This window comes from Mustela lutreola, chromosome 7, assembly GCF_030435805.1.
Source record: "Mustela lutreola isolate mMusLut2 chromosome 7, mMusLut2.pri, whole genome shotgun sequence".
In the NCBI taxonomy this organism is placed as follows: domain Eukaryota; kingdom Metazoa; phylum Chordata; class Mammalia; order Carnivora; family Mustelidae; genus Mustela; species Mustela lutreola.
The window spans coordinates 147,491,414-147,632,730 of record NC_081296.1 but is presented as its reverse complement, the minus strand read 5'-3'; the positions used below and the strand labels follow the sequence as shown (position 1 = coordinate 147,632,730).

The 141,317-nt window shown below is 51.4% G+C and overlaps 1 protein-coding gene across 4 annotated transcripts; it reads left to right on the top strand.

The window, feature by feature from the left end:
- The first annotated feature begins 42,157 nt into the window (after positions 1-42,157).
- On the top strand, positions 42,158-136,928 carry BCL11B (BCL11 transcription factor B). 4 transcript variants are annotated; one of them, XM_059183069.1, is made up of 4 exons: positions 42,158-43,197; positions 56,604-56,966; positions 82,649-82,861; positions 129,894-136,928. In XM_059183069.1, the coding sequence occupies exons 1-4, from the start codon at positions 43,140-43,142 to the stop codon at positions 131,942-131,944; spliced, it is 2,685 nt and encodes an 894-aa protein (XP_059039052.1). In that variant the 5' UTR covers positions 42,158-43,139; the 3' UTR covers positions 131,945-136,928. The 4 variants fall into 4 exon arrangements, with proteins under 4 accessions (XP_059039052.1, XP_059039051.1, XP_059039054.1 ...); XM_059183068.1 differs by having other exon boundaries at positions 56,601-56,966; XM_059183071.1 differs by lacking the exon at positions 82,649-82,861.
- The last annotated feature ends 4,389 nt before the right edge of the window (positions 136,929-141,317 follow it).

Below are 141,317 nucleotides of genomic sequence, written 5' to 3'. Positions count from 1 at the left end.
TTGAGCCTTGCAATCCGCCCTGGGTCGGGGTCAAGGTCCTCGTTCTGCATGGGAGAACGGCTGAGGCCCAGGTCTCACAGTGACATAACAGGCCAAGGTCAAACCTCAATGTCTCATTTGTGGCCTACTCCCCTCCCTGCAGCAGCGTGGTTTCCGAGGCCAGGGCCTGGGGTCAGAGCTGCAGCCGGAGAGAGAGGTGACAGGGTGTAGAGGCAGCTGCAAGAGGTCAGGTCAGGTGCCTGTCCCTGAGAGGAAGTGGGCCGGGACACAGGGGACAAATCCAAGGCAGGGGGCACCCTCAGCTGTGGCAGGCCTCCCAGGGCAACGTCAGGTCAGGGGCTTTGGTTCAGGCCAGTTGGCCCCTTCCCAGAGCTTCCCTCCAATACTCCAGAGAACCAGAGGCAGGAAACGGGGGTACCCGGAAGGGAGAACCACCTTGGGAACGGGGAGCCCCTTCACAGGATCCAAACTTTGTTGGGCAGGAAGATGCTTCCTGGAGCCTTGGAAGGAACTGAGAAACACAGAGTCCTGGGGTCGCTGCCAAAACCAAAGTTCGCTCCTCAGGCGAATGCCGTTGGGGGAGAGACGGGGGGAGAGAAACATATGGAAAAACCGGCGTCTTCCACATTGCCGGGAGAGGCAGCCGCCCCTCCACAGCCTGCTGTCCCATTTCCTTTCTGTTCCCTCCGGTGCCTTCCGGGGACAGTGACTAGAGTCTCTACGGCCTGGCTCTGAGCGGCTTCTGACAATGGCATCAGGGTCACCCAAGCCCTTGCCTTCAGGGAGTCACAGTGTGTACAGGGAGACACAGGAATAAGAGGTGACAGGGACCAGATAGTCAGAAAGCAAAGTCGCTGACTGCCTGGGGAGATCAAGGAGGGCTTCCAGGAGGAAGCAGCCATGGAAGTGAGCTGGAATTAAGCCAGAGGAAAAGAGGGGAGGCCAGTGTGTTTCCACCCATGCATCTATCTGAGATGTTGAAATGCCAGCACAAAGAAGTGGAGACTCAGAAGGTTTAGGTGAATTTTGCCCAGCAGCACACAGGAAGCAACAGGTCGGTGAGGTCAGGATTTAAACCCAAGCGCCAGCCTGAGACCAGGGTCTGTGTCTGGGTGTGTGGAGCCAGTCTGATTCCTGAAGAGACTTCCCAGCAACCAGGCCATGGAACCAGGGGGATGCTGGGAAAGAAGAGGGGCTTACCCATATTGGGACTTGACCTGAGGAGTGGGTCTTGGGACAGAGAGGAAGGGACATCCTCTGTCTCAGGGGCTGGGCCAGTGAGGTGAGAGGCAGCGGTGGGAGACGAGTTGGCTGGGGCTCCAGACACATCGTACAGCAGGACCTGGACATCCACAGGCTCTTCCTTCCTGAGGCTGCCAGTGTTCGCTGGGGTAGGGAGTGTGTGCATGTGTGTCTCGGTGTGTGTGCCCATGCACAACTGCGTGTCTGAGTGATGAATGTCTGTGTGTGCATGCGTGTCTGAGTGTGTGTGCTTGTGTCTCTGCACGCATGCCTGAGTATGTGCATGCATGTCTGAGTGTGTGTACGCATGCGTGGCTGAGTGTGTGTGCATGCACGTCTGGCTGTGTGTGTGCATGTGGACAAGAGTGCCCTCGATAAGCAGTGGTCAATGAACAGATGCACGAAAGGTCCAAGTTGGGCAGACCAGTGTCCGTGGCACCAAGAGCGTGTCTGGGCACAGACTGGGCGGGTGTATTTGCTCCGCAGGCACGGGACTGTACACTCAGGGCGTGGTGGTGGGCTCACGCCCTGTAATCTGCTGATCACTTGTGAGTGGGCGAGGACAGCATGTATACAGCTGGTCACCCGTGCTTCGGTGGCAGGGCCCCGTGACTGTAGGATCCATGAGGGCTGAGGCGAGCCAGGTGTCCTCAGCTGGCTGACCTCAGAGATTCTGGCCTGTCTCCCAAGAAAAGAGGCCAGAAGCAGGGCAGGAACACCTGAGGAGGCGGCCAGGATGTCAGTGTCACTATGGCAGACGACCCAGGGCAGCCAAGGAGCCACCTCACTCTGAGCAGGCAGGGGCTTGCGTCTGATCCTGGAAATGTGAGCTCACCTTGAGCCCTGACAGGTGGAGCAGGGAAGCTGTGCCGGGTGAGGTGCCCCCTGGCACGTCTGGTTGGGGGAAGCATGTCCTTCCTCCTGGATGTCCTCCTAGGGACACCAACAGAGTGGCCTGCCAGGGCCAGATGCCTGAGGACAGTCCAGGGAGGAAGTGGAAGCAGAGGCCACCTGGGTGGGCGGAGGTGAGAACGCAGCTCAGCTCCGGGGTGTTTTCTCACCCCTCCACAAAGGCCCGGCCCGGCCGCCCATCTGTGTGGTCAGCCAGCTGGCCCAGGCTCTGACTCCGGAAGGTCACCCTTCTGTGGCCCCCCACAATTGCCCAGCACTGGCGGGGGCGGGGGCGCTGCTCTGCTGGGGCTCACATAACAGCTCTGCACACCCCACCCTGCAGTTGTCCCAGGCCTCTGACCTTGGCCTCCCTGGGCCCCTGAGAAGCCTCCTGACCTCCCTGGGACTGACCATTTTCTGCTCGTCTGCCTCCCAGTCTGTCCTAACCAGCCCCAGAGGGTGTCCTCCTGGAGCTCCTCCAGGTGGGCCTCCCACCCACCTCGGTCCCCTGGAACCACCCACCTGCTCTCTGCACCGGGGTTGCGGGTCCTCAGACCTCCCGCCAGCAGGGCAGCTGGGACCAGGTTCTGGGACAGGGAGTACCCGCTAGAGTGGCGCCCCCTTGTGGCAGATCAACAAACACATTCATAGGACCCTCTGCCCCACCCGAGCTGAAATTCTCTGGTTCCTTGAGGAGCTTTTAAATGGGGGGTGGCATGGGGGGAGTTTCTCTTAATTTCAGTCTTGTCCATTCGCTCCGACTTCCTTCATGTGGCCAGGTCATGCCACAGCAAATCCTTGTATGGGAGGTTCCTGGAAGATGCAAGTCACCTGTATGTGGGCTTAAATTCTTCTTGAAAATCGTAAACCCCAAAAAGATTGATTAAAAAAGTAAAATAACTGGATTCATTATCCCAGAAAACACTTTCCATAGCTGCTTCCTGCCCCATGTTGGGCCTAATCCATGGGGCTGGGGCGCCAAAGACACGGGGCCCACAGCCCTTCAGAGAAGAGACACTGACAGACACTCCATTTCTAAAGCATTCCAGACACCAGGGCCCCACATGCTCAGTCCAAGAGGACATGGAGGCTCAGAGACATGCAGTTGCACAGCAAGGGGAGGCCCCGGGTCAGTTTGGTATACAGTAGGTGTATATTAGGTGCTTAAGACTAGCAGACAGGTACACAGTGACTTCATCCCCCACGTCTTCTGACATTCAAGGTCAAACTCCTCACCCCTGTGTGGCGCCCTCCTTCCTGTGGGCTCTACCCAGCCACGAGGCAGCTTGATTCAGCGGGCTCGTGCACCAGCGGCCCCAGGAGTAAAGCAGGTGGCTCTGAGGCCGCTGCTTTGGGAAAGGACAGTGTGGCCACAGGAGGGGACTGAGCACAGAGGCGAAGGGACAGTGGGGCGCCGTGGAGGTGCGCAGTCATTCTTCTATTCCAGCTACACTGGCTGGGATCCTCTGGGCTTAGGTTTTTCAAAGCGGAGGGTCCGGAGTCTTACAGGAATTACTCACCAGCCCCAGCTGGGCGGGGCTCAGACGCAAAACGGCTGTCCCAGGCCGTTTCTCCACTCTCTGGCCCCATCTGGACAATGCCACATCTCCCCTGCCCTCTTTAAACCCCTGACCTCTTAGTCCCAGGGCGGCTGGCGCCGTCCAGACGCTGGCTTTCACGGGGAGTGGGGGGAGTAGAGAGGGTGCGTGGGGGCTGTCCCACTGCACCGTTGCTGGCCTGGCAGGGCTGGCCTTCTTCAGCCTTGTCCAATGCAGCCTTATTCAGCCTTGTCCCATGGCCCATGGGCACCCCCTCTCCTCGAAGGTGGCTGTCTCGGGTGAGCTCAGACCTCATCACCTTGCTCTGCGCACGGTGCACATGGTGCGTGCCTGCCCAGGGAAGGAGTCATGCCAAACAGAATTCCCTCTGCTTTCTCCCCACGGCCGCCATCTGCCTCTTGTTCTCTCCCCCTGCGGGGAGACGGGCTGGGGCCGGTCAGACAACCCACTGCCCCAAAAGACAACCGACCGGGTCACTCCCTGTTGTTTCCTGGGGGTGATGGCCAAGGACAACGGGGTAGCCACCGGCCTCTCAGCCTCCCTGAGGGGGGGCTTTGGTTCTCCACCAGCCGAGGTCCGCGGGAAGGGACAGTTACACCGAGACATTCTACAGACGTGTGAACCGGGTTAAAGGCACTAACAGAGGCCAGCAGCAGCAGGAGGCTGGGAACCCCGGCTCAGGGTGGGGGGTGGGGGGTGTGTGTGCGGAGGTGGATGTCACCTGACAAAGCTGCAGTCGCGTGAGGAGAAAGCTAAGTAAGCCGAGGAGACCCCGACCTCAGCCATGACCCACCATCTCGTCCCCAGCTGGGCTTCCTATTGGCTGGTCCCCAACAGGAAGTCAGAGGGCAGAGCCGCCTAGGAAGGGCCGGCAGCTGGCCCCTGGGCCCCAGAACAGGACGGAGGAGGGCAGAGAGTGGCTCATGGGGTGGGCAAGGGGTGGCACCCGGGAAACAGTCCGCAGAGTCAGTCTCCTAATCCCTGGGGGCCGGGCCATCAGGAAAAGGCTCATTCCACATCCGTGACATTCCCCATGGTTTAAAGAGGTGTTAGAGGAGGGGGGCCTCCACGGTGGAAGTGAGGACCCTGTGGGTTCATGCTTCAGCTGGAGCCGCCTGTGGGAAGCCAGGTCTTGGCCTTAATGCGAATGCGGTGGTGACGGTTTCCAGAGCACCACAGGACATGGGGGGTGGGGGGTGGGGGGGACGGAGGGCACAGGTCCATCCGGCCGCCTGACACTGGAGGCCGCTCGGGGCATTTGCATGGGCTCCAGAGAGTAAGGCCCGTCTCACAGGCCTGGCACAAGGAATACAATGAGGAAAAAGCACAGTGACCACTGATTGTGTGTGTGGGATGCCTCTGAGGTAGTGGTTCACAAAATGCACAAAGGGCTGTTCACACAGTAGGGATCGGTCCCCCCTTCCTCCCGATCCTGCAGGCTAGCCACATTTTGTGCCACAAAGGATGACCCCTGGCAATCTTCACCACCCAAAGGAGGCAGTTCCTTACCCCAGGGTGCCACTGGAAACATCCAGTGCCCTCACTCAGCAGCCACGGGTTCTGAGGCCCCAGGGAGGGAGTCGAGCAGCCCAGGGCCTTCCCCACTGTGGGTAGAGCCAAGCAGAGCCCCTCCGTCCTGGGCTGCCTTGTCCCCTGCGGCTCAGCACCCACTGGTTGACCAGTACAGGTGTGTTTCTGAGACCAGTAGTGGACTCTGGATGATCATTTACAGATTGGAGGGGAGATAAACCTGCTGTTGATGCCCGTTTATGTGCCCTTTATAGGTCATAAAGAGATGGTACCGCTGGGGACCACGCTTCTGTGCCAGCACCGCACCCCCCCACACACATACTGTCTCTTTCTGACTACCTTTTATGGCCCACTCCTATCTTTCTCCCTCCCCAAGCCCCACCCCAGTGCAGATCCCAAGACCATAACCTTCCTCAAATTGCTGCTGGCTTTTCCTGACCTTCTGCCCCAGGCACAGAAAGTAACTTTATTAGCAGGGCTGGTGAGGGCTTGGCTGGGGCCCCAGCCCAGGATGGTGTGTGTGGGGGGAGTAGTTCTGCCAGTGCAGCAGAGACCCAGAGCTGCCCAGCTTTTAGAAGGAAAGGGATTAAGGAATCCAATCCCTATCTCTTGGTGTATTTTCCAACTGTCTGCGGCCCCTGCTCCTTGGGGGTGGGGACAGGGTGAAATTCAGCCCGGTTCTCCTTGTCTGTCCTTTCCCTGCACAGGGACAGTGGCGCTGATCAAAGAGTGGGGTGGCTGACTGGGACAGGCACTCCCATGTTACCGGGGCCCATTAGGGACCCCCAGGTCTCCTCTTTGCACCTTAAAATGGACTCAGACCCTGGCTCTGTGTCTAAACCTTCTCATGATGGTGAGGATCGCTGCCCATGGGTGTGGGCAGCCCTCCTCAGTTTGATAGGAAGTAAGGGGACATGGAATCAAAAGACCCAGGCTTCAACCAGAAGCCTGTTCACTTGCACAGGAGCCGAACCTCACTGTCCCCATCCTCCAAGTCGAGCCATGATCCCTACCTCACAGCCGCCATGAGAGGGCTCCGTGCATGCTTGCTGGAAGGGCTTGCCACGCGCAGTGAGGCGGAAAGAGGACAGCTTTGCAGTCTTGGAGACTTGGGTTCAGCTCTCGGCATCGCCATTGGGCAAGTCAGCCCTCTGCACGACGCTTGCCAGTTTGCAAAACGGAGACAGCGAGACCCACTTTTTGGGTGTTGTGAGTTGGAGCAAAGCGTGTCCTCAGTGATAGTAAATGCTCAGCAATGGTGGCAGCCCGTACTGAGGCTGAGAGGAGATGTGAGCGGTCGCATTTTACAGGGAGGAAACTGAGGCTCCAGAGGAATGGTGGAGCTGGGCCAGCCAGGCCTGTCTGATGCTCGCCCATCCTATTGTCCACCCTGTGCCTCTCCCCCCTTGACTGACCCCAGCAGAAGGGTTGCTCCTGGAGTAGGCCCAGCTAGACTTGCATCTTAGCCACAGGCCAGGGGCAGGCAGGGCCGGTGTGGCATCTGCTTTTGTTCCCTAAACCTGCAGTGAAAAGCTAATAGCCATTCTCCAGTGTCCTGTGTTCCACCACCAATAAGGGACAGATGTTGATGGCATCTCGGGGGTGGGTCTCGGCACTTGTTCCCCAACATTCAGACCAGTTCTGTGGCTTGGGGATGTTGGGAAGGCATGGCCGGCAGGTTGTGGGGGGTGCACGGTCTTCCTCCAGTCCTGATTCTCTTGAGTCATTCTACTCCGGTGCCCAACCCATGTTTGTTTTGTCTTTCTGGGTTTCAGCCCTTTGGCCAGTGGGAGGTTAAAGATTACTGAGGCAGCTGACAATAAAAGTGCCCGGTGTGCTGGCCTTTGACCATCCATTAGAAGGCAGTGGGATCACATTCTACACAACTGCCACAACGGTGAAAGTGGCGAGGGTGTGGGCAAGGGGCACACCCTCCTTGTATTAATATTAAGAGGACAGTCTCTGCTGCTTGGGCAATCAGGCCAAGTTTCTCTTTCATCTGAAGCCAGGGCCACAATGTGGCATTGTTCTCTATCTCAAAGGCCACTGTGTGGCCCCAGAGTGGACCCAGATGGACTCCACCTGGCAGAGTAAACACTCACCCAGAGGTGGCCGGTGACAATGCGAAGAGCTTTCTTTTTCTCCTGGAAGAGATACTTTCTTCCAGGTGAGTCTGCAAATCAGAGACTTTGAGGCATTGTTAGACCCCCTGTCTAGGCTTCAGATTCCTCATCCAGACCATGGTGGTCAGCCTACAGTCCACACCCCAGGAAGGTTCTTAATCTTTCCTGTGCTGTTGGAAGCTGAAGGACCTCTTCCTAGAACCATGTTTTCTTAATGCATAATATACAACCAGATGATTGCAAAGGAAATTAATTATATTGAAATATAATGACCAACGTATTAAAATCCAGTTTGAGATATAGAAATACATGCGCTACATTCTGAGTGTATTAAATCATAAGCGCTTACCAACTACTAGATTATCAATTACTGTAATTTGAAAGTAAGGATGAACGAACATCACATGATATTTGCAAGAGCAAAGTTATAGGCACTATTTGTACCTCAGAGAGGGTCTCCCCCCTCTGTTTTTTGGCCTAGATTTCTTTGCAAACAATTTTATTTTGAAATAAGTATAGACTCACAAGAAATTGCAAAAATCGTAGAGAGGTCTCATTTACCCACCACCCAGCTTGCTCCAAGGGTGAAATCTAACATGATTATGTACACTGTCGGAACCAGGACATTGGTGGGCACAATATGATGAACTAGACTAGAGAGCTTCACTCAGATTTCTCCAGTGTGTGCATGTGCTGTGTTTTGGAGCACGTTACTGGAATAGTCCTCTGACATTTTATCACACCTGTAGATTAGTAACGCCACCGTCAATGTCAAGATGCAGAATTCTCTTCCATATTGGAGAAGCTCCCTCATGCGGCCCCTTTTTAGTTCCATCCACCCCTTTCCTCACGACCCCCTCCATCCCACTAATCTGTCCGGCATCATGCACAAATAGCAATAGTTAACCTGTTCCAGGTAGTGACCAAGCACTTTTCTCTTCTCCAAAGAGGTCAAAGCAGAGGATCAGAGAGGTTGGGTAATTGCTTGGGGTTGCTCAGCAATAAAAAAGGTGGCAGAACGGGGGCCGCCTGTGTCCATATCTCCGTTTATCCTCTGCTACGAACCTCCTAGTCTCCAGAAGAAATATCTTGGACACAAATTGGGAAACCCGGCCTCAGTTTCCAGCTCCACCTCCTGGTAGCTGCTTGGTGTGGGGCATCTGAACATCTCTGAGTCTCAGTGTTTTTGGCTGGAAGATGGCGGTCTCAGTGCCTGGACAGCGCAAAGGGAAGTCATGAAAAGCTCACCTTGATGAGGGTTCAGGGTGCATGCCGGATGCACTTGGAGAGAATGGGGCTCTCACTCTGGTGGAGCTCCAGGCATCTCCTCCGGGTGAGCTGCTGCCACCTCGGTGGAATGTGTGTGCAGGTGTGTGCAGGTGTGTGGGGGGGGTGTGTGTGGTGGGGTTCAGAGCCAGGGTAAGAGCCAGAGTCTGGGTAACCTCAGTGACTACACACACACACACATGCACACACGTACACACAGAGTAAGAACAAGAGAGCAAGAGTGAGAGAGAGAGAGAGAGAGAGAGAGAGAGAGAATGGTTGGTGATCAGAGCACCTGGTCTGAGTTCCTGAGTTATAGGTAGCTGCAAGAAAGTGGAGGTGGTGTCTGGAAAACTTCTGTGCTACTAATTGCCAGAGGAAATTGATGGAGAACTGTTTGCATGTAGACTACAATTGATTGAATAAACAAAGAAGCCTATATATGTCATCAAAGTAACACACAATACAGTTTTCTGAATTCATTGAAATCTTTTGATTACAAATGATGGACTTCCAACTCAAATTACCTTAAGGGAGAAAGAGTTCATGTGATAAAATGTCCTTCAGGGCGGGGGTACAGCTGCCCTCGGGATAGTTGGAGAAGGGAGATAGAGGCTTAGACATCACTGTTCTCTCCCCTTCCCATCTTTCTCTCTCTTCATCTTATAATCTCAGTTTCTCTCTGCATTCTGCCTCCATGGGCCTGCAAAACAAATCCGGGAGGAGTTTATGACCCCAGCCAGTTCCTGAATCATACCCTTCCATTTAGTGACTTGAGAGGGAAGATGAGCCTTCTCTATAAGCCATGCTGGAGAAGGACCCAACTGGCCATCTTGTATCCCACAGCCATGCTTGGACCGATCACAGTGACCAGCAGACTCAGCCTCGACTCTTAGGAGGTGGGGCCAGTTCCCCTGCTACCCAACAGGGGAGCTGTGCTAAGCTAAAAAAGCAGTAAGATAGGAGGCCTCAGAAAAGTGTGTAGATGTACAGGGAATTGTCTGGGAATGTCTAGAGAAACTCTTTGAAGATAGCAAGGGAATTTTGGAACTGCCAGTGAGTAACCAACAGCAACACAGATCACTCAGGGAACCCCTGAATGCATGCTTAGAAATGTTTATTAAAATTATTTAATGTCCCATCCAAATATTTGGCTACAAAGAAATCCAGGATAAACTATCAAAGATACATAATATGGCTTCAATTTAAAGAAGCCAGACCAAGGATGCCTGGATGGCTCAGTTGGTTAAGCAACTGCCTTCCGCTCAGGTCATGATCCTGGAGTCCCGGGATCAAGACCTGCATTGGGCTCCCAGCTCCATGGGGAGTCTGCTTCTCCTTCTGACCGCCCATCTCAAGCGTGCTCTTTCTCTCTCTTTCAAATAAATAAATAAAAATCTTAAAAAAAAAAAAAAAAGAAGCCACACCAATAGACTTCACCCATCCACCCATCCATCTATCCATCCATCAAATGTTTGTTGAGTGCCACAATGTGCTGTGTTGGACAGAAATTGATGAGTGAAACAGACATAGCTGCTATCTTAGTTTAACTCACAAACCTGCCAGGACTCCCCAGTGCCTAAGAGCAGGGAGGGAATTGTTCAGCCTGGTATTTCAGACATCAACCACCCTGCACACACCTTCCCTTCTAACTGCAACCTCCCTCCCCTCATGGGAGGACCTGTGGTTCCCTGAAGTCGCTCTGCCTTTGCAGGCCTCTGTGCTTCTTTTGGTGCTGTTTCCTCTGCTTGGCATGATCTCTCCCAGTCTCTTCCTAACCCAGTCTGAAGCCCCTTCAAGCCCTGGCTCATATCCCACAATGTCTCTGAAGCCTGTGTGTGTTCCCGCAATCTTTGCAGGGAATGGAGTGTCATGGCACTCAGATGCCAAGGGTCTCAGTGGGCAATGCAAAGGGTTTCTGTGGCACGGAATGACTTCCATTTCTTGGAATGAGATTCACTTGAAGCCCTGGACTTTGGGCCTTTGTGTGCATCCCCATTGCTTTCTGAGGTGTTTGACCCTGTTTTCTCACAGATGAAACATTGATTTACAGCTTATTTACAAAATTGATAGCTCATTTGGTCCTCCAACCAACCCGGAGAGTAAGGATGGTAGCCCACATTGAAGATAGAAAAGCTGAGGCCCAGGAATTTCTATTTCTAGCAACACTGTAGACCAAAAGGATACTTCTCTTACTGAAGCCAACTAAAAGTCTTGGGTTTGAAAGAATCCTAAACGCATTTATGAGTTGGCAAGGAAATAAGGTATACACAGCCAGTAAATAAGTGAAGACAGAGACTCAGGAAAGTAAGCAGAGGGCCGAAGCTAGCTTGGACTTGAGGATATTTGTTGAGCCAGATATAATTGAACATTGATTTTACATATTCTGAGACAAGGAAGTAAAAAGTTTAAGAGTCAACTAGAAATCAATATCCCCTCCTAAGACCACAAGGAGCACTGCCTGTCTTGAACCTGGGGACTGAGTGGAAGACAATTCTTCTCAGAATTTGTCACCAAGACAGTTTCTAGCCTCAATTAACACAATCTGGGAATCCAAAGAACTTCAAGTCAAAACTTTATCTTAAAGTGGTCCCATCCTGGTAGTGATCCCAGGTACTTGACAGAAGAGAACACAAATTCTCTCAAAAGGAAATGACTTCCATCCTAGGCTTTAAACAATTTCTATAAAGTTCCATGGAAAATGAGAAATCTGAATTAAAAATCACTGACATACCAGGAAACAGAAGAGAGAGACAGACAGAACAGAATCAGATAATCAGACTTTGAAGAACTGCAGATATTAGGATTATACAATGAATGAAAAAATATATTTAATATATTTGAGAAGTAAATGGAAGTTTAAAGCAAGTGAGTAGGGATGCCTGGGTGGCTCAGTTGGTTAAGGCACTGCCTTTGGCTCAGGTCATGATCCTGGGGTCCTGGGATCAAGTCCCACATCCAGCTCCTTGCTGAGCAGGGAGCCTGCTTCTCTCTCTGTCTCTGCCTGCCGCTCTGCCTGCTTGTGTTCTCCCTTCCTCTCTCTCTGACAAATAAATAAATAAGTAAAATCTTAAAAAAATAATAAAACAAGTGAGTAAAAAGTAGATTAGAAAGTGAACTTCTGAAAAAAAAAAGAAAATGCATTTAAATGGAGTTACAAACTCAAAGGACAGATTTAACACCAGGTTAGATGAAGGATAAGAGAGAATTAGTGAATTTGAAGATGGAAATAAGAAAATTATTGATAGTCAGCCCAGATAAAGAGACAAAGATGAAAACATTAAGACTGAGACTTAAAAGATACAGTGAGGAATGAAATGTAGCCTAGTCACATCTCCAAAAGGAAAGGAGAGAGGAGAGTAGAGGAATAATGGGAGATTAAGGAGGGGAGGGAATGGAGCAAAGCCAATAATATGAAGAGATAATAGCTGAGAACTTTCCAGAACTGAGAGAAGAAGAATCCTCAGAAGCTCAATAAATTCTAAGCAAGTTAAATTAAAAGAAAAACAGTGCAAAGAAACTGTAGCAAAAACAAAGAAAAGATTTTGTAAACAGGAGAGTATAAATAGATTTAACATAAAGGAAGGACAAGGTGACAGTTGACCTCAACAGAAACAATTAGAGCCAGGGTACAGTGGGATGATATCTTAAATGTACAGGAAAAAAAAAATACCAATTCTATACCCAGTGAAGGTATCTTTTAACAATGGGAATTAAATACAGGTTTTTTTTTTTTTTTTACATAAACAAACCCCAGAAAATCTGTCACCAGTAGACCCTCACTACAGGAATTCTAAAAAATAGACTTTAAGCAGATAGGAAGTGATCCCAGATGAAAGGTGGGAAGTGAGAGAAGGAATGAAGAACTAAGAAAGTGCTAAAATGTGGGTAGAAAGGGCTTTATATGGAGTATATAAAACCAAGTATGGGAACACCAATGTGTGCATATAGAATAGGTGTTCATCAGTGGTTGTGATGATGGTGATGATGGTGATGATGATAATGGTAAACACAAGTTGCAGGATGGATACACAGAATGAGTGCAGGGTTAGTATAAGAAACACTTAGGCTTGATCATAAAACTTCCATTTTGAGCTGAGTAAGTTTGAGAAAATTGAACTGTCTGTATTTTTGTAATATATTAGATAGGGATAAAAATAGTGTTCACATGATTTTTGTGAGAAATAAATTAGATAATATGAGAAATAATCAGATAATTAAAACACTAATCACAGGACTTGGTGCATATTTGAAACTTTGATTTCAATTTGAATCTCAGCTTCTCAAATAGAGGGATAAGAGGCTGAGGAAGGTGGATAGGGGACCAACACTTGTTGATGTTTACAATGAAAGCTACCATGCATTGAGTATCTACTATATACTAGGCACTATCCATGAACTTTGTATACTTTTTCTTACTGAATGCTTATAGTATCCTTGGGAAATAGTAGCATATATGTGTGTTTAACTCCTGCAGCAGATGATTTTTTTTAAACATGTTCCCTCCTCAATATAATAAAATTATTTTCAGTAACAATTATGCAATAATCAGTAATAGTCATTATTTTGTTTATTATTTTTTAGTTCTAAAATAATTAACAATTAAAAAAGAAATACCAATGTTAAATATATTTAAATTCAGCAAAGTCTTTTGTGATCTAAAATTTTCATTTATCAAACAAAACTGCTACCCATTTCCAGTTTACAAGCTTGAACAATTACCCCAACATTATGAACTCACTTTCCAAATGAACACATGTAACTGAGTGCATGTGTGTTGGGGTCAAATCATTTAACTAGAAGTTCTTTGAATTAATTTCTTTGTAGGATGCAATATTCAAGAAAGGATAAGTAATAAAGATGTTCTAATTTGAAACTACATATTATTGAAACTCAAATGTAATAACAGCAATTATTTAGAACTTAGACCAACAAAAACCTTTTTTTCCAAGGAAAGTATTTTATTACTGACATTATTTAGAACAGACAAAGCCTGATGTTAATAAAAAGCAGATCAACTTTTTGTTGGTTTTATTATTGTTTTAAAATTACCTGTAGATAATTGCCTGTACACAGGGTAGAATATGTTCATGAACTTATATTTCATATGCCATGATATGCTGCTGACTTAGATATTTTCTTTGAAAATTTTCATATTGGTTGGGACTCTTCTGAATTTCAAATTTATTATGTTTGTGCTTCATTCAAAACTATCTAATTAGTACCTCTTTTTTCAGCTATCCACCCTTCTAAAATGAATGTGTGCATATACACACACACACATGCCTATGTGTGTAATAAATAGATCATTCTAAAATTTAATATCATGCTATATGATTTTTTCAGGGGGGTTATTTTTCTTTAAGGTATGTAAAGAACATTTCAAATTAGTACATAAAGGGAAAGTTACTGCATTAAAAAATAGTTACATGACAGGGCACCTGGGTGGCTCAGTGGGTTAAGCAACTGACTTAAACTCGGGTCATGATCCTAGATTCTGGGGATCGAGTCCTGCACCGGGATCTCAGCTCCATGGCGAGTCTGCTTCTCCCTCTGACCTTCTCCCCTCATGCTCTCTCTCTTTTCTCTCTCTCAAATAGATAAAATCTTTTTTAAAAAAATGGTTTACGTGACATTTTATAGTGTAGATGCAACATAATTTTTTTCTTTCTTAAAGTTTTTATTTAAATTCAATTAAATTAACATATACTGTTTTATTAGTTTCAGAGGCAGAATTCAGTGATTCATCAGTTCCATACAAAACCCAGTGCTCCTTACTTCAAGTGCCCTCTTTAATGTCCATCACCCTGTTACCCATTCCCACCTCTCCTCAACAACCCTCAGTTTGCTCCCTATAGTTAAGAATCTCTTATGGTTTGCCTCCATTTCTGTTTTACTCTTATTTTATTTTTCCTTCCCTTCCCCTATGTTCATCTCTTTTGTTTCTTAAATTCTGCATATGGGTGAAATCATATGGTACTTGTCTTTCTTTGACTTAATGCACTTAGTATAATGCCCTCTAGTTCCATCCACAGCATTGTAAATGGTAAGATTTCATTCTTTTTGATGGCTGAGTAAATATTCCTCTGTGTGTGTGTGTGTGTGTGTGTATTCTCTTCTTTATCTATATATATTTTATACATATATATCTTTATATGTATATTACCTCTTTTTGAACTGTTCATTTGTTGATAGACATCTGGGCTCTTTCCATATTTGGCAATTGTGGACATTGCTGCTATAAACATTGGGGTACATGTGCCCCTTCAGATCGCTATGTTTGTATTCTTTGGAAAAATACCTAGTAATGAAATTGCTGGGTCATAGGGTAGATCTATTTTTAACTTTTCAAAGAACCTCAATACTAACTAAAGAATCCATCAGTACATTAAAAGGATTATTCACTACAACCAAGTGGGATTTATCCCTGGGCTGCAAGGGTGTTCAACACCCACAAATCAATCAATGTGATACACCACATTAATAAAAGAAATAACCACATTAATAAAAGAAAGAACAAGAATCATATGATCAACATTAGTCAGCATCAAGGAAATACAAATCAAAACCACCTCACACCCATCAGAATAGCTAAAATTAACAACTCAGGAAACAGCAGATGTTGGTGAGGATGCAGAGTAAGGAGACTACTCTTACACTGTTGGTGGGAATGCATTTTCACATGAAAATGATAGACCTAAACCCTCCAAATGGGTAATTACATTAAATATAAATGGATCACACTCTACACCAAAAGGCAAGTCTGTCAGACTAGATAAAAATGCAAAACCCAGCTAACTACTATTTGCAATGGATGTACATTAAATGAAAAGACAGATAGTTCAAAAGTAGATAGTGAAAGGTTACTTTAAAAGTTATGGTGCACTGCAAAGGCAGTCCTAAGAGGGAAGTATATAGCAATATAGATCCTTCTCAAGAAACAAGGAACAAGTCTCACATTTACAACTTAAACTTACACCTAAAGGAGCTGGAAAAAGAACAGCAAATAAAGCCTAAATCCAGGTATCTTTGCGGTAGATACTCAGTAGTGCAATTGCTGCGTCATAGGATAGATGTATTCTTAACATCTTGAGGAACCTCCATACTGTTTTCCACAGTGGCTGCAGCAGTTTACATTCCCACCAACAGTGTAAGAGGATTCTCCTTACTCTGCATCCTCACCAACATCTGCTGTTTCCTGAGTTGATTTGTATTTCCTTGATGCTGACTAATGTTGATCATATGGTTTCTGTTCTTTCTTTTATTAATGTGGTGTATCACATTGACTGATTTGTGGGTGTTGAACACCCTTGCAGCCCAGGGATAAATCCCACTTGGTTGTGGTGAATAATCCTTTTAATGTACTCGTGGATCCTTCAGTTAGTATCTAGGTGCAAATTTTTTTCATCCATGTTCATCAGGGATATTGGTCTGTCATTTTCCTTTTTGGTGGGGTTTTTGTCTGGTTTTGGGATCAAGGTAATGCTGGCCTCATACAATGAATTTTCCTTCCATTTCTATTTTTTGAAACAGTTTCATAAGAATAGGTATTCATTCTTTAAATGCTTGATAGAATTTCACTAGAAGGCCATCTGGCCCTGGACTCTTATTTGTTGGGAGACTTTTGATTACTGATTCAATTTCTTTGCTGGTTATGGGTCTGTTCAGGTTTTCTATTTCTTCCCAATTCAGTTTTGGTAGTTTGTATTCTAGGAATGCATCCATTTCTTCCAGATTGCCTAATTTATTGACATAAAATTGCTCATAATATCCTATTATAATTATTTATATTTATTTAATGTTGGTTGTGATCTCTTCTCTTTCATCCATAATTTTATTTATTTGGGTCCTTTCTCTTTATTTTATGTCTGGTTAAGTGTTTATCAATCTTATTAAATATTTCAGAGAACAAGCTCCTAGTTTCATTGATTTATTCTACTTTTTAAAAAATTTATATATCATTGATTTCTGCTCTAATCTTTATTATTTCTCTTCTCCTGCTGGATTTAGGCTTTATTTGCTGTTCTTTTTCCAGCTCCTTTAGGTGTAAGGTTAGGTTGTGAATGTGAGACTTGTTCCTTGTTTCTTGAGAAAGATCTATATTGCTATATCTATATATATATATATGTCTATATCTATTGCTAAGATCTATATTGCTATATACTTCCCTCTTAGGACTGCCTTTGCAGTGCAACATAATATTTTTTAAAGTAACCTTTCACTATCTACTTTTGAACTATCTGTCTTTTCATTTAATGTACATCCATTGCAAATAGTAGTTAGCTGGGTTTTGCATTTTTTAAAAGAGTTTATTTATTTATTTGACAGAGAGAAATCAGAAATAGGCAGAGAGGCAGGCAGAGAGAAAGGAGGAAGTAGGCTTCTGTTGAGTGGAGAGCCCAATGTGGGGCTCGATCCCAAGACCCTGAGATCATGACCTGAGCCGAAGACAGAGGCTTAAACCACTGAGCCACCCAGGAGCCCTTGCATTTTTATCTAGCCCGACAGACTTGCCTTTTGGTGTAGTGTGATCTATTTATATTTAATGTAATTAAATACATTTGGAGGGTTTAGGTCTATCATTTTCATATTTGATTTCTATGTATATGTCTCCTCTTTGTTCTTTTGTTTCTTTTTATCTGTCTTCTCCTGTGTTAATTAAATTATCTGATATTTTATTTAAATTCATTTGATGGCTTTAGAGCTCTATATTAGCATTATTTTTTAATTTTTGTCCTAGAGATTACAATAGACATCTTTAATTTATGTACTTAAAGTTTATATTGAAATACTTCAGATAAATATAGGACTCTTGAAACAATGGTTTTTTCTAAAGCTATCATCACATATATCACATCTGTTTTCATTGTAAACCCAACAATACATTGCTAGTAGTTTTGCTTAAACAATCATATGCCTTTCAAAGACAATAAGACAAAAAATATATACATCCCAAAATGTATCCACACATTTGCCATTTCTGGAGCATTTTATTCTTTCCTATAGATCTAAATTACCATCTGGTGTCATTTCTCTCAGTTTCATTTATTATTGCTTGTAAACTGGAACTAATTACAAATTTTTTTTTTGTCTCTATTTTGCTCTTATTTTTGAAGGACAGTTTTTTGGTTGACAGTTTTGTTTTTCTTTGAGTACTTTGAATATGTAATTTGAGTACATCTTAGTCTTCATTATTTTTGATGAGAAGTCAGTATTTAATTGTACTCTTTTTCCTCTCTAAGTAATGTGCCATTTTTCTTGACTGCTTTCAAAAATGTCTCTATATCTTGGATTTCAGCGTTTTTATTATGGGGTGCTTAGGTGTCATTTTCTTTGTATTAATCCTGATTAGGATTTGTTTGGCTTCTTGGTCTACATTTTTCACCAAATATGAGAACTTTTAGACCATTGTTTCTTTAAATGTTTTTTTTAGACCACTTCTTTCTTTGTTCTCCTAGATTTTTTTTTTTCAATTATACATATGTTGGACTTCTTGATATTCTTTCATAGTTCGCGGACACTCATTTTTCTTCCATCTTTTCTCTCTGCTTTGGATTAGATAATATCTATTCATTTATTTTCAAATTCACTGATATTTTTCCTTTTGCCATCTCCAATATGCTGTTAAGTACCTCTAATAAATTTTGATTTTTCATTTCAGTTATGTACTTTTCATTCATAGAATATTTGACTTTTTAATAGTTTCATCTTCTTTGTTAAAGTTTCCTATTTGTTCACTCATTAAACTCACATTTTTGCTTAGTCTTTTAAAATACTACCTTTCTGGGGCCCCTGGATGGCTCGGTCAGTTAAACACCTGACTCTTGATCTAACCACAGGTGTTGATCTCAGGTTCACGAGTTTAAGTATGTTGGGCTCCACGGTGGCCATGGAGCCTGCTTAAAAATAATCAATATTTTGTCTTTGTTTGCTAACCCAATGTCTGTGCCCATTTGGAGTTTCTATTGGCTTTTTACCCTGCATATGTATCACATTTTCCTGTTTATTTGCATGTCTAGTAGTTTTGTTGAAAACTAGACTTTATAGACAATACATTGTAGTGATTCTGGATTCTGTTTTTAAAGGATTTTTAGGTTTTTATTTTCCTTTTGTCCTAGAAGGCAGTTAATTTGGCAGGACTCAGCCTTTGAACACTATACCTTTCATCCTCAATTTCTCAAATTCTAGCTGTATTTTTAGCTTGGTTCTCTGGACACACTCCTACCGCACTATAGTTTTGTGGTTGGCCAAGGATTTGAACAGAGTTCATACCTACATTTTGGTATTCATTCTTTGTCTGACTTTCTTGTTCCTTTGGTTTCTCTCTTAAATTTTTAGCTGTCTGTCAGTCCTGAGGTGTGACTTCTAAAGCCAGTAAGGATTCAATTTTCTGCTGCCTGAGCTCTCAATGTTGGGGAATAACCTTAGTTAAAAAAAAAAAAAAAGCAGCAAACTTACAAATCTTTTCCAGTGTAGTTCTCTCCTTCAAAGGAAGATTCTTTTGTGATTTCTACCTTTTTATTTTTTTCTGGGCTCGCTGAATTCTCTATGCATATAAAATTAGCAATCAGCCAGGGATTGGGGCAGAGTTTACACTGATACTTTTGAACCTCATTCTTCTGTTGCTCTTTTGCTTTCAGGACCCCCCCTCCCCTCCAACTCCCACGGGTAAATTTCCAGCTACTCTGCTAGCCCTGAGCTATCTCCCCCATGTCCTCAAACCTGTAAGCATAAGGGGTTTTTGCCATAGGATTTTTGAGGATTGGAGATCACTCTTGGTCACCTCAGAGGAAAAAAAATCCATATATTTGCAGTTCTTTCCTATTACAATGGTCATCTTTTTTGACAAAAGTCTCTGGTTTCTGCCTTCTTTTGATTGCTTTACAATCCCTTTGATGGAGGTATTGGTTGAACACCTAACTCTTGATTTTAGCTTGGTTGTGATCTTGGGGTCCTGAGATAGAGCCTTACATTAGGCTCTGCATCTGGGTATAGAGCCTGTTTGGGATTCTCTCTCTTCCTCTTCTTCAGCTTGTGTTCTCTCTCTCTCTTTCTAAAATAAATAAATAAAATCTTAAACAAACAAACAAACAAACAAACCCAATACCTTTATACCTTCAAATGGCTTTTCTTTTGATAAGTTTTCCTTGGACTTTATAATTGTTACCTTTGCAAGTAGTTGCCCAACCAATTCACTCTGCCATTACAATAAGCCAATAATTTAAGAGGTATTAATTTTCAGAATGTTATTTTCTGAAGGAAAATAAGAAATAAGCAATAAGAATGATAATGAATAAGGATGATATCTTTATAATAAGCTAGTAGCTAGCAATCTTGCTAACTTCCCTTATTAATTTTAGTATTTCATCTATGGATTACTTGATTTTTTACATATGCTATTGTGTTGCCTGAGAAAATGACCGCTTTATTTCATCTTTTCCAATTCTTATATCCTTTCTTTGTCTTATTTCTTCTTTAAAAAGATTTTATTTATTTATTTGACAGACAAGAGATCACAAGTAGGCAGAGAGAGAGGGAAGAAGCAGGGTCCCCTCTGAGCAGGGAACCCTATGTGGGGCTCGATCCCAGGACCCTGAGATTTTGACCTGAGTCGAAGACAGAGGCTTAACCCACTGAGCCACCCAGGTGCCCCCCTTTATTTCTTTTTCATTCTTTATTGCACCATTAAGGATCTCCAGAACCATACTCATCTAAAGAGTAGTAGTGCTATCCTTGTCTTCTTTTCTATATTAAAGGGAAAAGATAGAGATGATAATAACTATAGATTTTAAATATACTCTTTACCAGAGTATGGAAATCTATTTCTATCCTGTTTGCTATTTTTTTTTTAAATTAGGAGAGCATGTTGAATTTTATCAAATCATAATAAATCCTTTTCCTGCATTTTCTGAGAAAGTAGTGGATCAAATGGATTGATTTTCAAGTATTAAGCCATCCCTGCTTTTCTGAAGTAAATAATATATGGTCGTGACATATCTTTTTTTTTTTTTTTTAAATAAATAATTTGATGCAACTTGCTTAAATTTTATTTAGGATTTCAGCACCTATCTTCATGAGAAAGATTGGCTTGTAATTTTCCATTTTCTCTCTTTTTTAAACATTTTATTTATTTATTTGACACCGAGAGAGACAGTGAGAGAGGGAACAGAAGCAGAGGGAGTGGGAGATGGAGAATCAGGCTTCCCGCAGAGCAGGGAGTCTGATGCGGGGCTCAATCCCAGGACCCTGGGATCATGACCCGAGCTGAAGGCAGACGCTTAAAGACTGAGTCACCCAGGTGCCCCTGGAATTTTTTTTAATGATTATTATTTTTTCCCCCTTTCTTACTGATTTCTGACTTAATTCCACTATGGCCCCAGAACAAACTTTGAACAATTTTAATCCTTTCAAATTTGTTGGGAATTGCTTTATGGTCCTCACTATGGTTCCAATATCTCAAAAATGTTTTTTAAACTTTATTTTGATTTTCTACTTGTTCTTAAAAGGCACACTGGTCTCCCAAAAGCTATTTCATTCTAACTGAAAGCAGAATTTCATTACCTCATAATTTAATTAATCACACTTTTATTGCTAAACATTCAGATCATTTCCAGTCTTCTGTGACATTAAAAACCATGCAATGGACATCTTTGTAGCTCCTTTTTGTACACTTCTGTGGCTCTGTCAGAGAATCAGAAACGCATAGCACCGTGGGTGAGGGCATGGGCTCTGAGCCAGATTTCTGGGTTCAAATCCTGGTATTTTATCTTGTTAAAAATACACATTCCTGGGCTCTCCCTCAGGCTGATTGAATCAGTAGTATCCCAGGAGATTCTCGTGCTTCTACTAGTTGGAGAAATAGTGCTCTAAAATAAGGGGTTAAAATGACGAAGATACATTGACTAGGATTGCCAAAGCCCAGCAGCTGATTATAAATGTTCTGGAAGGGAGAAGAGAGGAAGAGAAAGCGGGAGAGAATGAGAGAGAGGAGGGGACAGCTACACAGGTGTTTTCTCTGCAGCCTTAACTCCCTTGGATTCTTTGTCTCTTTCCAAGCTGTTCCCAAACCTGTGTTATAAACCAGGCATTTGGGGATCTTCCTCTGTCCTCCAGCCATGCCTACAAGTAAAAGCAGAGTATCCTTGGAGATAATATTTAGGGAGATTTAACTCACAGTCTTGGGTCTTTGTGGGTTCTGGTGGCTGCCAGAGAATTGATTTCCATTTCACTTTGGGGGCTAAGGAGAGCCATGTCTCAGATACTTCTCTTCGGGCTGTGCCAACAGCAGCCTCATTTCTGTTGGAGGTGGGATTAGGCCATCAAAACAAGGTTAATTCACTGCACAGGTTCCAGTGACATCCTTGGGGGATCCTCTATCAGGATCTCTCCATTAATATTTGTTTTCAAATACTAATTTTGAGACCTTCACCCGAGAGATGTCTTGCATTAGAGAGGACCTCATTTCTCAGGCCCAGCTTGACATTCACTTTTCCCACTCATGCACTCAACAAATAGATATGAAACACAACTGTGCAAATCATAGACTTAACAAATATTTATTTAAAAAAAAAATCCTGTGGTAGCTACTGTCCTAGTGTCTGGGAACACAGTAGGAAATAGAAGAGATCCAACTCTCTGCCCTCATGGAGATTATATTCTGTTAGGTGAAGAGAGACAATAAATAAAATGAGTGAAATATGCTATACTGATTTATCAAGAACTGCTACACAAGAAAATAAAGCACAGGAAGGAGATAGGAAGTGACAGGAATGGTTTGCAATTTAGTGCATTGACTAATTAATTACTTGACATTATTTTAGACTCACAGAAAATGTGCAAGAATAGTACAAATATTTTTCAGGCACTCTTCATCCAGACTACCCACATGTTAATATTCTACTACATTTGCTTCCTCTCCCTCTCTCTTCTTCCTGCCTATTTCTTTCTCTCTCCTCCCTCTCTTTCTCTCTCACGAACTATTTAAGAATAAAATGTAGATATTATGCTCCTTTACCTCTAAATATTTCATACTTACTTCCTAAAAACAAAGACTTCTCTTGCCTGACTATAGTCCAATCATCAAAATCAGGGAACCGATATTGGTACAAAACTGTTATCTACGTTCTCATCCTTCTTTGGATTTCATCGATTGTCCCAATGTTGCCTTTTGTGCTGGAAGAACAACCAAGGTCATCCACTCTACCCATTTGTCATTCCTCTTCAGGCTCCTGTTTCATGGTGCTGACACATTTGAAGAGTGCAGGCCAGTGATTCTGTAGGGTGGGTTTGTTGATGGTTCTTCAGAATCAGATTCAGGTTAGGAAATATTGGTGGGAAAATCACAGAAGGGATATGTCCTCATGCATCATATCAGGATGCATATATTGTCATTTAACTGTATTGGTGGTAATGGGAGCTATAATCATTTGGTTAGCATGGCTTTCACCAGGTTTCTCCAATGTAGTTTAGTTACTCTCACCTTTTGTAATTAAAAAAAAAAGCATTACATGGGGATGGGGTGTCTGGGTGGCTCAGTGAGTTAAGTGTCTGCCTTTGGTTCTGGTCATGATCCCAGGGTCCAGGGATCGAGCCCCATATCGGGCTCTCTGCTCAGGGGGGAGCCTGCTTCCCTCTCTCTCTCTGCCTGCCTCTCTGCCTACTTGTGATCTCTCTCTCTCTGTCAAATAAATAAAATCTTAGGGAAAAAAAGCATTATATGGGGGTACACTTCGAGACTACATAGATATCTGGTTATTCCTCAAACTTTTATCCACTAGTTTTGGCATCATTGATAACTTCAGGCAGAATTATTTATTAGTGTTCTTATCATCATCATCATCATCATTATTACCAGATGGTGATTTCCTAGTTATGTCATTCTTTCTACTTTTCTTCGTTGGCTTTCTACTGTAAGGAAGAGTTTTACTTCTCATGTATTTATTTTTTATATGTGGATCTGAATGGCCTCAGGGGCCCAGCACGCTTCCGCTGCGCAACTCTGCTCCGAATGGCCTCATAGATTCTTAGTTTTTTCTGCAGGTTATATCCCTTGTTGTCATTATTTATTTTGATGTTGATTGTTTATTTTGATGCTTTATTTCAAATTGGTCCAGTGAAAGCCCCCCTTAATCTGGCTCTGTAATTTTCACATATTTCCATCAGTTTGGGGTACTTCTTTACTTTTTGCCACAAGAAGATATTCAAGCTCTTCTCGTACTTGCCCTGCTCTGACCCTGGAATCAGCCATTGATTCCTTTTAGTGAAGAATGGGTTACTTATAAACAGAGATTTGGTCTATACATATGCTGATTGCTCCTCAGCTCTGTTAACACACAGAACTGGGGAATTTTATGCACACACATATACATACAATCTTATATGCAGCCATACACATTTTTATTTATTTCTGTATCTAGTTATCTATGTACATTAAAACTGAGTTCACGTTAATAACTGCAAGTCCAAACAATGCCTCATGGTCCATCTTATATTTCACTCTCTCAGTATTTGCAATTCCTTTCTGGACAGTGAGGACCCTGGCTCCCATTATCAATATATTTACTTATTTGTTCTATTCTGGAATGTTCAGAGAGTAGTTTCAGAATTGATAACCCATTTCTTTACAAAAAGGAAGACTACTAATTCGAATTCAGTATTTGTTTAAAGTTCTTATTTTTAATTGTCTGAGGGCATATAATGCAAATACTAGGTTCAACAGTCACTTAGTTCTTTCCTTTCAGTATAGTTGTTATTTGTTTGAAGTATCACTCTGAATTCTGTTTATATTCTCACTTAAGTCTCCTTCCTTGTTCATTTTCTTTTCTTTTTTTGAAAGACACATTAACATGATCAGGATTATACAAAATATTATAGTCAGAAAAGTAAATTTCACTGTCTCCCATCTTTTCTATTCTTCCCATTGCATCTGCGCCCAAGCCCTGCTCCTAACTGTTACGGACTGAATGTGTATCTTGGAAGTCTGTATGGTGAAGCCTTAACCCCTGGTGCCTCAGAATGTGACTTTATTTGGAAGCAGGCTCTTTAAAGAGGGTAATTGAGATTAAGTGAGGTCTTATGGATGGTCTGGTTCCTTTGAGAAGAGGAGATTAGGACAGATGAGCATAGAGGGAAGATGGCCATCTACAACCCTAGAAGGGAGACCTCAGAAGAAACCAACCCCATCAACACCTTGATCTTGGACTTCCAACCTCCATACCTGAACAAATAAATTTCTGCTGTTTTGTTTCCCACTCTGTGATACTTTGTTATGGCAGTCCCAGCAAACTGACACAGTAACCAACCTCACTAGTCCTTGGTTTCTTATTTCTCTTTGTTCAAATGAGCAGATGTGTGCATATTTCCTTATTTCTCTTACACTTAATGTAGTATACTATGGTATGCTTCCATTTTTCACTTTGGCTACATCCTAGAAATCACTCCACATCAGTATATCAATTGCTGAATAATAAATTAACCAAACAATCCAGGAGTAGGGCTTACTTGATCAGGACCTATCATTCTTTTAATACATTATGGTATTAAATTTTTTAATGATTTGTTTGGAATTTTCACATCTGTATTCATAAGCGATAAAGGTCTGTAATTTTCTTTTCCTGTGGTATCCTTGTCAGGTTTTGGTATTACTGGTATTTGTTCTAATAAAAGGGGTTAGAAAGTGTTCCTTCTTTCTCTACTTTTTGGAAAATAATTATATAAAATTGGTGTTCTTTATTCCTTCAACATTTGGAAGAAATCGCCAGTGAAATCATTTGAGTTTTTTTTTTTTTTCTTTTCCCTGTTTGTTTTGTTGGGGAAAGGTGACGAAAGAGGAGGAGAGGAGGGTTTTAAATTACAGACGTTTAACAGACATGACTGCTAAAATTTTCTGTTTCTTCTGGTCAGTTTTTATTAGTTGTGTTTATTATTAGTTTATTAGTCGTGTTTTTTAAGGAATTTGTCCATTTATTCTAAATTGTCAGTGTTTTAAAGTGAAATAGGTTGATCCAGGAAAGCCCTTCTGAGAAAGCTATATATTAGCAGCGACCTGAAGGAGAAGCAGCAGCACACACAATGAAGACGAATGGGGAAAAGTACACCAGAGGGGTACCTGGGTAGCTCAGTTCGTTGAGCAGATGCTCAGGTCATAATCTCAGGGTCCTGGGACTGAGTTCTGCATTGGGCTCCCTGCTTAGTAGTGAGCCTACTTCTCCCTCTCTCTCTTCTCTTTCTGGCTACCTGTGCTCTCTGTCTCTCTAGCTCTCTACCTCAAATAAATAAGATAAAATAAAATAATACCAGAGAGAGAAGAGAGAAGGTACAAAGCCCCTGAGGCATGCATGTACTTGGTGTGTTGAAGAACAATAAGCAGGCCAGTGGAGAGCAAAAGTGAGAGTGAGAGAGGGAGGGAGGGAGTGAGTGATGATGATGGGGTAAGCAAGGTAATGGGGGCCAGACCACTTAAGACCATCTAAGCCATTGTAGGGTCACTGGTTTTTATTCTGAGTGATTGAGGGTTTCAAGCAGAAGAGTGTTGTGATTCGACTTATGTTTCAAAAGTCAGACTGGCTATTGAGAATAGACTGAAGGATAGAGAGAGAAGGACCAGACTGGATGTCCTTGGTCCAAGAAGGTGGCTGTGCAGGTAGTGAGAACAGGCACATCTGGAAAACCTTTTAAAGCAGAACCAGTGGATGCTCTGATAGATTGGATGGTGGGTGTGGGATAAAGGAGAAGAACAAGGAAGACTCTGAGGGTTTTAGTCTGAGCAATGACCATTGACTCATTAGGGAATACTGCAGGAGCAACAGGAGGGAGAAAGTTCAGACCTTGGTCTTGGAGAGGTATTATTAGTTTATTTTTGCGCACCCAGTGAGGAGTTAAAGCAGGTGGTTGGTATGTGTAAGAAGAGTTCAAGGGGGTAGGAATACAAATTTGGGAGTGATTGGCATGAGGACACTAGTTAAAGCCATTTGACAGGTGGATGTCACCAAGGGAGTGACTGTAAATTGACAAGAGGTCTAAGGGATGATTCTGGAGTTGTCCTATGTCCAGAGATTGAGAGATGAAGAGGGACCAAGAAAGAATCTTCTGGCCAATAAGATGGGAAGAAACAAACGAGGCATATGGATTCCTTGAAGCCCACTGAAGAGCGTGGAGAGGTCAGCCTTACTATAGCCAGCGGGTCTGGTACAGCGAGGGCTGAGTGCTGACCTTTGGATTTGGCAATGGAGGTCACTGATGACCTTGACAAGGGCAGTTGGGCAGAGTTAGAGAGCCAAAGCCAACAGAGTGGCTTCAAGAGGGAATGGGAAGATCGTAATTCAACCAAGTAGGTACAGACAACTCTTTTCAAGAATTTGCTCTTCTTGGAGAAATGGGGTGGCACCCGGGGGAGATGTGAAAGAAGTACAGCATATTTTTATTAAAACCACAAAGTCAAGAGCCATTTCTCCATATGTAGAGTGTGTCTTCACTATGACACTCTAGGGACGCAGAGGTGAAGGAGACACCATCTCTGTCCCAGAGACAGGTCTACTGAGACAGCCCAGTGTGAGATGCACTGTGATGGGGAAGTCCAAGGGCCAGCGGGACCTTGCAGAGGGGCCTGAACCATCTGCGCAGTCCGGGAAACCCTCCTGGAGGAAGTGGTGCTGCGCTGAGGCTTGAACAGCTGGGAAAAGTGCCTCGACCCGCCGGAGGGTCATGGGAGGCTTTTCCACGATCTGCTCAGTCAGCTACCCTGCCTCTCTTGGCTCCGGTCCCCCGCGCTCGTGTCCGCGGCACCACCGCACTCTGGTGGGTGCTGCGCATTTACCCGGGTTCCGTCTCGCGCCGCGGACCCCTCTGCACGCGCACGCCAGGCCCGGCGCTGTCCTCCGCTCGCTCCACCAGTCCCCCGAGAAGCAGCCGCCAGCCCCCGCCTTCCCGGGTGCCGGAGGTTCCCAGCACGCCCCTCCCCTCCCCTCCCCATCCCTTGGTGTGGTCCTGGCCTTTGCGGGCCCCACGGAGATAAAGTCCGGTGATTTCCCAACGCCGTGTTTCTCCTTGGTTGACTGCAGGTGTAGAGAGACTTGGGGAAGGGCGGGGGCCGCGGCCACAGACCCAGGGAGCAGGGGCCTCGCGGCTCCCCGGGAGGCCTCCGCCCCCCCCCACCCCCCACCCCGGGCCTGCGCCTGCCCTGGCGGCCCCAGCCTCTCCCCTGAAGTAGGTGGACAGCATCATCGCTCGGTTGCTCCGCGCGCACAAGCTCTCTGCTCTGAATCCATCCATCAAACACTATTTTGAGGGTTTCGAGGCGCAGCCTGGGTGTTTGACATTATCCCACACGCCCGCCTCACACGCCCCCGAGTTCCCGGGTCTCTCCGACGGCGCGACCCACGGACACGCCTCCGGACCCGAGGGGCGGCGCCTGCGTCCGCGTCCGCGTCTGCCCCGCGCGGCCGAGGTCACTCCCAGACCCTGCGGCCGGCTCCCGGCCCGCCCCCGTCCCGTGCGGCCCGGCAGGCCCCGGACCCGCCCGGTGCGAGGCGGTCGGCGCCGGAAGAGGACGATGACGACACAGCGCCGTTAGTAAACAGCAGAGGACCGAGGAAAACAACAACAACAACAACAAGTAGCTACAGTACGATTCTGTCACGAGTCAGGCGTGTTACCCGTGTCCCGGGGCCGCACTCCGGCTGCCCCAACTGAGCCGTGAACAACTTCCTACTTCAACCCCTCACCCTGCGTCAGGGCATGCGGTCCGAGTGCGCGGTTCCTGGCTACGGTGGCCGAGAGAGGTACAGCCGGCCGATATCCCGGATGGGCATCCGCGTCTCCCAGACTCCCTTGCGGCTAGGCGGGGTCATGTGACTGACTGTGGCCAATGGGGTGCGAGTGGAAGTGGGCAGGGGCCGCGAGGAGCCAGGGACGCGCTGCGCTGTCCCCCTGCACCCCTGTGGCCGCAGAGGACGGGAGAGGTGGTCGAGCGACAGGAGGGTGGCGTCCGGAGAACACTTGCGGGCCTCTCAGTTTGTAGCGCAGCCTGGCCTATCCTGCCTACGTGAGGACGTGGGAAAGAGTCGGCCTCGCCCTTGGAAGAGCTGCCGTCCGGTCCCGCTCTGCGGTCGCCGTCGTGGCTGTGCCGCGCTGGCCCGGCGCCGGCCCTCCGCGTCCGCTCCGTGCAAACCTGGATGCAGAACCTCACCGACGGGGTGGGCGTGCTGCAGGAGCGCGCTTAAACGTCCAGCCAGGGCCTGGCCCCCGGAGGGGCACGGACGATGTCCGTTCTTGCCGGGAAGCCCGGAGCCGTGAGTCCCCTCGCTCCGGAGCTCCACAGCCGCACCGGGAGACTGTCCCCTCCGTGGGCTGAGTGACATCGGCCTGCCATCCGCAGGTGGCGGGGGTGCAGGGGTCAGAGGTGCAGGTGCCCGGGTCAGAGGTGCAGGTGCCCGGGTCTGGGCGGGACCCCGGCACTTTCCCAGCAGCGTGACTTCTCCGCCTGCCTCTCCTGTGGCTGCCCACGCGGGACCAGAGGCGGCAGCGCCGTCCGGAGTCAGCGCGGCCGCAGCGCGGAGCCTCCTTAAGGCAGGTAAATGAGAAGGCAAAGAGCCTTCTTTCTCGTCTTCCACAGGCACGAGCAGGGCTGGTTTTCTTTGCCTAAATCATTTCAGGGACGTGTGGTGAGGGCGGGGGAAAGCAGCGCTTCGTCCCTTCATTACACCCGAAATGGTTTCAGGAAAACCCCAAGAGACCGCTCTTTGATCCTGTTCCATCTTCCTGAGCACTGGTGGTCAGTGGCTACTGTCGTCGGTTCCTGTTGTCTCATGTTTTTTATTCTTTGCTTGTTAAACCCCGAAGTGAAAATGAAACCCCAACACCCAGCGCGCTAACACCGCCAGTGTCTGAGAGTTTCGGAAGGTGCTGGCTTGTTTTGAGTGTGCTTCCTCTGGGGGGTGTGATCTGCGGCTGCTGGAAGGGCTCTTGAGCTCCAGGACCTTCGCTCCACTCAAGTGTGGCTTCTCCCCGGCATCGGCCCTTATCCCCGGAGTTTGAAGTAGGCACGGAGCGTGCAGCTAGGACGGGAGATCGGTGTGGGATGTACCCGTGGGTTTCAGCATGGAAGAATGAGTCGGCCTTCATCTTGGCCTCGAGGTACTTCTAGTCCAGTCATTACTACCCTTTTCTGAGGGTGACAAGGAGGGTCAACGATTCTCATTAACACTCTTTGCAAATATAACATGCACGGGTTGTAGGGAAGGCCTGTGGCCTCTGAGTTGTCTGAGGGTAGGGTCCTCTTCAGCTCTGCTCCCTTGTGCCTCACTCACAGAGTAGCATTATTAAGTTCCTGGGACGGCCATGACCAAATATCACAAACTGGGGCCCTTAAAATAACAGACATTTGCTGTAATCCCAGTTCTGGAGGCCAGAAGTCTGATCTTGAGGTGTTGGCAGTTCTGTGCTCCATCTGGAGACTCTAGGGGAGGATGCTTCATTGCCTCTTCCAGCTTCCGGTGGCTGCTGGGCATTCCTTGTCTCAGTGGCTATATGACCCTCCCCTCTCTGTGTGTCTGTGTGTCCACTCCTTTTTTTTTTATTTTTAATTTTTTTAAAGGTTTTATTTATTTATTTGACAGAGACAAGTAGGCAGAGAGGCAGGCAGAGAGAGAGAGAGGAGAAAGCACGCTCCCTGCTGAGCAGACAGCCTGATGCGGGGCTTGATTCCAGGACCCTGGGATCATGACCTGAGCCGAAGGCAGAAGCTTTAACCCACAGAGCCATCCAGGTGCCCCCACTCCTTTTTTTTTTTTTTTTAAATAAGGACAGCAGTCATCGGATTAAGTGTTCACCCTCATCCAGTATAACGTCACCTTAACTACATCTGCAAAAACCCCATTTCCAAATAAGGTCATATTCACTGGTACAGGGGTTAGGATTCAATATATTTTTGGGGGCTGGGGACACAATTCAACCCACAAAAGAGCACAGTCCATATTCACAATCCATATTCAAGTGGAAGATCAGATGCCTGGGAGCAGAGAGGGTATGGGGAAATGAGGCAGAACGGGGCACAGAGAGGAGGCTTTGCATATCAGATGTGCTCCTGTATCCATCCACACATCATGGTATGCTGTGACCGTGAGGAAGAAATGCTTTCTTTCCAGTTTACCACTCTGCTGAGGCTCAGGCTCTTTCTTTTCTAAGGGCCATTGTGTACTTTTGTTGGTCACTCATTCATTCAGTGACTATATCGAGGCCAGATCCCAGGCTAAGAAGCACAAGATGCGCTTCCCTTCCCCAGGAGCTCCCAGCCAAGGAGGGAAGGTAGCCGTGACAGTGGTGATTTGAATACCTTAGCTTGGTAGACATAGATACAGAACCCTATAAGGAATTTGGGAAAGATGTGACAGAGCAAGAATTTTTTTTTTTAAACCTGCCCATTTTTTGAGTTTTATTTTATCCAAATCAGGACCCCTGGTCTGAAAACTATTTGACCCCATGATTGTTGGGGGAAAATCTGGGTGCCCTGACAAGGTTGGGATATTCTCTGCAAATATCAGGGTGGCCGTGCTGATGACAAGGTGTTTCCCCATGACTGCTCAGGGCTGGAAGCAAAGGCATCTCAAACGTAGGTTGTGAAAGTTCCAGGGGTGAATGTCCTCTGCAGGAAGAATAAGAGCCATCCTGTAGACTTCCCTGTTCCAGAAGGCTCCGTGGTGAATACATAATTAGGCCCTCTGTAATTACCAGTTTGAATCTGCCTAGGACACTAGGGCTCCCACCCCCTAATTTACCTTATAAATTTATTCTGCTAAAAAAGTCGAAAATGTCAGTCTTCTGTGAAAGCTGCATAAATGAATTATCTCCCCGGATGACAGAAGGTGGGAAGGAGGGGGAAGCTTCAAGAGGACATTCTTCATTGTGAGTGTCTAAAAGTACCCCACACTTAGCATGCACCCAGCACAGAGCCCAGCCTGGCTGCTTTCTGAGGCTGAGGCCAATGCTACCGGGCGGAAACCTGAGCTCCACCTGGACGAGGAACATGAGCTCTGCATCCCTGGAGGGTGGGGTAGATGGCATTTAAAATCAACCTGTGTGGACATTAGACATTAAACTGCTCAAAGAGCAGTTTCAGATGCTGGAGGCCCCCAGACAGAAGGGAATGAGGGAAAAACAAAGCTGCTTCTTATAAAGGTTCTCCTCCAAACTTGTCCGACAGTCTCCCCACACCCAGGATGGCCCCGTGCTAGGCCAGGGTCCTCCTGCGATTGTGAGCATCTCAAGGCCAGATGCCCCGTGGCGCTCTTCACAGCCCAGTGCCAGCTTCTTTGATTCTTTCACAAACCTTTATAAAAAAACAAAACATGGCAAGTCCTTAATGACATTTTAGAAGGTTTGGGAAATGAAATTCTTCTAAAAGCCCTTCTAATCCCATAACCCTAACCTAGTAGTGCTGTCATTCCTATATCTCCTTCCAGTCTTATTTCCATAGGAGGCTCCCCCCCACCTCAAAGCACTGCTGCTGCAACTTTTTTTTAACTTTTGGGGGGCTGACCATAAAAGGCATCAGTGCTGTTTCTGGGGAATTTCAGGACTACCAGGAGGGAATGACCGGTAGCTCTGTGGTCCCCGTATCTCAAGTGACAACCCACTAACATACTAGAGTCTTCCCCCCAGCCTTTGTTCTGTGGGCTCAGCTTTTTCAGTCCCCATGCTGATTTGCTGATTATTAGTCTTGTGCTTAGGTCTAGCTGGCTCACTCCTTGATGACCTACTCGGAGAAGAGGCACACCCTGTCTGTGTGTGGCAACCCGCTGGCCAATAGGGACTCCAGAGGTTAGCTGGGTCTTTGGCACAAAGTAGGAGGTTCATCAATATTTGTTGAATCTATTCACGAGTGAAACCTGTGGCATTAATCTTTTCATGCTTGAGATGAAGAGCTGAAGTATGTGCCCTAGACCGGGTGGACGAGGTTCTCCTCCTGAGCCTGGTGCAAGGCTTCCAAATTAATAATATATATTATTTACTACACGCCTACTGTGTGCCAGGCTCTGTGGAGAGATGATCTGACATACTCTGCATGACAGTCTCAGATGTCGTACAGGAGGACCTGGGACGCCAGGAAGGGAAGCTGCTTGTGTGAGGTCGTCAGCTCCCAGTTGCCCCAGTGGAGACCAGAACCTGCACCTCTCCAGAGGCGCGCGTTGGGTTGCTTGTGCCCTACCCTGCACGACTCCCAAGGTTGCTGGAAGTGCAGACACAAGCAGGGCCGGGGAAGGCCTTTGTCCCCTGGGACACTCTGCACCTCTGTAAGTTACTTGTCTGTTTCAGACTCTCACTAGGAGTTCTGCTGGCTACTCCATCCCCTCTCACTGTACAGGCCCCTTTCTTCTGGTCAGTTCTCTTTGGGACTTAATATCTCTAGATCTTTATCTGTCCTTCGTCCCATTTTTCTCTGCTTCTGTTATTTGGTTTCAGAGCCATGGTCATGTTTTTCTGGGTTTTGCCATCCTGAATGAAAAGAAAAAAAGCTTTTCCTATGGACCCTATTGTAGACCTTGTTTCTGTTTTAATTTTCTCTTTCTCCCTCTGTTTCCTCAGCCTGCATTCACTTGACCTTTGCCATTCTTCTTCCACATCTGTTGGTGGTTCCGGCTGCCTGCTCTGGTGGCCCCGCAGGAGGGCTGGAAACTGAGTCTGGGTGGAGGCTGGTGCTGTTGCAGGTAGAGACAGCCTAGGGTTTGTTCTGGTCCTGCCTCTTAGCAGCTTGCCCTGGGTTTCCTGCGTTTGAAGGTCCTTGTGTTCCAGATCAGATAAACCACCAACAGTGTCATTAGACCATCTCTCTGACATAATAGGCCTTGAGGGTCTTGGGGACTCCTGTCATCTGTGCACCTTATTCCTTTGCTCCTGTGTCACTTGAGACAAGTCTCAAGTACTGGTGGAGCACTTTGGTGGGTTGTATTAGACTCGGATAGTCCTTTCATCATGTCATCGACTTCTGCTCTACCTTTATATTCCTCAGAGCAGGAGTGGTGACAAACCTGGCAAATTCAAGTTTGTCTGGTTGAGGAACCCGAGTCCGAAAGCCATCACACAGCGCGGCTCTCTCTGGGGCCCAGCATCCCACGTGGACTGGGCACAGAGCAGGCTCCCTGTCAGTGCTGTTGGAAAGATGAAATCCGTGATGCTGATGAAGTGATTGCTCTGTGCTAGAGCCTGGGCCAGGCTTGCTTGCGTCTGCTGAGACTGCCAGCCCTCAGGTGTTCTGAAGCCCTGCCTGACGATGGAGATCACCTAGTGGGGAAATGAATACCCTCCCCTCTCTCCCCAGACCATGCAGCTCCCATGGGCCTTTTACTCAGCCTGAGATGCCAGGTCTGTGCCCCTGGCTGCATGTAGTGCAGGGCTGCGGGGGGAGCGGGGGTTGACGCAGCAGGCAGCCCTCTTGGCTGGTGGGGAGATACCTTTGGACAACTGGCCCGGCTGTCAGTCCTGGCAGGCAGGGCTTAGGGGACAGACGCCTCAGCCAGCCCCAGTGTCCATTTTTTCACTCAGAGGAAATCCTTGATGGGCACGGTACTGCTGGCTGCAGCTGCTGGCTTGGGGCTGGGGGCTAATGCAGCCACCGTGATCCCTGACACCTTCTAACAATTTCGCGGGGGCTCTCACTGCATTATGGGGATGTTCAAGGGCCATGTAATGCATGGTGCGTGTCACCATCAGAGGCTGGGCAGGGCACAGATGCAGCTAGGGAACCCGGGCCATGTCTTTTCTCAAAGGAGGATCTATGTGACCGCTGCCCAGCCTGGCAGGTCCTTTCTCGTTACTGGGAAATTTGCAACGGAAGAGCTTGGTGGGGAGTGGCAGCCAGGCACAGCCCAGCTCATCTCAGGAAGAGACCGTGTTTTCTAGTGCTTCTGGGGGAGAGATGGCCGCCAACTGGCACGGTCGTCCTAGCTTTGGGGGTCCTCCGCAGCCTCAGCCTGGGAGTTTGGGGGCCTGTGTGCCTCTGCCCCTTACTTGGGAACTGTAACCCTTAGAGATCAGAAGGAGCATGGGAATAAGACAATTCAATAAGCTCACAATAAAACATCCAAAGCCTTTCATACTTTTTCACTTTCTTTAACTCAATTTATTTTTCATTTTGTGGACAGAGATTTAGTCTGGGTATTAGTTTATGATTTTTTTGCTGAAGGAATTACTCAACACACACACATATAAAAAGGAAATATTATTTTTATCATTTATTTTGTGCCATGTATACCATAGGAGAAAAAAGTGGAGCAAAATCACTTCAGCACCGCTGTGTTTTTCATTACAAAGTTATTACATATAGAAATTACTCCAAATTATCTGAAATGAATGGAAATTATGAGGTTTAAATTCCCCAGGTTACTGCAGGCACCGCTCTGGAAATTTATTTTGTCATCTTGCTGAACATAATTGCTACAACAGAATTTCTTCCATTTTACAACTGCAGCATAACTTATTTATACCGGTGTAGCTGTAATTTTACATCAATAAGTTGAATGGGAAGGAATACACAGGTGGTAATTGAAAACAATAATTTGTGCTGAGGTCCAGGTGGAACGGTTGGCTGAGGAAAAGACTCCAGTTACCGTGGGCAACAGCTCTGTGTCACTGCGGTCTCTTCCCATCCCGTTCGCCAGCACCCGGCACATGGTCCGGATCTCCGCTGCCGGCTTCCCCAAGGCTGCCGCGGTGAAAGCCTGGCCTTGTCGCATGTCAGACCAGCCCCTGCACCCTGGTCTCTGAACAGAGGAGGCCTAGGCTACCACAGGATGGTGGCAGCGGGAGGGGTCGGAGGGAGGGGCCCCATGCTGTCTCCTTCATGCAGCTCCTGTCCGTTCCTCCTGCTCCTCCTGATTTCCAGCTTGCCTCTGTTTTGGGTGCTTGTAGGTACCCGCAGCTAATTAAGGTGTTTGATAGATTTCAACTGGAGTATGAGTTCTTGCCAGAAACATCGACAATTCGATTCCCCAAACACAACGCAGAGTGTTAAATCCACTAATGCTTTCTGCATTACTGTGTTCCTTCCCAGCCGGAATGTGTGGTCTGGGTACAATACCGAAATGGTCCCCAAGCAGGCGTCCTCACTCCTCAGTTCTCTAATTGTTCCTGTTAAGCAGATACAAATAATGAAACTGCAGATGCCTGTGCTGAATCCCAACAGCCGAGGAGTCTACCCATATGAAGATGGAGGCCCAAAGTCAGATTAAAAAAACAAACAAACCAACCACCATGGCCCGTAAATCTGCCCTCTTTCTATGGCAGCCCAGTGGAGACAGGTAAGAGATGGGTGTCCGTGCTCCTGTCTCGGGTCGCATTGCAGGACACATGTAGAAGGGGAGGAGGGGCTTTGCCTCCAGTTCACATGGGAAATGGTACTGCCACAGCTGTATTTTAGCAGCCATTGTTGTAGCAGTGATCCCAGCGGCTTAAAATCACAGTGAAATCATCTTTTTTAAAGGACCCAGATTAAACTAATACCAGAATGCACAGCAACCCAGCGTCTCGGTTTTCCCTGGGTGGCATTAATTATCTTTTGTTGTAGCAAACTGTCTGCCTTGTAAATTGAGCCGAAAGTGTGTCTTCAAGCAGATGCAATGTTTTAATATGCCCACAATGAAACAACTTTTATAACTTCCACATACTCTGGATCTATTATTCCATCCCCAGTTACGTGCCTGCGGTTCAAACTTGGTGTGGTGGAGGCTTGTTTGTTTGTCATCCTGCACCCTGAGCCCTTCTCTATTAACTTAAGTGTTTTCTAGGATACAAAGTACCTTTGTTAAATTCACTGGAAAGCAGTCCTGGCTGTTCCTGAAACTACAGCACAACGATGAGCCCTCCCAGATCCCCTTTTCTTTTCCAGCTCTGGAAGGCATATCTGAAGCAAGGTGCTGGCTGGCTCTTATTTTCATTTTTTGGTAAGCGCCCCCTTGCAGCATTTTTATTAGCTGTGTCTTCAGAGGGATGCTAGCCTGACTCATGCCTCTCTCCCCTTCTCTGTTTTTCCCTAAGCGAGTACTTCCCCCTCACTTCCCTTGCCACCACTTCCTTTGTGGAGAGCATCACAGCACAGACAGGAGTTTTCAGAGCCTAGGATTGGGGGTGGGGACAGAGCTTGCCACTGAGTCACACTCACCTACAACTCCAGTTTAGCATCTACTGAAACTTCCTCTTTCTCAAACTGCTTAAGGATACAAACTAATTAATCCTCGCAGCCTCATAAAACCCTTGTTCGGAAGGTGATCATCATTGCCTCCATCCCCAGCTCCTCCCCATTTCCTATCACCAGACCTCATTGTAGTGCCAGCCCTGACGACAGCGGCTGACAGCCAGGCTCAGAACTGAAAATTCCCTTCTGGATCCCGATTCTTTCCCCAAATGAACCATTTCAACTCTCTTTCTCTTCCTTGTTTATGTTCCAAATAGGGTAGATTGACGACCACCAGACCACTGAATTTAAACTAGCATGTGTGTGCACCCGCACCCGTGTATGTTTTGGATTTTCAGTTACACAATTTGTAGGCTCAGTGACTAGAGGAAAAGCAGCAGAGAGACCCTTTCTGTGCAACACACACACACACACACACACACACACACAGTGTTATCACTCTTATCTCTGTGTATGTGGGGGTGGGGGGGTGGGATTTGGTGGAGTTTGATCATCTTTGTGAACAATATTTTTTCCCAAGTCGACCAACTGGGTGATGCCAGTCCCTACCAAATTTGAATTGATGACTCAGAATTAAAATTAGCAAGGCAAGAAAATTCCAAATGAGGTGAGAAAGCAGTAGAAATAGTTCCAGATCCCCTAGTACTGAGCCATTCAATATCATTTCTGATGACAGGGACAGAGCTAGGAACATTCAATGTGGGTGTGAGTCTTTTTCATGTACGGAGAGTTGGGTAAGTATTTTTAAGGAAAATAATACATGAATCAGGAACAGTGACTTTGGTTTAACCCTCTGCAGGCTGCAGCTATAGAGACAGCAGGCAGTGATGGCTCTTAGTTTTCCTAGAGCTTACCTGTCCTTAAAGCAGTAGTCAGAAATCTACCAAGGTACCAAGGCCCAGTGTTACTTGCAGAGACAAGTAAGGTACAAGAATACCGTGTCTTAACAAAAGGCAGTGTTGCTAAAGTCATTACATGGAGGGAATCAACCAAATGATTGCTAGAAGGCAAGTTTTGTGGTCCTGCCTTTGCTGTAAATTGACAATGCAAAAAACCCCTCCAAATCCAGCACAGCCTTAATTGAGTCCTTATGGCATTTAGAAATTTGTCGTAATTTTCAGAAATGGCTTAGAATAATTCTAGAAGATACGCTAGGAAGTGCAAAAGGCCCCTTTCCGTCTTTTTATGCTTCTGGTTCGGAGAGCTCCTAGAGATTCTAGAACTGGAAGGAAGGAGATAAGGGCCATCTTGAGAGCCTTATTAATACGTATATTAGCAGGATTTGCTTTGTCTCTCCATTATAGTTTCCTCAAAAGTTTAAACAGTCCATTGATGAGATTGGTGCATTTTATTTATTTATTTATTTATTTATTTATTCTCCTCTTCCTAGTCAATAGTGTATGTATATATATAGGTATATAGGTATAGAAATTAACAGGCAATTGGCTTCTGAGTTCGCCCTACGCCCATGAATATAAAAAGATTTGCCTTTGCAGATTTTTTTTTTCTTTTTAAGCACCAGAAATGAAGCCCAAAGTAATTTGGTAAGATGTGTTGCTCAGTTTTTATATTGCTACAAAGTTATTTGACTACACTTCAGAGGGGTGGATTCCTGTTTAAAAAAAACAAACAACAAACGAAATGTGGATTTTCTTTCTACAGAAACATTGGGAGTTCCCATTTCTATTGATGCTACTTATCTTGGTTCTTTCCAGATTTTTGCAAAGACATAATGTAAAATATAACCGTTCAGAAGGCAAAGATAACATTGTAGGATCTCAAATAGAGCACCACCTCAGCTAAGAGCTAAATATTGAGAATCAGTCAAAGAATTTCAAACAAGAAGCCTGGCTTAAGGGGTCACGTGTCTGTTTAATCTGTCCCCACTGCATGGAGTGCGACACGCAGCACACGCAGGGAATCAGAACCCCACACGAGGTTAATGAAAATGCACTCTGATTTGATGAAATGATTTATGATTTCTGAGCTACTCCTCTATAAAGAAATTTAAAGTGACTGAGAATATGGGGGATTATCTGCTAGAATGCTCTGTGAAGCTAGAAGAAGAAAAGCAGGGAAATATTTGTGAGTTCCAAAAGCCTTTTGACATCTGCTGTTCTCTTTTTCCTTTTTCTTTTCTTTCTTTCAGATAGTGCAGAAAATATGGCATTTCTTTCCTCCTGGTTCTAGTCTGCACAAAGTCCCAGTCCTGGGCCAGGCACACAGTAGGCCCATAGAAGGTAGTGGAGAAATGAGTCTGAGGTATTGTAATATTCCTTCAGGAGCACATTCGTACTGTACTTCTATTTTCCTATGTTAAGCGCCTGCACACACACACACACACACACACAGCTCCCCTCTTTGGGGATGGGAATGACTTTTATTCTGTAAAAAGATTTGGTAGATCAAGGGGTGAGGTGGGAGTGCCTGTGTGCAGGGTACCGGACACCCTGCCCGTTTAGGGTCCTGAGTCAGGAGTAGGGCCCAACCTCTCTGCCACCCGTTGTTCCCACACCTCCTGCCTGTTGCCTGGGCATCAAGAGAGGGGACCTATTACTGGGGGCCAGCTGCCAAAGCCAGGCGGGGTCCAGGGGAGAGGTTAAGTAAGGTCCAGGGAGAGGCGGCTATTGATCCGGCGTGGAACGCGAGACAGAGAGCGCAGCAAGACTAAAGGGGGAGCTGTGAGACCAGACATTAACAGCTTTCAGCGCTAATGATGCCCGTGCCAGACGGGCTGAGGGAAAAAAAGGAGACTGGAGCGGCAGCTGGGATTGCTCGCTGCCTGCACCCGGCCAGCTCCCGGGCGAGGAGGAGGAGCAGCAGGCGGCAAAGGAGGAAAGGGAGGAAGGAGGGGGGGGGGGGAGAGGGCGAGGGGGCCAGCGCGGGGCTGGGCAGGGGCAGGGCGGCCTCTCCCCGGTCGCCGCGAGGTGGAGCGCGCCGGCGAGTGGCGGCGTGTCCGGTCCTGCGCCGGCCCGCCCGCGCGTCCCTCTTCCCGCCGTCGGGGCAGCGCGGGGCCAATGAGGAAGTGCTCCCCGGGTCCGTCGCGGCCCGCGCCGCCCCCCTGCCCGCTACTTCCTGCCCGGGGTGGGGGTGGTGATGGCAGGGGTGCCCTCTCGGCAGACCCCGCCGCCCGAGCTACAGCCGAAGTTCCTGAGCGTCCTGCGCAGTACGCGGATGGGCCCCCCCTTTCTTGAAGGGGGCTGTCGCGTTCCCGCAGGCCACAGACCGGGTCCCCAGTGCTTGTAATCAGCATCCAAGGGCCAGGGTCGCAGGTTGGGATTTTGGGCGCCGGACTGCCGGTGGAGCCCGGCAACAGGCACGCCGCCGCGGTTTAAGTCAGACCTGCCCCGGGCGCTGTGTGACCTTGGGCAAAACGCTAACCCTTTCTGGACTTAACAACGCCAGTTCTCAGGCGGAGAGCTCAGAGCCCTCCCAAATTTAGGAGTCTGGGCAGGTTAGGATGACCAGTTTATGGTTTTCTTAAGAAGTTTATTAAAGGTGCGTGTGAGCATTTTTTCTTACTTAGGCCACTTTCCTGGAAAGATTTTTCACGGTGGGTCTAGAAGGGAAGAGAGATAGAAGTGCTTCTGGACTTTGGACCACGAGGAGGTGGGGTGGGGGTGGTGGGCAGCTGTGTGTAGTCGAGGTTGGGGGGAATGCCTATTCCTACCCACGCCTCCCTGCCCAGTCCCCACCACCTCGGACGCGGACCCTGGAGCCCAGACCGCAAAATTGCATGCTAGGGCTCATTTTATTGTTATTAAATTTTGGAGGGGGGTCGTTTGGGCAGGAAGGTTTTTTCTGTTCTCACTGCGTTCTAAGTTGTAGGTACCTTCGCCCCACCCAAGACCTTGAGGGCGAGCAAAAACTCCATGTGTCCCCCAAGGAAAAGGACCCGAGAGAGGCGGTGCGCCCGGAGGCGTCACCGCCCAGCCACTCGCTAGAGTGTAGCCGCCAGAGCCCGGCCTGGGGGCGGGGTGGAGTGGGTGCAGCTGGGCTCGCGGGCGAAGCCCAGCCCTGAGCCAGGCCCCGACCCGCCCTGGCCGCCTCTCGGCCCAGACCAGAGGTACCCTGAGATGGGAGAGGGGCCCAGCGCCTAGCGCGCCCAGCCATGGAGGCAGGTCATCAAACAGATGAAGTTGGCCGCGGCTTGGGGAGGGACGGGGCGCGGGATGGGGGAGATGTCCACGCGGCTGCGGCCTGGCCTTGTCCCCAGGCCACGGAGAGTCCCCCACAACTGCTCTTGTCCTCGCCGGCTGGAGATCAAACGGCTGACAAGGCAGCTGTGTCCTTCCCAATATAAGGGGCGATTTCAACTCCTGTCCTGGGCGGAGGCACACAGGACGTGGGTGTGTGTGTGGGGGGGGCGGGGGCGCCCGTTGCTTCCAGGTTTCAGTAATTGTCAGGAGGGCGAGAGGGTACTGGGGGACCTGATACCTCTTCTTCAGCGATTTTTGGCCACGCCCACTTCTGGGTCAGCCGGTGCAAGTCCCTCTCCCACGCGGAGCCCTGTCCCCTTACCCCCACGCTTCCACAGACTGGAGGGTGGGACCCGTGTTTGACCCCACGGAGTTAATGGGGGGAGCGAAAAGACTCAGATGAATATTCCTTTCGGAATGGGACTCACACAAGGTCTCATGTTCCCTCTCCCCCGATTGTGCTCTAAATTCTTTACTTCTCTCAGTGTCTTTTATTTTGTCCACTTGGCTTTCCCAGAGTTTGTAATATCAAGATTTCTATGGAGACACTTTTTGGAAGTTTAACCCCGACCCCTCAATAAAACAAAAGTAAAACCAAGTTACTTCTCCAGCGAGGTGCAACAAGCTGACCATTGCCCCCAGTTCCCGTGTCGACCCCAATCCTTTACACAGTCCCTCCCCCTTTCAATCCAGAAGAGATTTTGGATGGGTGGGTGGGGACTAGCGTCGATTCAATTTACTTTCACGCACTCAGCTCGCCTCCTCCCTTCTCGGGGGTCCTGCTCGCAGGAGGGGAGGAGGGATGAAGCGAATTTTCTTTTATTTAAAAATATCCTCCTCCCCCTCCCCTTTTGCGCTGCCAGTGCACGGGGAGAAGAGGAGCGCACAAAAACGCTGTTTGCACGTGTGGCCGGCCTGGACTGCGGGTGTGCGCACGGGCGAGTGTGCGTGTGTGTGTGTGTGTGTGTGTGTGTGTGCGCGCGCGCGCGCGTGTCTCTGTGTGTGCTTTCTTGTTCTCTTACAGGGTACAATGTTAAAAAGCCACCGCTAGTCGCCCCCAGTGCTCCGACTCTCTGGGTCTTTTTGTCTCTAGTGCAGATTAAACGTCACGTCCGCACTTGAACTTGAATTTTATCCCATTGTACAGAGGCAGCCCCAGCCATAGAGAGACCGAGAGCTCCCAGAGAACCCGGACTCCGCCATCTTCACGTTGCAATCTATAGCTCCCAGTCCGCGCCCGCACCGACCCAGGCGCACTGGGCGAGCCGCCCCTCAGCCCCGCTCCCCCCGGGCCCGCGGCGCCAGGGGAGCGCTGGGGAGCGCTCGCGGGGACCCGGCAGCTTCTCCGGCCGGCGCCAGCCTGCCAGGTGAACTGGGAAGGATCCGCTCCTGGAGTCCCCCCAGAGCCTCGGAAGGGTCAGTCTCCGAGAAAAAAACAGGCAGCCCGCAGAAAGCCCAGAAACAACCGAACCGGGGCAGTTTTACATTGCTTTGGGTTTTTTGAGGGGGCGGGGTGAAGGGGTACGAGACAAGTCCCCAAGTTTTCTTTGCTTTTTTTTTTTCTTTTTCTTCTTTTATTATTTTTTTATTTGTTCGCATTTTTTTCTCCCCCACCCCCCCTCCTGGTAGAAGTGCGCTTTCCACCTACCAGACCCTGAAAGAAAGTGTCAGGAGCCGGTGCAAAATCCGGTTAAGTTCAAGAAGACATTTGGAAGTCCAGGAGGCCAAGCAGTTTGAAGAAGTGTAAGCGATTTTTTTCCTTCAAAAGAATATATTTTTAAAGAAACCAGCCAGCTCGCGGCAAGCAACAGCAGATTTTTTTTTTTTTTTTGCCTCTTTCTCCTATTTTAGATCGAGAGATTTTTCTTTCCTTTTTTTCTTCTTTTTCTTTTTGCAAAACAAAGCAAAAGACAGCATAGAAGAAAGAGCAAAATACAGAAGAAGAGGAGGAGGAAGAGAGGGCAAGAGAGGAAGGGGGAAAAAAAAAACAAAACACCAACCCGGGCAGAGGAGGAGGCGAGGAGGCGCGGCGGCGGCGGCGGCAGCGGCAGCGGCGGCGGCGGCGGCGGCGGCGGCTCGGACCCCCTCCCCCGGCTACCCCCATCAGTGCAGCTCTCCGGGCGATGCCAGAATAGATGCCGGGGCAATGTCCCGCCGCAAACAGGGCAACCCGCAGCATTTGTCCCAGAGGGAGCTCATCACCCGTAAGTGTCTGCGGCGTGCGCGCCAGGGGCCGGAGGATGGGGCTCCGGGTGCCCGGGGCTGGGTACACAGGGCCGGGCCGAGCGCCGGGGCCGCCCGCGGGCTCGCAGAGGCAGACGCGGCGGCCCAGAGCATGGTGGGGGGCGGGGGGGCATAGGAAAGTTTCTTTGAAGCCCTTGGAGTCGGAGCGCTGTGCAGTCAGACGCGCCTCGGGCTCGAGGGCCTGCGAAGCGGGCTCCGGGCCGGGGAGGGGGCGCGAAGCCTGGAGGAGGTGTGTGTGCACGCGGAGCCTGGCTGGACGCTCGCCCCTCCGAGCGGCGTGTGTGGCGGCGGCGGCGCTGGTGGCGGGGTTTGGAGAGGAGGGGGAGGGGGCTGGGGGAGCGGAGGGGGAGGGGGGAGCCGGGAAGTGGGGAAAAGTTGGCGAGCGCGTGGGTCCGCGCTGACGGCGCGGGCGGAGGAGAGCGGGGTGCGCTTGGGCCTAGGGGAGACGCAGGGCGAGGGGCGGCTGCGGGCTCCGAGTCCTCGGTCGCTGCACCCGGCGGGGCAGGGCGCCGGCCACGCCGGTCCTAGGATTCCGCCTGCGCCTTTCTCTCCCTCCTCTTGCTATTTGCAAAAGAATCCAGCTGCGCGGCTGTTTGCTGGGCTCATGCCCCCCCCCCCCCCATTTCCCCACCTCCGTCTGTCTCCTGGGATGATCTTGTCTTCTATCCCCCATTCCAAAAAAAAAAAAAAGAAAAAAAAAGGTGGATTGGGGGTTGGTGAAAAAGCCCCGCCATGGGGGAAAAAGAAGGATCGTCAGCTAGGATGAAGAAGACTGGGATGTGCTTGTAAAATAGGGGGAAAGAATAAAAAGAACAAAAAAAGAAAGGGGGGGGGGAGAAAAGGAGAAGAGCCCTATCAATCTCTTACCCATCTTTCTATCTCAGTATCTTTCATATTCCTTCTCTAAATAAACAAGGCAGGTCGCAGTGGAAATCCACCCGTCGAAATCGTGTGGATTTCAAGCAAGTGGCCGGGCAGGCAAAGTCAGGCAGCGGGTCAGAGACTCAGCAGCTTCCAGCGCCCCAGTTGGGTTTATTTAGAAAAGGGAAAAAGCGAGCGCGAGCGGGCCAGGTACGGTGTTTGCAGGGGAGCTCGCCCCGAGTACCCGCGCAGTTGCACGCGAAGGTCGGCTCGCAGCGCTCCCTGCCCGGCGCACGGAGCCCGCGGGGCTGCTGCTTCGCGGCGCTCGAACATCTCCCCGCGGTCCTTTCTCTCGCGGTGCCTAGGTCGCCGTTGCCTTTTTTTTTTTTTTTTTTTTTTTTTTTTGATTGCAATAGAAATAAAACGTTCTCTGAGTGCCATCGAGACCGTGGGCAGGTTGTGTTCCTGCAATCCTCGGAGCACCTCGTCGGGCTGAGGCTGGGGCCGGGCAGCCCTTGCGGAGCTGGAGAGGGCTGCGCGTCCAGCCGCAGCCGAGGACTGGCTGCGGGGCGGCCGAGAGCCGAATATTTATGTTATATTTTAAAAAATTTAAATAAATAAATAAATATATAAAAGGGGCTCTCCCCTCCCCTGAACACCCAGCACAGGAGCCATCTGCTCGGAGCATTTGCTGCTGCCACCTCTCCTTTGTTACAGCACATACATTAGTAAGAATTTGTGGATTTATTATTGTTTTTTGGGGCAGGGAATAGATTTTAAAGTGGGGTTTGCCTTGGGAGAGGGATTCGGTTTTGGAGGGAGGGAACAGAACTTCTCTTTTATTTTTCACCATTGTAACATTAAAGAAGACTCACTGGTTGCATTTTAAACAAAATGTTTTATAACCAGATTTGAGCCTGGCTTGATCAAGGTCCTTTTGGCCAGTTGACATTTCGTCCTTTACCTAGCCAAAACCATTGCTTATTCCTCGCACCCCCCCCCCCTTAGGTGGTGTACTGGTTGTTACAATGTATGTATTTGCAGAGGTTAATTTCTCTAGGAGGCAATTTGCCCCTAGTAGCCTCTCTATAATTGCCAGGGTTGTTTTTGAGGAAGGGGAGGTTGGGGGGGGGTTGGGGAAGGGGGAGTCGTCAGGGCTCCATTGCCAAGCTGGAAGCATCGAAAGGAGCCAGAAGTGGTTTGCAGTTGTGTGTAAGGGGGGGAAGAAGCAGGTAGGTTTGCTTTGCTTTTGCTCTCTTCCCCTCTGGCATTCCTGGGACATCAAGAGAAGGCCCTGGCCAGAAGGACGGGTGGCAGCTGGTCGTGGGGGACAAGGCGAGCCTGCTGGTGCAGCATCCTTCCACCCTTCATTTGTTTCCCTTCTCTCTCAGCCTTGCACCGGTGCTGGGGAAAATGCCGCGGCCACTGGAGCTGGGGGGGAGGGAGAAGAAAGAGGCAAAGGAGAAGAGGTGAGGAGGAAGAGGAGGAGGAGGAGACAGGGGCAGAGGGTATCTTGCCTGCCTTTCAGGGGCACATGGAGCCCAGGGCATGTGCAGGGGGTCAGGCAGAGAGAGTGGTCCAACCAGTTTTCAGACAAGGCTATTTATTATCAAAAAGCAGCTGGCTTCTCTGTTTGTCCTGTGTCACCCTGGAGGTGGGAGTGCAGGCAGGAGAATGGCAGGAATTGGATGCAGTTGAGGCTGCATGGCCTGTGGAAGTGCCTCTCCACAGTGATGCCGGAGTCCTGGGTTTAGGGTGCTCTGGAGCCCTGGCCAGCAGGACCAGCGCTGTCATAGCCCTTACCCCAGAGGGTTCACATTCTAGATTTTAAAATTACCCAAAATGTGCAGCTTCCGTGGGGTGGCTGCCCCTGGTTCTTTAGAGACAATGTAACTTAGGATGACTGCTGGTCTGGGAGACATGAAGAGTACACAAACAGCAAATGATCTTGGGGTGGGGGGCATTGCAGAAGACATCTGTAGTGAGCCTTGTTAAATGTACAGACAGGGCCCGAGAGAAGAGAAGTGAAGTATAAAACAGGGTGGGGGACAGCTGGGGATGAAAACCTGGGCTTCTGGTTTGCTTCAAAATGTTTGACCCAGATGGATATGGCTTTTAGAAGCGGAGGACGACAGACATAGCTATTAATAAAAACAAACACAAAACAACAGTGACAATAGTGAGGAGGGAAGAAGAGGGGCAGTGGCTGACCAGGCAGAGGGAGGGCTGTGAGCCCCGTGCCAGACAGGGAGGGTAGGGGAAATTGAAATGGAGTCGGGTCCACGAAGGTGCTCTAAGGCTTTCCGAAGAGTGAGATGTTCCTAGTAAATGATACAGCCCTAGTGAAGGTGATTTTTGTCAACAACCTACCAACAGGTTTCCTTGGAAGGTCAGTAATTTTCCGTATGAATTCCCAATTTTGCAAAAACAACTAGAGACCCAAGGCTTGACACGGAAGTTAGGCTAACTGTGTTAATTTCACAATTGCCTCTTAAACTGGGTTTTGCTCTAGCTGTGTGTTTTGGAGGCGGCTGGGTTCACAACGACCTTAACTCTCTGGGGTATAGTGTATTTCCAGTTGTCCACAATCTTTCAAGATTGGGCCTCTGATGAATTTCATAAGATGAGGGTCCTCTTTTTTGTGGAGGGGGGATAGTTGGCAGGGGAAGGGGGAGTGAAGGTTGTCTCCCTTCTGCACAGAAGGGAACCCCATATCATTAGAAGTGTGATATAAGTCAGCTGCTCTGATTCCACGGGAGAATAAAAATGTGTTCATCAAAGGTGTTATGCCAGGCTGATTTTATTCATTTGTAATTCACACCTGAGAGAAAACAGCCGTGAGCGTATTTTAACAACCCTTAATATTTTTAAAGGGTATTCTTTCCCTCCCTGAATATTATGTACATATGCATATTTCTTTCTTTGAGGGTGGGAGCTTGCTATCTGCCTGTGCTTTGGCCTTGATGATTTTTGTGTGGCCTTCAGAGTATTTCGTACAAGAAAACGAGTCATTCATTGCTCAAGTGCTAGAGTGAATGCAGTTGCTTTGGTGAAGCCGGCCTTAGGAACGTGGAGGGAGGCTGAGGTCAGCTGGCTGGGTGTGGCTGTCTGCTGACCCCAGTGCAGGACTCCACGGGTCTCCCTGACCGGAGAGAAAGGCCAGCTTTGGGTGCATCTGACAGTAATTAGCGGTGCGTCTCAGGTGAGATGGAAGCTCAAGGAACAGTTCGTTTACAGATAGCAGCTTCCGATTGTAGAGAGCACCAGTTTCTAGCGCCTTATCAGTCTCGAGCTCCTGGCGCTTTTAGCTTAGAACATGTCTTGCACCAGGCCTTCCCTTCTTCATTCTCATCTCCTTCCTTGATCGCTTTGCATTCTCTGTTGCTTGTTGTGATAAAATACTTTCCAAAATAAACTTTCAGTTGAATTGGCTTTTCGTTGATGGCAAGCCTGAAGTGCCGAGTTGCGCCTGGTGCCACTTGGCAGCTAGGGGGAGCTCGGTGCCCGTGTCATGGCTTGGCGCCGTTGCTACAATGGGCCGGGAACGGGCTTCCACCAGCAGCCCAGGCAGTTTGCCTTGCTGCAAAATGTCTTAAGTGTGAAGTTGTAATATTGATTTTCCTGCGGAGATTCGAGCAGGACAAAATGAGAATAAAGTTTGAGAAATCTATTTTCAAGCTATTGGCATTGATTTATAAGCCCTCACTAGGCAGATGGGAGTATTTTTCTTTTTTTCTCTTCTTTTCCTTTTTTTTTTTTTTTCTTTTTAAACAATTAAAATGGTAAGTTTTGAATGGGTGCATTTTCCCCTATGAGTCTGTGGTCTTGACTTTCTGAAAATCCCATCAGACTGTTCAGGCATTCGCGATGGAATGAAGGGATCTGGGAAGAGCGTACATCATTTTGTCCATTTCTGTGTTGCATGTCACAGACCCAGGGAACGGTCGAGAATTGCTGCTTTTGGGAGTCATGCTCCTAAAACAGCTTGATGAGTGGAAATCCTTTTAGCTCAGGTTTTATAACACTTGGATTCTCAATTCCATTTATTAGGTAATGTTCCCACTGTACTAAGGGAAATAGCACCATTCCCCAAAGATATCAAATGCCAACTCAAATAACGTGTAAAACTTTGTTTGGAAGGAGTATGGGCTTGCTAGACCCAGCGTCGCTAATACCTTTCACCCTGAACAGTGCCCTTAATGGATGGCTTTTAATGAGACTCTTTTTCTCCTAAACATGTAATTTAGTGCTGGGGAATATGTGTGCTTTTGATCACGGGATTTCTGGATCTATAATGTCTTCTCCAAGTTCAAGAAATAGGCAGACAGCACAGTTAACCTCGAGTCTTATGGTTGAGTTCAATATATGGGCAGAAGAGGTTGCCCTGAGACAGGAAAGAGTGCTTTATTCTAACCTGAAAGAGAAATAAATTAGGTCAGACAAAAGCCTTAGTGCTGTCATCAGCTGAGAAAGAGCCTTCACTCTCCCGTACAGAGGGCCGGCAATTTATCTGATGATTTCTCTACTTCATTTAATGTTTGAATTGAGCCAGTTGTAAGCATATCGCGGCAGCGAGCTCATTTGACAACTCAGGAGATGAAGCGGCACGGTCACCTCGCAGCCTTGGGCTGGGCAGTGGCCTTTGGCCTGTAGAAAACCGTTAAAAGAATTCACTTTAGAAATCCCCGGCCCTTTGCCTTGGAACCTGGGAGAGTGTTCACAAGCTGTAACTAAACACGGACTGCAGATATGACGATGCTTGATAAGACGGTACATGCGGGGAGGGGAGAGATGGGGTTCTTGACCTTTGGAGGCTGCCTCCTGCCTTCCCTGTGGCTTGAGGAAGGCCCCCCTGGCTGTCCGGCTGGGGTCTGTCTTTAGCTGAATCTCTCCAAGGACTTGGGACTCCAGGTTTGGTGCTGGGGTCTCATATGGGAAGACAAGGGAAAAGAAATGCTCTCTGGGGCCCGCACCCAGCACCATAGAGTCAAGTGACTGCTGCTGGCCGAGCATCCCTCTCTGAAGGTGGTGTTTGCTGTAGGCACACTGATGGGTTTTTTTTTTTAATGGGGAGAGAACTGGGGATGAAAGTCTGTCATCAAGCTGCTCTGCGTATGGCTTTGTCACTTCTTTATTTACTCCCATGACGGGGTTTGGAGTCCTCGGTGTTCTGCCCCCTCCACCCCTCACCCCGCTCCCCACTCCGTGTACCTCTCTTCTTTCCCAGGGAGCCAGATGCCCCTGAGACCTGCTCAGGTCCAGGTCCCCGTTTCTCTACCCCTCCCCGAGAAAAGCCGTTTGTTGACTGCCTCTCTGGAGCCGTAGTCTCCCCAAAGGCCTGCATACGGAGAGCCAACAGCAAGCAATTTGGAGACCCACGGAAGCAGAGGGACATGCTCCTTCACACTTCTGGCATATTCTGCATGAACTAGTGTGTGTGTGTGTGGGGGGGGGGCGGTGCACGGGGAGAGGGGAACAGCATCGTTTTTTACTGGCAAGAGGGACACCAGATCGAGCTTTGATTAATGGTGCTACATTCACTGGGACTTTTCGTCCGGCGTTTTGACATATGCAAGTCTTTTGTGTAGTTGCTGAAATTGAAGAAATTCATTCTTTATTTCTTCTTCCAAGAGAGCTGATAATCTGCTTGGGTGTTGAATTAGCCAGCCTGAGCTGTTTTAACTATAATGAAATCCCAGGCCACACAAAATTAAGTAACTTCAGTGTAAAAAAAAATGCCTCGGTTGCATACAACTTTTTTATGACCCCCTTCCACTGAAATCGAAATACATTTGTGGATGTTCCGATGAGCTCTCTGCTAAAACAATGTATAAAAATGACTCAAGAAAGTTGAATGCCGATGTTATTGTGATGCACGTGTGCTTCAGAAGTGGGTGTGCTGCTAGGATTTTTCTTTTTTAAATGAGGTCATGTTTAAATTTCTACCTTGGAAGGGAGATATTGAAATGGCTTGTGTCCTTGCTATTTTGTTGCGGGCCTCGGAGAATGTCCTGCAGCGAAAGGCTTGCAGTCCGGTGTCCTGTATGGAGGGTCCTTTTTTCTCCTTCCGCTTAGCACCTTTGAAAAAAGCACAGCATTAAATAAAACAAATCTCTTCATTTGGCCTCAAAGAGCGCTTTTATATTCCGTCATTATGAGCACTGTTGTGGCTCTGAAGATTTAAGGCATTTGCAGCTTTGTGGACTCTCCTGAACATGCTTGGGAGGGTTTCTATGGTGGTAAATCTTTTTTTCTTTTTTTCTTTTAAAGCAACTATTTTATTTATCAAAACATAGGTCACTCTATTCTTTGGTTTTGTGGACTTGGCTTTTTACTAGTAGCCTCTTAGCAATGGACAGGATCTGTGAAGGCACCTGGACGCTGCTTTCCTTATTCCTTTGGCCTTTTCCCCCCTGCTTTTGAATGGGTAAGAACAGGCCCCGTGAGCTCAGTTTTTGGAGTTCAAGAGCAGTAGATGAGGTGTGGGAAGGGAAGGTTGGACAGTCCATGGCTAGAGGCAGTGTCTTCCTAGGAGCTGTTTTTAATATGTCAGAGTATCCTGAAACCAGGCTGGGGGCTGTAGGGTAACAAGTATACATGGGCTTCTTTCTCCCACGAGGACACTTTCCCATCCAGTGTCTGCCACCGGGTCATGTGACTGAGGTTCTTCTTGTCTCCCACACCACCCCCTGCGGATCAGGAATCCCCACCTTCCTGAATGCAGGCTAGGCTCAGGCCTCCTGCAGGCCTCCTCAGCCAGACCCTCCATTGGTTGCCGACAAGGTCGTGCACCCCCAGTCTTCTCCCTGCCTTTCACCCGGATGCCAGAAATCTGGACAATTTCATTTGAGGGTTGTGCTGTGTTTGGCCTGGAACAGACAGGGCCTCATGGGGGCGGGGCGGGGGGTGGCTCCGGCATGCACCTTTCCTTCCAGGCGATCTGAGGGTGGTAGGGAGGAAGCCTTTGGAGGGTATCAGGGGTGTGTGGGGCCTGGGCCAGCAGCTCTGAAACCCCTGGCCCGGCTGCACTGCGCAGCTGTCCTCCGGAGAGGGCAGGTCAGGGGAGGGAGTTCATCTGCACAATGTGGCCTGCTTCCACCCTCCAGGCTGTGTCCTAGCAGGGCCAGTGGCGGCCCTAGGCCTTGATGGCTGCAGGAATTCGGTGGCCAAATGGGGTTGGACCCTGGACAGGGGCTCCCACCCTCAGAGGCATTCTAATCCCTCCTGACCCTGTGAGGACATTCCTCCTGATGCCTGCCTGGCTGGGCCGACGGGCTGCTCTGATCTCTGCCGCCTCTGCCGGGCACTTCATTATTCCCAATGTTTGGAGAACTTCATAAAACCTCTTGTCGTGCCTTTAAGCGTCATCTAGTCATAGATTATTTTCTCCACCAAGAATTGATTCCTTCTCTCTCCCATCTACCCGTCTCCCTCCGCCCTTCCCCATGGTTGTTATTTTCTCTTGGATCCAATAAATTAAAAATTGATGGCAGCTCAGAAAGTGTTGCGCTCCGTCGAGAGTGCGTGTTGGTGGTGGTTCAGTGTCGCCTGGAGTCTCAGCCCCTCCCGGAATGTTTGCGGGGAGGAGAATGAAAAGATCCTTCGCAGATTATCGGTGAGCATGAGCTTGCTGGCAAAGGCTCCGTCTTCGTAGGAAGCAGGTGTAAAGTCTCCAGTCGGATGCAGAGCTCTGGCGGAGGGATGCTGAGCATTTCTTGTAAACATGCGTACACATCAGGATGGCGGCTGTGACGTTGGTGGCACACGATTTTAAGAGCCCGGCACCCCTCCCCCCACACCCTTCTACCCATGCCCCCCCATCACTGAAACAATAATTCTTCCTATGTTTCTTCTGGACTGTAGCCTAGCCGTTAGAAATTTGGATCTGAATCAGTGCAGGGTAAGGGGGCCATGGGCCTGTGTCCTCTGGGTGCAGCAGTGCACACGCACTGTGCTTGGTGGGTAGCAGGCAGTTGGCCCCTCGGCTGGAATTCCCCAAAAGGCAGGTGCAGGGGCAGTTGTTGCAGATGGACCAGGGCAGGGGGGGCCCTTGGAGCCCTGCATGTGGGGGAAATCTCTGGCCAGGTAAGGCCATGCTAAGCCCTTGCAGCTGCTGGGGGCCTGTTGGCTGCTTGGCTGGGTCAGTGTTAATGATGTCTTTCCATTTCTGTCTTCTGCCCCAAATTCCTTCCCAGCGGAGCTCAGGCATGGGGGAGTTTGACTTCGGATCGAGTGCTTCCCCATCTACTTAACAACAAATATCCATTATTATTTGTGAACCCTGATTTCATTGCTTCTAAATGCGTGTATCAGCTGGGAGGAGGTGTAGCCTCGTAAATAAAATGTGGTTTTGTTGTAAAAGAAAATTAACTCTGTGTGTGTTTGTGTGTGAGAGAGAGACTATGTATTTGTCCATGAGCCTTAGGATTTCGCATTTCAGAGCCCACCCCGATGTGTCAGCGTACATTTGAGCAAGGTGCCTGCTGCATCCATTCATTTTTCCTCTTGATGAGTCCAACGTTTTAGCAACCCCGCACTTTATTCGGCTCATAATAGCGAGAGCAGCAATATTTCCCAGCGCTGCCTGACACTTGGGGACTTTCTCATGAAAGCAGAAATCATCTTGGGGGAAAGACCGCGTCTTTGCGTCTTTAGTTTGCCGGACGGGACAGCCTGAGGGGCTGGTTTGTTGGGTCTGGGAATTCAAAAAACTGTTTTTGTTATGTGTCTTTTCTCTTTCCTGGTGCTTTCTTAGTTCTGGGTGGCGGTCTGGGCGCTCTGGCCTTCCCAGCAGAGGCCTGGTTCTCCGAGCTGTGTGGGGCCGTGAGGCTCCGGATGCCCGCAGGCCCGGAAAAGGAGGGTGCGGGGAGGGCCAGACACAGCCTGCTTTGCCCTTCGCTGAGCTGGGCCAGGGGGCTCTTTCTCTTTTTATTTCTTCCATTATCGATATGGTTCTAAGAAGGGCCGTGCACACGCGCACACACACGCACCCCACACACCCAGCTCAGTATCCGCCTGCCAGCGGAAATGAAACCACAGCCCGTCTTTGGGGGTGTCTCCAAAGGCCATGAGCATGAGCCTTCAGGCTCAATAAGCCGTCCTGGTCGACATGCTGTGTGTGACCCAAAACTTGACAGTGGAGGGGTTCTCATGCTGCCTCTGCTGCCTGAACTTTGGGGGTTACGTTGTTGCCGCCTTCCTGGGAAGTATCTCCCTCGGCCGATGAAGCACAGAGTCCCCCTTATCCCCCGCCCCAGGAGGGGAGAGAGGAAACCCCATTCTTGGAGTAGGGTGAACACCCCTCCTGCTGTCGTCTTGAGTTTTACTTTCAACACTGACAGTGGGAGGGAAGATTTGTTTGTTTGTTTCTTTTGCCCCTGGATTCCCTTCAAGGCAGCGAGTTGGGTCCAGGGTCCTGGGTCCAGAAGGTCAGGTTCAGGGCCATCTGTGGGACTGGGGCAGGGCCTGGCTGCTCAGGGGGGCTTGGCTGCCAGGGGGCCGAGGCAGGACTCACAGCTGTAGCACAGCGAATGGATACTTTCAGACGCAGTGACTGCTGCAGGAGGAAAGTGAAAAGGCAGAGAGAGCCAAATAAAGGAAAGAATACCAGATGTTCAAAAAAAAAAAAAAAAAAAAAAAAAAGGAAAAGGAAAAAAGAAAAGAAAAAAGAAAAAGAAAAAAAAAGTGCTGGTACCAAGTCCTCAGCAAAAGGTAGAGTACAGAGAGGCAGGAATGCCTGCGAACAGTTATATGACCTTTGCTAATTTTTAAAGTAGTCTCCGTTTCTTTTGAATGAGAAGATCGAATTGAAATTATGTAGCTTAAAGCCTCCTAGCAGAGAGGAGGTCCTCCCTGCTTCCTAGAACTCCTCCCAGGGGAGACGACAGACAGGCAGGGCTGAAAAAGTTAATGAAAAGCAAAACAAAACAAGGACGAGAAAGATTAAATTATTAAGCGGCAGGAAGCACCTCCCCATCCCCAGCAGGAATGGTCACACTGCAAGTGTGGTGGCCTCAGGGAGGCCGAGGAGCTCCAGGCCTGTGGGCCAGTGGCACTCGGGCGGGTACCTTCACCCTTCCCACCGCAGAGCCTGCCCCTGCTCCTTCTGAAGTCTGTTTCATTTTGTCCTTTTTTGCTTTTCAGCTCATTTCCTTTGTGCCTCTCTCCTTTTTTTTTTTTTTGACAAAACAGTATTTTGACACCCTCCTCCCGTCTATTAGAGTTCCCGCTCTAGAAATGGCGCACAATACATCCTTATATTTCTAAAGAACTGTTTTCACAGCCCTCTCCTTTGGCTCTGAAATTATGTATATGTAATTGGTAATTAAAGGTGCAAGCTTTTCAATATAAACAGTATTGCTCAATGTTAGATCATTAAAGGGAAAAGAAGCATCGAATAATTACCTTTTCCATTCTGACAAACCGTTCGCAGGAATCTGGTACCCCCCTACAACCACCGTTCGGCGTGAGGGCTGTGATTACATTTCAGCCATACCAAAGCACCTTTTCATAAAATAAATTGGTAAATTAATTATGTAGCATTGTCTTGCAACTCTGTTTTAAGTAAACTCCCGATTTCTTTTTTTAAAGTGTAATTAATGATTCCCGGGGCTGGCTTGGTGAAAACGGTTTCTCTTACCTTCTCGGTCAGTGAGTGTGTGTGTGTGTGTGTGTGTGTGTGTGTTTCAGAGGTATGGAGCTAACAGATTTCAGATTTCCTCATCTTTGGGGTATTTTTTTGCATGCCTTGGGTCTCCTGCATGTCGAAGGGTGATTCATGAAGCACTCTCTCTGCTCGTCTCTAAACATAGGCAGGTTCTCCAATGTTAACTTCCCTTCCCAGAAACACCTATGCCTCAACCTGTTCACATGTGGCTCAAACGTGTTACCTGTCCTACATCGTCCATCCTAGATTCCACATCACACGTAGACTCACACAGGCCCTGAAGAAGCTGAGTTCAGAGAATACAGAACAGGGATTCATATGTAGGATGGAAGATGCCACAGAATTTTTTCCTTAAATTATCTGTTCTTTGGCTCTGGCCCGTCAGTAACTTCACTGCCCCGGAATGTGTTTTCCCGCCCTTCCGTCCCTTCCCTGCGTTCCTCGGTGGTTTTCACTGGATCTCACTAAATACCGTGCAGCTTAGAGTTTACCTGCCTCCTCGGGTGTCAGACCTCTGGCCGCCCCGTGGCTCTTCCCAGCACCCTGACACTTGTGCCGTCTCCACAACCAAGTTGTTTGCTCTTGAAAAATACCATCCCACGTTTGCTCAGAGCCCAAGGGGATGTGCAACCTCATCGTCCAGTGCTCTTATTTATGACACTTTTGGCTGCCGAGTCCTCCTGTTCTCCGACGGGGGGGTTGCTCCTGTTTTGAGGCATTTACTGGCTTCAAAATATTTGGGTCCCATGTCCCCACCAAAATTTAAAAAAAAAAAGGGGGAAGTATATCGGCTGGTAAAGAAATATGAAAATGTACAGCCCATTGAGAGTGTGGTTTGTCATCTGCCAAGCAATGCTTTTGGAGTCTGAAGAGGGTTTTTTTTTTTTTCTTTTCTTTTTCTGGGAGTGAAAATAAAACCAACAAACAAAAAGGACAGTGGGAGCTGATGAGTGCTGGAAATCTACAAAGTGATGGCAGAGTGACCAGGAGCAGAGCCGGCTCCCTCTTTCAGAGAGCAGATTGGCAGAGTCCTTCCCCTGCATTGTTGTTGTTGTTTTTTTTCCTCTTCCACGTTTCTTTTCGAACCAGCGCTCACTTGTTGCTTTCTGAGCATGTGGGCTTCTTCCTCTCCTAAGGACTGGCTGCCTGACGCCTGTGTGGGGCTCCGTTTTCTGGTCTGGTGCGCAGCCAGGTCTGAGGTAGAGGAGTGCAGGCAGGGCCCCCGTGAATGGGGAGGACATGAATGAGCCGTGGAAGGGAGGGGCGGCGGGTCGAGCCCAGGCAGGGTGAGCCGGCTCTGGCGCACGGTTCTCAGCCTTGGCGGCCCACTGGAATCACCTGGGGAGTCTTAAAAACAAAAAAACAATCTGAGGTTTGGATCTTGCTGTAATTGGTCTGGGGTGCCGCCTGGGCACGGGGTTCAGGGCTCCCCAGGTGATTCTCAGATGATGTAAAGTGGGAGAGACACGTCTCCAGATTGAAGTACGGGGCCCAGGACCCCGAGCCTCTGGTGAAAGTGGGATGGGGGATGTGTGCACGTGGATGTGCTTACCTGGTATGTGGGGGGGCGGGGTTGGGAATTAACAGTAGATAAATGACAAAGCAGAAAGTTTAGCATCAGTTAAGCAACCACTTCCACAGGCGGTGATGTCACTGTCAGAGCCTCAGTTTGCCCGTCTGTGGCCTCCAGGAGTCATGTGGGGACTCGGTGACCTCTGGGACCCTGCAGTGGAGGGGCCTCCTCTCGGCGGGGAAGGGTTGGAATGGGTGACGGGTGCCCGTGATTGCCTAAGCCCATCTCTGTCTTCTCTGCCCCTTTCTCCTCTCTCTCTCCAGCAGAGGCTGACCATGTGGAGGCCGCCATCCTCGAAGAAGACGAGGGTCTGGAGATAGAGGAGCCCAGCAGCCTGGGGCTGATGGTGGGTGGCCCCGACCCTGACCTGCTCACCTGTGGACAGTGTCAGATGAACTTCCCCCTGGGGGACATCCTGGTTTTTATAGAGCACAAGAAGAAGCAGTGTGGTGGCCTGGGTGCTTGCTATGACAAAGGCCTGGACAAAGGCAGCCCGCCGCCCTCCTCACGCTCCGAGCTCAGGAAAGTGTCCGAGCCGGTGGAGATCGGAATCCAGGTCACCCCCGACGAAGATGACCACCTGCTCTCACCCACGAAAGGCATCTGCCCCAAGCAGGAGAACATTGCAGGTATGGAACATTGCCCTGGCCAGGCCACCGCGGAAGCCACCTCCGAGGTCCCACGCCTGCCCGTGCCCTTGTCGTGCCGGGTGTCGGGCCTGGGAAGGGTCGGGGGTTACCGGTATAGGACTACCAGCCAGGGCTCGCCCGTTCCAGGGGGCTGCTATCTGGGTGCCCCTCAGGACAAGACGGGCTTGGGGCTCCGAGCAGCACAGCTGGCCAATGGTTGCTTTGCTTTTGGCAATGACACTCTGCTGCGGGGCCTAATCCGTAGGTGGCTGGGAGTACAGAATGGAAGTTTGGAAGGCAAGGTGACCCTCGGTTTGCTGGTGTGCTTGGCTGAGTCTCTGGCTGTGCCGCCAGACAGTCTTTGGTTGGAATCTGTTCTTCACAACGTGGACAAGTCAGTTTTTCTATCTGTGAAATGGAGCTAATGAGACCGATCTCCATAGGCTTGTGGTGAGGTCTAATGAGACGTGGCCTGTGCGCAGGGCCTGGTAGGCACTTAGGAGTGGGAGAACTCCCTTCCTCCTCTTCCTCTCTCTGGCCTCCATTTCCCATCTGTAAAAAGAGGTGCCCTGCTCCCAGAGGCGCCTTCTCATGTTGCCTGATCCTTCTGGCAGGTCTAGGGAAGGGCTCGTGGGAACTTGCTGGAGCGCTGCACCCCTTTCAGCTGACCACCTGGACAGTTGACTTTTCCCACCTGAAGAATGGGTGTTTTGGTTGTGTCCTCTGGCCATAGGGAGTTGACACCGTATCCCGCTGGGCTGTGGCCATGGCATGACAGAGTCTCCTGCAGGGAGCCTGTGTTCTGTGTAAGGCCCCGTATTTGCCGCAGGTCCGACTTCTGAGCCTGGGAGGCCTGGCAAAGATAGAGGCCCACGGTGGCTGTAGGAAGCGGCAGCTGGTGTCGCAGCAAGATGGCACCAGCGAGCGTGTACATGAGAGGTCACACCCTGTTGGTAGACTCTGGACAAGCTGCTTCCTGGGTCCAGGCCTCAGTTTCCTATCTGTCAACAGGGAGTGAGAATACTGGTGGGCCTGGTGTGAACATTGAATGAGCAGAGGCTCTGTGCCAGCAGAAATTTCCTCTCAGGGGTGCCCTCTGGGGCTGCAGTGTGTAAGGAGGGGCCAGCTGTGTTTTGGGCATGGAAGCTAGCAGAGGTGCTGGAGGGACTGAGGCTCTGGGGGCTCCTCATTGGAGGGTGTGCCTGCTGTAGCCCAAGGCACCTGCTGCTGCTGGCAGGATGGAGCCGCATCTCCCAGAAGCCAGGCAGGGTAATGCAGCAAGCCGCGCGGCAAGTCTGAGACCTCTGGCCTCAATTTGCCCATCTTTCAAATGGGATTGTGAGATCTCTCTTAGGGATTAGTGAGAGGCTGTGGTGGGATGCAGACTCCTGCTGGCGCATGCTAGGTGCAGGGGAGACCCCACCAAATTATACTGGCCTGTGGGCCTTCCCTTCTGGCTGGTGAGCTCTAGGGACGTCTCCATGCTCTCAAGTTGCCAAGGGCTTTGAGAAAAATGTCCAGCATGTCCGGGGCCATGGTCATGTAAACCTTGGCTTCTCAGGGTGCCTTGCAGAGACGAATGATGCTGCCTTCGTTAGAACTGGAGGCTCCCATCCAGAAAGGTGCCGGGTCCCTTTTGTTGGTGTTGTTGGGGTCCCCGTGCGTTTCTTTTCTTTGACACCAGAGGAACAGTTTTTCTGCAGTGGAATAAACACCCGGTGTCAGTGACCACAGGCCTTGCCCATGAGACTCTGGTCCCTACTTCTATTTCCATGGAAAGGCATTCTGCTTTCACCAAAACCCATCCGAATCCTCGTTTCACGATGAAGGTACTTCCCAGCGAGAGGCTGCCGATCATTGTGGGTAGGTCTGTTTAAGAAAGCCACTAGATGTGATTTCATAAAAGGCAAAGTTAATCTGCAAGGCGGCTTTGTCCTCACCCCCGACCCAGCCCCCTGTGCCCCTTTTCTTGGGTCGTCGTACGGCAGCAGCCTACAGTATTTTTAGTCTGTGTGTGACGGAAGAGATTCTTGGCCTTTTCTGTTCAGCAACAGGACGAATGGATTTCTTCATTCTTGAAGAAATATGTAAAATAATCCCTTAGAAGTCTAAAGAGATATGTTTGTTCAAAGCCTTTAAAATGTTATTTTAATCAAAGGCACAAAACAGTCCGCATGCTGTGTCGGCTGAAGGCGACCGGCCCGTTGGCGGCCGTCGCGCCTCCTCGCCGCCTCTCCTTCCCCTTCTTCCCTCCCTGCCTCGGCACCAACTTTTCTTTCTTTCTTTTTTATTTAATAAAAAGGAAAGATTAAAGAATAAAACTTCAGTGGCTCAAATGTATAAAGTAATTTAATATGGTGGGAGCATTAATTATTTTAGCTTAATTGAATTCTGAGGACTGCACTACTTGCATTTTTGTAGACAAGCCCTGTTTATTATTTCTCTGTGTAGATTAACAGTAAAGGAAACACAGATAACTTTCAGTTATTTATTGTAAAATAAATGTGTCAATTCATGTGTAAAGCAAGCTGCTCAAAGATAATTGAGTCTTTATATTTTAAGAGGGGGACTAGGAATCACAGGCGCTTCTCCGCCCGGGCTTCCGGAAATCCGCACAGCTGCTGCCCAGGCCCCTGGTACCGCTGGCTTCTCCCAGGCCTCTCCTGTTCCTGCTTCCCGGCCATGGTGGGGAGGGATGCTCCAGCCTGTCCGAGCCCTGCCCTTGTCCCCAGGACCGGTTGCTGGGGAGCGGGTGGCTGTTAACACTTGGGACTTGGCCTCTGGCTTGGCTGTCCCAAGGGAGGTGCCTGCCGTGACCATGAGGGTCATGCCTTTCGGGGAACCAACAATCTGAGTGTTGTCCAGATGGGTCCTAGCCCTCCTTGCTGCCAGGTGCTTCTAGAGGCGGGGCTGCAGAGATAGATGGGCAGGGTTGGCCCCTGGAATAGGTAGGGTTCCTTCCACCTTTAGGGGTGCCTCCCAGCGTGATACCAGAGTTGGAATTCTATCAGTCATTGGACCAGGGCTGGATCCTGGATTGGCCCTTTCCTTTGGGACACTGGAGTCCAGAGATGGGCATAAGAGGAGTGGTTAATCATTTTTTTCTTTCCTTTATATCTTTATTTATTTTAATGATAGAGAAGTAGGACAGTAGAAGGAGGAACTTTCTGGAGCTTTGTGACTCAGAGGGCATTCATCCATTCATTCATGTGCTCATTTAATAAACAAGCACCTGCTGTTCTTCCTCTGTCCTGAGCATCCCCCTCCCTGGCCGTGAGGTGACAGAACCCCCACTCCCCTGCCCAGGGTCGGGGAGCATGGTGGGAGGACGACCATCGGGGCTGCTGCTCTGTCCCCCTTGGGGGACGTGGCCCAAGTGCAAGCAGTAGCAGCTCTGCACTTGATGTGTGCAGCTGTGGCCCTGGGGCCCTGCACCTTGGTCGTGTGCAGGGCTATGCAGCCTGTGTCTGAGGCCCAGAGCCGAGGTGGGGGGCTCTGCCTGGAGACCTGACTCAGGTCTGCCTATAAAGGAGTGCTTTACCTTTCCTGAGCCCCCTTCCCACTGTATTCTCCCACTTCTGGCAGAGCTCGGGGACGTGGGAGTAGCTGATCCTGGTGTGGGGGTGAGGGGGCAGCTGAGATGGCTTCCAGGGTGTGCAAAGAGCAAGGAGTCTCTGAGCCATTTTGTGGGATGGGTGTCTTGAGGAGGGGTGGGGAGAAGGGGCCTGGGGTGTTTGGGGTTCGTGGCCCGTGCGAGGGAGGCCGCGTGCTGCCACGTGGGAAGGGTCCCAGTGCATGTCGGAGCCCTACTCTGTCGCCTGCCAGCCTCGGGCCATGTTACCTGACCTCCTGAGCTGCAGTGTCCTGACGGAGCACTCTTAACAGTAACTGCGGTGTTGAAATGATGCGTACCTGCCTGGCGCACAGGATACCCACTGCCGAGACGGGCACCTTCCCCCCTTACTGGTGCTGGTTCCCCAGCTCCATTTCCTGGTGGCAGCATAGCTAATGGAGGGCTTCTGGGAACACCATTGGCTGGAGAAACTTCCATTGGCTTCAGAGAACTCCACCATCAGACACAAGGTCCGAAGAGCTGTTGTGTGCTCCCCTCCCCCAGCCCTCTTTGGTCACGTTGTTACTGTTCTATGGCGGCCTCTCTGATGGTGGGTCCCTCTGGGAGGAGCCGGGGGGATCAAAGGAGCATGGACTTGGGTGCCAGTGGGGAGGGGTGTGATTCCAGTGCCTGCCCCGGCCAGCCGCTTCACTTTTCTGGGCCTCAGTTTCCTCATCTGTCCCTGCTTGTCAGGCCTGTGCTGAGAACGAACAGGGATGAGACCCAGAGAGTGCCCACTCAGCCCAGGCTCTGGCTGTAGCCGGATGACTGAGAAGTGGAAGCTTCCTGAAAAGCTTTCAAGAGAGTGTGGACCCCACTTGGCAGCTCGAGGTGTTGGCTTCTCAATCTTGAATCTTGAAAACTTACCTCGGATATCTCTCTCAGCCACTGCCACCGATTCCTCCTTAGAATCCCCATTTTATCGCCACTGGAGGGGAGGCTCTTGATCACAGGTAGTTCCTTTTCCCGTGTTATCACCCCTTCTGTAACCAAATGAAGCTCTACCCGGGGGAATGAGCCGTCAGCTGTCAGTCAGAGGTTTGCCTTCTGCCCTTTTGTCCTCCCCCCCTCCCCCCCCCCGCCACAAACCCCAAATGTCAGATTTCTGGAGAAATGTGGGAGACAGGCAGCGGGTGCCAGGAGGTGGCAGATCCCCCTGGGCTGGAAGTGGCAGGCGGTTTCCTGGTCTGTTGGCCCCACCCACTCTGTACATCTTCATCTGGAACCTAGGAAGGGTCTGGGGTGCCCCTGGAACCGGGGAGGGGGGTTCGAGGTAGCAGGCAGAGCGCAGACAGGGTGTTTGGTTTAGGGTCCCAGTGACCCATCAGTAGGCCCAATGTGTTGGAGAAAAGGGCTTCTGATCAGCTGGAGGCTTTACATGCTGTTCGGCAAATGCGCATTTCAGATTTTAAAAAATAAACAAAATAAATGTGAAAAAGAGAATATTAGCTTGGCCAGTGGAAGAAACTAAATAACTCGCTTGTGCTGGAAACTGGAGATAAACCCCACTTGCAGGTTGTCTTTAAAACCTTGCGTTTGATATATTTAGAGTTGTTATTTTGCGTCCAAATTAAGATTAGTTAAATCCATGTGTGTTGTAGCATGGATTATCTTTCTGTATTATTAAATCGTGACAGCTAATTATTAGTTCTGTCTGCACCGAGGAACAGTGGAGTGTCCTGTCTGAGAGACCCAGTCCTGGACTGGGCGCTTTAGGGCTGACCCCAGAACTGGGGCAGGGCTGGTAGCTCATGGGGAAGAGGGGTCCCACCTGGTAACCCACATTGTGCTTAGGTGCTTTTCTTGGTTTATCTCATCTTGAAATAGATACCAAACTTAAAACAGATAACTCTAATCCCACTTTGAAATAGCTACTTTCTAATCCTACGTTGAGCTAAGGCTCAGAGAGGTTAAGGGACTTGCCCAAGATCACACAGCAAAGTGGAGTCAGATTCAGGTCTGCCTGACTTCCTCAGATGGCACGGGGAATGGAGGCTTTTAGGGAGTAGTCTAACTCAGCCTGGCTGGCCCGGCCAGTAGGGGCAGGTACTACCTTCAGACCCTATCACAGGGGACCTCTGAAGCCATCCTGATCTGACTCTGTGGATACAGTCAGGAGCCCTCAGACCCCCAGAGGCCTTGACCCACAGTCTGTGGGTCGCCTTCCTCATATGGTTGCCTGTCTCATGAAGGTTTTGGAGGGGTGGTGGTGAGTAAGAAAGCATTAAGACCTGACTTCAGATGGATGGATCTGGGCTGGGATTTGGGGTTTGCCAATGACCTTTGGCCGTTTGTTCACCTCTCCAACTCCCATTTCCTATAGAGTAAAGATAATCTTTCTTATCTTGTAGACTTGTTACAAGGTTTGATTTAGACAGTGCATTCCTGTATTAGGTCCCTGTGGATTGTTAGCTGTTACTAATAATAGAGAACCACTGGAGGGATCCACGTGGGGATTCTGGCCTCCGGACTGAGCTGGAAGGATCTCTTTGGTGAGGATCTCCTCCCGTTCTTAAGTGAGCATATGTGACTTGTTACTGGCAGGGCTGAGTCCACACCCCAGTCATCTCAAGTCAGGTGGCCCTTTTGTCACACCAGGCTGCCCAGTTTGGTGACTTGAGGCGAGCTGTGTCCCCGGTAGAGTCCCAGTGTCCTGATTCGTCAGCGGGGGGTGAACAGTCCCTGCCCTGCCGGCCTCCCAGGGACAAAAGAGACTAAAGGTAGACTGTGCAGACCGTTACAGAGTGTTAGCAGCTACCCAGTGCGGCTGTAGCACTGAATTGTAATTCAAAGTTTTATTGAATTAAAAAGAAAACCAAAAATTCTAGTTGGCTACAGGGTAATTTTTTTTTTTTTTTTTTTAAATCTCCTTACTAGGTTTCCTTTAGGTCTGGGGTCCCTGTTGACTGTGATTCATAGAGGAGGTTCCATGCTTCCGGAAGCAATTCGGAAAGGACGGGAAGTTAGGGAAGAGAGCAAGGGAGGGTCATGGGGCTCCCAGGTGAGGGACCTAACCAACCCTGAGCCTCTGTTATCATTATTATTGGTTTTTAGTTTGACAGTAAATAGTTAGCAGTTGCCTTACATTTTTTATTAGGCACTTGACAGCCTGCTTTTGTGTGTGTGTGTGCTCATTTTCATGCCTGACTAATGCATAACCACTAGCTCTAGAATCTGTTAGAAGGGGGCTCTGTGTCAGTAAAACTATATAAGTAGGGCAGTCTGCTGTCATCCTTGTGCCCTTGGGTTTATCTTTTCACCGAGGAAACAAAAACATGGAATTTTCATACCTGGGTTTTTAACTGTACATATACTTATTAGGACTAACTCTGTGCCAGCCCCTGTTTGAAGGGTTTTGCAACAATTCACTGATTTAACCCTCCTTCACACCTCCCTGAGGTAGGTGCTGGTATCAAGCCTACATTACCAAAGAGGAAACTGAAGCCCAGAAACGTTAAGTCACTTGCCCAGGGTCACACAGCCTGTGCATAGGGGCCTGGGCTGTGAACTCCTGCAGTCATGTCTTCCCTGTGGCGAGGCAGCGCTGCCTGTGGTGGTGGTTCATCCTACGCTCCTATCTACTGTCTCTGCCCCATGAAAGGTGGTAAATCAGTTATTACTTTCATTTTGTAGATGAGGAAACCAAGTCATAGAGAGGTTAAGAGCCTCAGAGTTGTGCCTAGACACCAGGCTCCTGATTTTTGGTGGACTTCATGGGGAGCCCAGGCCCAGGGGATCATGCAGTACTTTAACAGGGTCTGGTACAGGCTGCTTCTGCTCCTGGCCGGCCACCAGTGATTTCTTCTCCAGGGGTGAAGCACCATGATGGGAGCTGGGGTCTCGTGTGAGTTGAAGGAAGCAGGACGGCGGACCTCCACCTGTCCTACACGTGTTTGTGGATTTCATGTTGACTGCTGTCTGTGCAGACCGGTCTTGTTAGGAGCCAAAGCCAACGCAGTCAGGTCGGGTGGTGGGAGGCAGCTGGGCCTATGGAATGCAGGGTGGGGAGGGGCAGGCGTGGTGGACTCTGGCCAAAGACCTGGGGTGGTGTCTAGGCCCTGGGGCCCACAGGCTGTGTGACCTTGAGCAGACCCTCCGACCCTCCCCCTCTTTGGGCCTGAGCTTCCTGAGCTGAAATAGGAGAAGGAGCTACCAGTGGTTTTGAACAGCTGCAAGAACCCCATGGCGGGGGTGGGGGAGGTGGGGGGGTGGGGGGAGCAGTAAGCTCCAGCTTCCTACCTAAATCCCCCTCCCACCCAGCAGCCCAACCAACTGCCCTCGGTTGTTACATCTTGGGTTTAGGAAATAAATTTTCTTTGAAGAAATTGGTGGCTGAAATGAAAACTATCATACTAAAGGATAAACAGGGTTTCTTTCTGCTTCAAGCCCTGAAGATTCCCCTGGAAGGATTTGGTGCAGAGTTTAGGTTCAGGGCCCCTCCTGTGCCTCTTCCAGGCACTGTCCCTAATGTTGTAGAGTGGTTTGGTATTTGTTTTTTTGTTCACAGGACCTCCTGAATTGTATGACTCTCAAACCCCATGCAATTGGAACCCCCTCTGACCCATGCACTGATAGATGGTGACCAGTGACCTAAGGGGGTAGGGGTGTTGGCCTTGACCAAATTAAGTCCAGGGAGGAGCTCCACGTGGCAAGGTGTGATTAGGACTTAGAAGCCGACCAGGAGACTTTCTGGAGAAGGCTAGGCTTCTAGGTTTCATTTTTATTTTGTTTTTCAGTGGGTTTCCTTAGAGTCGTCCTCCTGCTGGTCTGCTGATTTTGATCTGGAGGTGGGGGTGGGTGGATGGGGTGGCTCAGGAAGGAGGAGTCTGTGCTGAGGGAGGGGGCTGTGAGTGGGCGAGAGGGAGGTCTGGCCGAAAGAGGTGTGATCACTTGAGAGAGAGGTCTGGGAAAGTGGCTGCCCGCTGCTCCCACCAGCATAAAAACTGGGACCCCGGGCTCTTTTGGGTGGAGGAATATTAACAAAATGACCTTTTGTTGGAGGTGAGAAGTCAGAACCCCCATTCCTGGTGTGGAGAGGAGAAGGTAGCTATTCAGATGCACTGTCAAGGGCAGGGTGAAGCCCCCAGCCCAGCTAGTTCTCCAAGCCAAGGCAATATTGGATCAGGGCTGTGGACTCCTTGGGGCTGAGGACCCACAAAGCTCCCCATGACTTCAGGCTGCAAGTGTGCACACAGCTTTAGATGCAAGCAGATCCATCCGGATTCAAAGGTGCGCAGGTGCGTGGGTCAGCGCCCACCCAAGATGAACCCCTATGAACAGAGCCTTGCCATCTGACCACTCTAGGGCCTACACTGTGATGAAACTCCAGTGAGGACATCGGTCCAACCTGGCGGTGTTCAGAATGCACAGTTCTGCTTTCCTGACTTCAGGTACCAAAAGAATCCTTGAAGGTACTCGGGGAAAACACTGGCTTTGTTTTAAAGACTTTTCCGGGCAGAGCGTGGCATGCGGGGAGTGTAGTCCCCCAGCTGAGTTCTGGGGGTCTTCCATTGAGGCTGGGGGCCAGGGAATGCCTGCCCTGGGCTCTGTGTCTCGCAGCCATCTAAGGTTCTTTGTTTCCCTTAAGGAGAAACAGGACAAACCTTTGATGACCTCTTCCCACCGCAGCAACGGGCTAAAAGGTTTGAGGTTGGTAGACCCCACAACACTAAGTTCTCCAAAGGAGCCAGAGTGGATTCTTTCCTCCTCCCACCAAGAGTTCAAAGCCAGCCAATTAAGAAACCTAAACAGTGTGGTCTTCTCTTTGCATCATTGACATCATTGCCTTGTAAAACTTTCCCTGCAAAGGAGGCGCCTTTATTCGCTGGGAAAAAGTAGTATGTAATTTTCCTGACCTGGCCTTTGCTTTGGAGGGGAAGGAAAAGAGGGAACTCATTGCCAGAAACAAACGGGGCCCAAGACAGCAAACAAGTTCCACACTCCTGGGTCGGCGGGGCCTTGCTGTCCGCAGCATGGGGTCCTGGACACCGAAAATGGCGTTTTGTGGGGACGAGAAACCAGGGGGGGCTGTGGAGCGCAGAGGGTCTGAGGTCTCCTGGTCTTGCGTGCATTCTAAGACTATGGGGGAGGGGGAGGGAGACGGATATCAAAATCCTCCCAACTCCGAGACTGTACGTCTTCTCCCGCTCCCATGAAACGAGGCGCCACCTGCCTCACCACTAATGCAATTTACCGTGTGTCCCGACGGTTGCAACTTGCAAGACTAATCTTGCCCCCCTTCCCGGATCTCCAGCGACCCTACCCCTTCCCGGCCTCCCCCCCCCCCCCACGGTGTCACCCCCAGCAAATCATCCCCTCCCACGTAGGAAGGGGCAGGGGCAGAACTCCTGACACACCAGCCGAGGACTTCGGGCTCCTCCCCGGGGGCGCCAAGGTTGGGGTCCATTAGCCTCCCCTCACTCCCAAGCCTAGGCGCACAATGGCCTTTCCCAAGGCGTGTGGTGCCGAGCTCTGGCGGGGGCGCGAGGCGGCCCGCACCTCCCGGACCCCGCAAGGAATCGGGGCGACACTTTGGCGACTCCGTGATTGCACCAGCGGCCTCCCCTGCGGTCGGTGCCAGTCGCCTACCCGCCGGCTACGGTCCCGGCGGAGGCTCCCAGGAGCTACTTCCCGGCCTTAGGACGCGCCTGTTCCCTTCCAGGCAGCGGGTCTCGCCGACTCGCCCGCGGCCTCTCCAGCCTGCGCCCCGGGGCGCGCGGCTCGGCGACCATCCGCCGCGTCTCTCCTGCTTTCCCGGCCCAAGCCCGCCGCGCACGTTGATTGTATCTTCCTGGGGCGGGAGGGCCGAGGGGGCTCCAGGCCCATGCATAATTCGGGGATTTAATGGGCCAGCTGCCCGAGCGGGGCTGTGAGGGGCGGGAGGAGGCGCAGCTGACCCTGCCCGCGTCTGGCTTCGCCGAAGAGACGCGCTTCTTTCTTCCTCCGGTGACAGCTCTCCTCCCCCTCTCGGCCTGGGTCCGAGGGGGGCGGGGAGCAGACAAGTCGTGGGGTTAGTCCGGGGGGGGTCTTCCTTGGTGCATTCCTGCAACTTTTGCTTTGGGGGGCGGGAGGCGAGCAGTGAAATGGAGCCTCCCCGGGACCCGGCTCCCGTAGGAGCTGGGGGAGTTGGAATGCAGGTTTCCTCCGAGCATTCTGCAGCCCTCGAGTCATTCCCCCCTCCCCCAGCCCCTTTCCCCCCCCCGCCCTCGGCGGCCCCCTGTCGGCCCCCAGCCCCGCAGCAGCCCGGCGAGCTCGCCCTTGGCCCGGGGCCAGCCCTCTTCCCTCGCAGCGGGCGGAGATGGATGGAGGCGGAGACCCAAGGTCAAGGGCGGGGAGCCCGCGGGCCTGGGGCCCCTTTGTGCGCTGGGGTCCGCCCCTCCTCCACCCGCCCTCTCCTCCCCGACCCCCAGGCGCGCGCCCGCACTAGTGACCTTCCCGGGCGTGGGGAATTGCATTTCTGGACCCCTGAAAACTCCTGCCAGTGGTCCCATCCTCAAAAATCAGCGCGCGAGGGGCGGGGCTCCTCGCTGGGGTGGCGTTCCTTCCTGGGCGTTTTCGTGGTCCTGGGGGCACACTGGGATCCCCTCTTCGCCCCGCCTCGAACGCTCTGAAAGGGTCGCGCCCGACCGAACTCGGCATCAGCCCACCTTGGCCCGACAGAGCCCGGCAGTTCCCCGGATCCAGGTGAGGCCCGTTTGGAGGGAGCCTCAAAGAGTTCCTTTGTGCATTTTGTGTCCATCCTGGGCAAACAGTCCCGTCCCAAAGTGGTTTTCTTTGTAGGGTTTTTTTTTTTTTTTTTTTTTTTCCCCTTCCCCGGGGGGGGGGGGAGGAGAGGGAGCCTGCTTTTCTAGAGGGAATTCCTGGGGGCTGGGATTTTAAAACACTCAAGAACAAAAGTGGTTCCCCAATTGTGTGGGAATGGAGCCCTCTACTAGAGTGGGACACAAAGCCTCCAGGAATTACAGGGAATTAATGTCAGTCCTTCTTCCAGCCCGACTTCTCTTACAATAACCCCCCCAAAGAGAATTTGTATGCAAATGGTCACCTTGGTAGGAGTCTCTCTTTATTTTTGCTTCTTAAAAATTGGCCTCCAATTGTTTAAAGCACTCCAACAGACCCTTAAAGAGTCAGAAAAGCAGTGGTTGGACGCCCAATGTATTTACCACAAAGCTCTTAAGAAAATGTTCAAACATTTTCCCAAAGCTGTTACTCCAGAAATAAAAATGTATGCTGTTTGCCTATAGAAGATTAAAAGTTTACCTTCAGTGTGACAGCTTTTCTAGGCTAGAATTGGAGCCACGTCTCTATTTTCCATTATTCAGAAATAGGTCTGAACCACACAGAATATATTTGCTGTAACAAGAGTCAAGGTAATCTAAAAAAAATAAGTATACATATTTCTTTTTGATTTGGGCTGACCCAAATCATAACAGAATTTTGCACTTTCTGTGCTATCAAAGGCTAAAGTATTTTGTAAACAATGCCTTCATGGCATTTAGAGTAAGAGTTGATCTTAAGAAAATCTCAGATTTAGCTAACCCGAACTTTGAGAAGCCAGCTTTTCTTCTGGAGGAATCTGAAGGCACTTGTCAGTTTATTTTTTTCTTCAAAGGCCTGCAGAAAAGGTAACAAATTCAACACTTGGGAACTCAAAGCTGCTGGCAGTCCTGGACAGGAAGGTTTTTATATCTGCCTGAACTTGCTCGTTGATTTCTCAGACGTCCATTTATAACAGTTCTAACATGATGGAATCTGCCTTTGAATATCTGTAAATACGGGTAAAGATCACAATCCGGCACTCATAATGGTCCAAGACTAGAAAGGCAGATTCTTGTGTTTGATTAATATTTATGTTACTGGATTCCTTTACAGAAAGAACGATGGATGAAGCACTAATTACGTGTGTGTTTGAGGGGCTCCATCCTAGGTTTCTGCAGTTCCTGAAGAGGCATGTCGTAAATTTTGGGATTTTTGGAATCAGGGTACTTATGGGGGGAATTGTCCATGTTTGGCTTGAAAGACAGGTAACTGTGTGGTTGGCTGACCTAATGTCTATGACACGGAGAAGAAGGAAGCCAACTTACCTCTGCTTTCTTTATTTTGAGGACTCAACAGTGCAAAAAATTATGGGGCAGAGTGGCGGAAGTTTCTTGTCCAGAATCCGTGGAAGTTTCTTGTCTAGAATCCTCCTCGAAGAGAGGATTCTGCAGCCCCCTGGGTGCTCTTGTGCCTTGGGAGGACACACACACCGTTTTGTGTCCGAGGAGCAGGCTGGGCTGCTTTGCCTTGCGGTGTGGTGTTCTGAACCAGGCGTCATCTGCAGGGTGCAGATGACTTGCTTTGCTTTTGTTCAGGAGCCACGGGTGGGAGATTTGCTTGGGAATGGGGGACTTTGGCAGCTGGATCGTGTTGAAATACCAGTGGAGTTGTTATCCAGAGGGATCCTGCGGAGGCCTCCTTTGGACATGCAGTTAAGCACTCTCAGTTTTATTACTTTGAGAAATCTAGATTTTCTTGCAGGATTTTTCTAGAAGTGTGGTTTCCCAGAGCCGCACCTGAGCCTTGGTTAGGGCTGGAGCCTCTGGATCCTTTCTGGGCCGCCTCATTTGTCAAAGCACCACAGTCAAGGTGTTCGCACAGTCTCATTTGTGTTTGTTCCTAAACAGTCCCCGGGCGGGTCTCAGTGTCTTCATCTATAAAATGGGGATATCCAATTGTTGACACTCCTGCCACCGTCCTGATGTGAAAACAGACCATTCTGCAGGAGTGAAGTAATTGCTTATTTCAAAGACATCGTAAAAGCATAGACTCGCATTGTTCAGTGCACGGGGGCAGAGTGACTAATTTGCAAAAGGGAGAGGAATCAAGTAACTACTAGCGCAGCGTGTCATTTTCAATGCAAGGGGGAAGAATTAGGGGATTTAGTGGGGAGTCCAAGGGGGAGGATTTGAATTTTCAATCTAAAAACCTAATACCAAGTAGGAAATACCTCTGCCCCATCCCCATTCATTTTGGGGGACTGTCACTTGAGTCAGAATCTTAATATGGAGTGGGGTTTGCTGTTACTCTTGCCCCGAATATACCAGAAAATGTATCTTTACTGACGTTTGGGGTCTGGCCCCCAGACAGGAGCTGGGTAGAGGGGGTGTAGACTTGGGGGATGGGGAGGAATGCATACAGCAGGCTGCCTTTAAGTGCACAGTCTTATTAGACGCAGATGAGGGAGGAACTCAGTGCAGTGCAGGCTGGTGAGGAAATTCTCCCCTTTTTTGGCCGCCACCTCTGAAAGCTAACAAAAATGGGCATTTAAGCCCCCAGAGCGCACAGGCCGCTCTGACCCGGCACCTTCATGGGGGAAACGGGAGGCCCCAACCGTCCTTTTGGGACTCCGTCTTCCTCTTGTGTTTTCCTTTCGGTGATGCTAGGTTCCTTTTTTCCAGCCAATGCTGAGTAAACCCGAGTTAGATTTTTTAAAGGAATAACCCCTGGCAGGGCCCAAAACCTCCGGTGTAGTCTTGCTGGTTAGAAAATACAGATCCTTGCTTCGTGTATTTGGTTGGTTCACCCTGGCAGGGCCCAAACCTCAGGCTTGAGTTTGCGGGTGGGGGTGGGGGAGTGTGGCACTTTGCCTCCTCCACAGGGGACTTGATAGAGCCCTCGTTCCCTGGCATTAGAGCCTGGGTGGGGCGGGGGGCACAGCAGATACTCAGAGCCTGCGTTGGTGTAGGCAAGGAGCCAGAAGCTGTCTGGTGCTCCTTAATTGAATACAGATCTCAGTCAGTTCCACGTGGCCGTGGGAGGCTGGGCAGGGAGGGCAGTGGTACTCCCCCGCCTCCCCCTTGCCTGGACTCGAAGAAGCTGGGAACACCCCAACCTGAGGGGCCTCGGGGCCTGTCCCAGCCGCCAGCCCCTAGGGTTTGCAAAAAGGCAAGGGAAGTGGGCAAGGAGATAGCGCGACACGACACCCGAGTAAACACTGTTTGCATGAACTGGGTCTTCTATCTTTGTTAGTGGCGGCTCGTTAATTAACAGGCCGATTAGTGTCGCCTTCTTTTGACACCTACGTGTGTTTTGGGGCAGAAGATTCTTCTAAAACCGAACAGAACCGTTCAGGAAGTCCTTGTACGGAGCCGTTAGTTTCTTCTCTCTGTCCCCCTTGTCCCCCTGCTCCCTCTTCCTGTCCCTCCTCCCCCCCCCTCCCTTCAGCCCAAGTGGGCTCCTCGTTGCGCGGAGGACAGACACGTTAAACACAGCTAAATAAATCGTGTTTGCGCTTGGCGTTCTTGGTAGTGAAAAATCTGTTGCCTGTTTTCACTTCCTTATTTCTCAGCATTTGCTTCCTACCTGTTCTTGAGCACATGCCCAGAAATAGTAGTTTTGTCAAATGAGGGGATAATGCCAGCCAGCCTCTCTCGCTGCCAAGGAAGCTGCTGGATTTTGCAAAACAGAGTGACGTTTTTTTAGTGACACTGATTTTTTTTTTCTTCCCCCCAAAGAAATTAGGATGTAGAAGAAGAGTATTAAAAAAATGCACTTAGGGAAGAGAAAAAAAAAGAAAGACAAAGCCCACGCAGTTATCGCCGTGGCGCAGGGACATGCGTTGAGCAGGTTCAGAGATGGGTCTCACTTTTGTTTGCACTTGGCGGCTCCAAGGGCAAGAGGCAGCCTTCAGAGGAGGGGAGGCTGCCTAGGGCCGCGAGAGCTAGCTGAGTCAGGCTCCCTTCCCTTCAGCCCCAAGACTTAATTTTCTCTGCCATTTTGGTTGATGTGGTGTAAAGATTTTGTTTCTCTCTTTTTTTCCTGGTGGGTTCTGTGTGCTTCATTTCCAAGGCCTCCTGAGGGGCGCCTGCTCTGCACTCTTCCTCGGAGATTACAGCTAGATTCCAGTCCTGATCCGAGTCTGGAGCTCTTTGGGATCCTGGCCACACTGTCATTGTTTATATAAAAGAGACCCCTCCCTCCCTCCGTGTCTTTATCCACAGCCTTGTTTGGGGGCGGGGTGGGGGGGGGGGAGCTGGTATCTGAAAAGTCATTGTCATGGTGTGCCGGTGTTTGCTGGGCAGAGAATTACAGCTGAATATAGAGAAATACAGCAAATTAAAAAAAAAAAAAAATATATATATATATATATATATATATATATATATATATATATTTTTTTTTTTTTTAACAGCTTCAAAAACAAAAAGAAAAACAAAAGACAAACGTGGAGTGCTTCTGCCAGGAGCCTGGGCTCATCTTACTGGGCGATCTTTGCAGGGTTTCTGCACCGGGTTCTGTCTGAGGCCCAGCACATCGGCTCTGTTTCAAAGACAGCCAAGGGGGAAAAAAAAATTACAACAAAATCAAAGTCCGCGTGCTCTGACTTCCCCCAATTTCTAATGGGAATACCCTGCAATAGAAATGATATTTCCGTGGAGGACTGTGCCACTGGTTTCTTTAATTACATTAAATAGCGGTATAAACCTCAGCTGATGTAAGCCCTGTTTCAGTAGCAGCGGCCCCGGGAGCGCAGCTAGATTGAATCCGAGCAGCGCTCCCCGTGTTAATGTGCTAACAATCTTTATTCAATTAATCCCGCAAAGTGTTAATTTTTACAAATTTTGTTGTGCACACACTGTACCTTACTGTCGGTGTGTTAGGAGATGCAAATGGATTTCACGTCAAAAACTCAGGAAGAAGGTGGCTGTCAGAACTGCTCCCTTAGAAGAAAATTTGTGATTGTAGCCGTCAAGTGCTACCCATGCTGAAAGGAAGGCTCACAATATGTATATTACATGCCATCTACATGCGGAAAACTCTGTTAAAGGAGCTACTTTGTTGAAAGTAATTACAGGCCTGCTCAGTGTTTTAGTCAGTGACATTTCAGACTTGGCTTGGAAACATAAAGAGGCCACGGAAAGACTCTGTTCTTGCGTGATGCGAGGCAACGCACCTCAGTGTTCTGGATGTCCATTAGTAGAAGGTAAAAAGAATGAAAAAGGAGAAAAAAAAAAAAGACTCAGTCAACAACAAAAGCCAGGAGAGAGCTGGATATTTTTATTATGACAGTAGCATTCTGTTGCATGTAACACTAGCAATGCAGCTGAAACCCCAAAATGCATTTGAGCTAGAGCAGTGGCCCCTGTTCTTCCTTCCTTCCTTCCTTTTCTGTCTTTCCTCTCTTGCCTCCCTTCCTTCTCTTCTCTTCTCTTCTTTCCTTTCCGCCTTCCTTCCTTCCTTGCACCTACTGACCTAGTTAGACTTCTTTCCATCTAAAAACCAAGAAGCCTACCTTCCTGGCCTTTGGTTGCATATTCCCCTACTGGGCAGGTCGGGATTTTATGGTCCCATATTGATAGAGGTTGATGCTGCTCACATCCCACATAGCCACAACCCCATCGGCACCTGGGACGGCTGTCCTCTCTCCTGCTGCCTCTGGCTTGAGTGCTGGCAGTAACCTCCTTCCTGGGCACTCTGTTTTCTCGATGTTCTTTTTATTGGCTGTGCTGCTTGGTTGTCATTTTCAGTTCTCTGGGATTCTCGGACTTCAGACCTCCCCCTTGTATTCAGGTGTTGCGCTCTCTGCATGGGGGCTGAGCCAAAGCCAGGGTTGGAGTTTGCGGGGCTTGCAAACCACAACTTCCTGAATTCACCAGTTTTTAAACATGTTCTCTAGAGGACCAGATTTTTAACAAGTGTCAGGATTCAGGATTTCCAGGTCATTCTTCAGATGTCAGACACAGTGGATGCTGATGGGGGCCAGGGGCGGGGCATGTCCTTAGTTTAAAACTCAGGCTTTTAGGCAGCAGATCTGAAGAGTGGTGTATTTCCTTTATGTGATGTGTGGCTTCTGTCCTCATGGTGGTCCATGCCTGTGCCCTACCACTCTAAACTCATGCACTCCATGGGGAGTGTCCCTGGAGATGTGTCGAAGGGATACCAGACTAAGGTGGTCATGGGAGTCTGGCCACGACGTGCCTTCTGGGAGAGGGGCACAGAGTCTTGACCCCAAGTGCCATGAACTTCATGTTTGGAATCCATATGTCTTAGCCAGCTTCCGACTCCAGTTTATAGACTGCACTGTCTGTCTGGAGTTCTTGCTGAAGTGATGTGTCCTATACTGTTAGTGGCTCCTGATGCAACATGATAGAAAATGACGGAAAGATCTTGGATAAATTGTGTTTTAGTACAGAAACTGCAGAAGACTGCAGCAGCCAAACCCGGCTTCTGATCGGAAAGCCTGAATCAGGGGAAAAGGAGGAAATTGCTCTGCTAGGTATTGGCCAGCTCTTTTTACTCTTTTACTGAGATTCAGAGAATCATCAACTCCCGTTTGTCCTTGGCCTCTGTGGATTCTGGGGCAGACACGCGCACATTTGAACACGTCCACATGGCTGGTATTTGTGTGTATGTGTGTACGCATATATGTATAATTTTTGTATAATAGATGTGCACATGCACATTTTCCTAACTGGTGAAACCCTTGGTTTCACCTTCTGTTTTCCCCAGGCCTGTCCATTCCAGGAGCGTAGGCCCCAATTTGGTGGACCCTGACTGCTGAGGTCACCCCAGAGGACTCATCTCTGTGCTCCTGTGTGTCCCTCAAGGCCGTGGTGCCTAGGCCTCGGTGTCTCGGCCAGAGTTACAAGCGATTGTGGCTTATTTGCATTCCAGAGGCTGAGCGGGCTCCAGGGAATTCCCCAAATGATGAGCAAAAGAGTTGAAGCTGCACGTTTTCCCCTGCAGATGCCCACTCTAGGAGTGGACTGGTCAGCCCGGAGCACTCAGTCAGCCTGCCCTGGAGAGTTGGCGGAATATGATTCAGACACATCCTTCCTCCCCAGTAGCACCTGACAGTTCCTGGGCTTCCTCCCTGGGCCTTTTGGAAGGGCCCTAGAAGGTTTTGGAGTTTGTGATGTAACCTCACTGCTCCTTGGCTCAGGGTGCTGCCCTGGAGTACTTGAGTGCTTGAGTCTTGAGGAAATTGTGGTTGGCAGCCATTGAAACAGGTGCTTTTGGACCTGGCGATGGGATGGGCCTGCTTCTATCTGCAAGGTGCCGTGGCCGGGTGGATGTTCCCTTTCTAAGCCTTGGCAGAAGGAGGGAAACCGGTTTGGGTAGCGTTGGTGATGGGGGGGGGACACAATTGTTCCTTTGCCTTGCCTCTCCTCTTTCGGGGATGCATTAAATGTGGCGCATGCTGGGGAGCAAAAATAGTTGAAGTGGTGATTCACTGTGACAGATCTCAGGAGTGCACGAAGGGGGAGGTGCAAGGCGGAAGGTGGCCTTCCAGGGTGCTGGAAGGGACGTGGTTCTGGCCCCCTCTATGTGGCCAAGGCTTCTTGGTGCCCTGGTGGCCCCAAAGGGCTGTGATGGTGGGTGAGGGTCTGTGGATGTTTACCGGGGAAGTGACTGTTGGATCGGCCTTAAGGCCAGAGATGTTCTTGGAGGCCCCTGGCAAGCCCACCCCTCTCCCTGCTGCCTGGCACCCTAGAGTAGACCTCTCTAGGTCCAGCCACATCTGGGCAGTGACAAGGGAAGCCAGGCAGGCCTTCTTCCCTGCACTGGAAGAAATCCCACCCTCCCAGCCCGAGAACGGGCTGCTGTTTTCAGCAGGAAGCCTGAGTCAAGGCCTGGCTCTGGCTGGGTTTTGTTTTTATGCCCCTCTGTGATGGCCCTGAAGGATGTCTTGAAACACAGCTGTGCAAACCTTTGTGAGATCTCATTGGCCCTTCTTGTTGCTCTTCTTTTAAAGGCCACCAACGTGTGCACCCCACACTCAAACCTGTTGCAGCAAGGACCCGAGACCCGTGATGGGTGCTCAGACTTGCCTGACTTAGAAGGAGAATCCCGAAGTGGGAGGTGGGACTTGGCAGTCTTAGCTCCCCGCAGAGAATTTCTGGATGCCCCCAGTGCTCTGGTGCCCTGAGCTAAGCCGTGCTGCACACCCACCAACTCTCTTGGCCTGTCTTGGGGACCTGCCCTGACCTTGCAGTTTTCACGGTCACTTACGGTGCTCACGTCTCAGCTTGGATTCCCTTTCTGTTTTGTTTATGATGACGATGACGACGACGATGATGATGTATTTTATAATGAAATGAAAAACAAGTTCTGGCATTTGCTGGTTACCAGACCTTGGTGATTAAAAATGAAGAAGATGAAATAGTATCTGTGGAGTGAGGGAATTTATTTGCGGAGGGCCCCCTCCCCCAGACCCCTGCAGTTCTGAAATTGAGTAACAAAGAAGACTGCTTAGAATCCGCCCCCCTTCCTGCTCTCTCAGCCCCCCTTCACCCCAAATGGAGAGAGAGAGAGACAAATGGTGGGAAGCCTAGGTCTTGTTGGGTGAGTACCCACTGCCTGTCTCATTTAAGGTGGCACTCCACTTCTTTCAAATAGGAAATTGCCAAAATGGATGTCATTGGCTGCTAATTAGATGTATTTTAACTGCAGGATCGTTTTACCAGCTAATACTGTTATTATGTGCTTCAATGTGAACCCGTGGTGGAGCTGTTAGGGTATGAACGTGCGGCCCTAGCTCACAGCTAGTGAAGCCTGTGGGATCGCTGGGACCCCCTCCTCGGTGGCCCCAAAGATGCCTGGGCCAGACCCCGTGTGGAAATCTGAGGCCTTTCAACTTCTCGAGATGTGTGTGCCCCCTGTGACCCCGTCTTTCAGTCTTTTGACCGGGGGCCTGAGTCCAGAGGAGGCCCTGAGCTTTCTAGATTGGAGGGCTCAAGTCACCACCTCCTGCCCCGCAAAGACAGCCTAGTCTCCTGTCTTTGGGCTGTAGGTCAGCCTAGACGTGATTTGACCTGAACCTCCAGCCCTGAGTTTTCCAGTCTGAGCTGGCTTCCCTCCATCCTCTCTCTTTAACAAACCAGAAAAAGAGTCCTGATTTCCCGTCGGGCTGGGGGGAGGGGGGCTAGAATTGGGATAGATTCTTAAGCAGGAGCAGTGTGTCTGACTTCATGCGGTTCCTCTCTCTCTGTCTCTCCCCTCTCCCCGCTTAATACATAGCATTTTTATCATCCTTAAGACAAAGTAGCTGGCAAAATATTTAAGCGATCCGAAAGAAATGTTTTTATTTGCCCGTGTGCGAATTGGGTTATCTGCCGATCTTGTTTATGAAATTTGGGGCTGCCTTTCCAGCAGTCTGTTCGCCTCTCAAATCTTTCCCGGCTCCCATTTCCATATTTCTGCGTGCATGTTCTTTGTTAATCACTTGGCAAGCGCTTATTTGAATATTAAAAATTTCTTTAATCATCAAAGGCAGGAGCACAGTCTCATGAATATTCATATTTTCCCCCCTCCTCAGACTGGATTCTAGTTCATTACCCTGCAGTAAAAGCCAAACAGCCATCAATCGCCCTCATTACAGGCTCTGGCGTTTTGATTGGCTGCCTGCTGCCCAGAGCTTTTTTTTATTTTTTAATTTTTTATTTTTTTATTTTTTCCTCTTCTCCTATGAGCTGTCTTGTACCTGCCAACAACCAAAAAAAAAAAAAAAAAAAAAAAAAAAATCAACAATGCAAGAATAAATTTCTCTGGTTGAAAAACAACTTTGCAAACTTGTCAAACAGTCCTCATGGCTTGCTGCTGCTGAAGCGGCCACCACCACTAACCGACCCTCCACCCTCTTAAAAAAAAAAAAAAAAAAAAAAAGGACCCGGGAAAAAAGGGTGGGGGAGAGAAGAATTAAATAAATAAATAAAAAGGGAGAAACTTGAGCCTCAGAGATGAATATTTGTCAAGAGAGTTGACGTAAGTTTCATTTGCATAATGACTTTGTACTTCTGCATTAATAAAATTTGCATATGAAGCCATGTTAATTACTCCTGATCATGCTTTTTGCATTCATGCATAGTAATTTTCTCCGACTTGTGAGAATTAATGTCTTGGCATGGGGGGAGGGGGCGCGGGGATTGTCAGGTTTCCTTGCCAGTGGCCCTCACTCACAAGCGCTCGCTCCCTGTCTGTCTCCCTCCTTGATCTATGACTCATTTTTGCACTATCAGTAGGAGTTCTTGGCTTAAAAAATGTATCAATTGAAAAGCACCAGTAGGGAGAAAAATCTACATCTTCAGTACAGTGTACTCCAGAGCTCTTCTCGCCAGCTCGGAACCCGTAACCCTCCCCTGCGGGAGGGGTGCCGGAGGACCCGGCTCTGGGAAGGGTGCATGTTCCCCTCCCCGCCAGGCTGGGGTTTTTCCAGGCACAGTTTTTTGTGTCTACACTCCGGTGGGTGTGGGAGTGCCCTCGGGGTAGTGCGCATGTGTGAGGATGAAGCAGGAACATCTGCGGGGCTGCTCTAGAAGGGAGACAGGTTCCAGACACCCTCAGCATGGAGGCAGTAAAAACTGCCTTGTACCCTGATTTGGGGCTTAAGAAACATTTTAGGGATCGTAGTTTGGGACTCTTTTGTGCCTCTTTGTACAGGTGGCCTAGAGCGATGTTCTAACCCCTAAGCGCCTCAGTTTCGTCACTGGTGATGGGGGAGGGTCATAGCACCTACTCCTGGAAAGGCTCCTGGCCTTAAATGATAGGATCTCCGTGCTCATTGTTTCCTTTCCCCTCATGAAAGCCAGCCTCCACCGTAAGGAGTTGGGCCAGCCAGGGTTTTATGTTTAAGCCGCCTGGATCCTGCATAAAGCTGAGATGGCGTCTTGGTGTCCCTCTGCCGCATACCTTGGGTGCGGTTCCAGTTCCAGAGGGGACCCAACTAGACCGCAGAAGAAACCCTTTAAAAAAAGTGTCTTGAGGGGCTTTGTTGGGTGCCTTCTGCAGCCCATAGCACCCGACAGACGTTCCGTGCCAGGCTCGGGGGGTGGGGCACGAATGGTTCCAGAGTGGAAAACAAATGGACGGTGGTGGCCATTCGGGGAGTGTTCACTGGAAGCCAGGCTCTGGCCAGGCTTGTCCTGACCTTCCTTTAAGGGCGGGGCTCTGAGCGAGTGACTCACCCCACGTCACGTGGCCAAGAAATGGCAGAGGGGATAGGGCCCAGGCCTCTGCTCCAGGCCTGCGTCTGAGCTCTGACTTCCTCTGTGTGTCAGTCTGTTGTCACCAGGCCTCGAGGGCGCTGTCGAGTGTGTTCTGGATTTCCTGCCGGTGCTTGACTGCAGGCCTCCTTCCTGGAGGGTGGACAAGGGCTTGGGAGTCGGCCTGGGATGGGTGCTGAGGCCAGACGGTCCTCACCTTGGACTTTGCCCTTTTAATCACTTTAAGGTGGACAGTTAGTGGTTTGGGTTTTTTTTTTTTTTTAAGATTTATTTATTTGAGAGAGAGAGAGAGAGAGAGAGTGCACAAGCAGGAGGGAGCAGCAGAGGGAGAGGGAGAAGCAGGCTTCTTGCTGTGCAGGGACCCAGATTGGGGGGCTCGATCCCAGGACACTGGGATCATGACCTGAGCCAAAGGCAGATGCTTAGCGACCGAGCCACCCAGGGGTCCCATGTTTTGGGCGTCTTCACAATGTTGTGCAACCATCACCACCACTGTCTAATTCCAGAACATTCTCATGGCCCCAGGAAAAAACCGTGTTCCCATTAGCCTACACTCCCCCACCCCCGGCCTCTGAAACCACTTGTCTACCTTCTCCTGTCTCTATGGACTTGCCAACTCTGGACATTTCCTGTGGTCAAACGACTTCTAGCATTGCCTTCTATGTTTACTCTAGCTTCAGGAGAGGCTTTTCTGGAGTTCACCCTTGAGTTAAGCTGCTAGGGCTGGGGAGAGGGATTCCCCCAGGGCAGAGGTCTTCTGAGAGCAACTGGAGTGTTCTCTGTGGGCAGCTTGGATTAGAAGCCACTTACTCTTGTTGTCCCCTCCCCTGTCTCCATTGAGCTAGCCCTTGGAACAGGTGGTCTTCAGTGAGGTTGGAATTCTTAATGAGGCATATGGAAGCCCCTCCAGGGGGCAGCTTGGCCCTGCATCCCTATGTAAGTGGGGACATGACTTTGCCTTTAAAGACCCTGGTCTAAGCCTGACCTTTCTAGAAGGAGAGAGGTATGGCTGGACCTGCCCTTAGGTCTTTTCTCCCAATCTTGGTGACCTAGGTTCTGCTCTGTTTCTACTTCAGCAGTCCTGGGCACTCCTGTCTCTCTTACTCAGCCATGGTAAATGGTGGTGTCTGTGTCACGGTTTCACCCAGAACCTGGGGGCCTGGATTTGCTCTTTTCAGTCTCCCATGGCCCGAGTGAGCCCAAGGACCCTCTGGCTTCCCTCCACCCCACATGGCCCTTTTTCTCAGCATCCCGGGGCACCCTGGTCCCTCCACCCTAGCTGCAGGCCGACGGAGAGGCACGGCGTATCCAGGCTTTGGAGACTCAACTGGGTTCAAGTCCCAGGTCTCTGTGAGCCTCAGTAGCCTCTGTGGGATGGGGGCTGGTTTTCTCAGCTGAGTGAGGCCTTGGCCTGTTGTGGTGCTATGCTAGGTGCTTGGCACAGAGCCGTGCTGGGAGCTTTCTGCGGTGTGAAGGCAGGAGAGGCAGACAGGATGGCATGTGTGGTGTCTGGTGCTGGGGCAGGGCCTTAGGCGAGGACTGGCCAGGGCAGGCTTCTGGGAGGAGGTGGGGGAACCTGGCCTCAGGTGCTGACTTTACGTGGAGGCCAGCACTGAGTCTGTGGCTGGAGCGGCATGAGGTCATTGGCCATGCCCTCCCTTCTGGGGCTGTCATGGGCTCGGCCTTGCCCCGGGCCCTGAGCCTCGCCTCGTAGGAGGTCTTTAGTCGTGTTGAGGAGTCCACGTAGCTTTGGCTTCTCGGCAGGACGTTTGCCGTCTTCTCAAAGGCCCTGGATAGCACACGGTTTGTAGAGGCAGGTGCCAGAGCGGATGAGCCCTGTTCTGGAGCCAGGTGGCCCGGACTTGGTGGGGCAGCGGGCCCGTCATCAGTTTGCCAGTCTGTGCAGTGGGTCTCCCAGGCCCTGTGCCCTGGGCATGTTGGAAGGCTCACTCAGGAGGGGGTCTGACAGGATCCTGGCTGGAAGTGGGCTCGTGGTGCCCTGTGGCTCTCCTGGGTGGGGGGATCTCATGGGGGGCCCCGAGGTGGGCAGACCCCTCCCTGCAGGCCCGTGTGGGATGGTGAGCGGCGTCGGGTGGCCTCCTTGGCAGAGCCGGGGCCCAGCTGCCCTCATCTTGTTGGTGTTTTCTTTTTGTCTCTCTGATGCTTCCCCGCTCAATTATTTACCCAGGGAATTTGGGCTTCTTCACTTGTGGTTTTGGCAAGGGCTTCACACAGATTTTTGCCCTGGTGGTCTCTTAGCCATTTAAGATAAACGGCCAAATCAAACGCAGGCCTTGCCGGGGAGTCGGGCGAGCCATGGGGCTGGGCAGAGGCAAGAGAGCTCCAGGCCCTGCGTCCTGGCTGTCAGATGGGGGAGGCGCCCCCAGCAGGCCCGAGGCGTGAGGACAGGTGCTGGGCAGTGCCAGGATTTTCTTTTGGGGGGTGGGGTTCAAAGCCTTCCGGATGGCCTTGGGGCTTGTGTGCTGTGTGCTTGAAGCTCAGGCTGCTGAGGGTGACCGTGGGCTGGAGAGAGACACCAACTGGCCATCCTCCAGGCCCGCAGGTTAACCAGTGCCCAGGTGCTCAGAGGTAGACTGAGGTGTCCCCGGCCTGTACCAGCAGCCTGTCCTGATATAGCAGACAGTGGTGGCTTGGAGCTTCTCAGCTCCTCCAGAGGGGGGTGGACCAGGTTTTTGGGAATGAATCCCCAAAGGGAGCCAGCTCCAGAACCCTCCGGAAGCCTCCACGTGGTGGTGGTGGTGGGGGGGGGGGCTTCCCAGGTACAAGGGCTCTGACAACCTCTTTTGAGCCCCCCCCCAGGGATGGGAGTCTGGTCCCAAGACAGCCCGTCCTGGCAGCTGTGGAAGGAGGAGCCCACGAGGCCCCCACGAGGCCCCCACCCACTTCCCTGGCCTCTTGCCGCCTGCCTGTGCCTGGTCACCTTCCTGCAGGGCCAGTCACCCTGGGGCCTCCCTTTCTGGAAGGGTGGCCTGCAGCCCTCTGCCCCGGGCCCCTGTCCCACACCCCGGGTCCCTTGTATGGTCCAGGGCCCGACTGACCAGTCTTTTTTATTGTTCTTTCTCCAGGGCCGTGCAGGCCTGCCCAGCTGCCGGCGGCGGCCCCCATAGCTGCCTCCTCCCACCCTCACCCGTCCGTGATCACTCCGCCTCTGCGCAGCCTGGGCGCTCTGCCGCCCTGCTTCCCCCTGCCGTGCTGCAGCGCGCGCCCGGTCTCGGGGGACGGGACTCAGGGTGAGGGTCAGACGGAGGCTCCCTTTGGATGCCAGTGTCAGTTGTCAGGTAACAGACGGCCGCGGTGGGGAGGGCGGGCTCCCCGGGATGGCGGGGTGTGCCCTGGGCCAGGCTGGCAGCTGCCTCTCCCAGGGGGGCCGGGCAAGGGGGGGCCCAGGGAGGATGTGCAGTCGCACCCCTAAAGGCATTTTGGGGGGCGCAGGGGAAGTGGGGAAGCACGTCATTGTGCCCCTGTCCCTGTTCGTCAGGAGGTCCCCCAACACGTCTGTCCGTTCTGAGTGTCTCACTCCCAGAATGCACTCCTGCAGCTTCCAAAGTTCATGTCTTTGGGCTGTTTGGCTGAAGCTTGATTGGATAACACTTAACATCTGAAGTTTTCTCCTGCCCTCGCCACTGCCGCCTCCTCCCCGCCCCAGTCACTGCCCCCCACCCTGCAGACAGCACTGGGGGGGGAGACTCCCCGGCCGCCTGTGCACAAAGCCGGAGCCGTCCAAAATGCCAAGTTTCTCTTTGCCAGAATGTGTTGCCTATTAACTTTGAAACAAAAAGAGTCGCTCTGAAGGAGACTTTCAGCTGTGGCCATGGGAGGGGAGGGGGTGAAGCCTTGCGGGGTGCCTGTGGGCTAGGGCCATGCACGTCCCCACTGTGTGCCCCCTGGCAGGTCTGTGTGGCTGGCCTTCGTACAGACGAACGCACGGGCAGCCACCGCACAACGCCCCCCACCTCTCTCTCCGGAAACAACCCAACTCCTGCTGGGGCCTGGGGTCCCTGGAGTTTGTGGGCACAGGCCTCCCATCTCAGCCTCTCCCCCTGAGGGCCTGGTGCCGGCATGCTGACACAGACACAGGCGGGGAGGAGCACCCCAGGTCTGGTTTCCGGGCGCGGTCAGGAGAAGAGGTGGGGGAGCTGTGCAGGGCTGGGGCCCATTCAGTTTGCCCCAGCTTTGTCACCAGGCCTGTTGCAGGATTTCTTTTGATTTGGGTAGTGAAGGGAAAACTATTTTTCTGGGACAGGTTTTGCTTTAGTTGAAGCTGTCCTGAAGGATGGTCCCTGGTAGAGACTGTCAGCTCTGCGGGGGGGCCAGAGCCTCGCAGGCCTTCCTGCTGGTCAGGTGGCCTGCGGCCTTCAGCAGCTCCCGCTGTGGTGTATGGTGGCATCATAGTCCTGGGCTCATGCCTTGAATGCACAAAGCAAAGACTGAAACTGTCCAGGAAGGAGTCGACCCTGCCAGCAAAGCGGCCGGCTCCCTGCCCCGGGCCGCCCGAGTGCCTGGAGTGACCGGAGCTCGCATCCCAGCTCTGTAGGGCTGCACTGTGATGTCTGCTTGCTGAGCGAGGGGTGCCTACTTCGTCGGGGTGCTTTGCCCTGCTCTCAGAGCTTCCTGTAATGAGTTCTGCAGCCTCCTGCCGCCGCCCGGGGGGGGGGGGCGTGCTCTCAACGATCATCCCGAGTGTTTCTGACTAGACTCAGGCAAGTTCTGTGGTACAGAAACATGATTCCCCCTGGCAGAGGTGCGCCCGGGGCTTCACTTAACCCTCTGTTGGCTCTGGTAGCCACACGTCTGCCCTCAGCCACAGTGCCGCCCCTTCCTTCAAGGGCCACATGTGGAGGGCCTATCCCGTGTGCAGGATTGCACGGGGCTTTCGGTGTGCATTCTTGAATTTAATTCCCATAGTGACCTTAGGAGGTAGTCTCTTCTCCCCATTTTGCAGATGAGAAAGTGAGGCTTGGAGATGGGCTTCTCATGGCCCACGTTCAGTCATTGTTTCACGACATTGGCGTTGCGCAAACCAAGGTGGAGTCAGGCACAGCCGGTCTGGCCCTCCCGCAGCTTGCAGGGGTGGAGACGGGGAGTGCGGGAATGGGCACCCGCGGAGACCATTCTTGGAAGGGGATGGAAGGGCAGAGGGGGGTTTGACCCTGACTGGTCATCCGAAACCTGCTTCGCCTCTCGCTCGCATTGGCTCATCTGGTTTAGAGGCCCTTTAAGATTTCAGAACTTGATGCCATGAGGGCATAGAGTCTGTGAGCAGCCCCCAAATGCATGTTAGTGCCCAGGGAGGGCATCAAGGCAGGGTGGGGTCTGCTCTTGGGGTCTCTGAGACCACCCTTCCCAACCTTCCTTGGAGACCGCTCTTGGGCCTGTGACGCCAGGCCGACTTCTGGCGCTGTCCTCTTTCACTGTTGGATCCCCGTTCATTTGCCTGCCCCATACTTTCCGACCAGTTTCCTTACCTGAAGATACCCTGTTCTGGAGGTTTTTGTCCCTTTGTGGCTTCTGTCCCTGGCACTGGGCTGTTTGCTGAAGTGTTTTTAGTGCCTGTTTAATTAGTAGTTGGAACGGAGTCATTGAATTCGCAGTAACCCGTTAGGAAGAAGCAGTCCTCTGTAAAGACGGAAAGGGGCCGCCATCCTTACTTTGTTTTGTCTCTTTTCAGATCAGGATGCACTGAACCTATCTCTTCAAATTAATACGGAAAACCCCGGAGTAACCGTGTTTCACGCAGGTTAATTGCATGCCCGTGAAGGCATTCACAGTTATTTATAGAAGGATGTGATTTTATGGGGAGCAAGCCACACAGGTTTGTGTGTGTGTTTGTGTCCCGCTCTGGCTGGCGGCGTCCCCAACAGCCCTGCCTCCCAGGCCCTCCACTGCCGACCTCCTGATGGTCACGGGGGGAGGGACTGGGGCTCTTCTTTGCTTGTTGACCCTGCTGAGATATTGGGAGGGCTCTGAGTCTGGGCGTTCCTGGAAACTGAAGTTTCTTCCCTGAGAAATTTCATGTAGGGACCTCCCCAGGGCACTGGTGGAGTGGAGAAGCTTGGGCTATGGTCCTGGCCCTCACTCCACCTGGCTGGTGACCTTGAAGGAGCCGTTCTCCCTCGGACGTGTATCATGCGATACATACGTGATGTTTAAAAATGAGGCTTCACATTTGACTTCTAGAACAGATGATGTTGATGTGTTTCAGTTACTGGCTGCGGTGGACGACTGGGCACGTGACTTGGCTCAGGTCCCCAGAGTAGGGGTGGGGTGTTCAGAGGCCGGTTCGGAAACATCTGGGTCTTGGAAAGCTCTGAACTGTTTGCCCTTCCAGGGTTTCCATGACTGTCAACATCCCCTGCCCGAATGAAGGGTGCTGTTCTGAATGGTTTTGTGACCTTGGGCAAGCCGTTTTCCTCCCTGTTCCTCAGTTTTCCCACCTATAAAATGGGAGCAGTGATAGTTCATGCCTTGAAAGCTTTTTTGAGGATCGAGTGAGGTTATACATCGCCAGGTTCTGTGACCCGAGCCTCATGCTGAGTGAGCCCTGTAGAAGTTCTGACTCCTGCTTGTGCAGAAGACACAGTTACCTGTCTGAAATTTTACATCAGGCTGGATCTCCAGGTTCCATTCTTAAAGGCATTTAGTCTCTTGGCTGGCTCAGATCATGTACCAGCATTGTGAGGTGGAAAAGGAACCTAGAAACTTCATTGCATATTTAAAAGCCACAAATGGTCATCAGCTCCTGTGATTAATACATGTGCACGGTGAAGTTCAAGGTCTCACGCAAGAACACACAGGATCCCAGCTCGGGGAAGTGGAAGTGTTTGGATTTAATAGAAGGAGTCAGTTGCAGTCATTAGTAGATGCTGAAATCACAGGGCAATCTTGTAAAGTTAAATTCAATTTACTTTTCTACTGAAATTGCTTGCTGTGTTATTTAACTAGTCTGGGGTTTCTTGGCATGGGTTAAAGGGACAATAAAGATAAAAGAATACCTGTAAGTAAATAGTAGGGTGTAACAGTAGAATCTATCGTGTTCTCCTCCTTCAATTTTATCCCAGTGTTCGTTTGTGTTGGTTTTTATAACCGGAGTCATCCAATGGGACACTGTGGATTAGACCACCCCAGCTGTAGAAGCTTGATGCAATTAATACAGTCTGTCTGGAAAGTGGCCTTATTTCTGGAAGTTTTATGTTAATGATATGGTCTGTGCTTTGCACATTTCATACCAGAACAAGAAGCACGCTGTAGTTTCATTCTGAACTGGGTTTGATTAACACTGGAGGATCAGCGGGAAGCCAAAGGGTGATGCTGCCCGAGATGCAGGGGCTCCCCAGTAGGGCATGAGAGCCTCCGTGGAGACTCTGGAGGGAGGGGTGAGTATGGGCAGCGGGAAGAAGCGAACTGAGTGTGGATGAACGTGTGTGGACAGAAGCCCTCGGTCTGGGGAAGGCTCAAGACGTGCTCCCGTGATTCCCTCGGCAAAGTCATGTTTGCTGTGAGTCTTTCGGGGCTGACCAGGTTCCAGCGTCAGTGGGGGTTGGCTCACTGGAGGAAAAGCGCTCTCAGGAGAGTCATTAAAAATTTAAAGAGTCATCTGTACACCTCGCGATGTCTACATTGCCAAGGGGGCTGGTGGTCCGGCATTTGCCACCCGTGGGTGATTCTCGCATGCCTGTTCAGTGGATTCTGCTCAGTGTCTGCCTGCTTTGGGGGGTCACACTGCTGCAGAGGCCGCTCTGGACCACCTATCTGTAGAACGCAGGTGCCTCCTTTCGTGATTGAGGGAGGTACTGGGAGAAGCCACCGAACACGGCCAGGGCCCCGGGACAGAGGAAGCGACTCTCCAGGCTGCTCAAGGTGGCACAGGGCAGCAGGGCTTGGGGAGGACTCCAGGAAAGCCGACAGTCCTGGAGTCCCATCTGCTCCAGCACTTACGGGGCTGGGTGCCGCGTTTCCAGGGGGCCAGAAGGAGGGCAGTGCTGCCTGCTGGGGGGCGGGGATGATGCAGGGGCACCTACCAGTGTGACTGTCCTTGGATAAAAGGGGTCCCAGCAATATCCCGGAGAGGAGACCACTGCAAACCATGCCAGATTCTGTTTCACTCCGAGCCGGCCCTTCAGACGTTCTGAAGGCAGAGCTAAATCAAAGAATTCTGTTCAAATCCGTACAAGATGTTGCTGTTTTTCTGCTCTGACAGGAGAGGCATTTGGAAGTGCAGTTTCTTTCTTTCTTTCTTTTCTTCCTTCTTTCCTTTTTTTTTTTTTTTTTTTTTTTTATAGCTGTCTTAAAAAGGAGTTTGACTGTTCAGCACAGCTGGTGCTTATTACATTATGCACTAGCAATAAAATAGCATGTGTAATTAATTTTTAATGCAGTGCTGGATGCAGGGCTTTAAAGCAGTTAGTGGATGTGAGGAACCAGCACTGGCCACCGACATCAGAGATCCCGGGGCAGGCGGCCGCGTTCTGCCACTTTGAAGGGGATCTGAATGTGGTGGAGGAGGCTGGGGGTCCTCCACGTGGCGTGCGGCGGAGTAGTCCAGAAGTGGGTTCCCTTCAGGTGACCTATGGCTTCAGTTCGTCTCTCATGACCTAGGGCCGGGGCGTCAGGAGATCATCCCATGCAACCCCTTCGTGATCTAGATGGGGTTGCTGAGATGGACACTGTGACATGGGCCCTGTGCCCTTTAGGGCTCTGCCCACCAGGCCAGATCACCCCCACCTGAGTTCAGGCTGGGGGCTTGGCCTCCAGCTACAGCCACATGAAGCACACAATCTGATTTGGCAGCAGAGTCTTTGCTCTGAGGAGCCCTGCACGTTTAGCTTCTTGGACCCTCAGTTTTGCCATCTGTGGTTGGAACACGCCTCCGTGTGTCCTCGGTTTGAGACGTTCCGTGGTTGTGCTTGGATTGTTGGCTGCCCCATCCCTTCCCGGGGCTCTGTGGATGGGTTCGTGTTTGAAACGAAATGTTACTGTGGACACATGCTGCTGGGAGAGGCCTGGAGGCACTGTGGGAAGCTGCAGAGTTGAGCCTGTACTTGGTCCCTGTCCTCAAGGTACCTGGGTATGATTGTGACTTCTGGATGGCCACCTCCTCTCCCCAAGCCTCAGTTTCCTTCCGTGTGAACTGGGGACACTGGAAGTATCCACCCGTCGTCCCTGCACTGGAGGTTCTGCTGAATGGCCACTGCGTCGGGGAGGCCACCGCTGAGCACCAGCGCGTGGGGAAGCAGAGGCGGTGGGAGGTGTGAGAGGCGCGGAGGATGAAGCTGGGCTCTGGAGAAGACGTGGGTCCGCCCGCCCGATGCCTGAAGATGACGACTTGGCTGCCATCCCTTTGCAAATTTGCTGCCCAGGAAATCATCACTGTCGCTGTTCCTGCGACTTGCCAGGGTTTTGTGCAGGCCTACTATGTGCCAGCACTGTCCTCGATACTTTGCACACTTTGCTCATTCCACTCCATCCTCTTAACTCCCCTAAAAAGAGGTGGTCTCCCTTTTGCTCATGAGGATCTTAGGGCTCAGAACTTGTAGCTCTGCCCTTCTGTCTCAGAATGGTCTCCGAATGGCTCAAACAGGGGCATAGGAAATGCAGCTCGCTCGAGGAAGCCAGATCACATTCAGACATGGTCCTGGGAGGGTCCCTATGGTCTTTGTTTGCCGGCCATGCTGCTGCCTAATCTGGGGCAGGACACGGGGGTCCAGGAATGAGCTCAGCAGGGTTTTTGCCACGGTGGCCGGGCTGGACAGGAATGCTTTCTCTGCAGAAAAAAATTGAAAGGACTGAGCCTCCCGGAGCAAGGAGGGTTCTACAGATCCTCTGAGGTTTTCTCGATGGAGAAGGTGAGGCTGGAGGTTGGACAGCTTCTTTCAGTGTGTGACCAGTGACAGACGTGGATATGGGTGTCAGCCAGAAGTCTGCTGACCTGGCGAGCCTCCTCCAGCTCGGGGCGCCCCTGTGGGGTCCAAGTTGTGAGTGACTTATGAGGACCCAGAGAATCCATCTTTAGTCCTCAAAAGGGAACTCTGGCGCAAAAGAAGAGGCTTGGGGCACTGGGGAAGATGTTCTCATCACCCTCAGACTGGCCTTCTGGGGTCTGGCTGGGAGGCAGGGACACCTGTCCTTATCACAGCCTTAGTGCCGGTCCCTGTGACTTGGGTTTGCTGTGTCTCCAGGGTTCCAGGGCCCGGCTCGGGAAATGCTGGTGGACGGTGAAGACCCAAAGAGGTCGAGTTCATGTCTCCCAGAGAAAGAGGAGACACAGAATGCTCTCAGTCAGCTCCTCACTTTGTGTGTGTGTGTGTGTAAGTTTTCATGTCTAAGCAATGTCTACACTCAACATAGGGCTTGAACTCACAACCCCGAGATCGAGAGTCACATGGCCCTCCCACTGAGCCAGGCCAGTGCCCCGCCTTCTCATTTTTTGCACGGAGTCCCCTAGAAGCAATTTTTCTTCACTGGAGAGAAACATATTTTGGTTCTCCTTAAAGCCTGAGGTGTTCTTGGTGTTGTCTTTTTTTTTTTCCTTGATGGTGGGAACAAAATGTACTTGACTTTTTAAACCCGAAGGCTGGGCAAGGGGGAGGGGCTGTGTGCTGTACATATTTCACAATCAAACCCAAATAGTCTAAACCATGAAATATAGTTTATCCAAACATAATCAAGGCTGGCCAATTTAATCCAGAAATCAGTGGGGAGAAACCGTTGGTGGGCAGGGGTCCCTCTGGGGGGGTTTCACCCATAGCCTGCCCTCACACCTTGGTGGGGGGGCTGTTGCCTGCTCATCTCTTCAGGCCCCTCCTTAGGGGCTGGCGTGTGACCATGGTGTATGGTCAGCGGGCGTGGAAGCGTCAGCCGTGGCTCTAACTCTCGCACCAGTGTCTTTCTTACACTTGGCAATGGGGCCACCGGGTTATAGTCACGTTACCATTTCTGTGCCCCTGCTGTGTGTCAGGCAGGCCCTCTGCAGCGGCCTTCCAGATATTGAGGTCTCCCATCACCTTTCTTAGGAGGTCACCTAGTCTGTCCCTTACAGGCGAGGAGACACACCAGAGAGGTGGTGGAATGTGCCTGAAATTGCGCAGCTGGTGGACAGCAGAGGTGGGATTTGAACCCAGGTTTCTTTGGGTCTGGGGGATACAGCCTGCTCCCAACCTTGCTCTCTGGCTCGTGGACAGCCGTCCTGCTGGCCTTCTACCTGGCAGGTGTGAGTGGGAGCCCCGGAGGGAGAGGCATGAGTGGCTGAATCCCAGGGTGCTGCACCCCTGGAAAATAGAAGGCCAGGACTCGATTTCAGCGGAAGGAGTCAAAGGTCTTAGATCTTCTTGAAAGAGGTTAATGCGAAAACAGAGCCACTACCTGCAGAGACAGGGGCATTTGGAATCTTTTCATAAAGCCAGACATTTTTAATTACTGCTTTGTTAATGGGAGGTGAGGAACGGCCGATGGGACAGGCCCATGGGGTGCACAAGTTGACCCTTAGCTCTGTACCTGGCTGCCCCCCCATGCACACTCTGCTCGACTTTCCTTGTGCTTTATTAACAGGTGCCTCCGCGTCTTGATTCGATAGTAAAGGAGCCATTGCCCGAGGGCCTACTGTGCACCCTGGGCTCTGCGTGCACCCTCTCCACAGATGCTTTCTCGCAGCGATGTGAGGATGGGGCTCTTGGATTTTTTTTTTTTTTTTTTTTGTCCTGATGTAGTACACAAAAGTCACCCTTCCAGCCATTTTTGGGTGACAGTTCAGTGACATTAAGTACCTTCCCGATGTGCTGTGCTCTGCTCTCACCACCACCGTCCATCTCCAGAACTTTCCAGTTACCCCAAACTGAAGCTCTATCCCCGCGAAGCGCTAACTCCCCGTTTCCCCCTGCCTGCATCCTGCTTCCTGCCCCTGCGAGGTTGACTCTGGGTGTCACACAGAAGTGCATCAGACGATATTTCTCCCCCTGCGACTGGCTCGTTTCACTGGGCACAGCGAGTTCAAGCTTCGTGCATGCTGTAGCCTGTGCCATGATGCCCTTCCATGGAAAGGCCAAATGATATCCCGTCTGGTGGGTACACTGCTGTCGTGTGTGTCCGTTTGTCCTGGGATGCACACTTGTTCGTTCCCGCCCTGTGGCCGCTGTGAACCGTGCTTCTATGGACAGGGGTGTGCAGCTCCTGGTTTGAGACCCTGCCTTCAGTGCTCGCCGTGTACACCGGGGCGGGATGGCTCGACCACGTGGTCATTCTGGTTCTGACTTATTGAGGAAACGCCCACCTCTTTCCCGAAGCAGCGGCCACATTTTATGTTCCTACCACAGCGCTCCAGAGTCCCGGTTTCTCGCGTCCTCCCCTGACCCCCTGAGACTCAGGGGATGGGGGTCACCACTGGCCCCAGTCACATGAGGGTCCAGAAGGGAACCGGCTCCTGCTGAGCTCGGATGTGGTGCCTGTGGCCGGGCTCCAGTGGCCACCTCACTCAGGACATTTCCTTTGCAGGTCTCATCCTGAGGTAAGGGTCTCTTGCGTCTCTCCTAAGTGCTTCCCAGTGACGGCCTGTCTCCCAGCCTGCTGGTTCCTAGCAGTCAGCTGAACATTTTGCTAGCTTGAGAGTTTGGGGGAAGAAAATTCTGCAAGTGGACAATTTTTACTTTCCTTTCTGCTGTGTCCTTTGGGTGACGGTTTGGGCTTGGTTTAGCAGAAAGAACTGTGTCCTCGAGAGCCAGAACACCTGCAAGCAAGGGCTAGCCGGCAGGTGTCCTGGGTCCCACCACTCTCTGGGTCCCTGTCCCCTGGGGACTATCATGTCACCCTTGGCTTCCCAGCCGGGCTGGGAGAAGTGGGAGAGGGGGCATCCTGAGTTGGACTGTAGTGTCTGCCTCTGTGATCACAGGACCTCGGGTCCTTCGTGCTAGAGGGAAAGTAATCATGGGACTGCAGTAAGGATTATTCTGTGACTGTGATTTCTGTTGTCCTGTGTTAATTCCTTGGGCTGCCGCAGCTGATGACCACTGTCACCTCACAGTTTCGTGAGGCCGCAAGTCCAAACTCAAGGGGCCGGCAGGGCTGTGCTCCCTCTGGAGGCTCCAGGGGGAGAATCTGTTCCCGGCCTCCTCCAGCTTCTGGTGATTTCCTGGCATGACTTGGCTGTGACCACATCTTCTAGCTCTGCATCTGTAGTCATGGCCTCATCCTTGGGACCTGTCTTCTTCCCACAGTACAAGAACAATGGTTACTCCATTTAGAGCTCACCCGGATAATCTAGAATGATCTTATCTCAAATCCTGAACTTAATTATCTCTGCCACTGTCCTTTTTCCAAATATGGCCACAGTCATAGATTCCAAGGATTTGGTTATGGACGTGGGGCTTCGGGGGTGGGGGGTAACACTCTTCAACCCACAACATACCCCTTGCTGGATTGTAGGCCCCTTCAGGGCAGGAACCCCAGTTTGATGTCCTCTGTGAACAACCCAAGTTTGGGTTAAGGTATATACAGAAGATCACCCAAAAGAATACTGGGTTGGGCTTGAGCTGGTCTCCAACAAGATGGTCAGACGTTCCTTGTCCCAGTTATTTTCAGATGCTGTCACCTTGGGGCAAAGCTCAGACCTCTATGTTTATGGAAGGTTGTGTGCCCCTCCCCCCCACCAATCCTACCCCTGTTCCAAGTCAGAACACAATTATTAACGGAGTGGGGGGTGGCTTTAAAAAAAAGTCTGCGGCGATTATTATGAGAAAAAATTAGCAGAGTTGAATAGGAACTAAAAATAGACGGACACATACTTGCCTATAATCTATTTTCTTAAAGAAAATATAATTATTTTTGTAAACTGGCTCTGAGAAGCCAGGAGTATTTTTAGTCTGCATCTTCTAAGACGTGCATCTTTTCAGGAAGAGCAGCTCGGAGCCCACTGGAGTGTGACGTCACCAAGCCAGGCGGCGGAGGCTTGCAGAGCAGGGGAGGGGGTGGAGTTAGAGGGTCAGGACAGGGTCCTGGGCCCTGTTTTTGCTAAGCGTGTATTTCACTGAGGAGCGGCCACGAGCGGATGGACTGTGGCCCCTGTGGGTTACCTGGGGTGTCCCCGCCTTGCCTGATCAGGTGGCTGGTAGCCCTGGGAGGGCTGCACCTGGTTCACCTTGGGGACGCAGCGGTCGGGAGTTCCTCTGGGCAAGGCTGAGCTGCGTTGCCCTCCGCGCGGGATCCGGGTCTGAGTGGACCTGCGGGAAATAGCCAGGACTTGAGGGAAAACATTCCATGGCTTTTTTATTTGGAGCCAAACATTGCCTCATGTAATTTTCTCCCTGGTTTTTCCCATTGCCTCTGCCAGGGTCCTTGGGCCTGGCACAGACCCCGTAATAAAAGGCCCTGTGTGTTTGTGTGTTTACATGTGAGTATTTGTGTGTATGTGTGTACCTGTGAGCGTGCATACATATGTGTGTGGGCGTGGGAATATATGTGTGTGCACGTATTTGTACACGTGTCTGTGGGGAGGTCCATGCATATGCATGTGTTCATGTGTGTATGCTGTGTGTTTGTACACGTCAGTGTTAACTCGAGCGTGTCTGCTGTGTGTCTGTGTTTGTGTGTGCACGTGTGGTGGCCGGGGGGAATTATCGGCACAGCAAGGGTCCCCTCCCCCTGCCCAGTGCAGGGTGTTTATGGCAGAGGCCCTTTGATTATATTCCTCCCTGAACTTTGTAATTCTCCCTGGATTGCGGTGTGCAGCCGAGTTTCAGTACCGCGGCCTGCTGAGAGGTTTTGAGGGCGAATCTCTCTCTGGGGAAGAATTGTCTTCTCACTACCTTCTGGGGGAGGCCACATCCACTTGTCTACCCCAGTTCACAGTCCTGGAAAACGAGCCCAGTGCGGGTGTGACCCACCCGGGGGTGCGTGTGCGTGTGCAAGGACCGCTGGCTTAGCAGCCAGGCGGCTGGTCTGAAATCCCGGCTCTGACACCTACCAGCTCTTTGACCTTGGTGAGTGACCTAGCCTTAGGAACCTCAGTTTCCCGGTCCGTACGATGAGGGGGCTGCAACTTCGTGGGATAGGTAGCACTTGGCCAAACATTTCGTGTGGGCTTGGTCCTCAGTATCCCTCATCCCAACTCTGCAAGGAAGGCACTGCCGTTCCCATTTTATAGATTGGGAAACTGAGGCAGTCTGACTTCGGGGCCCTTAAGTGTCTCATCATGCTTGAAACCCTTTCCTGGTTCCGTTACACCACCTTCAGCAGCAGCTGATGTACCAAGGTGGTGAGTGTTGGCAGGTACTACTGTAACATTTTTACTGTCATTACAGCTATAATTATTACTCTCACAGCCATTATTGTTGCTGTTTCCCTGGGTGGAGGTTTTCCAGCCTCCACGTGGCTTTTCCCCCTGTGGCCGAGTCCTGCCTGCTGACAACTCTGGTTCTCGGCGTCCTTTTCATCCTTCCAACAGGGATGGGGAGGCCTTACCTGGCCCCCTGTGGCCCCTCTCCCTCTCCATCCACCTTCCCTCCTCCCCTTCCAGTGTGGCTATTTGAGGTTTCAGAAAGTCTCTCCTCTCATTGAGGTAATGAGCACCGTATTTCCAGAACCGCTGCACTGGAAGTCAAGTGCAAAGTGATGGTTTTCATTTGTTGTTCTCTCTCTTAATATGCATCTCTTTAAGGAGGGATTGGCTGAAAGCAAACAGCTAATAACCTATGGATTTATGGAGCCAGCGCAAGCCGGCTTAATAAGCTTTTATACCTGGAACCAGCGCTCTGTCCCTTTAAGCTGAGACTCCGGCTCGCTTGGTATTTTACAGTGCCTGGTTTCATTTATGCTGGAGCCAGACTTACTATGTGAGAGCCGTCCGCATGCTGGAATTAGTCTTAAGCTTGCTTCTGTGGCGTTGCCAAATTCCATGTTTGTGTTTTATTTAGAATTCTTTTCACGGCCAGCCGATCCTGTTCCGGCACACACAGGCGCTGTTGCGCCCCATGGAGAAAATAAGCAAGCTTGCGTTTTCTTTGGCAGAGGCCGCGGCCACAATAGACTGCGGTCTCCGAAACATTTTTTAAAAGCTATTTTAACCCATAACAGATGCATAAAGTCGGCACAGGCATGCCAGTTTTCTTAGTTTTAATTAAAAAATAATTACAGCCTAATGGGATGTTAGTGACACATTTGGATGAATGGTGGGTGACATTATCTGCAATTTATAAATGAGTGCCTCTCCCTTGGCCGGAGCAGAGGTGGGGAGGAGTTGGGGAGGGATCTGGATCGCTGTTCTTCATGGCAGGATGGGGGTGGGGGTCGTGGGTGGCCTCCTGGGGGCTGCGGGGTCTGGTGGAAGCCGTGGTGAGTGGCGTGCGGCGGTCGCGGGGGACGTCCTGCCGCAGCTGGCCGGGTGACCGAGCTGCCAGGATGTAGCGACGAGCGTCCCGGGGACAGTGATCTTTTGGCGCATCCTCCCTCGTGGCATGCTCGATTAGGAAACTCTCACCTGTAGAGGCTCTTCAGCATGGCGAAGGCGGTGCCTCGAATCAGCTTCTTGGCCCCCAGGATCCCACTTCCCCCCTCAGGACCCAGGGGTCAGCTGGAAACACGTGTGTGCGGGGGGACCTGCCGGGCGCCGTCTGAGTAAGAAGATGCTCCTGGGAAGGTAAAGAGGCAGAAAAATGGTCTTGCCTAGTACTGTTGCTTCGAGAAGTCTGCACCCCAGATGCTCAGCCCGGGTTCAGTTTTTATGTAAAACTTGACACTCCTCAGAATCTGGAGTGGAGGGGCCGGGCTGGGACGGGCCTGGGAGGCGGGGTCTCTGTGGACACTCAGAGCAGGGAGATGGAGGTGGCGTGCTGACTCTGCCAGGAGGGAGGATTTGGGATGGGACAGGCGTGGCTGGGGCTCCTGTGACGTCTCCTTCCCTCCACTAGTGGGGCAGCTGGGGATGGCGACAGGTTGTTCTGACCTCTGAGCCTTGGTTTTGTCGACCCTCGCCAAGTGTGAGGACCCAGCCTTGAGCAGAGGGAGGAGTCTGTCCTAGGGCTCAGTCTTCTGGGAGCCAGCTCTGCTGGGAGGATGCCATAGGGTCGAGATGATGGGGTGAACCTCTCCGGGAGGCACTGGGCACTGCGTTACCTGGAGCCTTCCAGATGAGGAAGAAGGTGCCCGGCCCAGCTGTGCCCTGGCATCCTTCATGTTGGTGGACAGCCTCATGTTCTGCTCACATGACATGCCCTGTCCAGGCCCCTGCGCAGCAGGGCCAGCTGCCCTTTGAATGGGCGTGGCTCAAGCAGTGTCCCGGAGACAGGCAGGTCCTGGCCCCAGGCCACCACGCTGAGTTAGGAGCTGCCTGGCTGACCTCATACCCCACGCTTTCCCCTGAGACCTCATGTTCCGGGCAGGTCCGTGGAGGACCCTCTTGTGGCTCACAGTGAGTTCTGGGAGACAAGGGACAGACTGGGGATCTTTATTTTTACTTTCAGGGTGTCACGGCTTATTGTCGCTGGAGTAAAATGAACGCTTCTTAGACAATGTTTCCCTGAGTCCAAATTCCTCAGAAGTGGAAATTAAGTTCCTCTATTAAAAACATGAGTCATAGCAGCCCAGATGAGAGTTGCTGTGGCGTTCCTCGAATTTTTGGAAGGGAAACATCGCATTCATGTTAATCCTTTCAATTATACCTCATTGCTGACGATCTGCTGGGCGTCTTGCACCGCTAGCCTCTCCAGTCTGATTGCTGCGGGGCCTTGCACGCAGCACCCGAGAGAGCAGACTCAGGGCCTCTGTTTCCCTTTATGCGGGCGCACCTAAGTCAGGGAGCCTTGCTGTCTAGCGCCTCGGGGCTTTCTCCGTTCCCTCTGCCAGGTCTCGGGTGTCCAGTTGCTGCGAATGATTAATGTCCAGCTAAAAGGTCCCACGTCCCTCTGCTCATGTGTACTGGAAGCAGATGGGAGTGAACTGGGTTCCCTGCTCCATGCCTGACACACAGCCCTAGGCACACAGCCCTAGGGTCCCCTCTCCACGGTGGGTGTCCTGCTCAGGTGAGGGTGCAGACAGGCTAGGTTTTATTCCCTCAAAGAAACTGGTCTATAGATTTGGTGATGCTGTATCCTCTCCAGAAACCTCCAGTAACCAAGTTGGAGACCAAGGCAGGACCAAGGCAGGGAGGTGTCCCTGGTGGGGAGGGGACAGAGCTGGAGAGTTCTTGCTCTGGGGGAAATGGGAGAGCACCGTGAGGCAGGGGTCCGTGACTTCCTGGCTGTCCCCTCTCATGGAGACCAGCAGGTGGGCTGAACTTTGGCCCCAGGTGCAGCTTGCAGGGGGCAGGGAGGGAGGGGATGTCCTTTGTGTATTTAAGAAATCTGAGACTTGCAGCTCGACAGGGCATAGCTGTCAGACCAACCCGAGTTCTGTCTCTCCCACTTTGGGTGTGCACTTGAGTTTTGGAAATGTAGCCTTTTTGGAGGTTCCATTTTGCTTTTGCTTCCTTTATTCAGCAAGATGCTCCATCCTGCCTGCCGCTCAGGTGACTCCTCCTGTAGGAGGGGCAGTGCGGAGGGACGAATCTGAGAAGGACAGAAGGTGAGTGGGCCCCGTCAGAACCGGCGAAGTCATTGACCGGAACGGGAGAGGCTCTTGGATCTGGAATTGGATACAAAGTGTGGTTTCTGAGTGTGGAACCATCACTTTTTTGGGGGGGATGCGGGGTTGGGATGGGCAGGGCTTCAAGTTCATTTACTTCTGTTAAGTTGAAGTTTCCTCTTTTGATTAAGAAGTAAAAGCTCATGTAGCTAATGAGAAGCAGGGGCTGGAAAGCAGAAATTTTTCACTCATTATCTTTCCTGGAAAATAAGCAAGGATTTAGAATGGTGGGACCAGCAGTGGGGAAGGATATCAGGAGAATCCCTGGGTGGGAGGTGGCTAGCATGCCAGAGCCCTAAGAGCCCCATGTCAGCACGTTCATTTATGTTAAGGAGGTCAGGGAAGTAAGAGTGGTGGACGCACACCACTCTGTGTGTGTGTGTGTGTGTGTGTGTTGACACGTGCGTCCAGGTACATGTCCGGGTACGTGTGCAGGTGTGCGTGTGCCTGCGTGTATGAATGTCCGGGACCAGGCTCTGGCCAGCTGCTCTGGATGCTTTGGAAAGGGTCAGGGAGCGGAGAAAGGTGCACAGGACCAGGAGGAAGTGAGGTGCCCGAATGACCCCTGAGTGTGACCCTGGGCTCTTCTGAGCATCCCGGGATCCTTGCTCCTTTGGGTGCACACAGGCTGCTTTCAGAAGCAGAACCTGCTGGGCACAGAGTCCTGCTGTGGAGCTGCCAGGTCTGGGGTGGCCCTGGCTCTGCCCCTTTCTCACCGGGTGACCAAGGCCCTTCCCCTCTGTCTCGGAGCCTGCGTCCCTCCCTGAAGGGAGATGACAGCACTCCTCAGCTCGTAGGGTGTGTCTGGTGCTTAGCCTGGGGCCTGGGGCACTGGAAGGCCCCAACAAGGGGAGCTCTTGCTGATCTCATGACGACGGTTGTCCCAGGAGGTAGAGGAGAAGGCATGTTCTCTGCAGTGACCCAGGGGTTTGCAGCTAAGCGGGTGGTGGCGAGGGCTGGGCTCCCTCCCACCTGGGGGTCCTCCCGCATCCTAGATGTGGAGACCCCAGGTTCGGGAGTATCTAAGTCTCCCCTTCTGGGCCAGTGTGAGCTGATCTTTGGGGCTGCGGTATGTGCCTGGCTTTGATTTTGGAGGCATTCTGGTCCCCACTGGGAAGCTCTGCCCTCAGGGTCTCTGCTGAGGCCTCCTGGAGTCCCCTGCCAGGTACCAGCTTTCCCGCTTGCTGGCCTGTGTCCCTCTCTTTCCTCAAGTGGCCCCCCACACCTTGCCTTGGGCCCCAACCTTGAGATACCAGCTTCTTGGTCTTCGGGTGTGAGCTGCTTGAGTTCCTTGGGGGTGCGTTGTTCGGGTCTGGAGCAAAGGGGCTGAAGCCAGAGAGCCAGCTAGCTGAGTAGAGAGATCTATTCTCAGTAACTTTTCCCCTGGAGAGAGCCTTCTCAGTAAACACCTCTGCAGGCAAGGTGGACTGGAAAACTCTGCCCTTGCGTTTACTATGGCTCATAAAGCCCAGAGATTTATGGAGATTTTAGACAACCTTCTTCCTCCCTCCCTGGTTTCAGCTGCTCTTTTGGACCAGCTCTTCCAGCTTTCCTATCTTCTACAGTCCTTATGTCTGTTCTTGTTTGTTTCTTCTGGAAGGAAGGGGATGCAGTGGTTCAGAGATGCCATAGGGGTGAGCAGTGGATACAGCACACACACCTTCGGGGCTGCCTTCTGTACCCATGGCAGACATCACTAGTCGATCGGTGCACCTCTGTCCTCTGGACGGGGCCCGGGCACCTCAAGGGGGTAGGTTAGGCAGCCCTGACTGAGCATCACACCTGAGGAAACGGTGGGAGGAAGATACCGCCCCACGCCGTTTCCTTAGCCCCTGGAGACCGTGTCTTTGGACCACTGTGGGGGAAGGCGTTATGGGGGAGGTCTGGCAGCTGCAGAGGTGACGGCTGATGGGCTGAGCGCTGGCGTTCCTAGGGTCGGCCTGCCCCCTCCACGGCAGACTGCTGTTGTGTGATTTTGCTGTCCGTGTGTGGAGAAGGCAGGGTTCTGGTCTGGGATCTCCAACTTGAAAGGCAGAGGGGATGGTCGACCGGGGCTACCAGCTCCCCTGAGGGCTGCGGTCTCCAGGGTCCCGCCACCAACCTCCTCCTTCCCCTCTCGGGCACCCTGCTCCCTAGACACCCCCAGGCCTTCCTCTGGTTCAGCTGCCTGGAGCAGTGGATGCCGGCCAGCTTGAGGCCGAAGTGGCCCCACAGGCCAAGCCAGGCTCCCCAGAGCGGCACGTTCCGGCCCCTTGCCGAGATCACTGTGTGCTTCTCTTTCCTGCTTGTCTCCGTGCCACGGCAGCTCCGTGGTCACTTGCTGCTCCGAGCCAGGAGCCCTTGCACTGACCTCGTCCTGGCCTGGGACTTGGCTTGTTCTGTCACATGGCCTCTGTGGTCTCCGTGGATTTCCACCCCAGGGCCGTGGCCTGGTCTCCGGTCGCTTGAGAATTCCCTGCTGATGTCAGTGAGGCTGTGTGTTTTGATCAACAAGAAGCAGAGTTTTGGGGTCCAGTAGGAATGTGAGCTGAGAGAGATGAGGTGGGAGCGTGTCCCCCATGGGCCCCATTGCTCCCCCTTGCCTCCTGAACGCTTATCATGGCTCCCTGATGGGGGGTGCCAGCTCTGTCTTACAGATGAGGAAACCAGGGCTCAGGGTCAAGGCTCTCCTTAAAACCACACGGTTGGGAAGTGGCAGTGGAGGCCCATGTGTGGTTGGTGAGGGTCCAGCTCTCCTTTCCTTATCTTGAGGCCTGACGTGAGTAGAGCCTGTCCCGGTATGGCTCTCAGAGCCTCATCTGCTGTAACCCTGCTCTGTCTCGGACACATCCTGGCTCCCTGTGTGGGCTGTGCCTTCCCTCCCCCTGTACTTGCTGGACTTGCCCAGCCCAGCTGCCGTGTTTTTGCCCATGCGTGATGCTTCCTCTGGACTGGCCTTGGCTGAGGCAGGGACCGAGTCTCATGCCCTCCATGGCTCTGACGTAAGCATCGTGCCTGGCCCACTCGGGACAGTGTTTGGTAGGTGGGTGGATGGGGAGGCATGCCTTCATGCTGCCCCATCATGCCTTGGGCCAGGAATGGCTCAAAAGGGGGCCCAGCTGAATTCTGGAAAGGGGCTCTGCCCCCAGCCTCCAGAGGATGGAGGCTGCTGGGTAGGTTGCCTCCCAGGTGAACATTATAACCAGAATCATGAAGTCTGGAGCCAAAGAACCTGAAAAGCCTCTCTCCTCTTGTTAAATGCAACCCTGCGCTCAGTCTTGCTTTGGTTAGTTCCCTGTCTGTGGTATGTAGCAATGGCCCTTTTATTAGTTCAGTACTTTTGGAGACTTCAAGAAGGCTAGGTGTAAATATTAGAGCCTGCCAATAACCAGTGGCAGCAACTTCCTAATAAACTCCAATCAAATAATAGGGTGATTATCGGGATGGCAGCCCTAGATACTCTGGCCTCCGTGGGGGCAGGTCCCTGTCCATACTTGGAGTCCAGGGCCCCGAGCCTGTGGCTGACTCGCTAGCTGTAGCCTTTCCTGAGGAGGGGAGGGACGGCTTGCCTGGGTGAGCTCACGTTCAAACTGTGTGGCTCAGAAAGGACAAGGAACGAGGTCTTTTAGCTCTGGCTTTGAAACATCTGGGCTCAGCGACCCACCCATGGGAGAGCAGACTCCCCATGGCTGGGTTCGCGGCCTCCAGGGCCTTCTGGACTCCTTTCCCAGTGCTGCCTGCTGGGCTCAGCCGTGCTGGCCGGGCCGCAGTTACAGCTTCCGGCTGTTTATAAGACACCCACTCTCCCGGGGCTGGCACACCTGTTGTCTCCTGAGACTGCTGCCGTGATGTTGGCGTAAGGAGACGGGGACGAAGAGCCTCTGGAACTCACTTGCTGTCCCCCCTCGATACATGGCCCGTTTCCAGGTACAGCTGTGGGACACTGCTCAGCCAGAACCCCAGGGCTCAGGGCTGGTTATTGTCGCGTATCTGAGCTTGGCCTCATGGGTTTCTTGCTGGACCCCGGACACCTCTGTCCTCTAACCCGGCCAGACTCTGCCCAGAGAGTCCCTGGGTCTCCAGGTCACTGGAGCCTACTCCGGGAAAAGCTCGCCCAGGCAGCACTTAGCACACACTGCTGGGCCAAGCTGACGAGATTGTATCCTTGAGTGGAACCGCGGGGCTCCCAGGACACGGACTGTGCTCTATGTGTGTCTCTAGGCCTCAGCTCCCAGTGCAGGCCTTGGCACCAGGAGGGGCTGCATGAATGAGGGGTGTGTTTGGAACCTTCTCGCCTACCAGAAGCAGATAGCATACTAGAAGTGACCAGAGTGAGTGCCTGAAGCTTGCCCAGTGGCATGCGAGAATTCCAGTCTAGAGAGCTCAGCTGCTGGGAGCACAGACTGGAAGGGAAGGTATGGGGGCCTTCCCCGGGGGAATTCTGAGAGCGGCATCTGCTAAGGCTTGTCACAGTGCAGAGGGACCCCCTCCCCCCAGCTGCAGTGCCATTCCGTTCTCAGGCTCTTTTTCTCTTCTTTATCATTTAAACATAGTTGCTTCCGTAATAAAGGAATATCAAGTCTCTTGCTCTAAATGAACCAGGAGCAGAAGCTTGAAAACAATGATGAGAAAATGGGGCCCTTACGAACAAGGGATGGGAGAGGTCGTTCCAGGAATCTGTCCCACAGCGGAGCACAGACTTGGGCTCTGAACCTCCTGGTGGAAAGGGAAACCTGGTGGAAAGGGAAACGTGGGGAATTCGGGTTTGCTTATGAAAGAAAGATGGTTTGGGATGGAGGGATTTTTTGCATCAACCTCAAGCCTGGGAGACTTCCTCCCATGGTGTTTTAGATAAAGCAGGGCCTTTATCAAGGATGAAAAGTCCAGATAGTAAATATTCTGGGTTCTGTGGGCCAGTGACCTCTGTTGCAACCAATTAGCTCTGCTGCTGCGGGGCAAGAGCCTTCATGGGCAGTGTGTCCCAAATGGGTATGACTGTCGTTTCAATAAAACTTTATTTACAAAAAACACGTGGCCAGTAGTCTGTGGCTCTCCAAGATAAGGAATGATCAACACCACGCTGAGAGATCATTGTAACATTAGCACATACAAAACACGCAGCTTCTCTTCCTGGCCCTGGTGGAAGTTGAGACAAAACATGAAATTCAGGGTCTGGTCCTCTTCTTCTCCATTCCCCTAGATGTCATTCTGCCCCTCTGTCCCTGGAGATGGAGAGAGACAGAGGTAAATAGCTGGTCGGGGGGCCACTGGGCTGGCTCGGAACAGCTCGGCTGTTCCCTTCCCGAAGCCTTGGGCTCCAGGCAGAAAGCCAGACCTGGCGTGGTTGGCTCCCCTCCTGTGAGACCACACCATCCCTTTGGGGCTGATCTGTCTTCAACAACTTGCTTCTGCAAAGGACAGGTATTTGCAGGCAGACCTTTGAACTGGCTTCACAAAGCTTCACAAGTTGTTGAGTACCAAGCTGCTCTGGGAAGGAGGTGGTTGTGCTGGCTTTTTCTTTCATTAATTTTCTTCTTATTATTATTTATTTGAGATAGAGAGAGAGCGCGCACAAGCAGGGAGGAGGTTCAGAGAGAGGGAGAAGCAGACTCCCTGCTGAGCAAGGAGCCAGAGGCGGGACTTGATGTTCTTCTTTCCTTAGGTACTAGAGCGGCCGATGCCTCGTAGTCTGGTTGCATTTCACTAACGGTTGTCAGAAGTGGGTGGTGCGGCCTTTGGGATAATCCTTGAATTTTCTCCAGCTTTATAAAACATGGATAAAGGCACCAGAGTGGACAGGAATTCTTTGGGGGCTCAGCTGGCCCTGGTGTCCTAGTGAGGGAGGACCTCTGGCCACCCCGCCATGACAAAATGGCCCAGAATTCTCTCTCAGCTGCCCAGCTGGTCTTACTTTCAAGGACCTGCATTATTTTAACTCTCCCTTCCCACTGCTTGGAAAGATCGTGTTTCCATTAAGTAGTAATCATTTCATTCTCCCTTTAGAAGTAATTTAACTGGAGGTGCGTCTTCTGAACACCTGCCCACAGGTGATCTGAGACCTGGCCCACCTGGCCTGTCCCAGGTGCCCGTGGGCAAGGCAGTGGTGGTCATGGTGCTGTCACACTGAGTGGGCTTAATTTAGGTTCCAAGCCAAGCAACTGTGTTTTACTTTGTCCTTGTGCGTTTGTAAGTTTCTTTAGCACTTGGGACATGTTTTAACACTGTCCTTCATGATGAGCTTCAGGGACCCAAGGACAGAACGAAGAACCTGGTGCTCCATTTTGCCTGAAACCTGTCTTCCGCCCCCTGGGCTTGGGCTCGTGCTCTCCCTGGGGGCAGGGAAAGAGGGATGTTCCGGGGAAGTAGCAGGTTTTAGAACTCCTGTCAGCACCTGTCTATGCCCAGCTCCCAGCTGCGCAGCCCTGGCCTGGGCGTGGAGGGTGTGCTCAGTGGCTGTGCTCGGGGGCAGCTGAGGGATCCCTGAGTCTGCTACCCGCCTTCCTGTGCACTGTAGGGGTGACATTCTGTCGGGGGAGGGCGACGTTCTGAATCCCCCACCTGCCGGCCCCCTCCCCCCTCTCCCCTTTGGGGCAGTACTTCTGGTGACAGGCCTGCGGTCACTGCAAGCAGGAAATGCATTGGGACGCTCAGGTACAGGCCAGCAGGGCTCACAGGTGCCCCAGGCTCTATGCTGATGACACCAGGGATGGAGATGCCTTCACTCCAGACCCCTGGGCAGTGGCTGTCCCCTTTCAGCGGCACACCCCTGGTCATCAAACCCAGGGTGGTCTTTTCTCTTCCAAGCCTAGGATTGGACTGAGCACGGTCCCTGAGGGCCCATGGTCTGTGGGATGGGGCACAGGCAGCAGGACAGGTTGGGGCTGCCCTCGAGGGGCAGGGAGGGGTCTCTTCCTGCTCTGCTGGGCTGTGGTGATGCCTTTAGGTGTGGAGGATGGGGATCCCTTCAAAGCTGCATCACAGAGCCCAGCACGGAAGGTGCAGGTCATCGACCCCTTAGTGAAATGAAAGAGCCAAGAATGGGCGAGTGAATGAATGCGCGAATGAATGGGCTCTTCGAAGGGGGGCATCTTGCCGGGATCCCCGCAGTGCCCAGCGTGTAGTAGATGCTCAGGAAATGCTTGTGCAACAAACAAATACACAAAGAACCCGTGCTGAACCCATTTTTAAGAAATTAAGGTCACGGATACAGCACTCTGTGTCCTGTCCGCCCCACATCCTGAGGATGTGTGCTGTTTCTGCTGAGACGTAGACAGGATTTACGGGTGCTGACCCGAGCCCGTGGGGACCCTCTGCGTGGTGCTTGCCGTGGAGGCCTGCTCTGCCTGCCGAGGCTGCAGGGACGAGAAGGGGGCGGTGGGCAGTGGCATGGCGCTGCCATCCTGTTCTTCGCCTGGGGAAGCTGCTTCCCGTGTTGGAGCTTCAGGCCCCTTCTCTGGGCAGTGGCATAATGCCTGGAAGGGCCCAGCCTGGAGCCTGGGCCTGCTGGGGTTTGGAAAAGGCAGCTACTAGCTATTCTGTCGGAGTGGGGTGTGGGTCGTGAACAGCCGAGGACGGGAAGGAGGGGCCCCCACGGGGTTCTCTCTGGACATACATTTCCAGTGGCTGCCCCTCCCCCAGAGCACTGGGGCCGTGATGTCCTGGATTCTTAGTGCAGGGTTGGGAGTTGTCTGGCCCGACTCCCTTCCCTACTAGGGACCCGGGCCCAGAGAGGGTCTTGTTGGGGTCACTTAGCAGGGGTGGATCTGCTTTAGAGCCCAGGCTTGTTCCTTCCACTGAGGTGCCTCACTGTCCCCATCGTGCGCTGGCCTGGGTGAGACGGGCCAGGAGGTCAGACTGTTCTGCACACGTGAGGGCTGTTGGACACAGCCTCTGGTGGCCAAAAGGTGGTTTGTTGTGTCCGCCCAGAGCTCTGGAAGAACGGGGCCCTGAGGACTAGTGTCCCCTTATAAAAAGAGCCCCCAGAGCAACCTCGTTCCTGCCGCCACAAGCCGCGTGGCCGGACGAGTTGTCTGTCAACCAGCAAGGGGCCCTCACCACATGTCACATCTGCTCGTACCTTGATCTCGGACTCCCGGCCTCTGGGGCCATGAGAAATAAGTGTTTGCTGTTTCCGAGCCACCCAGTGTGTGGTGTTGTGAGAGCAGTCCCAGTGGACTGAGACGGCTTCAGGAGGGGGCCTGGGCTTTCCTCTTCACTTCAAGGCACATTTTTGGCTGAGCCACAAAGTTCTCCCCGGCGCCTCCTCTGGCCAGCCGCAGCTGCCTTGGGGAGCCCCTCCTGGGCGCTAGCACAGAGGCTGGTGTGTCCGACTGGTGCCACGGGCGCCTCCCGCTGGGGTGGGGCTTGATACCCGCTGGGGGCACCAGGCTACCGAGACAGGGGTGCTGTCCCTGCAGGCCCCAAGGAAAGGGCCAGAGAGCAGTGGGGTGCGTCCAAGGACCAGCAGGGCAGGTGAGGAGCCCTGGAAGGGGGTCTGAGCCCGACGCGAGGGAGGCAGACATGCCCCAGTGGCACAGAGGATGAGAGGCCACGCAAGGCAGAGGCAACACCTGGGCTGTGAGGGAGGAGACCCTTCTGGGACTTTGGGCTGGCTGCAGGGCCCCATGCGGAGGTGCCTATGGGTGAGGCCAGAGTGCGGAAGGCCACTGGCAGCAGATCAAGATGAGTTCGGGGCCAGGGGTGCAGGGTCTGCTCTTTCCCCAGGTGACAGCCCTTGATGGGCACCTGGAGGCCCCTGTCTGTGTGACCTCGGATAAGTCACTTCACCTCTCTGAGCCTTCGGTTCCTCATCTATAAACTGGAGGCATCCCCCGCAGTGGGATGACGGTGGTGGTGACGATGAAGAGGATTGTGGTACCTGTTTCCTCAGGTTGCTGCAGGGTTTAAGGGCGGGTCTCGGTGTGAGCGTGCCTAGTACTTGGGGGACTTGCCCCATCACCGCGTGCGGCCCACCCCCAAAGGCCCCGAGTATTTGAAGTGTTAATTTTGTGCTAGCTTTTCAACTACTGATTGGTTTTAAGCAGTTGATGGTCAATTTGTTTCTCAGACATTCTTTAAAGTGAGTCTTGGTTTGGTTTCCAGTGCTAGAAATCTCTGGCTAGAGTTGCTTTTTTCTTTGTAGAAATATTTGCATGGGCCACTGGCCGCTTCTCTTGGGAAACCGGGTGCTCTGTGGTATGGATCCTGCCCTTAGGAAAACACTGGGTGCCTGGACAGTTGGGGTAATGTGTGTCCACCCTGACCTGTCTGGGTGCCCAGGCTCCTCCCTACCACAATGGGCCTGGCCGTGGCAACTTCCTTATGTCAGCAAAGTTTTGTCTGGGAGGAAAAAGGCTCCAAGGGCTGCCTGAGGCAGCTGGCTGAGAACGGGGAGGCTTTGCTCTTGGTTTGGGTCAGCAGATACTGACCCAGGGTCGCTCTGGGCCAGGCCCGAGGGAGGCCCTGCCCTCAAGCAGCTCCTGTTCCTATTCTCTCTGCTTCTATTCTGGGTTGGTCTGGAAGTGCCTGTGTCAGTCACCTGCCATATAGGGGCACGTGGCCTCGGTGGGCTGTGGCCCAGGCCCCAGAACAAGTATCTGTAGTGGATCCCTGGGCCATGGCTGTGACCCTGGCTGGAGGAGAGGGCCATGTGGTACGAACACAGATGCCTCCCACTCCAGTGTCACATACGAAGTAGCTTCCCTGGGCTGGGGCAGAGAAACCTCCACCTTTCTGGGAAACAGACAGAGCGCCCCAGACCCCCAGAGAGAGGCCTGTCATGGTTAGAAGGCTTCCGGATGTGAGTTCCTATGCAGAGCTCTCTGAGTAGACCCTTGCCTGATGACCACCGTGCCCGGATCGCAGTCACTGCCCACATCCCCTGGCTCTCACTCTGGGCACCGGCCTTTCTATGCTTGGCTGTGGCTCAGCCGTGGGCTTTCTGAGCCGGGATGACAGAGTTCCAAGCAGCCTCCTGTGTGGATGACGGCATTCCGCCAGCCCCTCCCCTGCCCCCCGGGGTGGAGCCGGCTCTCCCCTCAAGTCTGACCAGGCCTGGGCTTGGGGGCCAGGGAAGTGGGTGGGCTCTCTTCCCCATGACGTGGCTCTCTGCCGCATCCCAGATTTCTAAACACTCGTGGGTGGGCCTCGTGGGCCTTCGCCGCTCACCCGTGCTGTTGCTGTGTGTTAATGTGATTGTTTAAAAAAAAGAAAAAAGACAAGCCCTGCCAGCGGTGGGGTTTGGTGCCTTTAGAAGCAGAGGGACAGAGAAGTAAGGGGGAGCTCTTCCACAAGAAATAGACTCTCACGTCTTGGGGTTTGGGGAAACAGAAGAGGCGAGGTCTTTTCTTTCCCCCCTTCCCAGGCCTTCCGTATTATTAAGACACTCTGTCTTATAAGGGATGTTGGATAATTAATCCTGTGGCGAGGCAATAGCAACAAGCGTTAGAATATATTTAAATAATGAGGAAGTTCTTTAATGTGGACCCGTAAAATAATTGTGGGCCAGTGGCATGAAGGAGAGAGGATCTGGATTTATTGAAATGTACTTTCCCCTTCAGAAGTTGGGGGTGTTCTTTTGTGTGTACACATACACACACACACGCACACACGCACACACGCACACACACAACGTTTAGCCAGAACCCTGCTAAGTCTTTTCCCTTTTCAGTCGAAAGGAATCAATTATGCCTTGTGGTCGCTTTCCAAAAACCACTTTTGATTGTGTGATTTTGTTTTAGTCGAGAGCTCCAATCAGCCCCTCAGAAACAAGCGGGGGGAAGGAAACCCTCTCACCAAATATCTGGGCGCCCGTGCGGATTCTCAGCAATTGAGAATATTGACAGCAATCAGAATTCCACGGCTGTTGAAACTTCGCCTCTAATTGAACTGGGAAAGGTAAACCCAGATTCAGGGCTCTGCACGCTGTAATTGCAATAATTTAATTTAGCTATTTAACCTGTAATTCAGTGGTATTTATTAAGGAGCATGGGAGAAAATGAGGCCATTAGGAGCCGGAGATGAATACATTGAAATGAAAATGAACACTTCTAACTGCCAGTTGACCTTCGGTTTGTAGCAGTTTTTATTAGGCTGGTCACGGTAATTACCAGGACGTGAATCAGGGAGGAAAGTGAATAATTCAGTAATGAACATTTTTATTCATTATCTCGCATTTTCAGGAAGCGGACAAGTATTGCGCAAAAGTATCGGCGACTCGCTTTTTCTGTTTGTTTTTTGAAAAATGATTGTTTGTGGACAGTGGCCCCATGCAAAGCATCATTCTGAGGAGGGAGCTGGCAGCCAGGGAGTTGGAGGAAGGCTCGCTGGTGTGTCCTCAGCGCCGGGCCTGCCTCTGGGGTGTGCGGGGGAGACAGCCGTCCCCATGCGGTCGGCATCGTCAGTCTGGCGTGGACCAGGAGAGCCACACGCCCACCGGCCCAGCTGGGGAGGGTTCTTCCAGAATTAGTGATTAAACGGGAAGTCTGGATGTGTGCTGACCGAGGGTGAGGTTGGCTAGCTGTTCTGCCCTGTTAGGCTGAAATGTAAGGAAGCGCCGGGATGGGTGCTGGAAGGGTCCCCGGGAACGTGTACTGAGACGCTTCACCCCCCGTACCCGGGAGTGCCACTTGTGGGACGCCATCCTGAAGGCTCGCCATGGATACGCAGGAAAATGCACACACCTGCAGGCTCCTTGTAATGGTGGAAAGTTCTGGAAGCAAGTAGATCCCAGGAGGGAGGAGAATGGTTAGAATGTGCGGTCTCCCAGCCGGACGTGGAACTTCACATAGCAACCAAAAATAATGACTTCGCGGCGTTTCTAGCGATGTGGGGAAATGCTCCCAATGTGACACCCAGGAGAGGGAGGCCCAAACCAGAACTCTACATGGGAAGGGCTCAGTCAGCAGGTGTGTGTGTGTGCGCGCGCGCGTGTTTGTAGCAAAGGGAATGCCACCATATTCATGGAGGTGTTTTTGGTAGTGTGTTTCCTCCCGTATTCTGGTCTGTATCTGTAAAGTTTTCTATGAGAAGGAAGTATTCCTTTAAAAATCAGGAGGCACAGCAATGATGATTTCACAAGTGATGGTTACTTCTGCTGATTGGAAAGAGAAGTTTCTAGCCAGGCACCCTGTGTCGGTTTCTGCCAAGCCTGTGGCTTCATTAGCTCCTCTTTCCACGTCCCAGAAAACCCTTCAGCCCTTATGTGTATCAGGGTTACAGGAGCTGAAGGCTTGCGTCAGCCAGGCCGTGACGGTGACTTCCACAGTGCGGCCCAGGCAGGAGGCACCCTCTTTTCATTGACCTTATCTCCATTCCCTGCTTGTGGCTCCAAATTGGGAGTCAGGGCCCCTGGTGAGGCCCAGACCCTCATCTTCCGGGGCTGGGTGCCTGCTTCCAAAGTGTGACATTTGGTAAGGACGTTGGCTTAGTGGAAGCCTGGTCTCCGCGCCTCCCGCTGTCCGCCCAGTCTCTGGCTCTGGTCAGTTCCCTGCGGATAGAGAAGTTAGACTCACACTGTCTTCCCGCAGCTGGAAGAGTGAGTGTGGTGTGTGTGCATGTGCACATGTGCCTCTCGGTGTCGTCAGAAGACCATCATCAGGTACGGGGATGCTGGTCCCCCCCCATCCGCCCCAACAGGGTCTTCATGTGCTCTCTGGAGAGAGGCTTGCTCTCTCGGTGAAAAAAAATTCTTTCTAATTTTTAATTCTCCAGCTTCATTCATTTTCTTTAGTAAGTGCACTGTGGTTACTGGGGAAAGAAACGCAGTGAGGTGTCTGCCCTGAATTCAGAGTGTCTGAATTCACCCCCACCCCCCACTTTTTAAAGGTCCTACTTTGTCTGCTGACCTTGGCTGGCTGGCAGGAAGGTGCGAGGGGCTTCTTCAGGGCCTGGGTCAGTGCCTGGCCCGGGCTGGGCCCTCGGCAGGTGTGCGCGTCTGCCCGTGTTCCCCTTCTCACACATCTGCCCACGGTGTCCACCCTGACGCCATCCTCTGTAATCCTGTACCTGCCCTCAGATGAGATGAACAGCAAAGGCTGTTCGCTGTACCTAAGGAGAGCCAGGCCAGGGGGGCAGGGGGTGGGCAGACTTGCAGTTGGCTTCTGGCTCTGCATCCCTGGCCTGGGTATACCCCCAGGCATGAGGACAAAGCTCACGACATTATGTCTCCAACTCCTTCAGGCCCCATTCTAGCACTGGGGAGGCTCCTGGTGGAGGCTCCATGTCCCCCCTCCAGCCCCGAGCAGCCCCGAGCCTACCATGACCACACTCAGCTTGATAATCACAGCACCCTGCCAACCGCAGAGGACCCAGCATCCCCTCGGATGTGAAAACTCCCGGGTGACGCCGAATGCCCAGTGAAAGCGCAAGGCTTTTGAGGTGTCTAATGCCGCTTCAGAAGGGTTTGGATTTTTCAGAGTGGGTGGGTGGGTGCACACCCTCACCACACACAGAGCTTCTGTGGTCTTGTCAGGGGCTCCAAGATCCCCCTTCCGTGTGTCCCTCTCCTGAGGACACAAGGTATTCTCCTTGACTATGGGCACATAATTCCCCAAAGTGCAGCTGACCCCCCCCCCCCCCCCCCAACCTCTGAGGTTTCTGGCTCCCGGAATGTTGGAAGCATTTGCCAAAACAGCTGCAGAGGGTGTGCGGTCTGAGGGGGTGGGGTGCTGCACGCTGTGAGACCGGGAGGGTTGTGTCCTGGGCCCCGTGGCTGAAGACATATGACGGCCATCCTGTTGTTGGCGGGGGCATGGGGCTGTCTTCCTGCAGAGCGGGTGGGCCCGCAGACCTTGCTGGGGAAGAGGGAACACCAGGACATTCCAGTCTTCATGTTGGGTGAATAGCCAGGGCACCCCCACCCCCTACTTTTTTAAAGGTCCGGAAGAGAGCGTCACAGCGCCGTGTCCCGGTAGCCACCACGGCAGAATGCGGCGCCCTGGTTCCTGTGGAGGAACTTTGGAACCTTTCCTCCTGGTTGCCTGGTTACAAGATCATCTGTCCAGAGTTCCCCAGAAGGGGCTTGGCTGGGGAGCCACAGGAAGGGGAGTTGGGAGAGTGGCTGCTGTTGGGAATGCGATGAGTACATTCGATCATATCTAATTCCCATTTATATTACGTCGGACAGCCCCACTGCCCAGCTGCCCTCTTGAAGCCTCGGACCGCTGGGGTTTTCTGATGCACGAATGAAGACTGGGAAGTGGGCCAGGACTTGGCTCATGGGCTTCTCCATCATTTATTAGCTTCTAGTTTTAATTGTTTCCCGACTTCTTTCCAGATATTTATCTAGCAAGAATTGTCAGTTCTTGCTGCGCTGGGCAGACGCGAGGGGCAGGCGCCAAGTGCAGAATTTTCACGGCCCTTCTGGGCCGTAGGCAGGCATGTCAGTGGAGTCCAGCAGGTGTTAGGAAAGCAAGCACCTACTGTGTGTCAGCCATGCTGCGTGGTGAAGGGATATGAGGATGGACCGGACAAGGCTCCTGTTGTAGGGAGGCCTGTTGTCACTGGGGACGCAGGGGAGGCAGGTGCTATCAAATAGAGACTCCTGTTTTGTCTCGAGTGCCACCTGCGCTGCAGGCCCCCGTGTGTGTGACCTCAGGCAGAGACCTCTCTGAGCCTTGGATTCTCCCTGGAATTCGAAGTGACAAGGCTAACGGGTTAGTGACGACATACTGAGGTACCGACAAGCATTTAATGGGGGCAGGCCATTATTTTTGGGGTGCTGTGTCCCAGGGAAATGTGGTGGGGCAGAGCAAGGACACGACTCTGGGCAGAGGGTGTAGGCCATGGATGTGCCATCTGCTTTTTTGTTCTGGTCTCTTCTGTGAAACCAGGGCACAGGGGGAGCCCTGCAGAGGACACATGGAAAATGACAGGGGAGCCATTGGTGGCTTCTTCTTTCTTTCTTTCCAGAAGGAGTCCTGGGTCAAATAGACCCGCCGTGTTGGTGCCTGTGATGGTTTGGTGAGGCTCCTGCTCCAGGGCTTGGCTGGTGTGTGACCTTGGGAAGTCCTTTCTCCACCTTGGGTGACTTTGGTTTCCCCGTCTGATGCTGGCTGCGGCAGGTGGTGGGGGAGTGCGGCAGGGCGAGCTTGCTTGTCACCTGCCCCTGTTTTTATGCCTCGGTAGCCTCAGGCAAGTCCTCAGGCAACCCTTAGCCTCGGTTTCTCACTTTGGAAACGCAGTGCAAGTAGGCGTCTGGGTCATGAGGACAGAGCAAGGCCCCGCCGACTTGGTTCCCGTGGTACGCGTCTGTCAGCGCTCCCGGGGTCCCTGTTGTTGAGGGCAGTCGGTCTGTGGTTAAGATAATGGGCTCTTGAGCCAGACTGTCCAGGCCTGGGTCTCAGCACTTCCCGTGGGACCTCCTCGGGGCCTCACTCTGCACTCCTTTCCCCAAAAGACATAGAAACGAGCTTACTCTTCGGGTCATTTTACAGTCGAGGGAGGTCACACCAAATGACAGATGCAGAGAAGTAGGGTGCCTTGCCCAGGGTTGTCCAGCTGGTCACTGCTGAGTCTAGACCAGAAGCCCGTTGCATTGTGCCCACTGCTTGGGGCAAATGGGGCCGCACAGCTGGGAGGCCAGCCATATCCCAGGCCCCTGGCTCTGCCCCGACTCCGGAGCACTCATCCAGAAGCCCCAGCTCCTTAGCAGGCCCGGCCCACCAGACCCGGGTGCGTTTTCTGAGTCGGTGCAGGCCATCCACCATCTGCTGCGTCCACCACTGGGGACAGTCTGGGACTGGAAATGCTTGTTTTCTGCTCAGGCCTGGAGGACGGAATACAGGTCCCCCAGCCCTGCCACCGGCCCCAACTTTCCCAATCTTTTTTCTTCCCCATCATGTTTAGGAGAATTGTGAAGACCGATGCTTCGTGTACAGGGCCACACATGTTTCTCACCGAGTTCCCATTTCCTTGGGAACTTGTCGAATTTGCCATTTGCTGTGCAGCCGTAAGGATCGGCAGAAACCATCAGGTCCCGCGGGCCTTCATTCCCGTCGACATGCTCACGGGCCAGTCACCCGGGGGCTGGACCCGCGCTGGCGTATAGAATTGATTTGAGGGTCAAGAAGAGCTGGGAAATAACAGAATCTCTGCGTTTGTCAGCTCGCTTCTTGAATGGGAGGTCAAAACCCCATTTTAGACTTGGGCTTTTTAAAGATAGTTTCCTTCGAAATTTGGCTCAAATGATTTCAAACAAAACGATCACAGACTTGATCGGAAAGTGGTGATATCAGGCTCTCCTCGTGCTCTGGACGACAACATCTATGAGTGGTGGAGTCTGTAAGAGAGAGAGAGAGAGTGTGTGTGTGTGTGTGTGTGTGTGTGTGTGTGTGTGAGACTATTGTTTCTTCACTCACTTGTGCTCATTCTTATGATCCTGGATTTGGGTTTACTCATTTCTTTTATTTTTTAGAAGGGAAGTATTTTTCTGGAAGAGAGGGTGAGAGGATTCGGGGAGGTCACCCCTCTGCAGGCAGAATCTGAGCTTTCTGGCATGTCGTGCCAACTCGATGGCTATTATTCCTCCAGAAAATAATGTCCCTTTTTTTCTTTTTTTAAACTTGCTTTTAACATTCTGCCCTTGGCATCTGTTCCAGGCATTGTGGACGAACGTAGACTGTGTTCTGACAATGGGTTAAAGCAAGCACTTATTGAAAAGCATTCTCTACTTAATTACATTTCCTTCTTCTGGAAGCTATTTTAATTTTTTTTTATAATCACATGTTAATTGTGTATTAGCGGGGCCTTTCTGATTAGTTGAAAACATAATGAAACCTTTGTAAACAACACAGAGAGAGAAAGAGGAATGTGTGAGGCAGAGACAGTGGTAAGGAGCCAGTTCTCAGAGGCCCAAATAACTACATTTCTTGCTGCCAGGGAGGGGTGGAAATTGTACCTGGAAGTCCCTTTTCTGAGGTACGGCACCCCTGGCGTGGAGGGTGGGGCCTTGGCCGCTCCCCCAGGAAGGCGTGGGCCACCCCTGCGTGGTGGCCCTGCTCTGCCCCTGCTGTCATTCATTCATTCACCCGCCCATTCATTCGTGTGCTCATTCACGTTCTGGGCAGCAGCTTCCTCTGCTGAGCACTGACCCGACGCGAGGTTCCTCATGCGATCTCAAGACACCCCCCCGGTAGTCATGCCGCCAGAGGACAAGGGAACTCAGCCCACCGTCGAGGTCACTCGTTCACGTTCACGTTCAGCCGAGGCTAGAAGCTGGAGAGCCAGATCTGTCAGACTTGAGGACCCCCAGCCCCAGTATGGTTCAGGAGCCCCCATGCCCCTTCCTGGGCAAATACTCCAGCAGGTCCCGAGACAAGCTGGTGCCTGTCCAGAGGGCAGATGGGCTGGAGGAGCCGGCCGAGGCTGGGCCTCTGCGGTAGGGGAAAGCAAGGGGCGAGGGGGAAGGTCGCTTGCACCCTCCCCAGAATGTGGCAGCGTTGTTTTTTCCACCCCCCTGCCTTTTAACATCTTTACTGAAAAGCCCCAGCCCCAGTTTACAACCCCTGTTGTGGTGAGAAGGGCCCTGAAGCCCGAAGGCCGAGCTCTGTTCCCCATTGAAAGGGCTGGGCTTACAGGGGTTTTGCAGTTCCCAGGCTGTTATTAGGGAAGCGTGGCTGGGCCGTTTGAAATGCAAGTGCTACCGTGTGCGAGCGCCAGGTTCCCCGTGCGCGCTCCAAGGAAACGCTGCCAAGACAGTGCTGCGAACGGCCGCCAAGCAAAACACGCGCTGCCGGCCAGTGGGGCCAGCTCGCTTCTGCGAATAGAGGAAAAATTGACTTTCTGATTTGGAGTGTTTCTACAACTAAGAAGAATCACTCCAGTGATTGTTCTAAAAATATTCCGGAGGCAGCACGTTCTTGAAGGCCTCGGGATTCTGAGCGGTCCTTAATTGTACTTTTTATGTAATCTCTCTGGATCGTGTGTTTTTTTAAAAAAGAATTTACTTAAGCCTGCGTGGTCATCTCCTCTCCCCCCACCCCCCTGTCCATAACCCGCCCCCCCCCCCCCGCCCCCCGTAAGTGCTGCAGCCGCGCCAAAGAGTGCCGTACACAGCAGAAATTGTATTTTTATCTCTTTGACTTCAGGAAGTATATTTGGCTTTTCATCTCCTGCAGCGGCTGTTGCAAGGCTCACATGTGAGCAGCCGAATCTGGGGCAGCCCCCGACATCCCTGCCCGGGTGGCAGAGCCCAGTTCTGGAGGGGGACGTCCCGCAAGAGGCAGGGCTTTTGGAGGAGAGCTGGGGAGGGGGTGCGGGGATCGTTAGCCCACCCCTGCTCCCCCTGCCTGTTCAGGCTGGCATTCCCGCTTGCAAGGCGCAGAGCTCCCTGGGAGCCCCAGACCCACCGGCCCCAGCGACTCTGGGATTCAGACGATTTCTGTACTGATGAAGCCGACTGGGATGCCCCAAGCTCGCTTCTTGCCAAAAGTAAATGACGTCGGCCCCTCCTCTCCTCTCTGACTCTGAGTTTCTCTCCACCCTCTTTCCCCACCCCTCCTTGCTCTCTCCCCGTTTCTCTCTCTCTCTCTCTCTCTCTGTCAGTCAGTTTTGCAGGTTAAGCCGCAGAGCCTACAAGGAGGTCGGTACTGAAATGGGGAATCTTTCCCTGGGAGGTGTATCCGCAGCTCTGCTGACATTTGGGGCTGGCTGGTGTCTTGTCGTAGGACGCCTGCTCCGACCCAGTAGAGGCCAGCCACAGCCTCACCTCTGCCAATCGTGGCAATCCAGAATGTTTCAAGACACTGCCAAACTCCCTACAGGGGCAGAACAGTCCTCTGTTGAGTACCACCAGTCTGGCCTTTTTCCCCAAACTTACAGCCAGAGAAGACCTGGAGACTGTTAGGACCCGTTTTTAGGGTTATAAATCAGCAATAATAGCAGGGTGGACTCAAGGGCCTTGGAAATTGAGAATGAGTCCCCCACTTGATTTTTACCCCCAAAGTGAATTTTTAAAAGAAGTTGCAGGATGATCTGGGTTTGAAGGCAGCCCTGGTGTGGCCGTTGAGGGCGGTGAGCCCTGGTGTGGCCGGTGAGGGGCGGTGAGCTGTTCGTCCCGGTGGTATCTGCAGGCGGTGGAATAGCCACGTTGGCCAAAGTCTGCGCCTTCAAATGAGCAAGTCGTTTTCTCTTCAATGTTTCCTACGTGGAGCTTCCGCGACAGCTCTAGCACTGGGTACCTGATCATCTTACCAGCAAACTGATGGTTGTGAGGTGTTTGCCGGTGTTTTGGGCAGCGCATGCTGGGACATTCTCTATTGCCCTTCCTCCTGTGCAAGCTCGCTCTGACCTCCCTCCCTCCTCTCTCCTCACTTCCCTCCTTCCTGAGAGGTTGGTACCCCGTGGTGGGAACCGGACCTCACTTGCTCACGGCAGGCGCTTCGTTTTGATGACCCATTTACAAGAATCGTGTTCTGTGGCTTTAACGTTGACTCAGTCCTGGGGCAGCCGGGAGGGTGAGGTGCCCAGCTATCATTTCATCCATCAAAAGACTCCTCTTCGAGAAATCAAGACCCCGGCAGTCAGTGGGTTTTGTGCCGGTCTTCCTTGGAACACCGTGTGGCCAAGTATGCGTGTGACCGCGAGAGAGTGATTTCCTGGGCTCAGCCAAAACCCAGGCTTCCGCTGGCTTCTCTCTGCCAGCTGGCCAGCAGAGCCAGCCTGGAGGTGCAAGAGCCATTTGGAATTCACAGGACGCCATCCCCCCTGGGGCCTGGGCTTCTCGGCTTCAGGTTCTGCAGTGCAAACCTGACAACGCTGTCCTGGGGGCCTCCTGCTCCAGCCTGTACAGGCAGTTTGGCTGCCGCTCCCCTGCCCCCTGCCCCGACCCCCCACTTGCTCTGCCCACATCCTTTGTCACCACTGACACAGGTCCCCTGTCCCTTGGCATTGCTACTGCTTTCATGTACCCGAGGTGGGGGACTGTGGTGGGGGGGCAGTGCAGTGAGAACGCACCGGCCCGGGCTCTGCAGGAGCCACACCTCCACCAGCCCCGAGCCACGGTTGGGTCTAGCCATTGGGCTGCCCAGCTACCGTGCCGTGGCTGCTGGTGTTGGAGACGAGTGGTGTGGAAGGCACGCATGTAATTGTCTCTCCACACGTGCACGTGTGTGTGTGAGTGTGAGAGAGCCTGTGCGCGGGGGAGGTGGAAAGGTGCTCGGTCTGGTTTCTCTGTAACCTCTGCGGCATTTGGTACATCTCTGAATCCTCTGATTTTCGGATCCCGCCGGGCAGCTTGGCTGCGCAAGGAGCGCCCGGAAACTTCGGCACGGAGCTGCGCCTGGCGAGGATGACCATGTCCCCGGCTGCCGGCGGGTTGGAGGAAGCTGGCACCGTGGCAGAGGCAGAGCGCTGCAGAAGTGCCGCAGGTTTTTCATATGGAAATGTGAAATAATGGGGTGATTAAATAGAGCTGTATATTAAAGTACATCTGACATTAGAATTACCATAATGTGCTGTAGCCTTAGGCTGAGTACTTTATTTGCCATCTGCGTCGGCCCAAAATCCCCCGGGGAAGCGCTAAAATATTCTGAATAAACTCAGCTCGAGTTCTTATTGAGAGTAAAATACCATTTGTGGCACGTCGTATTGATTCGTCTTAATTGTGGTGCAGAAAAGAACATTCACTCGCTGATGACTTTTGTGCTCGGTGACAAGCTGGCTGGAGTTACTCAAACACTGGCGTTGGTTAACCTGGACGGGGCCGGCCAGGCGCCTTGGGCACCAGCCAGGGTGCCATGGAGGCACCAGGGGCACCGCGGGGGGCTCCCGGCAGCCCCACCCCACTGGCCCAGGTGGGTGGGGGGACCTGCGAACTCTGCCGCCAGGCTCCTCCCCGTGCCGGGCGTCGCCTCCCGCCTCGAGGAAACACTGACCGGTTGCGGAAGGATGGCGTGTGGCCGGTTGCCGGCCAGGGGCCGCGGCCTCGGTCTCCTCCGCCTGTGGTTGGAGAGATGTGCCGTGCATGTTGAAGAAAACAAAACTAAAAGAAGAAAAGGAGAAGGGGAGGGACCTACCCACCGGAGCAAACCCCAGCTTGGTTGGTTGCTGGTTGGTGGCCCTGGGACCTGGTGACCGTCCCCGCAGCCCTCCGAGAGAGGGAGGGGTGGCACGCGAAAGACAGATGAGTCGGTGGTGAGAAAACACTTAGTGATCCAGACAGTGCTCCCCCATTCACACGGTCCAGTTTTCATCCTATAATTGCCTATCATTATACACAATTTAAATATTCAAACATCCTCCACAAACCTTGGGCCAGCATGTTTTTATTACAAATTCAGAACAAGGGAATAACCTTTAACTTCAGAGACAAATGAGACAAATTTACAAGTGCATGTCTGCTGTTTTCTTGTGTTTTATCAATCCCCGCGGACCGGAACACTTTTGCTCTAACGCCACTCTGAACAATATACATATATTACTACTTGTTTGTCGCGTGTGGGTAACGAGTCCCCTCTGCATTAGCTAACCTATAGGACTCGGCGGCGAGGCTCTCCATAACGTCAATTATCTCCTCCGAGCTAAACGTACACTCCATTAAAGCGAGATTTACTGCCCCTGCAATACTTCTTGGGGTGGAATGTGGAGATTTTTGTGGATTTAAGGAAAGGAAGGAAGCCTGATTCCTGCCTCACGAAGGAAGTCATGAATAATGGAGAAGAGAGACTTCCTGTGTCAGCCGGAACGCGCGCGTGAAGATACCCACGAGGTGTGCGCACGCCTGCACACACCAGCTCTCTCGCACACACCGGCAGCTCACGCCTGGAGTGGTGGTTTTTTTTTTTTTTTTTAACCTGTTTATTTCTTAATTCACTCTTTATTTTTCCATTAAATGATAAGGAGGATTTGCTTTCTGCTTCCGCTTCACATTCTCGGCTACATTCCTGTCCCCAGAGTGCTACAGCGCTTTTAGAAAACCTCATGTATTTGGAGGGCATGGGGAGGGGGGGCAGAACAAAACCACCCAAATAAGTTTATCTCTCAGCCCACCAGAACGCACTGGTGTAGGTCATTTTCAGAGAAGTCTACGGAAAGATTTCAAGGGAATCTGATGATGCATTCATCTATTTTGGGGAAGACATACTATTTCCAGCTGATTTGCGTCCCTTATGTAAAAGGGGGAAGCTCTATAAAGATAATCTTGAGGAATGTGCCGTGGTTTTTTGAGAATGCCGTGAGTGAGTTGCCCCATATAAAATCGCGCCGTGTGTCCTGCCTCCAGCTCTTCCGTCTTACCAGCAAACACCGCCGTTCTCGCTCTTCCCCGAGATGCCCCCGCGGTCAGCAATACTGCTTTGTTTCTGGGGTGGGTGGCCGTTTCCTGAGCCTGAACTGCACACCTGGTCTGACCACAGAATTGAGCAGTTGAAATCGAGACTGTCTGGGGAAATCTGGGGTGCATGGTGCCTGCTGCTGCAGTTCAGTTCTAATACTTCTCTGTTCCACTGAGAACCTGGACCACTCTGTTCCTGAAGCTGGATCACGGGCCTAGGAGGTTCAGATGAGAATCTTGCTGGAATAATAGAACTCCTGCTGGAGACAGTGATTTAAGAGCTACCTTATAGGCTAGTGAGCCTCATAGATTGGATTTTAAATTTCTTCTTTGCATTTTCCAGGCCCTCCGGTTTCATTTCTTTATATCTTAATGGTTTCACAATTTGGAAAGGGTGGATCTGGTCTCCAGAAGAGCCCTTCAAGGGGTTCCCCTTCATTGGTTGTACTGACATTTTGTTGCATGGAACAGGTTTTGACTCAAGTAGGCCTTGAGTGTGGGTTTGAAAATCTTCATATTTAAAAAAAATAGATTAGAGCTTGCACCGTGGTGGAATCATTAGTGACGGAATTTAGCCTGTACCTGGCTCCATTCCTCTGTGTTTTCAGAACCTCCTCAGATTGGTCCGAAACCCCCTTTTCAGTCCCACCTCCTCTTCCTCACCTCCGTCAATCTGGGGTCCCATTTCCATGCCTGTGTGTGTGCTGTTGTAGCTGCAAGGCACACCTTTGCTTTGCTTTCTCTGCACAGCGGACTCCTGCTTCCTTCTTCCTTCTGACTTCAGCTTCAGGAGCTCCTCCCCAGAGAGGTCTTCCCTGATCCTCCCCTGCTGTCTGTCTGTCCGTCCTCGGGATCCTGTGCCTCCTATCACAGCCCCTCCTGGTGACCTTGTGGCCTGAAGCCTCACTAGAGACGTGTGCACTCATTAGCTCCTGCGCTTGGCGGCAGGATCCTGCTGTGTCCCTCCACTCAGCCCAGGGCCTGGCCCCCAGCAGGTGCTTTCTGTGTCGTAGAGCCAAGGAAGGGGGACGGAGCAAGTGACTACATGATGTGGGACAGATCCTTTCATCTTTGCTATCGCGGTGCAGTTTCCGGGGTACCAGATGTAGGGTGACCTTGGGTACTGTCCTGAGGCAACCCTTGGCTTCCTTACAAGAAGGATAAGGACACCTGAGAGCCGTGCCTCTTCTGCACGTTTAATATTCAGCCCTGCGTTTGGGCAGTGAGTGTGGACAAGTGAGGACAGCCCTGCACCACAAGCAGGTGTCTGCAGTCTCTGGTAGGTACGGCGCTCCCCCGCTGCGTCTCCCATTTTCTCTCCCGGGCCTTTCCCTTCTGTGCAGCCGTGAGGGTGCGCGTGCAGTGCTCTCCACCTGCATGCCTTCCCTCCGTGGTCTGGGCAGGGGCCCTCTCCCCGTGTCCGGTTTTCACTCCCGTCCGTGCAGTGTTCCTACCTGCCTGCCTTCTCCCCAGGTGCTCTGAGCTTCCTCCGCGGTTCTGTTCTGCGTTAGCATCCTTTGTGTCCACTCACTCACCCTTGCTTCTCAGCCCTTACCTGTGGCCTCCTGGAGGCAAGGGGTCGTGGCCAATCCCTCTGAGTCGTGTCTGCTGTGGATGACTGGATAGTGCGATGAAAGAGTGAATGAATGAGTGAGTGAGTGAATGAATGAATGAATGAGAAAAGCATGTCCCTAGAGCATTTGGGACACAGTTAAATTTCTTTGGGTTCACTCACTTCCCAGGTATGGCTCTTGCTTGAAGCAAGATTTGGTGGTGTTTTTGTGCGCATCTGGCTGCCTAGGGGAATGTTGGAGGCTTGAGCTGGAGGCTGTGGGAGAGGCTGGAGCCAGCCCTAGTTAACTCCAGGCATAGGAAGCACACAGTGTACCTCTGTCACAAGGGTGCTGGCAGGGTCAACAGTCTGTCCCCAAGCACCGTGAGGCCGAGCGGAGTTTTGCCATCTGTATAAGGTCTTTAGTCTCAGCCTAGAAACCCACGGCATTTCCTGCACGAAACCTGCAGCTTGCTGGTGTTCATGGGTGCGGGTGAAGTGGTTGGTGGGCCTCCTCTGGCCCCTCCCCAGGCCCATGACAGCGGAGGCTGCAGTCTCATGGAGGGGGCAGCCAGCTGTGTGTCTGGACGTGGCACAGGCTCTGGGCTCAGACTCCGTGTCAGTCTGGGTTCTGTGATCCATAAACCACGGGACCTTCGGTCCTGCACTTAGCTGGGATGAGACTTCATTTCTTTTTTATATGAAGTCTGGATTAAAACCCACTTTCTAGAGTTTCTGTGAGCATCTGTTTGAGAGGACAAGTCTGGCATTGGTACGTGCAGATCACATGTGCATTGAACACACCAAGGTTAAGGACAGATTATGATATTACGTGCCATCAGTATCAGGTGGTTTTCCCGAAATGCTGGGGGAATACAGTAGCGGTGGTGCTGGGTCTGGAAAGACATTTTTCAGGCAGAGAAGGAAAGGCAGGTAATCCGGGTGCAAGGACTGGCAGGTACCAGCCTGGTTGCAAACATGTGGCCCCAAGGAGAGGGCCGGGGGTGTGAGTGAAGGCTGAAGGCCTCTCGCTTCCCCTGGGCAGCAGGGGATACGGGAGGATGGTGGGTGGCCTGCGCACCCGTCCTGCTGATGCTGGCTTAGAGGGTCGGGCGGTGGCCGTGGCCTGGCGTCCTGGTTCTGTTTGGATCCCCCTGGGATGCTGGCCTGCTGGGTAGTGGGTGCTGTGGCTGAAAGGTGTGGGCGTGTTGGGTGGGCCCTGTGCCCAGAATGCCCAGGAAGCGGTGCACTGGCTGAATGCTGAGCTGAGCCCTGTGGGGCCAGGCAGGTTCCCCCATACACCCCCGTCCGGGAGACGATGTGATCCGCGGTGCTGGCTGTGAGGACACAGCGTTTTCGCGGGTCACCCGCAGTTCTGAAGCGTGTGTCCCATTAGTCGTTGTGTGGGTGGCTATGGTCACAGCAGCGGCCTGGGCCAGCTCAGTCCCTGTCCTCAGGGAGCTCGGAATCTAGCTCAGATGATGAATTTAAATCAGCAACTCAGGGCCAATACTGTGGCTTTGACCAGCTCACTGAAGTTCCCCCCAAACTCCTTTATAGCTCCTGTCAGTTGTCGCGATGTGTAATTATCATGAGGACTGAAGGGGGCTGTGCAGACAGCAGCCCCACAATGCAGGCCTAGGCCCAGTTCAGTTGAGCCCGTGCATCCTTCGCTCTCCCGGCACCGCGGCTGCCCACCTGCAGTGCTTGTCCTGTTCATCATCTCCCTGCAGTGCGCACTGTCCACCCAGGGAGAGGACGGACGCCCAGGCTGCTCAGCTCCTGTCTGTGCACTGAACAAAGGAAGGGCTGGTGGGGTCTTTGCTCTCCGCAGGACATACTCTGCCACCTAGTTAGTTCAGCCCTGTCTCACCTGGGCCCCCATTTACTGGGCTTCTGTGTACTGGGATCCATGGAGGGCAAAGAGGCAGAGGCACGCTCTGTGTGGTCATGAAGATCTAGAGGACTCCAAGGCCTGGAGGAAGAGTGCAGGCGTGGACTGGCCGTGGCTGCCATGGGGGTGGGGGGGCGTGGGCTCTGTGAGCAGAGGCTGGCGGAGCACCCCGGAGACCACACGGGAGCTGGGTGTCACCCCCCCGACACCCCCAGGACCAACAAAGTGCATCCCTGACTTCTCCGTGAGACGCAGTCAACACGATTTCACCGACTTACTGTGGTTCTCGCCCAGAGCTGCCACCTCCACTCTCATGTGGGCTGGGACAAAAGGAAAGGAGCCGAGGCACAGCCATGCCTGGGTACCCTGGCGGGGCGGCCCAGTCTGGACACATTTCTCTCTTGACTGTTACCAGTCAGCACGGGGCTCAAGAGCACAGTCGGCTGGTGGCCTGTTCCAGGCCTCAATGTCCTCCCCCGTGAAATGGGGCCAGTGACCTTTCTTCCTTCGCAGCTTGTGTGGAGTCTCGGGCGAGGTCAGCCCTGCTTCACTGTGGACAGGCCCGTGTAAGGGCTTCATGACGTCTGGGCTTACTGCTGTGGTGACTGTTTCCACAGCTCCACCTTGGAGAGAGGCTGAGGGTTGACAGGGTACATTCAGAACAAGCAAGGGTGGTTCTAGGTTTCAGAGACAGCCGTGCTCAGAAATGATAGACACACAAGACCTACAAAAACCGCTGAGGTGGCTGGCTGACCTTTTCTTTCCGGGATCATGAGAGGGGAGACGGTTTTATAACTAATGAGGGGTCCACACATTTTAGGGATAATGGTGATCATAATTACTACCATTTTGGAACAGTGGAGACAATCTTGTAAGCAGCTAGAGATTCGGGAGGAGGACTACGGGGTTGGCCGGTGAACCAAGCCCTCTCCTGGGGTATAGGGGACCTGGGATCCAGCCTCCTGCCCCTGCATCTGGGTCCTGGGTCCTGTTGCACTCCACACCCCATCGAGTGGGCTCACTTACTTTGTGAAACGTCTCCCTTCCGGGGGCCAGGCCCGTGGTGGCCTCGACTGGGTTCCATGAGAGGATAATCGGTGCCCTGCACTAAAGGGACACATGGCGCGGAAGAGGAGCCTCCTTCTTGGCCATTTTCATCATAAAACAGTGTAGCGAGAGAGATCAGCCCCTGAGGTGCTGGAGAGTGGGCGGGAAGCGAGCCTGGGGTCGGGAAGCTTGAGGAGGGTCACGGCCCCCTCCCTGCTGGCTGTGGGACTCTCCTCTGCTTGCTCCTGAGCTTCCATTCCCTCTTTCCAGCAGGGGTGCAGCCCTTGCCTGGCGTCCCTCAGGGGCGGGGTGAGTAATGACGGCGCTCATGCCAGCAGAGATACAAAAGCGGCTGCGGAGGGCTGTGCAAACTGTGGAGGGCTGTGAACCCAAGACCTGGTTCTTAGGTCAGCAGCCCAGAGTCCAGATTCTAATTTTTGCCTCCAGCTTTGGAGAATGGCCCAGGTGGGATCTTGCTTGTGGCCCCGTGTGAGCTGGGGGCCTGAGGGGTGTCCTGGCTGTCCCCTCTGAGCAGCCGCTGCATCTCCCACGGGCGCAGGCGCCCTTCCTCGTGGCATCACTTGGCCTTCGGAGAGACCTATTAAACTAGCATGCTCAACTGTGTCCTTTTCATTGAATAATGACTCCATTAAAGGTGTATTTTTTATTGGACATGATACCTTTATTAGTATTATTAGAGTAACCGGCATAATAAGGAGGAACAATTATTTAAATGCCCATTTAAAAAAAGGAACAACAACCCCTCACCGCAGAGGGAGACTCTCATCCATTGCAGGAGGGTCCGGTTGCTGTCGGTCCCCAGGTGTCACTGTAAGGAAGGAGGTTCCCTCACCGCGAGTGAGTTTGCACTTCTCTGGAACCTCTCACGCATGAAGACAGCTGCATGAAAAGTCGGGGCGGGTTTTATGACTGCCAGACTTGACTGTGCACCCCCAGGTTCAAGGACGGACCCCATATACTGAAACCTAGAAAGCCCCACTCAGCCTCTCCATCGTGGTGCTCGATTTCCACAGGGGTCCCCTCGTGGCAGCTCATTGGGCGCCCCCGGCCCTCTTTAGGGGCAGGTATCTTAGTCCCATTCTGCTGATGTGGAAATCGAGGCCCAACGAGGTTGTGATTTGAGCGACTTCACTGTGCTGGGAATGTCAAGGCTGGGAATGTCACCCAAGCCCCCATAACCTAGAGATGGCAAGGGGCATTTCTGGGTGGAGAAAATCCTAAGGACTGCCTTTAGAGCCAGTAGAGCAAAGAAGATACCATCTGGGTTTTTGCCAACTGAGAGTAATGCTGTCTGAGGAAGGAATCGAGCAAGGACAGACACGGGCCCTGGGTTCGGAGTCGCCAAGCCTGATAGTGTGATCGAAGCGCAGCTGACGTTTCTAGGTCTGTAGGCCGGTTTGATGTTGCCGGGGACGTCACTTCAAAAGGATCCAGGCATCCACCGCTCACATGGAGTCTCAGTGGCCCCCTGGGCAGTGTGGTGAGGGTGGGTCCTCTCTGGTCCTCCGGCTAAGGGGTTGCCTCATTGAGCCTCCAGCTCACCTCTGGGCAGGTGGCCCTTAGCTTGAGGAGGGGGTGACCTCTGGTCCTGCGATGGGGAGGGGGGCCAACCCTCTCGCCAAGGGTCTCCCATTGCGTTTAAAAATGAGCCGCCTGTGACTGGAATGCGGCAAGTGTAAAATATTTAGTGAGTTTTTGAATAGAAAAATGTTCCGAGTGGCTCTTCAAAGACTTCTGACATTGTTCACTTGTTAAAAGTGAGCAGCCCTAGTGCTCAAGGCTACTTCCAGGCACGAGAGAACCATGAAGTGCTAATATGGAAATGAACATTTTATTAAGGGAAAAAAAAAAAAGCTGGGGGTAGTGGAAAGAGAGTTGTCTAGGGAGGGCCTTTGAGGGCTGCGAGATTTAAAAAAAAGTCAGAAGCTGTCAGATCCTGGGAAGGCCGTCGCCTGCAGTGAATCTTGCCATCGTGCAAGGGAAGTCAGGGAACCAAAGCGGTTCAGGGGTACGGGAAAAGAAAGAGCTCACCCCGGCACCACGGTGGCCCTGAGATCCGATTTGATGGACACGAAGTTCTTCCCCACCTGCTGGTGAATTACGGACAGGTAACTTCCTTCCTGGGCTGCTCCAGAGTTTTAAAAGCGTCTTTTTAAAAATTTTCTTCTTCTTTTTTTTTTAAACAAGAAGTGGAAACATCTGAGCTCTTTAGAACATGCAGCTACATGCTTCCCAGCAGCTGCCATTTTGAGTTAAAAAAAGGTTTTAATCGGCCATTTCGGCTGAAGAGCAGTCTTTATTCCTGGCCTGCTGGGGAATTCTGCATTTTCTTCTGTTATCCATATTCCTCACCAGCATAGAACTTTCTAGAAAATACGTGGCCATCAGAACAAGAAACAGGAAATGCTCTGGAGTGGAAGCCCAAGGAGATGAAGATGATGAACAAAGAGATGGGGGGGGGGGGGAAGAGGGTCCCACTTAAACGACGAAGAGCCAAAGCAGCTGCGTACCATCAATCGATTAATTAGAGTTTCCGAAAGCCCAGGTGAAGGGTACAGAAACGCTCTTTAATTTGAAGATCTATGACCTTGTGGGATGTGGCAGTTCATTTGTGTTATTAGCTCGTGGGTCAGAAAAGCACATTTTATTTATCTTCTTGTTATTTATTACGTATTTATTCTGTCTTGCTCTAGAAGAGGATTTGAGCAGGGCTCTAAACACCGTGGCTTCTGGCCAGCTCTCTCGTGAGGCAGTCTGAGGCAGAGGGCTCTGTTGTCCCAAGTACATTAACTAATAAGCGAGGACAGGAGGTGGCGTTCTCTCTGCCAGCTGAGGGCCGTGCGGGCAGGGAAGGCCCAGGTTGGCGCCGCCGTACAGCGCCATGAGAAACATGGCGCCCCAGGGCCTTGGGAGGCCTCCCTGTCATTTTCCAACCGGGGAAAAGTCTCCTCGGGGACTCCGGCATGGGGCACTGAATGGCCCAGACAGAGTGGGTATGCTGGAGAGAGAAAATTGCCTCAGTAGTTCTCCTTGAGCTGTTGGCAAAAGCAGAGTGAAGCCGGCCCTTAGGGTCCTTTTTCCTCTCTGGCCTTCCCCCGCCCACTGTCTTGACCACCACCAAACACGGAGACAACAGAACCTAGGAGCCGAGAGCCGTCGGATCACTACGAGGCACCCCGCTCCTAAGGCCCGTCTTCGTTTCCAGGGGTGGGTGTTCTGGCCCAGTTGGTTTGGGGGTCTGGGAGGATCTGCACCCCGCCCGCTGGACCCGTCGGCCCCTTCTGTGACGCTCACACCCGACATGGGGCTGGGAGGTCTCTGCTCTCTGCCGCTATCCCCCCGAACAGGGCACTGGATCCTTCATTCACCTGGGTTTTACAGATAAGCCTGAAGCCCCCTGGAAGTAGAACTCGTGTGTGGAAAACAAAAAATAAATCTCTGCGCGGGATCTTGGAAGGTCTTTTGGGAAGAGGCTGGGATAGGGGACCAGGGAGTCTGATGCGACCATACTTGGTCAGCATTAAAACCTTCCAGATTCAGGACAGTTTGAAAAAACAAAAGGGATTTTTCAAGATCCCGGCTGTGATGTCTTGTTCCCTGTTCCTTCCCCGGCTAGCGAGCAAGCCTGCTGGTGGAAAGCAGGGCCTGCCTGCACCTGCCCCTTTATAGAAAGCATTAGGAGCAATTCAGACTGGAAAAGCTTCGCGCTGCCCCCGGAGTTTGAGGAGGGCGGCTCAAGACAGCTTCTGGATGAAACCGTTCAGCCTCCATTTTGTGGCTGCCTCAGTGATGGACAAAGACAGTAACGTTTCTGGCTCCGTGCCACAAGTGTCCACTAAGATTGGCTCCCGATGTCGCCAGAGCCAGTATGTAACAGATCCACACTTGCCAGCATTCATCCTGACCGCCGCGTCAGATTTGACATTGTCCCGCAGTTAGCATTCCAGCAAAGGACCTCATGTACGCCAGCAGCCCCCTCTCCCTCCCCGGCCCAGGGGCCTGTGGAGGCCGGATTTTGCATGATGGTTAGGGGTGTGTGTGTGAGGCCAGAGGGGGACTGGGGGACAGTGAGCTTCCTAACATGCTAAATTCCTCCTGTGTAATTCATGGGTGAATTTGACGGTATGCTGGTGTACGAAACCCTCGCATTTCCTTTAGCTGGAATCCCAAATAGTGCAGAGGTATCAGCTGTCTCTCTTTAAAAAGACGTTTGCTGGGCAATTGACTTCAACTTGGGTTTTTTAGAAACCCCTTGGATCAAATATTGCCTAATCACTTGTTCTCAAGGTGAGGGGGAGCTGTGAGCTGCAGCTTCATACCCCGTCCCCCTGGGGACATTTGGTCAGGCCTGAAGAGGTTTGTGATCCTCCGGTGGGGGTGGGGGTGGTGGTGTAGGCAGTTTGACTGGCTTGTAGTGGGAGAGGCCAGGGACGGTTCTGAACATTCTACAAAGCACAGCCCTCCCTCCCCCCCACCCCCCGCAGAGTCATCCTGGTCCAGACGTCAGTAGTGCCTTGGTTGACAAAACCTGGGTCTGTCGCGGTTGCAGGTGTCTCGGCTGTGTTACGGTTGGCGTCAGGCGGTCTCACAGCGCCGCCTCATTTGGCTTCTGAGATGAGGCGACAAGAGCAGCTTTTCTTTGGGGGAGCAGGTCGGGGCCTAGGAACTGCGGGTGCTAGCTGCGGTGGCGAGGCCGATGGGGGCCTTGCCGGGTCTCCCCGTCCACGGAGCCGGCTTCTTCAGCTCTGCAGTTGGTAGGGGTCTCGGCCTGGGTGACAGGTCGCCGGGCCCCGCCCGCTCCAAAGGGGCCCTGCGGCCAACTTCCCAAGCCCTGCGGATCCAGGACTCGATTCCCGCCCCCGCGCGCCCTCAGGTTTCTGGTCCCGCGGTGCACGCCCAGTCTGCTTCTCACGCTCTGTCTGCCTTTCTGTCCGTGTGTCTCCCCAGGTAAAGATGAGCCTTCCAGCTACATTTGCACAACATGCAAGCAGCCCTTCAACAGCGCGTGGTTCCTGCTGCAGCACGCGCAGAACACGCACGGCTTCCGCATCTACCTGGAGCCCGGGCCGGCCAGCAGCTCGCTCACGCCGCGGCTCACCATCCCGCCGCCGCTGGGACCCGAGGCCGTGGCCCAGTCCCCGCTCATGAATTTCCTGGGCGACAGCAACCCCTTCAACCTGCTGCGCATGACGGGCCCCATCCTGCGGGACCACCCGGGCTTCGGCGAGGGCCGCCTGCCCGGCACGCCGCCGCTCTTCAGCCCGCCGCCGCGCCACCACCTGGACCCGCACCGCCTCAGTGCCGAGGAGATGGGGCTCGTCGCCCAGCACCCCAGTGCCTTTGACCGAGTCATGCGCCTCAACCCCATGGCCATCGACTCTCCCGCCATGGACTTCTCGCGGCGGCTCCGCGAGCTGGCGGGCAACAGCTCCACGCCGCCGCCCGTGTCGCCGGGCCGCGGCAACCCTATGCACCGGCTCCTGAACCCCTTCCAGCCCAGCCCCAAGTCCCCGTTCCTGAGCACGCCGCCGCTGCCGCCCATGCCCCCCGGCGGCACGCCGCCGCCGCAGCCGCCCGCCAAGAGCAAGTCGTGCGAGTTCTGCGGCAAGACGTTCAAGTTCCAGAGCAATCTCATCGTGCACCGGCGCAGCCACACGGGCGAGAAGCCCTACAAGTGCCAGCTGTGCGACCACGCGTGCTCGCAGGCGAGCAAGCTGAAGCGCCACATGAAGACGCACATGCACAAGGCCGGCTCGCTGGCCGGCCGCTCCGACGACGGGCTCTCGGCCGCCAGCTCCCCGGAGCCCGGCACCAGCGAGCTGGCCGGCGAGGGCCTCAAGGCGGCCGACGGCGACTTCCGCCACCACGAGAGCGACCCGTCGCTGGGCCACGAGCCCGAGGAGGAGGACGAGGAGGAGGAGGAGGAAGAGGAGGAGCTGCTGCTGGAGAACGAGAGCCGGCCCGAGTCGAGCTTCAGCATGGACTCGGAGCTGAGCCGCAACCGCGAGAACGGCGGCGGCGGCGTGGCCGGGGTGGCGGGCGCGGGCGGCGTGGGCGGCGCGGCCAAGGCGCTGGCCGACGAGAAGGCGCTGGTGCTGGGCAAGGTCATGGAGAACGTGGGGCTGGGCGCGCTGCCGCAGTACGGCGAGCTGCTGGCCGACAAGCCCAAGCGCGGCGCCTTCCTGAAGCGCGGGCCGGGCGGCGGCGACGCGGGCGACGACGACGACGCGGGCGGCTGCGGCGACGCGGGCCCGGGCGGCGCGGTCAACGGGCGCGGCGGCGGCTTCGCGCCCGGCGCCGAGCCCTTCCCGGGCCTCTTCCCGCGCAAGCCGGCGCCGCTGCCCAGCCCCGGGCTCAACAGCGCGGCCAAACGCATCAAGGTGGAGAAGGACCTGGAGCTGCCGCCCGCCGCGCTCATCCCGTCCGAGAACGTGTACTCGCAGTGGCTCGTGGGCTACGCGGCGTCGCGGCACTTCATGAAGGACCCCTTCCTGGGCTTCACGGACGCGCGCCAGTCGCCCTTCGCCACGTCGTCCGAGCACTCGTCCGAGAACGGCAGCCTGCGCTTCTCCACGCCGCCCGGGGACCTGCTGGACGGCGGCCTGTCGGGCCGCAGCGGCACGGCCAGCGGGGGCAGCACGCCGCACCTGGGCGGCCCGGGCCCCGGGCGGCCGAGCTCCAAGGAGGGCCGGCGCAGCGACACGTGCGAGTACTGCGGCAAGGTGTTCAAGAACTGCAGCAACCTGACGGTGCACCGGCGGAGCCACACCGGCGAGCGGCCTTACAAGTGCGAGCTGTGCAACTACGCGTGCGCGCAGAGCAGCAAGCTCACGCGCCACATGAAGACGCACGGGCAGATCGGCAAGGAGGTGTACCGCTGCGACATCTGCCAGATGCCCTTCAGCGTCTACAGCACCCTGGAGAAACACATGAAAAAGTGGCACGGCGAGCACTTGCTGACTAACGACGTCAAAATCGAGCAGGCCGAGAGGAGCTAAGCGCGCGGCCCGGCGCCCCGCCCCTGTACAGTGGAACCGCCGCCTCCCGAGAGAATGCTGACCCGACGCGCGCGCCCCCGCCCGCGCCCGCGCCCGCGCCGCGCCGCCCACCCCCGCCCCGCCCCGCCCCGCCCCGGGGCGCAGGGCCCGCGGCGCTCCAACCTAACCTGTGTCTACGAAGTCCTATGGAAACCCGAGGGTTGATAGAGGCAGTAAAAATTGTGGAGCCTTTTAACTGTGCAATAATTTCTGTATTTATTGGGTTTTGTAATTTTTTGGCATGTGCAGATACTTTTTATTATTATTCTTTCTGTTTAAATTCCTTTAAGAGATTTTGTTGGGTATCCATCCTTTTTTGTTTGTTTGTTTTTGGGTTTTTTTTTGTTTGTTTCTGTTTTTGTTTTGTTTTTTTTTTTAAACCCAGTAGTAGCCTGAGCAATGATTCCCAAGCGATGTAGAAGGGAAGCTTATCTTTTAAATTATAATTTGGGGGGGAGGGCGCTGCTTTTTTGAGATTTAAGCTAAGCATGTGTAATTTCTTGTGAAGAAGCCAACACTTAAATGACTTTTAAAGTTGTTTACTTTGTTTTTTTAAATTCCTTCTTCTTCATTTTCTTTTCCTTCAGTCCTGAAATAAAAAGTGGCATGCTGTTTTTTGGGGGGGGGGAGGGGTGGATGTACAGCGGATAACAATCTTTAACGTTGTAGCACTTTGTTTCAGAATTGGAATTGAGATGTAGCACTGATGATCTCCTGAGTAACAGAGGACTTTTCTGTGTTGATTTCAACCTTTACAGCATCTAAGGGAGCTTCTAGTGGTGGGGGAGAGTCAGAGGCCCCTCCTTCCCCCTCCTCAGCCCCCACCACCCCAGAAAACTCACCACTGACAGAGAAATAGGAGGTTTTGAGAACTGCCCGGGAGATGGCCCAAAAGCATCTTAGAGTTGTGCATGACCAGCAGCTACCGTGCTTTTCTTGGAGTGTTCTCATGCCCTGGGATACCATCTTTGCTCTTTGCTGTAGATGAGGCTAGATAAAATGGGCTGAGGGTACTTTTTTGGGTAGATGGTGGTGACCTGCAGTGATACAGAAGGGAAAGAACCAGCCATGTTCTTTCAGGCTTCTTCTGGCTTGACGGCTTCTCTCTCTCTCTCTTTTCATCACCCCCCACCACAGAAATCCCGAGTCGCACGTTGCTTCCAGTGATAACTGACCGTGTCTCAAGCAGACAAGTGCCCCGATGAGGTGAACTGAGAGAAGGTAGTATTCTCTCATTTAACGCACACTGATGACATTGGATGGACAGGTGGGAGGATCTTGCAAATTTCTCTTCCCTTTTACTGAGAAAGCAGGGAAATAGCTCCATCCCACGGTGCCCAGCGCTACTTCCCAATTTTTTTTCTTTTCTATCCCATTAGGTTGGAGGGTACTAAACATTGGACTGTTAAGATTAGACATTTGAATTCTGTTGACCCGCACTTTAAAGCTTTTGTTTGCATTTAAATTAAATGGCTTCTAAACAAGAAATTGCAGCATATTCTTCTCTTTGGCCCAGAGGTGGGTTAACCTGTAAGGGACGGCCGAGATCGAGTGTCAGTGTTGCTAAGCTTGGCATTCACAATACTGGCACTATAAAGAACAAAATAAAATAATTTATTGGACGGTTTTTCTACTGCCATTCAATTTGATGTGAGTGCCTTGGAAACTGATCTTCCTATCTGAGTCTCTTGAGACAAATGCAAAACTTTTTTTTTTTTGAAATGAAAAGACTTTTTAAAAGAGTAAAACAAGAAAAGTACATTCTTTAGACACAAACAAAGCCACATTTACTTTTAATTAAATTTTAAAAAAATCCTGGTTGAAGATCGAGGACATGAAAATGCCATAAGACCCAATCAAATGAAGAGATAAGCCCAGCACAACTGTGGACATCCTTAGCTGAATTACCCTCATCCCCCTTTGTCTGTGGGACAACGCTGCTTAGATTTGGCGTGGAGGTGATTTACTGCTGAATTAAAACTCAAGTGACACAAGTTACACGTTGATATCGTTGAATGAAAAACAAAAACAATTCAGGAACAGCGGCTAATTTTTTTCTAAAGTTAAATTTAGTGCACTCTGTCTTAAAAATACGTTTACAGTATTGGATACATACAAGGGTAAAAAAAAATTGTGTGTATGTGTGTTGGAGCGATCATTTTTTTTCCAAGTTTGCTTACTAGGTTATAAAAAAATGCCACAGTGGCTGCGTGTATATTGTTTTCTTTTTGGTGACGGGGTTTTAGTATATATTATATATATTAAAATTTCTTGATTACTGTACAAGTGGACCAGTATTTGTAATAATCGAGAATGCCTGGGCATTTTACAAAACAAGAAAAAAAAAAAACCCTTTTCTTTTCCTTGAAAATGTTGCAGTAAAATTTAAATGGTGGGTCTATAAATTTGTTCTTGTCACAGTAACTGTAAAGTCGGAGTTTTAGTAAATTCTTTTCTGCCTTGGGTGTTGAATTTTTATTTCAAAAAAATGTATAGAAACTTGTATTTGGGGATTAAAAGGGGATTGCTACACCATGTAGAAAAAGTATGTAGAAAAAAAAGTGCTTAATATTGTTATTGCTTTGCAGAAAAAAAAAATCACATTTCTGACCTTTACTTATTTTTCTCTCCCCGCCCCCTCTGGAATGGATATATTGGTTGGTTCATATGATGTAGGCACTTGCTGTATTTTTACTGGAGCTTGTAATTTTTTAACTGTAAGCTTGTCCTTTTAAAGGGATTTAATGTACCTTTTTGTTAGTGAATTTGGAAATAAAAAGAAAAAAAAAAACAAAAACAAACAGGCTGCCATAATATATTTTTTTAATTTGGCAGGATAAAATATTGCAAAAAAAAAATTTGTATGTTTAGTCCTATTGTACAGGAGAAGAAGGGTTGTTTGACAACCTTTGAGGAAAAGAAACAAAAGGAAGTCGTTAAATGCTTTGGTTCACAACCATTTTAGTTGTATATATTTTTGTCGGAATTGGCCTATACAAAGGACTGTTCGAGCAGGGCTTCTCTCCGAATGCCCCGAACCTTGCATCAAGGCTCCCTGGTGTGGCCACAGCAGACCGGATGGGAAATTCTTTATTCGTGTTGAGTGGAGAAATCAGTTTTTGTAAAGATGTCGGTAACATTTCACAGAGTCCTCTCGTTCTCCAAGAGGCCGTCTGTAAGATGTCAGGTGTTAGAGGAGAGAGCGAGAGGGCATCTTCCTTCTCTACTGTCCACCACTGTGGCGGTCACCACATCTCCCGCCCTTAAGAGCAGAAAGGAATGCAAACCGAGCTTTCTTTAGTCCTTGAGAAAACATGAAACAGACAAAAGACGCAGTAAAAGGAGCTGGTGAATCAGTGAGGCACAGGTGACGCGAGCTGCTGTTGAGACCAGTGCAAGTTGGATTTCGGGAGAGAGTCCCCGTCACACCCAGGGACTTTCTTTCCATGGAGAGTGTTGGCCTGTTGTCTTTCTTACCTGCTCTGCTGCTTTTCTCGCTGAAACCTACATTCCGTCAGTTTCCGAGTGCCGAGGGCCTGGGATGCATCCGGTGCCTTTCCATATCGCTTCTCTCCTTCCCCTGTGTTTCCTCTCCGTCCTCCAGCCTCTGTCACTTTTATTTTGTCCTCTTCATTTTTACTTAATTTCTTTTCTTTCTCCCTCTCTGTACTCCCCTGGTTTTTTTTTGTTTGTTTGTTTCTGTTTTTTTTTTTTTTTTTGTAAAGCCAAGTAGCTTTAAGATAATATTGTGGTGGTTTTTTGGATGAGGGAATAATACATTAAAAAAAAAAAAAACTTATATCAGGAAGCCATTTTTTATTTCAGGAACTGTAAAACCATTATTTCAGGTTATGAAAGTATAACCAAGCATCTTTTGGGGCAATTCTTGACCAAAAGCAGAAATCTTTCTTCTGGGAGCTTTTCTGTTTGATACACCCTTCCCTCCTTGCCACTGACCTTTGCAAAGGGAACAGAAAGAAGGGGGGGGGGGGAGAGAAAGCTGAGATGTCAGTTTCCTACCTGCCCGATCCGAAGACCCAGGGGCTGCCCTTTCCTTCCAATGCCCTCTTAAGGTACTGGAGCCTCCAGGGTGGTCCTCCTGTAGTTCCGAAAGCTAGCCAGCCAGCCCTCACCAGCTTCCACAAAGTCACCAGAATGCCAGGACTAAGCCATCCTAAAGCACAAAGATTGTGTCTCTGTCGATTGCAGAGAAAAGAGCATTATGCTTCTCTTTCATGTTTAAAAAGCCCACACTGGAGCAGACGACCCAGTGAGGGGGGCCCCCCGAGCCTGGGTGACCCAGCCGACCTCAGGCCGGTTTCCATACTGCCACAACTTTGTTCAAAGTTGCCCCAAATTGGAACCTGCCACTTGCCATTAGAAGGTCTTTCATGGGGAGAGGAGGAGGCTGAACTACTATAAGCAAAATGTGAAAAGTAAGGAAGTCAGCCTTTCATCCCGGTCCGTAGCGAAGGTTTTGTTGCGCACAGGCAAACCCGTGATTTGGTGCTCTTTGTATCTCAACCCTGCAAAGCAAAGTTACATTGATTTAAGTTGTTTGCATTTGTACGGGCAAGGCGAAATATTTTTATTACCTTTTCTATTACTTATTGTATGAGCTTTTGTTGTTTACTTGGAGGTTCTGTCTTTTACTACAAGTTTGGAACTATTTATTATTGCTTGGTATTTGTGCTCTGTTTAAGAAACGGGCACTTTTTTTTTTTTATTATGGATAAAATGTTGAGATGACAGGAGGTCATTTCAATATGGCTTAGTAAAATATTTATTGTTCCTTTTATTCTCTGTACAAGATTTTGGGCCTCTTTTTTCCCTTAATGTCACAATGTTGAGTTCAGCATGTGTCTGCCATTTCATTTGTACGCTTGTTCAAAACCAAGTTTGTTCTGGTTTCAAGTTATAAAAATAAATTGGACATTTAACTTGATCTCCAAACCTTGTCCTTTTCTGTGTCGTTCAAGGGTGGGGAACGGACAGTTCATTGCCAAGAGCGAATTGAAGGTCTTCTCCATTTTCCTCTCGACCCACACCCTTGGCTCCCATACTTGGGAAGACTGGGAACAGCGGCCCGAGAGACCAGCAGTTCTCTTTCTTTACTCTGGTAGCGCCGAATGATTTAGATCCATGGTTCTTAGTCCTAGTTGCGCATTGGAATCACCTGGGAGAGTTTCAAAGCCCTGGTGCCCAGGCCCCACCCAAACCAATCACTCTCAGAATCTCTGGAGGTGAGATCCAGACGTATTTTTGAAAGTGGTGCAGGTGATTCTCGTAGACGGCCCCGTTGGAGAACAAGTGGTTCCCAAGAAAAGGTACTTGTCTGGGAATGACAAGACTCGGGTCTAGTCTAATTCAGCTCGAATTTTCTGATTACCCAGTGAAGGCTACTGGGTGAGGCACCCAGGAATCGGAGTGAGACAGAACCCTTCCCGTTAGCACTTGGATGGTTCTGTGGCCTTGGTCAGGTCCTCTAGGTCTCTCATCAGCGAAGTGAGGTTGTTGGACTGGATAGCATCTCTGACTGTCTGTGGCTCTTAACAAAACCGTGTAGGAGGAATACCTTTCCCTCCCATGGGCTAGAGGTTAACAGACTTGAGGAAATGTTCTTTAGGGATAATCGCCCAGATCCAGGAGAGGAAAGGAGGCCTTTCAGAAGGAACTAGCCTTTAACTTGGCTGTTCCCAGGGTTGGACCCGGGGCAGCCCGGATGGAGATGAGTTGGAAGAGAGCATTCTGCTGGTTTTCAGGCAGTAAGGCACAAGGTTACCTTTGGTTTAGTCCCCGTGAGTGAGAGTCAGAGCCCACCCTTGAGTGAAAAGGGATCAAAGACCCATGGGGTCCTTCTTGACCACTTTTCTTACCTTTCAGGCTCTTAGAGACACACATTAAAAAAAAATCCACTCAAGTCAATTTGGGCAATGTCCTTGGATACCAACCAAGGACTAGGTCCCAACCTAGGCAGCCCAAGAATCTTGGCAAGGACACTCTGCAAAAAATGAAGACAGGACAAACCATGCTTATTAAGATGCTTTGTGGATTCTGTCTGCAGAGATGATAGAAGAAACAAGGCAGAGTGTTCCTCTGGGTCCTCTTTTTATCCCAAACAGGTCACCATTCCCCTAAGGCCATGCCTAAGAACTGGAGGAAAAGAAGTGAGATTTGAACCCCAGCATCAAGCATGGAGTTGGTAGGCATTCAGGAGAAGACCTGCCCTGCTTTCTAGAGGCTTAAGGAACAAGAATTTGCAGAGAGGAACGCTCTTCTTTGCCACAGGCCTGGACTCTAAGTCTTTTCCCCAGCTGGCCTTAAAGTGCAGGTGCTTGAGCCATTGTGTATTTTCCCACCCAGAAAACGGCAACTGGCAGAACTGAAGGGCTCAGCTGCTTTCTTGTGGCCCATCCTCTCCCTCAGTCCTTCTAAGAAGGCAAATCTGTGGGTTACCAATGCTGCAAAGGAAAGGCTCAACTCTATTCTCACCATTGTCCCATCAGTAGCTTTGTGACCTTGGGTCAGTCCCTTCTCTTTTCTGGCTCTCAGTTTCCCCACCTACAAAACGGAGAGTTAAGGTCATCCGGAAAGACCCATTTTTGCTTTTCAGTGGTTGGACCCTGACCTGTGCTCACAGGTCCTGTGCTCACCGAGTAACAGAATTCAGTGGGCACATTAACGTCAGAAATGTTCTCTCTCTGGATTACAAAAATCAGGGTGAGAATGGATTTTCAAGCACAGAAACCCCCATGTTTTTGCTGGTCCAAGTAGGAGTCCTCAGTTACCTTGCAAGTCTCAGGATCTGCACATTTTTCAAGCAGTCCCAGTCCCAGTCGGGGCATCAGAACAGGCTGCTGAAGACTTCGTTCTTGAGCTGAAGTTCAGCAATTAAAGTTAGAAATTCCTTTTCGCCTTGGAGAGAAAACTAGATGAATAGAACTTTAAAACATGTTAATGTCATAAAATAATATAATGAAGATTACATAACCTTCAAGTCAGGGAGACAAAGACTCTGACCTCATGTGCAGGTGAAGTCTGAGTTACCAGCCGTCTGCATTGCATAACCTTCAAAATGATTTTTATAGGATTTGGGTTACAGACCTTCTAGAATGCTCTACAGAAGTTAAAATTGTTTGAGCTCAGAAGTCTATTTAGCCCCCCGAGCAAAGATCGAGCTGGATGTCAGGCCTAAGCACAGAGGAAGTTCTTGGGCCCTGGTCTTTGCCCTTAAGGAACTCCTTGTAATGAGGGAAATGGATTATGAAAACAGACTGCAGGGTGGGGTAATGTGGGCAGTGAAAGGAACCTGGGACAAGGAGCAGCTGATCTACTGGGGAGAGAAGGGGTTAGGGAAACGGTGCTGCTCCTTGATAGATGAGTAAGGATTCACCAGGAAGATGAGGACATGGAGGGGAGGGGAAGGCATGTCTTGTGGAGGGTATGATGGGAAAGTACAGTGAAGCCCATGGACAAACAGAATCCTGTAGTTGGGGCCCTTACAAAGTCAGCTGGTTTATTCCCATCTCACAAAGGAATCCTCTGTGAACACCTAAAGTATAGCATGCTGCCCATCCATCCATTCATCCCTCCCTCTCTCCATCCATCCATCCATCCATCCATTTGTCCATCCATCTATCCATCCATCCATCCATCCATCCATCCATTTGTCCATCCGTCCATCCACCCATCCATCCATCCATTTGTCCATCCATCCATCCATCCATCCACCCATCGATCCATCCATCCATCCATCCATTTGTCCATCCATCCATCCATCCACCCATCCATTTGTCCATCTGTCCATCCACCCATCCATCCATCCATCTATCCATTTGTCCATCCATCCATCCATCCACCCATCCATTTGTCCATCCGTCCATCCATCCATCCATCCACCCATCGATCCATCCATCCATCCATCCATTTGTCCATCCATCCATCCATCCACCCATCCATTTGTCCATCCGTCCATCCGTCCATCCACCCATCCATCCATCCATCTATCCATTTGTCCATCCGTCCATCCATCCATCCATCCACCCATCCATTTGTCCATCCATCCATCCATCCATCCATCCATCCATCCATCCATTTGTCCATCCATCCATCCATCCATCCATCCATTTGTCCATCCGTCCATCCACCCATCCATCCATCCATCCATCCATCCATCCATTTGTCCATCCATCCATCCATCCATCCATCCATCCATCCATTTGTCCATCCATCCATCCATCCATCCATCCATTTGTCCATCCACTCATCCATCCATCCACCCACTCATCCATCCAATCACAAGTTGCTTATGAAATAAACACTCATCAAAGACCCATGCTGTGCACGGACTCTGCCGGGGAGTTATGAATCAATAAGACACACCCCTGCCTTCCAGGGTATTACCTTTCAGTGGGCAGGGAAAGACATCCACCCATCTCTTCAGATATTTGTTTCCTTAACTATCCAGGGTTCCTACAGAGTGTCCCCCTGCTTCTAGGTGGTGGGGACATTGTCCATGTCATGGCTGACTCCTGGTTAGCTGGGGAGGCAGACAGTGAACAGACGATGAACATTCTGGCTTTTCGATGGGTGCACAGGCTCTAGCAGGAAGCTAGAGGGGACATGAATGTTCTTTATCACAGATCAGGAACCCTGTCCTCTGTCCATTTCATCCTGCCCCAGTCTAAATGGTCTTTCTTTACTGTGGTTTATTCCTCACAGGCCGTACTGAAAATAGATTTATGTCTCTGTGATCTTTTACAATTAAAAATTTTTTAAAGTAAGACATATCCAATTTAGGACATATCCCAGAATGGGAACCCCGGAGTCCTATCTAGGGGAAGTGGTGGTTACTCTCCCAACCAGATCCCAAGATATGATGATGATGCTGGCATGTCGTTCATGGGACAGGCCATATGCAACTTTTTTTGGGCTCAGGATGCATTACAGGCTAAAGTTTCCAGAGAGCAGGCTAGTCTTTTACCAAAGCAAGGAGCTACTGGGAGGTCACACATGGTGCTGCCTTCCCAGTGCTTCTCCCTCACCTGTATCCTCCTTTCCACCAGCAAGGTTGTACTAAGCTTCTACTCCATGTCCTGTGCTATAGGGTGGAAGCAGGTGTGCAGAACCAAAGAGGTGGAAAGTGAAAGAAATTAAGAGGAAAGCTGCAGGTGGCACCCCAGGCTCCCTTCCCCTTCAGGTCTCCACACGAATAGCCTTTCCACCTTTGTTTGGAGGCACAGTGGAGAGTTCGGTTTGTTACTTATATCGTGTTGCAAACACATTCCCGTGTTTTCTCTCGAAAGCTCTGGAGTGGTGTGTATTTATTAAAGGT

Coding starts and splice junctions, on each gene's coding strand:
- BCL11B (XM_059183068.1), top strand. CDS start 43,140: ATGTCCCGCCGCAAACAGGGCAACCCGCAGCATTTGTCCCAGAGGGAG. Junction 43,198..56,600: donor CCAGAGGGAGCTCATCACCC/GTAAGTGTCTGC, acceptor CTCTCTCTCCAG/CAGAGGCTGACCATGTGGAG. Junction 56,967..82,648: donor CAAGCAGGAGAACATTGCAG/GTATGGAACATT, acceptor TTCTTTCTCCAG/GGCCGTGCAGGCCTGCCCAG.